We start from the raw sequence: 129763 nt of genomic DNA on the forward strand, positions 1-129763 counted from the left end.
AGGATAGAGCACCTGGAGTGAGCTGAAGATCCCTCGTTCCTCTACCTCCTTGACATTGGTGCTGAGGACCAATGGTTAGTGTGATGGAGTACAGGTTTGTGCGCATATCTAGCAGACTGAGATTGCTAGACTTGGATTTCCCACGGCTACTGCCAACCTGTCCAGGTAGTCAGACATTTGTATACCTGGGGCATTGTGGTCCCATGCACATTCTTGCAGCCTTTGTCTCTGAGTGCTCTGTGCCCCTGACAAACCTGCCTGCTGTTTGTCTTCTTCCCTGTGCATGCCAATGAAGTCACTGATTGCCAAGATCATAGGATGCTGTCTTGCCCGAGGCCGAAGAAGTGCCTGGTCTCCAGCAGTTTTCAGAGTGCCAGCAGCTTGGGCACTTCTTCTTCAGTCAGGTGTGGAGACGTGATAGTAAAATGCCAGCCAGCAGGGATTATCTTCTTGAATCTAGGTTAACTAGCCTCTGAGGAGTTAATGCCTGAGTTGGTGGTGGTTTAGGCTGAGCTGGTGGCATCCTTTGTAGTTGTGTCCTTTGAGGGATCTGTGCTCTCTTCCTCAGAGGTGGAGGAGGGGATGTCTTTCAGGGTGATCCTCTTGACAGCAGATTCAGTGGCCATCTCACTTGTACCTGTAGGAGAGAAAAGAAAGAAGGTGACCATAGGGTAGACATTGTGACATGATACTATATTCGCAGTGTGGGGAATGGCAGAGTAGCACAAGAGGAATAATGCTTCTTATTCACTTGTCCGGTCATGGAGGTTTTGACATCTCTATTGGCATGGTCCCAGTCTTCACGTGCCAGGGCTGAGGTGTAAGGAGTAAGGAGATGAATGTCCGGCACTCCACCTCTCATCCTGGCTGTTTCAACCTTGTTGTGGACCATTTTGTCCTGTAATGAGAGAAAGATTGAGGTGAACATGGACGGCATAGCTGTTAGTTTCTGGTACAAGTGGAGGAAAGGTGGTCCGGTATCCTGAGTGAGTCAATAGTACGTATGTGTGTGTGGTCATTTGTGAGACATGGACACCGCTGGCTGGTCAGCATTTAATGTTCACCCATTGATGCCCTTAAGAAAGTGTGAGCTACCTTCTTCAACCACAGCAGTCCACATGCTGTGGGTTGACCCATAATGCCCATATGGAAGTAATTCCAGGATTTTGACACAACAGCAGTGAAAGAATAGCAATATATTTCCAATCCAGAATGGTTGAGTGGCTTGGAGGGAACTTGAAGGTGGTATTCCCACATATCTGCTGCCCTTGTCCTTCTAGCTGGAAGTTGTCATGGGCTTGGAAGGTGCTGTATAAGGATTTTTTGCAAATTTCTGCAGTGCATCTTGTAGATAGTATATACCGCTGCTCCTGAGTGTCAGTGATACAGTGGATATGGTGCTAATCAAATGGGCTGTTTTGTCCTAGATGGTGTCAACCATCTTGAGTGTTGTTGGAGCTACACTCATCCGGACAAGTGGAGAGTATTCCGTCACATTTCTGGCTTGTGTCATGTAGATGGTAGACAGGCTGTGGGGAGTTGGGAGGCGAGTTACTCACCTTGTAGCCATTGTGTTCACGAGTCGAGTTGGATTTCTGGTCAATAGTAAACTACACCCCCAGCCCCACCATCCCCCACCCCCAGATTTTGACAAAGGTGGATTCAGTGATGGATAACACCGTTGAATGTCAAGGGATGGTGGTTAGATTGTTTCTTATTGGAGATGGTCATTGCTTCGCATTTGTGTGGTGCAAATGTTACTTGACACTTGTCAGCCCAAGCCTGGATATTGTCCAGATCTTGTTGCATTTGAACATGACTGCTTCAGTCTGAAGAATTGTGAATGGTGCCAAACATTTTGCAATAATTGGCAAACATCCCCACTTCTGATCTTATGATGGAGGGAAGACCATTGATGAAGCAGCTGAAGATGCTTGGGCCTAGGACACCTGCCCTGAGGACCTCCTGCAGAGATGTCCTGGAGCTGAGATAACTGACCTCCAACAACCACAACCATCTTCCTCTGTGTCAGGTATGACTCCAACCAATGAAGACTCTGCCCCTGTTACCCATTGATTCCAGTTTTGTTAGAGACCCTGATGCCATTCTCAGCCAAATGCAGTCTCGGTGTTAAGGATTGTCACTCTCATGTCTTCTGTAGAATTCAGCTCTTTTGTCCACATTTGAACCAAGGCTATAATGAGGTTAGGAGCTGAGTGGACCTGGCAGAACCCAAACTGGACATCACTGAGCAGGTGCTGCTTGTTAGCACTGTGGATGACATCTTCAATCACTTTGCTGATGATAGAGAGTAGACTGATGCGGCAATAATTGGTTGGATTGGATTTGTCCTACTTTTTATATACAGGACAATACTGGGCAAATTTTCCACATTGTCAAGTTGATGCCAGTGTTGTAACTGGACTGGAAGAGCTTGGCTAGGGCAGGTTCTGGTACACAACTCTTCATTCTATCGCTGGAATGTTGTCGGGACACATAGCTTTTGCAGTGTCAAGTGCATCCAACCATTTCCCAATAGCATGTGGAGTGAATTGAATTGGCTGCAGACTGGGAACCATTGGAGGAGACTGATATGGATCATCCAACTGGTAATTCCACCTTATCATTTGCACTGATGTGCTGGGCTCTTCCATCATTGATGATGGGGATATTTGTGGAGTCTTCACCTCAAGTGAGCTGTTTAATTTTCCACCATCATTCATGACTGGATGTGGCAGGACTGCAGAGCTTAGATCTGATCCATTCATTATGAGATTACTTAGCTCCGTCTATTACCACTTACACTGATGGAGAGAAGCGCGTTATTGACCTACTTTCGGCACAGGATCTGGACAGGGGTTAACACATTGGCCCTGGAAGCAACCACACACCAGGGACTGGTGTCTCAGCCTCCTTTACCAATACCATGGGGACATTCGTCCTCTGTCCCACCCCATGCAGCAGACCCCCAGATTGTTCACCAATCTTCCCTTGTCTGCCATGTCTACGACAAATGATTCCAACTGTGCAGTTACTTTGCACTGCCAGTCCTTGATAGGCTGTTTAAATATGGCCCCAGTGCCGATGATCCTGGGATCATTCTTGCCGACCGTGGCAAGTATGTCCTGTGTCAGAGAATCAGGCTAGCATTAGTTGAGAAGGGTGCCATAGGGACGGGATAATCAAAAACTCACCAGGTATTGTGGCGAGAAACCCTCCATGAAAATGAACTGAAATATCACTTAGATGATTTCTGGTCAGATTAGGAACCAATGTTTCTAATTAGGTCAGTTGTGTATGTCTCTGCCTCACCGCTGGTAAATTTAAACATTTGCCCAACATGATTTCTAGTGAAGCCTTGCAGTCAAAATCAGATCTTTGCATTTCTAGTCTCGTTGGGGTTGATTCCTGTGCTAACATACCCTCCCTATTGTTTATTTATGTGGATGCAATTGGTTATTAGACTATAATATATAGGGGCAGAATTAGGCCATTTGGCCCATCACATTTGGTCAAGGCTGATATGTTTCTCAAACCCATTTTCTTGCCTCTATCCGTAATCCTTGATTCCCCATTGGTCAGAGCATTGAGTACAGAATTGGGACATCATGTTACGGTTGTAGAAGACATTGATGAGGCCACAATTTGCAGTGTTGCATACAATTCTGGTTGCCCTGCTATAGGAAGAATGTTATTAAACTGGAAAGTGTGCAAAAAAGATTTACAAGGATGTTACCGAGACTGAAATATTTGAGTTGTAAGGAGAGGCTGGATAGACTGGGACTTTTTTTCCCTGGAGCGTCAGAGGTTAACGGATGACCCTATCGAAGTTTATAAAATAGTGAGGGGCATGGATAGGGTGAATAGCCAAGGTCTTTTTCCCAGGTTAGGGGAGGCCAAAGCTAGAGGGCAAAGGTTTAAGGTGAGAGTGGAAAGATTGAAAGGGACCTGAGGGGCATTTTTTTCATGCAGAGGGTGGTGTGTGCATAGAACAAGCTGCCAAAGGAAGTGGTAGAGGCAGGTACAATGATAACATTTAAAAGGTATTTGGAGAGGTACATAGAAAGTGAAGGTTTAGAGGGATATGGGCCAAATGGCTCTAGTTCAGTTTAGGAAAAACCTGGCCAGCAGGAACAGGTTGGACCGAAGGGCCTGTTTCTGTGCTGTATGACTGTATATTATGGCGACTGTCCCCAAGGGGTTCCTTCACCTTAAGCTCCTACACAAGTCTGCCTGAGTACCCATCACCAAATCCAAAATTGTATGTTCCTTAGTGGGCTCTATCACAAGCTGCTCCAAGAAACCATCTTGTAGACATTCCATGAATTCCTTTCCTTGGGTTTCGCTATCAGCCTGGCTTTCCAAGTCCTCCTGCATATTGAAGTTGTCCAGTACTATTGTAATAGTGCCTTCCTTATGTGCCTTTTCTATCTCTGATTTATTTTCTGCCCCACATCGTGACTACTGCTAGGAGGCCTGTACGTAACTCCCGTAGGTCAGTTTTCCTTTGAAGTTCCTCAACTCTACCCACACAGATTATACACCTTCTGACTCTATCACTTCCTGTTTTTATCTTGATTTCATTTCTTACCAACAAGGCAACCCCACCCTCTCTGCCCAGCTGCCTGTCCTTTCAATGGGACATGTATCCTTGGATTCTTAATACCCAGCCCCAATCCCCTTGCAATTCCCTCTCTGCAATATGCGCAATATCATACCCGTCAATTTCAATCTGCACTACAAGCTCATTTACCTTGTTTTGTATACTGCATGCATTTAAGTATAATACCCTCTGTCCTGCATTGACAGCTCCTCTTTTCATAATTGTCCCCTTATCTGCTGTGCCTGATTCCCGATCTAATCGGCCTTGTCCTAATAATATTTCTGGAAACTTTAATTTCTGCAAAGCCCTCCCCACCCCCAAAACCTCAACCCCTCACTACTTTTACTTTACCATAATTTTCCATGCAACTGAACTCATCCACTCACCACTTAGTTTAAAGCTCCATCCGTAGCTCTAGTTATGTGATTCATTAGGGTTCTGATCCTAGAATGATTCAGGTGGAGTCCATCCCATTAGAACAGCTCCTTCCTTTCCCAGTACTGGTTCCAATGTCTCATGAATTTGAACTATTTCTCCCTCACCAATCTTTGAGCTGTGCATTTACCTCTTTAATTTTGATGACCTTGTGTCAATTAACTTGTGGCTCAGGTAGTAATCCAGAGATTATTACCTTTTTGGTTCTGCTTTTTACTTTAGCCCTTAGCGGCTCAAATTCCCTCAGCAGAACCTCTTTCCTTTTTCTACTTATATCATTGGCACCTACATGGAATACAACTGGATCTTTCCCCTCCCACTCCAAGTTCCTCTGCAGCCCTGTTGAGCCCTGAAAAAGGGCACCAAACAGGCAATACAGCTTTCAGGACTGTCCATCCTGAACTCAGCGAACAGTGTCTATTTCCCTAACTATACTATCCCTGATTACAAGCACATTTCTCTTTTCTTCCCTGTCTTGAATGCCTCCCTGTATCATGGTGCTATCTGTAAGTCAGTTTGCTCATCCTCCCTGCACTACAGTTTTGTGACCACATGGTGGAGAAAATGACTAAACTTTACACATTAACCCCAAATAAAAACCGAAAGAACTGCAGATGCTATAAGTCAGAAACAAAAACAGAAGCTGCTGGAAAAGCTCAGCAGGTCTGGCAGCATCTGTGTTCCTCAATTCTGAGGAAGGGTCACTTGACTCAAAAAGTTAACTCTGATTTCTCTCCACAAATGCTGCCAGACCTGTTGGGCTTTTCCAGCAATTTCTGTATTTGTACATTAACCCAAGTTCATAACTACAGCCACATTTTACCTATATATGCACAGCCGCTCTAGAAATATTATGTAGATCGTTTTAATATTGGGCAAATCTTATCTTTTAGCAGTTACTTTGATTTCTTCCCAAGATAAATTAATATATAGTTGAATAAATCTATGGTACATTATCTATTTGTCCCTGAAGTATAACATTGTTTCATCTTGCAAGAAAAAAAATTGCTAAATTACATAAAAGATCTGAAGGTATTTGACTATTGCTATAGTTGCTGTGAGCCATTCCAACTCAAAAACAAGAACATTTTATTAAATTTATTCAAAGAACTTCTGCTGTTGCTGTTTAATTGTGTCTATCAGTAGGAGACATGTTTAAAAAGGATAAAGCTGCTTGTCAATTTTCCTACTTGACAATGAAGCACTTAAGGCCATATTGTCAAGTACCAACCCTGACTGTAAAAGACAGCTGAGTTGAAGTCCAAGCCATGAGTGACATTCAGTCTGATTAGGAGTCCAGAGATGTAGCTTCATGAAGACGAGGCCTGAGCAATGCAAGCTTCAAACTGCCAGAAAGCATGACATTATCTAAATACAAGACAGGCATTTTTGCTCAACATCACACATTGAAGACGTGATTTGAATACTTGAGAATCTAATTCACGTGAAGCTTAAGATAATTTAAGAGGAAGGAGATAGGGGTTTTAATCTCATTATTGTAATTTTTTTAAAAAAGTTGAGTAGAGTTGTTTGATAAAAGCAATTAATCTTGCAGAAAAACTCTTAAGCTTTGATATATTATATTGTAATTATTGGAAACATTGCTATGGAACATTTTGTAATGTGATCTTAACTACGTTAATCTGAAAGCATTTATCTTCCCGTCAGCAATGAGTGCTGAAAGGCCGGAGTAACAGAGCTGCACCCACAGTCTAAAGGAGATGAAGTAACATGAAAAACAACATAAATAAACAAAATGTATTTTAACATCCCTCTGCTTTGTAATTCACATACTGTGTGAAATCAGTACACTTTCCAAGTCACCAACCCAAGATCCAATATTTAAATCAATCTATTAAGTAAACTGGTTAAAAATTCAGTATCAGAAGTCGGGGGTTGTAACAGTTGGATCCATAATAAAGCCTTGATGTAAGATTCAACTTTAGACATTATTACAGAGTTTGTTAAAGTGAAAAGAATTAGTGTTTTTTTTTGGGAAATAGTCATCATTTAGATTTTTTCACAACCAACAAGGAATTACATCCTTGAAAGGTAATTCTCATAACTCATTAAGACTGCTGGGCTTTTGTCTGTGGGAAATTTTTTGTTTAGTCTTGAGATCCAATAATGCATTCAATCAATTGTGTTAGATTCCTCGCAAACTCATTTAACAAATTGTGAACTGATTGAGAGTAGTGTATGGAGGTTCCTAAATCTATCCTCTGTGTTGGAGTTTGTGGTTGTGGAAATGAAAGCAGGTGTGTCTGTGTGTGTTAAAAATAAATGCCTTCTTGGTTAACCTTCTAAATATTTGCTATTTTTAAAATAAAATATCCATGTGAAAAGCTTTTTTAAAAAAAAAAGCAACAAGTGACACAATCTGATATCAGTGCGAGCCCTTGGTGAAGTTTGTTTTCTATGTAATCAGATAAGCTGCTGGCTTTCAAGCTGCCATGGTCTGCTATTTAATACCAACATTTACTAATGTTACTGGCTATTTCAGAACTGTCTCCTTCACACTTGCCAAGTATTAGCTTCTAACAGTTCCCTGGACAGATAGCAGCAGGTGGGACTCTGACCTCTTGTGGTTTGGTCTGTAACAGCAACTACTTGGGCTGATTCTCCCCGGCTCTGGCAAGTGTTTGGCTCCAATTTTTCTCTGAGACTAGTGAGTGTGGAAGTACAAATACAAAACCTATCATAATTGATGAATGAACTGAGATCTGTTCCACTGAGTCAGGCATCCATTTAAAACTCATATCAGGTTCCCACACAGTGAAAGTTAGAACTAACAAAAACAGAAGTTGCTGGAAAAGCTCAAGAGGTCTGGCAGTCTCTGTGAAGTGAAATCAGCATTAACATTTACGTCCAGTGACCCCTCGTCAGAACTGATGTAGCTTGGAAAAAGTTGGTCTATATGCAGAAGAAAGGGTCGGGGTAGGGAGTGAGGAATAAACGGTAGATGGGGATAGAGCCCACAGAGAGAGAAGAGCAGTGTGACAGACAAAGGAGTGGATAACCATCTGGCTGGGAGGGTGAATAGCTGTTAATGGGAACTGTTAGTGATTAACAATTGGTAACGTGTAATGGCAGACTATGTGATAACAAGGCCTGGATATGGGGTTGGGGGCTAGGACATGGGAGAGTCCAGGCCCTAAGATTATTGAACTTGATATTGAGTCTGATACTAAATAAAAAGCGAAAGAACTGTGGATGCTGTGAATCAGGAACAAAAACAAATTTGCTGATAAAGCTCAGCAGGTCTGGCAGCATCTGTGAAGGAAAAAACAGAGTTAATGTTTTGGGTCCGGTGACCCTTCCTCAGAAGAATATTGAGTCTTCATGGCTGCAGGGTCCCAAGCAGAAAATGAAGTGTTGTTCTTCCAGATTGTGCTGAGCTTTGCTGGAACACTGCAACAAATCTGAGACAGAGAGATTGTCCAGGGAACAGGGTGGTGCGTTAAAGTTGCAGGCAACCAGCAGCTCAGGGTATTTACTGCTGGCAGAACATAGATGTTCTGTGAAGCAGTCACCCAGTGGTGGAGACCATGGTTAGAACTAATTGTTCTGTTCTTCACTTTGCTATAACTGTACCAATCATGCACAAGGATTGGTGAGACAACAATGGGGTTAATTGCAATAGTTTTATTTCCAAATGAAAGTCAAGAGGATAGGAAGATGGACATCCTAAATTCTGTTTATTTTAGATCAACTCTTGCTGTATTTTAAAATGTCTGTTATTGGATGCAAAATGGGCAAGTTGACTGCTTCCCCCAATATCCTGTAATCATTCGGGCAAAAGTGAGATCATCACTTCCTGAAAAGTTTCATTGTATGAACATTCCAGGCAAGCCAACACAAAGGACAAGCAGATGAGATGTCTACCTCAGCCAGTTTTCAACAAAGAGTGAAACCCACCAAGTGATTGAATTACTGCAAACAAATCCTTGTTTATCTGCCATGAAAGAAAGCAATGGTTTCTGATGAGAGAATATGAAATCCACTTTGTTAGCTGAGTGTCTCCATCCAAAACCCTATTTACATTAATAAATTGCTGATTTGTTTAAACACCTTCATCTATATAGATTTGTCTGCTGTTGGCAGTCTGTTTGTAACACCCAAATAGTAAGCAGCTCCAGTCCTAGCTAAATGCCTGCACTGATCTCAATATCTCTCAAAAATCTGATCTCTGAAAAGGGAACCTTGTGTATCACCTGTGAAGTGAACTGATTCTCAATTCACAAATAGGCCAAATGCATTAACAATTACACTGCATCTGAGCTACAAAAGTCATTTCTGTGATCAGCCAACTGAAAAAATCTCAACTGGATGTTGACTTACTGGACCTTTTAATTTACGTGATCTAAGTCTGATATCTTTGATTTAAATTAATTTGTAATTAGTAATTTTGTAGTACAGAATTTAAGTCTTGCTGAATAAAAATCATTGTGGAAGTTTTTGGTCTTCCAATTATCAGGACAATCTGCAAGGAGTATCAATGTAAAGGGAAAATATTTATACTGTAGAAGAAGAGACTGGAGAATACTTATTAGTTGGCAAATGGACCAGTAAGTGATGACTGACAGTTAACTGCATTTAAACCAAGAGGATTAACTCTGATTGTTCAAAGCATTGCTCTGAAGAATTAACTAGGAAATGCTTGTTACCTATTTTGAGTTGAAATAGATGCAGTGTATGTATATATTAAAAACAGGACTCTGTGTATTAACACATGTATCTTCCAGTACACAGGTACACCTCACAAACAGTACCTACTGCAGCATCTGGACGAGGTACAGTTTTTCTTTTTCAGGTTTTCTTTTATAGCTACCTTAAAGTAATTCGGAGTGTCAGTACCTTCAATGGCCACTGTCTTAGTCATAGACTACTGCTTGACTTCAATAGTGGTGGTCTTGAGCTCTTATTGATTTTCCTGGATCCACTGAAGTATGCTGCTATCAGTCTTCGAGCTAGTGCTCACCTGTGATGCTCAATTTTTCATATCCATTGTGCTCTTTTACAGCTTAGAGTCCTGTTCTTGTTAACTGAAAAGAGGGAGAGAGACAAGGGTTAGCTCTTGGTGACAAGGGTAAGGGAAGGAAAAATGAATGGCTGCTCAAAATAGCTGCACTTTGCCAAGCAGTGTGTGGGGAGATGAAAGTGAGTTGTATAGAAAGTTCTGCAGGATTTGTCCTTCAGCCCCGCCAGTCAACACAGACCTGGCATGACTTCTGCCCATGATCTCTGGCATCTCTCAAAGAGAGAACAGAACATGCAAGTCTGACTTCCCTTCTTCTGTCTTCCAGTACGTATTATGTAAGAAAAGAACGTGTTAGTTGGAGGTGTCTTGAAGATGTAAGTTGTGGATGTATAAAGAAAGGGAGCAGAAATGTGGGAAAATGAGAGAAGCAATAATGAGAGTACAGATAATTACTGTCACAGTGGAAGGAGGTTTCGGTGAGCTGCAGTGATTGGAGAAGAGTGATGGGAGAATGGAGCAAGGCATGTGAGTAGTGATGCTGGAGGTGATGCACAACTCAGCACAAAGCAACATATGTGAAGTATAGGACTTTTGTGTTGAAAACCTGCAAACTATTTCTACATTGTTACCTGGTCTTGGCTGCAAGACTGCTGGCATTTCCTTCTCTATAAATGTTTACCATTGCAGCCAGGATATTTTGTTGAAAAGGTCCCAATGGGAAAAGCTTCTCTCTTGTCCTATTATCCTTTGCACCAGAAGCTCCAATGGAGCAGAGTATCAAAGGGCCTGGCAGTAGCATCTCTTTCTCCACTTTGTTGTTAAACCGAATTTCAGTTGCCTGCAGCTAAAGAGGGTGTTGCCTGTGGGAGATGCAAGCTGCCTTTAAATCATGTCCAGATGACCTAATGTTCTCAGTTCCCATTAAGCCAGCAGCCTATGAACAGCATAAGCAGTGATAAAAGCTCACTTGCTGTAATCAAATCAGGAATGAAATTGAAAAGTCACATTCCCCAGTCAGAATTCCCCAATTCAAACTCCTTCCTAACAGCACGGTGGGCGTACCTCGGCCCCAAGGACTGCAGCACTTCAAGATGGCGGCTCGCCATTACCTTGTCAAGGGCAATTAATGATAAACTATCCAGTGATGTTCACATCATATTAATGCATAAAAAAGTGACTCCAGATTCACAGTAAAGTATTAACTCCATTCTGTAATGACTTTGTAGGCCTTTCGGTTCAAGGACAATTGAGGATGAGAGAATTTCAGGAACTGCTAGGGATGATCATATCTAATGAAAGAATACAAAAAAAATTGTCTGCATTATAGATATAATGAAACAGCCTGATCATAGGGATAAGTAGATCTGGTTCCCAGGTCTTTAGCCCACAAGTATAGAAATGTAGGACATTATAAATAAAAGACAGATATTTTTCCTCCCACATGATGAGAAACCACTGAACTTCACTAGTAATTAAAAAATATTCTGTATTACTTTTTGCAAATCCTGACACTAAAATTTTTTTTATAAATTTTTAAAAACAATAATCTTATGAGTTCTTAGAGTGGTAAAAAAAAAGCATCTTTAAAAAAAAACTACCACAGACACATGCCAAAAGACCCAAAAAGCATCATTTCATTAGTAGGCTTCTGTCTCATATGATGATTGATGCCATGATGGTCAACTTTCTGTTCAGCATCACCTGGTCTCAGTCTGGAGTCCTGTTCTGCCGTGACAGGCTCTCCTGCATTTGCTGCAGAGGAAAACAGTGGGCTGACATGGTGCATGATTTGCTAACCCATTTTCTCTGAGCCCCCTTCCCATCCAACCGAGATTGTTGTTTCTTCTTGCCTCTTCCAATTCTCTTCAAAACAGTCAGCTTTTGGGAGATAGTCACTAATCATGATTGCCAGTTATCAGCATTAATATTTGCCATATTAATTTCTCACTTGCAGATATACAAAACGCCCACCAGATCTTGACCACGTGACACACTCACCTTAAAATCTGTGTATATGGCTGTCATTCATTCAAAGAACATGGTTAAACCATTGCAGTTGTTCTTAGCTTAGTACTCAGTGTATGCTGATGGAACTAGCACACTCTGGCATTTGTGATCTTGCTGAGGGATGCTGAACTAGTCTGAGGTAGTGAAGGTGGAAATTATTCAACCCTGTCTCTGCCTAGAATATGTTGCCTAGCTTTCAGGACAATAGTGGACGGCGCTGAGAATGCAGGCTTGGTGGAATCGCAATTTGGTATCCTCAATATACTGTTGTTCGACAGTCTGTCACTTTGGACATAAGTTGAACCAAAATGAAGGTGTTAAAAAATGTTAGTCTTTATTTCCTGGGGATTAAAATGTAAGAGTGCATGTCATACTTTATTTGTGTAAAGTTGTTAGGGCTTCCACATGGAGTACTGCATTCTGTTTTTTCTTCACTTCACTATTGTTTGTTGTGCTTTTACCTGTCTGGGCCCTAAGCTCCATAATTCCCCTGATACTCCTCTTAATCCTTCAAGATGCTCCTTTTTAACCAAGTTTCTGATCACCTAACAATATGATTTGGTGATAAATTTCCTTAATTGTGCTACTGTGAAGCACTTGGAATGTTTCACTATGTTGCAACTGTTATATAAATTTAAGCTTTTGAGTTTTTGGGGAATGCAATTCAGAAAATAAATATTGTCTTTTGGAGAGGAGAGTGCTGATTCAGAAAGGTATTAAATTTGGCAATACTAATGCTGATAGCCCAAGGACTTGCTCTTATGTCTTGTGAATGTTTGTTATTGAATGGTGACTATTTGACTATGGAAGGGGACACCAAGGCTGAAATACTCCATACTCGCTGCTACATGCACTTCTAGTAGTGAATCACTGGATGTTAAAAGCAGTGAAAATCCAGACTAGATTTTTGTTTTACCTTGTTTCAAGTGTAGTGACGTTATTTATAGCTACTTACTGTCATTCTGCCTGAGCTCAGTTAACTTGGCAGACTGCTAAACAAATCCATTTGAAAGTTTTGGACAAATGTTCAATACAAAACCAAAGAATGAAAAGTACGTTTATTTAAAAGCAACAGTGAAGGGAAAATGTTCATACAAACAAGAAAATGCATTAATATCGTCATAAAGTAGACCAGCAGGATTAGTTTTATATAGTGTTTATAGTATTCATGCCATCTTGTTAGTCCATGGAGCCTTAATTCAGATTTAGTTTTTTTTTATTTGGAAGGCCTACAAATGCAACATAATTGAACTGAGGGTCACTCAGCACTTGGACTTCAATTTGTGTTCAACACACATATACACACACTATAAGCAAAATTAATGTTTGGGCGTGAAGTTATCATGAATATAAATTACCGATGCTATTCAGCAACCTCACCTATTTGTAGGGGAAATTTTGAGACAAAGTCCCAGTTTTGGCATAATGTATCCTTTTCTTATCTGAGCAGCATCCTCAGTGAATAATCTCACACTGTTCATTATGCATGTGCCAATATCAACATCCTGCGATTTTGAACAAACCCTAACCATATCGCAGGTGAGACTGACCCTAACCCTATCTAACCCTGAAATGTAACAAAAGTCCTATAGAATTTAACATTGTTCTATCACATCAAAAGTCCTGTAAGATACAATGCAGACCTTGTACAATTTACATATGTTGCTTTATTGACTTCTTTCAAAAATCTATTGCCCCCAGTGTAGTAAAGAAGAGCAAATAACATCCAATTAAGTCTGACCCAAGTCTGAACTAATAAAGGCTCTGCGTCTAGCTCAATCACACAGTGTACATTTAATGCAGCTTCAAGTTTCCATTAAGCCAACAGGAAACTAAACTCCGGTTTTCCAGGTCTAATGCCAGCAAGGCTTAATTTATGGAATTCAACCCATTTACTGATAAGGTCACTTCTCAGGTTTAGATATCAAATCATTTCTACCTTGTCAGTTATTTTGTTAAAGACATTATTGTTTCTCTAATCAGAAGAATATTTTCATACCAATAAAATTATTTACAAGAAATTAATACTATAATTAAGTAATCTTAAAAATTACAATAGCTTACTTACATAATTAATTATTTTAGTCTTTTGCAGAAATAATGGAACTTAAAATCCTGTTAGCCTGAGCTAGACATCAAACAATACATGCATTATAACAGTTTAAAGAAATACAGGTTAAACATTGTTAATATTAAGTTATATCCATGTCAAAATCCAAAAATGGCCACAGGCTGTACTTCAGAGTATTTTATGTCACTGCTGTTCTCAGCCAGGTAAAAATACAAAACATATATTGCTGTTTTCTGCAGCAAAGTACAAACTGGTTTTTGACTCCTCAGATTTTTATATGTCAAGAAAAATAGACACATAACACCGTTACTTCCAATTTAACTGCATTATCTCCTAGTTTCTATACCTCAAGGTTTCTGTATCGGTGATTAAATCCTGTCCAAAGGTGGAATGAAGATTTAAAATATGAATAACTGCCATGAAAAGGTTGAACATAAGTGGAACATGGACCTAAATTTTTTTTTGCATATATAGTAACAGTAACAGAAAAGAGAGAACAAAGTTTAATTGTCTAGAGTCATATAAGAGTATTAAAACATCTAAATGGTGAATGTATTCTAATGTAAATAACAAGGTTACATCTAATGTTGCAAATTCTGCTGAGACTACCATACAGTAAGTAAATGGATGCTTGAGTTTGAAAACTACATAAAATAAGCATGGATATTCTTTTCAACGTCACTAGTTTAATCGTATATTGATAAGCAATAAGCAGTAAGAAATTACATGGAAACATTTAGTCAGTTGTGGCAATTAGCTAATTTAGACTTAAAATTCTCATTTTATACTCAGTATGTGTCATTATTTTTTAAGTGACAAATATCATCGGAGCAGATCTACTACAGCAGAAACAAAGTTTATCTCATATATTACATTCAGAGTCCAAAGTATCTGATTACACCAAAATACAAAATAATCTTTAGTTTCATGCAGTGTCATAATCTAATAGGGTTGACAGAAGTCATATTTTCTTACAAAGGTCTGGAGACTTGTATAAAAATAGTTGGAATAAATTTATCTTGAACATATGTCTTTTTTGTTTTGTTCACAAAACTAATTGAAATCTCATCTTAAAGTAAGAATTTGGCCTAGATTTTCTAATCAGTTACCATGATCTGATTACTACTGGTCTTAAAATAATGCTGACTAAAATGCATGGGGTTGTATGTTTTGATGGAATCTTGATTTTAAACTAGCAATTTTTTAAGATCGACCTCAATAGGGCAACAAGGCAACAAAATTGACCTACACAGTTCATAAGGAAAGAAAACTGAAACCAAAACTGAGCTGACTGAAACAAGTTCACATAATGCAAAGTTATCAAAGTTGCATTGGTGAGTCCAGTGATGCAGTACAGGCAACACAAATAAAAGACATTAGGCTGAGAAGCTAAGAATAAGCAAAGAGATTATTTACTTCAGTTATTTCTTTCAGTTGGAGGTAACTTCTGGAGACATATACCAGTTTTGGTGAAGACTTTGCTCATGGAGCTCAAGTCCTGGGAGATGAAATTCGTTGTCAGGAAGACACAGTTTTTAATGATTTTGTCGCCTGAGTTTGACCTGATCTGTATGCTAGACTGCTAAACCAATTTGCAAGATCTACCTTAATTATAGTTGCCATTTAATGTGTAATTTACAGATAGTAATCCAACAGCAATTTGTTAGTTCATGTTTAATGCATGTTGATTATGTGGGTTTTTTTTAGTTCATAGGATGTGGGCATTGCTTGCTATGCCAGAATTTATAGCCCGTCCCTTATTCCCTTTGAAAGAGGGGGGTGAGATGCTTTCTTGCAGATCCTGCAGACTGTCTCATGTTTAAACCTGTAGTGCTGTTAGGAAATTCTAGTATTTTGATCTAATGAGAATGAAGAAAAAGCAACATAATTACATTACAGGGTGGTGTATGATTTGGAGGGGAACTTGCCCTGGGTGGTGGTGTTGCCATGCATCTGCTACCCTCATCCTTCTAGAGGTCAGGGTTTTGGAAGGTGCTGTCAAAGGAGGCTTGCTGAGTTGGTACAGTGCATCTTGGGTAGATGGTACAAACTGCTGTCACTGCATCAGTGACAGACAGTATGAAAGATGGTGAATCAATTGCCAATCAAGCCCACTGCTTTCTCCTATATAGTGTCAAGCTTTTTCAGTCTTTTTTGGATCTACACTCTTGTAAGGAAGTGTAGAGTGTTCAATCATACTTCTGACTCATGTCTTATAGAGAATTGGAAAGGAGTTGTTGTTTGGTTTGCCAAGCTGACTTTTCATGAAAACGTTTCGTCTCATTTCTAGGTGACATCGTCAGTGCTGCGTGGCCACCATTGAAGTGCTGTTGTTCCGTCCCGCTCTGAATTCGTAAGGTCCAGTTTATCATGGTGGGCAGTCTTGTTTCCGGTTTTGTACTGTAGTGGTATTAGATGGGGTCTATTTCAACTTGTTGAAATGATTGAAAACCAGGCCTCCAGGAATTCTTGTGCTTGTCTTTGTCTCACTTGTCCTAGTACTATAGCTTTGTCCCTGTTAAATTGACGTCCTTCTATGTTGGAGTGCATTGAAATGAAGAATTAGTCGTGCCGTTTTGCTGCCATGACAGACCGGACCAGGACAGAACAACAGCGCTTCAACGGAGGTACACAGCACTGACAGCATCACCTAGAAAGGAGACAAAACATTTGCATGAAAAACCAGCCAACTCGCCGAACCAGCCAACAACTCCAACCACAACCTCAGCTACGGATCTTCATTAAAATTGGAGAGGCTTTGATATTAAGAGATGAATTATTTGCTTCAGAATTTTCAGCCTTCAACCTGCTCTTATACCAATGTATTTAAATGGCATGTGCAGTTCATGTTTTGGTCAACAGTAACCCTCAGGATGTCGATAGTCTAATATTCAGTTGAATGAAAAGTGTAAATAATTAGATTCTCACTGGTTGAAGATGGTCACTGTCTGATACTTGTGTGATCTGAAAATTACTTGCTACCTATCAGTCCATGCCTGACAGTTGCAGTGGACTTGCAGCAATTGGACACAATGTACTAGTATCCAGAGTTGCGGATGGTGCTTAATGTTGTGCAATCAGTGAACTATTCCACTTCTCATGTAATGATGAAGGGAAAGTCATTGATGAAGTCACTGAAGATGGCTGGGATAGGCCACTACACAGCAGGACCTCCTACAGCAATGGAGATAACTAAGATAGCTAGCTTAAACAGTATTTAGTATTTGCTTTGTTTTTCTCCTCTATGAATTAAAAAAGTCTAAAATTGTGCAATTTTATGCCTTTATTCTTTTGGTATTTACCTGGGATTTTGAATTTCATTTTTTTTTTGAAAAATAAGTTACTGATCTCTACTTAAATCATAACAAAACATTCAACATAATTTATTGGCAAATTAAGCAGGAAATAACCTTCACCATTATTCATCCGTAAATGGCACAGCAACATCAAGTGAAAATGCTCTGGTTATTTAATATGGTGATCGAAAAGCTGATATCCAGGATATTCAGCTCTGCCACTGACTTCACAAAAAAGGCATGTCACTGTCAATCTCCACACTGACAGTATATTGACTAATGTGAAATTCGGGTGTTTGCACAGTTGTTATGAATTACACTCACCACCAGGAGTTGTCATTTGCGATCTAAGTATCCCTTTAACAACGTAACAAAGTATTAATGCTAATCACCCTTTCTGGTACTGAAAACTAACCATTACGAGTGTAGACTCTCATTAATTCAGGTTTTAAGTTTTTATTAATTGTAAAATGTAAAAATTTTAATTTAATGTTTTGCCTCACTTTTTGTCTAAACCTTCTTTCCCACTCTGATTATTTCTCTTCCTGGAAATTATTTGGCATTGATTTCATCCATTTTAATATGCAGTTCCTCCCCGGTTCTTGCAATGTTTGGTTCACAATGCTTCAATCTAATTCGAAAAAGCTAGGGTTATGCAGTTTCTTGCCCTGTTCACTCAAGCCCCAGCTTCGTTATTTCTCTCCCTGCACCATTATCAGCTTACCCTTTTAGCACTTGACACGCAAGTATTTTGGAAACCTATCACGCAAGGGCAGGCCTATCTGATGACAGTATCTGCTCGGTACCGACTCAGCAAAAAAAAAATCCATTGTCTTTATTTCCTTTACCAGATCAAACTGAAATAAAGATTGGCAGCTTGTCAAAGCATTCGTTAAAATATTTTGTGTTCAATCACAATTGCATTGTTGTAATTCATTGTGGATCCCACAAGAAGTATACATTCTTTGAAATATTCAGCAAAGCTGTTTTTGAATCAGCTTAATTTTTAACCTGTTTTATTTGCTTGTTATTAGCCAGTCTGTTCTTGACTTCTGCATAATGCTTAGGTCAAAGAATAAAATTTACGTATCAGAAGTTCCTGTTCCGATCACCCCCACCGAAAACATGGCATTCAATTACATGCAAAAAGAAAGGCATTTTAAAATTAGATTCCATATTCTGAAAATTTCATGTTCAATTGCAAAACAGCTGTGTGCAGTATTCATATCGATCATAGCAATATTTACAGGATGTCTAGGCACTTGATATGTGACAATTATCAGGGTGACTTTTAACTGAGTGCAGAAATCAGGGCCAGCAGACATATTTTTAAAAAAGACCGGTGGCATCCAAGATTGAAGGACATATTGCACAATTCCAAAAATGCTTCCTTACAAGGAAATGAAGGGGTAATTTTTAAACATTCCAGCCAGCTGCCTGGTGGAGAACAATGACTTCCCCTCACCTGCCATTCTGCCAGTGGGAAACTAGAGATTAATTCTGCCTGATACCAATTGTTTGATTTGGGAAATTTCTCAGCTCAACTTGCCATATCCTGAAAGCATGTCCCCCATTGGGATGTGTGTGCCAGGGAAGCAGGGGATGGGGAAAATGAGGGCAATGGGATTGTGGAGTCGGGCAGATTGGAGGTAACCACAAGGGCTATAGGAGTGCCACTATGTGGACTCTTTGAAAGGCTTGTTTCTATTCTCTGTAGTTTCGTCCCAGTTCTTTTTTCAACCATTAAGCCCTCTAAACATAACACCTCCCCACTCAATTCTCATGTCCATGCACAGCATATTCATCCCACCCACAATACTCCCTCAGTCTCTGCTCACCCACTTTCATGATCTCTTATGCCATTTATGCCAACTCACAACCCCCACCCACAGCCCCTAAAAGCACCAATGCCAACACACGCCCATGATCTATTAAACAAAATAGAGTTCTAGAAAATCTCTTAGGTTCCACAGTACAAAAAAGTCCCATTCAAATTATGTCAATATATTTAATTCCCCTCAAGTACTTAATGCGCTATATAAAAGAATAAGTACTTTTATTCATAAACACACAAAGATGGGCAATCTTTAAATAACCTATGCGTTGAGCTGTCAATTAAATTATGAACTTAAACCCCTCCTCCGAATTATAATAATAGTTAGCTGCTTTCCATAACCTATCATTAATAGTACTCTAAAAACAGCTATTCACACTGTTTGAGCAGATTTTCTTCAACTCTCAGACATAGACATTTTTTGTTGAAACAAAAAATAAGTACTAGACAAACTCAGCGAGGTCTGAGCATCTGTGGAGACAGAAAACAGAATTAATGTTTCAAGTTTGGTGACTCTTCAGAACCATTCAGACTCTTTGAAAGGCTTGCTTCTGTTCTCTGTGATTTTGAACCAGTTGTTTTCATAATTATTAGGCCCTTCATCAGAACTGGATCAGTACAGAAGAGTCACAGGACGCAAAACATTAACTCTGTTTTCTCCTCACAGATGCAACCAGATCTGCTGAGTTTCTCCATCATTTCCTGTTTTTGCTTCATATCTCCAGCATCTGCAGTTTCAATTTGTAAAGGGTTGGCAATTTAACTTTACAATACTACATACTTTGTCAGGCCCTTCGAGCTTTTATCATCTCTCTAAGGGTTATAACTCTCACAGTGGGATAGCGCCCTTGCGGCAATGAAAATGGGATCAGTTTGAACATAGCACAGAGTTCAAAGGACCCAGTTGAGTTCAGGTTTCCCTCATGTCTGAATCAATTCCTGAATCCTTTATCACACTGCCAAAATGGGAGGTGTAGCAGGACTTCCAGATTTGGGTCCTACTAGTATTTTTAAAAGTCTCTGGAGTCCCCACAGCTGCAAAAATCTGGCCCTAGATGTATAACACAGGGAAGCTGAACACTCAGTTAACATTTTGCTGCAACTTTCTAGCTGTGTCTACATCTCCCCTGCAAGTTGCAAAGTGCAAGATGTAAATTCACACCATCAATGATTTGTAGTTTCTTTCTGGACTTACGGGGAGAATCACGGTTCTTCCTGGCTTTGCACAAATTTAATTTGGAAAAAAGTTTTAGCGCAGCTTCTGGAATGGATCCATTTACAGATCACTGTTTAAGCTGCTGAAAGGAAAGGAACATGAATGAACTGTATGCAATAAATTCTCCCACCATGTCACCTTGAAATTGAATTCAAGGTCCTAACTATACCCTGATTTGCACAGTAAAGATGCCTATCATTTGAAATTGGCATGTCCTTGGGTCTTGATGAGAAGGCCCTTTTAAAATGGCGCGGTGTAGTACTTCCAGCAGACCAGAAAATTTCTTAAACCCATCTGATGGTGTTACCTCGTCATAAATGCCAATCTCAACTAGTTAAAAATCAGTCCCAACATGATGATAATCATCAAATTAAGCAAACAGACAAGTGATTTCACCTTGTAGTGATAGTAGAAAACAGATGACCACAGGCTGGTTGCCTATCATGCTCGCTAACTGTTTATGCCATTAGAGTCAGACGCAACAATAATCGGGAAGATTTCGTAGTTGGTGACCAGTCTGCTACTCACTATTTTCAACAATACTGTCAAAATTTTAAAAAAATCAGTTTTATTATTTCAAATTGAGAAAATAAATATTATAGAAAGACCATGATTTTAGAGCTTTGGAATATACTAGGTTTACTATGGTTTATAACCTTTACAAGTTAGTGCATTTTCCAGGAAGTTGTTATGGTTTAGTCATGTGACTTCCTGTATCTATAGATCCTGGGTCATACAATGGTGATTCATATCATCCAATATGGAGTTTTGAAACTCAATCAATGAGATAAATTACGATTTGAAGTATTTTGTGTGCAATAAGAAATCTGTAATTTAAGGCACTAATCCTCATGGTTCTGATAATATGACTGAACTAAACTTCCCACTCAGTCTACTATGTCAAAACTATTCAATGTAATAACTGTCTTGTGAATCAGTTACATTAATTTTGATTCATTTCACTTTAATTGTCTCATGAGGCAGTGTAAAAAAGACAGTCAGAATACTATATAATATTTTGGATATTCAAATTAAGGAGGATTTTTAAAACTACTATGTTGCAGGATATAAATACACGTTTCTTTACTTGACCACATCCCACAAAATCCTTCTTGGGGTATTACCCAACAAAGTAGTATTACCAATACTTATTTATAGAAATTGAATAAATATCTGGAAGATAAGAGTTCAGTGTGGCTGGTGAAATTGTTCATCTTGTAACAAGACCTGAAAATATTAAATAAGCATTTCAATCAAAATTTTGGAGAAGCATGCATCTCTGAGGTACTTTTATCTTTTTATATATAAATCTTACAAGGTAAAAACAGTTCTTAATGCATACCCACGCAAAAGAATACATACCTTGTCCTATGTAAAACAAAATTTAAAATCATCTATGCTATCATTCTACAATGTGCACACATGCAGAGAAAGGCAAGAAAAAACAGCTCAAAAGATTTTGTACTTCAGCACAAAAATGGAAAGGTAATACCCTGAAAGCAATCAAGTAGCTAGTGCTATGAGACAAGGCTGGTTTAAGCTGACTGATGTACTTTGAATGCATTGACAGAAATACTGTTAGACATTTTTTTTAATATTTGAAGGAGGAACAAAGTCTGTAGTTCATACCTTGAGTAGTTGTACAGCTTCGATGTGCCAAAAAGTCTTGTCAAAAGTATAAGGTAACTAACTGCAATTATGCTTTTTTTTAAAAAACTAATACGGCATTCAAAATGTAAAGCAGTATTAAATTTGTTGCAAAGTAGTGCTGGTCTTCCTTGAATGTTTAATAAATTTAATTCTGAAAGCATTATGATGTTAAGAGCAGATTTGTGCATTCCCTTTTCGCTTAGCTTATTACAGCATTGCTCAAAAATGAATACTGACTTAAGTATGGTAGGTGGCATAATTAATTTTAAAATATTATGAAAAAATAGCTCATTGACAAACATGCAACAAACATGAATCATAATTCTCTTACTCATCTGATTAGGACTGTAATGCAGAGAGAGAGAGAGAGAGAGAGAGAGAACAATGTGTTAAATTCACAATAGACCAATATTTCCCTTCACAACATATAAAAAGCCCTATGAATGCAGTGCAAAGCATCCATAATCTTTTTCCAAAAGACAATCTCTAAGAAAGTACTGTCCTCTGTTATGTTCAGTGGAGAAAAAAATGTGTATAAAATGGGAAACACCACTTTACTTTCTTTCACCAGGAATAATGAACAGAGGAAAATATAGCCCTAAATCTTTTGGACTTAAGAGTTGAGTATGTACAGCAATATTCATATTGAATTCTTCTTTTCATTGTACCTAGATTAACCAAAAATGTCATCAAGCCTACAAAAATATGTGAGCAAGATCTACCTTATCTAAGTCAACCTTTTCTTTTCTATAAGTGTTTTTCTCTCCTCCCATCCCTTTATACAATAGAATAATTCAAGCTTTCAAGCACAATCCTTGGCAGCTAGTACTGTATAATATAAACACAGGCATAAGGTAAGGCAGTTGTTAGTTTCTACAAATAAATTCAGGTCAGATGTAGATCTTCCAATGTATCTCATTTCCAAAATTGTAGGGCACAAACTGGTGACAGCAAACAGATCAAGGAAGTCTTCAGAAGGGGCCAGTGTAATCAGACTCTGCAGTGTCTTTGTGTCGAGTCTTGCAGGATGTTTAATTTTCCAAACGTCGTCTTCCTTATTCTCATTGGGAAAAGGAGCGCAAGAGCTTCTGCAATGATCATAAAGAATTTGAGTGACGTCATTCTTGCGTTAAGAGGAAATTTCTAAAACTGTTATAAAAAAGAACCTTAGGCTTTTGATTTTAGAATTGAATCACATAAAGATTGTTAAAGAATTAGACATGTTGTGGAACAATTGTAAGTGCAAGGAGTTTGTTAACTTTTGTCACTGACATCTAGACCATTTGATCTACTACCTCTGTTGCTTCCCTCCCTTACACTTGCCCACTGAGCTAAACTTCCTCTAATGCTCGCCCTGCTGTACTCTGAACTCTTTTTTTTATATAGTTTCTTTATTTCCCTCATGTTCCCTCTGTGCTTATCTTGTCCTTATAACCCACCTCTTGTTCCAGTGGTCTTATTCACATTAAACTACTCATCGTTGAATATCCTCCTGATATCGATGTGGGCCAATATCATTGCAAGTTTCCTCTCTACAGGTGTTGTTCCCCTCTCATTCAAATTTGCCATTATCACCCCTCTCTACGTCTATACAAGGACTGTGTGGTCAAGAGTTTTATTTTGAGGAGAGGGATGATAATGGCAGATATGAATGAGAGGGAAACACCTGTAAAGGGGGAAAACCAAAATGGAGCAATTACATTGCCAGGCTTGTACTGTAGGCCCCCTAACAGTCGGGAAAAAAAGAGCAGATATGTAGGCAAATTGCAGGGAAGGGTAATAGGGAAGTGATAGTGGGGAATTTTAACTTCCTCAACAATAACTGGGCTAGTCATAGTGTTAAAGGTTTCAACATGCCAGAATTCTTAAAATGCATTCAGGGCAGCTTTTAAAGTCAGTACATAGAAGTGCCTACAAGAGAGGATTTGGACTCAATTTTAGATAATGAAATTGGGTAAGTGGTTAAAATATCATTGGACATGCATTTTGCAGACAGTGATCAATAATCCATTAGATTCAGGGTTGTCATGGAATAGGACAAAGATGGGCCTGAAGTCAACGTAAATTGGGGGGAAGGCTAGTTTCAATAAGATCACAAATTAGTTGGCCAGAGTGGAATGGGAACAGATACTTTTAGGTAAATCTGTGTCAGAGCAGTCGGATGCATTCAAGAAAGAAATATGGAGAGTACAGGGCCAACATGTTCCAATACAGATAAAGGGTAGGATCAACGAATCTGGCAAACACTGGATATCAAGAGATATCAAAAGAAAAAGGGACACTTATGGCAGATACCAAGGGCTCAAACAGCAGAAGCACTAAAGGAGTATAGAATATGTAACGGCGACCTTAAAAAGGAAATTAGGACAGAAAAAAGGGAGCATTAAAGGGTTTCAGAGATAGTAGGAACTGCAGATGCTGGAGAATCTGAGATAACAAGGTGTAGAGTTGGATGAACACAGCAGGCCAAGCAGCATCAGAGGAGCAGGAAAGCTGACATTTCGGGCCTAGACCCTTCTTCGGAAATGGGGGAGGGGAAGGGGGTTCTGAAATAAATAGGGAGAGAGGGGGAGGCGGATAGAAGATGGATGGAGGAGAAGATAGGTGGAGAGGAGACAGACAGGTCAAAGAGGCGGGGATGGAGCCAGTAAAGGTGAGTGTAGGTGGGGAGGTAGGGAGGGGATAGGTCAGTCCAGGGAGGACGGACAGGTCAAGGGGGCGGGATGAGGCTAGTAGGTAGGAGATGGGGGTGGGGCTTGAGGTGGGAGGAGGGGATAGGTGGGAGGAAGGACAAGTTAGGGAGGCGGGGACAAGCTGGGCTGGTTTTGGGATGTGATAGAGGGAGGGGAGATTTTGAAGCTTGTGAAGTCCATATTGATACCATTGGGCTGCAGGGTTCCCAAGCGAAATATGAGGTGCTGTTCCTGCAACCTTCGGGTGGCATCGTTGTGGCACTGCAGGAGGCGCAGGATGGACATGTCATCTGGGGAATGGGAGGGGGAGTTGAAATGGTTCGTGACTGGGAGGTGCAGTTGTTTAGTGCGAACCGAGCATAGGTGTTCTGCAAAGCAGTCCCCAAGCCTCCGCTTGGTTTTCCCCGATGTAGAGGAGGCCACAACGGGAACAGCGGATACAGTATACCACATTAGCAGATGTGCAGGTGAACATCTGCTTGATGTGGAAAGTCTTCTTGGGGCCTGGGATGGGGGTGAGGGGGGAGGTGTAGGGGCAGGTGTAGCATTTCCTGCGGTTGCAGGGAAAAGTGCCGGGTGTGGTGGGGCTGGAGGGGAGTGTGGAGTGGACAAGGGAGAAACGGAGAGAGTGGTCCCTCCGGAAAGCAGATAAGGGTGGGGAGGGAAAAATGTCTTTGGTGGTGGGGTCGGATTGCAGATGGCGGAAATGTCCGAGGATGATGCGTTGGATCCAGAGGTTGGTGGGGTGGTACGTGAGGAAGAGGGGGATTCTGTTTTGGTTGTTATTGCGGGGAGGGGGTGTGAGGGATGAGTTGCGGGAAATGCGGGAGACACGGTCGAGGGCGTTCTCGACCATTGACGGGGGGAAGTTGCGGTCCTTGAAAAACGAGGACATCTGAGATGTTCGGGAGTGGAATGCCTCATCCTGGGAGCAGATGTGGCAGAGGCAAAGGAATTGGGAATAGGGGATGGCATTTTTGCAGGAAGGTGGGTGGGAGGAGATGTATTCTAGGTAGCTGTGGGAGTCGGTGGGCTTGAAATGGATATCGGTTTCCAGATGGTCGCCAGAAATGGAGACAGAGAGGTCCAGGAAGGAGAGAGAGGTATCAGAGATGGTCCAGGTGAACTTAAGGTTGGGGTGGAAGGTGTTGGTGAAGTGGATGAACTGTTCGAGCTCCTCGTGGGAGCATGAGGCGGCGCTGATACAGTCATCAATGTAACGGAGGAAGAGGTGGGGTTTAGAGCCAGTGTAGCTACGGAAGAGGGATTGTTCCACGTAACCTACAAGGAGGCAGGCATAGCTTGGGCCCATGCGGGTACCCATGGCCACCCCCTTTGTCTGTAGAAAGTGGGAGGAATTGAAAGAGAAGTTGTTGAGGGCTAGGACGAGTTCGGCTAAGCATTAAAGGGCGTTAGCAGATAAAATAAAGGAAAATCCTCGGTTATTTTGCATGCGCATTAAAGATGAAAGGGAAAGAATAGGGACAATTAAGAACCACAGTGGTAATTCGCATGGGGAGCTAGATGATGTCGCTAAGGTTCTAAATATACATTTTGTGTTGGTGTTCACGAGTAAGACGGAGAATAACTGTGATTTAATTAAATAAGGTAGTTCAGACAGAGAGGAAGTTCTGAGTGATCTTGCAGGCTTAAAAGTAGATAAATCTCCTGGGCTAGATGAATTGTGTCCTGGGCTGGTGAATGAGGCAAGGGGGAACATATCAGGGGTGCTGACAATAATTTCAATTCCTCTCTGGCCACAGGAAAGATGCTAGAGGACGGCCTATGTGGTACTGTTATTCAAAAAGAAAGCAAGAGATAAACCAGGAAACTACAGGCCAGTTAGTCTAACCTCAGCAGTGAGGAAACTATTGGAAGCAATTCTGAGGGACAGATAAACAAGGTGCAAATGAGAGGAAAGATCTTGTAACAGACTCTGTTTCAAGGGACAAAGAATTTGACAAACTAATGGGACTAAAGACAGACAAGTCACAGGACCTGATTGCTTGTATACAAAGGTTATAAAGGAAATGTCTGCAAAGATAATGGAGGCATTGGCCAAAATAGCCCAGAACTTACTTCAATCTAGGAAGGTACAGTGGACTGGCAAACTGCTAATGAAATATCCTTGTTCAAGAAGGGAGAGAGACACAAAGCAGGAAACTATGGACCAGTTAGCCTAAAATCTGTTGTTTTGGAAAAAACTACAGTCTATTTTTAAGGAAGAAATAAGAGCTTTTAGAAAAGTTTAACATAATCAAAGTCCACATGGTTAAGAGAAAGCATTTTAATAAATTTGCTGGACTTCTTTAAGGCTATAACAAGCAGAGTGATAAAGGAGAACTGGTAGACATAGTGTATCTGGATTTTCAGAAGATGTTCTATAAAAGGTGTCACTTAAATCTTATTACACAAGACAAGAGCTCATGGTATTAGGGGTAATATGTTAGTGTGGATTGAGGATTGGTCAACACATAGAAAGCACAGAATCAGGATTAATAGGTCTTTTACAGCTTGGAAAGATGTAACTAGTGTAGTACCACAAGGATCAGTCCTAATTATTTACTATCCACATTAATGACTTTGAGGAGAGGACAATGTGTAACGTATCCAAATTTGCTGATGACACAAAAATAGGTAGGAGGACATATTGTTTTGAGGACATAAGGATAGGTTGAATGAATGGACAAAATCTCGGTTGACGGAGTTAAATGTAGGAAATTACCGAGGTAGGAAGGATCAACAGGTAGACTATTTAAATGGAAAGAGATTCCAAAAAAAGTACAATGCAGAGGGATCAGAGTGCTCTTCTGCATGAAACACAAGAAGTTAGATTTTGGCCTTTATTGCTAAGGGTTTGGAGTTTCAAAACAAGGAAGTCTTGTTACAATGGTACAGGATGTTGGTGAGGCTGCATCTGCAGTACTGTGTACAGTTTTGGCCCCTGTATTTAAAAAAGGACATATTAGCTTAGGAGGCTGTTTGAAAGAGATTCACAAGGCTGATTCCTGGGATGAAGGGGTTGTCAAGAATTTCTAAAAGAATTAGATCTTTATTAATTCGAGTTTAGAAGAATAAAGGGTGATCACGTTGAAACATACAAGATTCTGAGCGGCTTTATAGGGTAAATGCACTGAGGGGAGTCTCAAAGTAGGGGACATAGTTACAAAATAAGACAACATGAGTTAGAACTGAGATGCAAAGGAGTCTCTTCTCCCACAGGGTATTGAATATCTGGAATTCTCTACCTCAAAGGGTTGTGGCAGCTGAGTCACTGAAAGTATTTAAAGAGGAGGTAGATAGATTTTTGAAATATCATGCAACTGGCAGCTATGTGGAGTTGGCACAGAAGAGGAGTTGAGGCCTGGGGTAGGCTTAGGGGCAGAATAGCCTTATCCTGCTCCCATTTCTTAAGCTGCTATCTTCCAATGTTCTCACTGACATCATCTAAAAGCAGAGTGTTAGTTTTCAGATGTACACTGACAGCATTCAGGTTTACCTCATCACCACCTCTCTCAACTCCTCTACTTTGGTTAAATTATCAGACAGCTTCTCTGACATCCAGTACTGAATGAGCCAAAAATATCCTCCAATTAAATACTGGGTCCCCATTCCAAACTCTGATGCCTAGCTAGTGACTCCATCTCTTACCCTAGCAACAATCTGAGATAGCCAGTCTGTTTGTAACCTTGAGGTCACATACCCTGAAATGATTTACTGACTTCAGTCACACCATCATCAGGACTGCCTTTCTCCTCCTCCATAGCATTACTCAAAAATCGTCTCAGCTTGTCTGCTGCTGAAATCTTCCTCTATGTCTGTTACCTCCAGACTTGATTATTCCAATATATTCCTGGCTGGTCTCCTACATGTTTCACTCTATAAGTTTGAAGTTATCCAAAATTCTGCTGCATATGTCTTAGCTTGTTTTAAATCCCATTCAACCTTGTGCTCACAACTTTCTGCTCAAGAAATATTTTGATTTCAAAATTCTCATCCTTATTCTGAAATCCCCTAAGCCTCACCCCTCCCTATCTCTGCAATCTCTTCCAGTCTCAACCTTTCAAAATACTTGCATTTCTCTAATTCTGGACTGTTATGGTCCCTGATCTCAAACGCTTCACCACAGATGACTATATGTGTTCAGCTACCCGTGTCCTAAGGTCTAGAATTCCTCCCTACCTCTTCACCTTGATTTCCTTCCTTTTAAGAAACTCCTCAAAACCCACATGTTTGACTAAAGTTTTCGTCATCTGACCTAATACTTTCGTAAATGGCTCGCTGCATCTTTTGTTTTGTGAGACTGAAGTAAGGCTCCTCAGAATGTTTATTACGTTAGAGGTGCTACATAAATACAAGTTGTTTCTGTTATTGCTTGGTTATCGGAATGAAAATTTGTTTCTTACCTTACAAACATGTCATGTTAGGAAATGAACAAACAAGACAGCTAGGCCAATGTTCAACAGAATGACCATGGCAATCATAATGGTATTAGGTCCCTGAAATAAACATAAATCATTTGTCAACATTCTGGGTGTATTGTACAACAAAATGTACAGCTTGTTGATTATAACATTTTCTCACTAATTATTTCAAATACGTGCAAATAATGTTTTTAAAATGTTTATATTCTATAAGTACTTAATTTTGCCAATTATTTATATGCAATTCCAAAATTAAACTGTTTATTTTCTGTAAGAATCCTGTAATAAGAAAAGTAATTCAGAATTCTGGAGTTTTAGCCATCCAGCCTCCCACTGTCTGACATGCTTGCAATGATATTTTCTAAAGCAGTAGATAGATCATGACAGGTTTATTTATATAAAGGTTTTTAAAAATATTTTTGAAAAGACCATGTACACTTTCTCTTATTTCCTTTGAACATATTCATTGCAATGCCATTCTGGACATTTTAAACCACATATGGTATTAAAGCAGTGCTACAGTTCAAACATTAGTCAACACCACAAGTTTAATTGATATCATGCACTTACTAAAAGTACTTATTGTAAACATTATGTGTGAAAATAATTCCACTGTTAACTTTGTTGGCACGGTACTATTAAATATAACACTTTGATTCTTTAATACTTCCCATACAGAATGAGATTTACATAAGTTGAGATGAAGCATTATTGAACAGGACATAGGATGTATCCAGCCCTTAATCAGAAGGATAATGGCAATACAATGACATTTATATTGCTTGTGCCACAAATTGTGGATTTCTAGCAACTTGGTTCATCCAGAAAGGGCTCAAACTCATGTTTATCTAATGTCGGCTTTCTATTAAGTCTAATTTTTCATTCTTCCTGACGAAAAGGTAGATTGTGTGTTTTTGAAATAATTCCAGAAATAAATCTGCCTGGTGATCATATTTTAGAAGCAAGTCAAACTTACATACAGACTTGGTAATCCGACTTAGAGGGTAGATCTGTCATTGAGCACTGAAATACTTCCTAGTTGGCTTCAGATAATTGATAAAGCATAAATGCGTATTGTGGCCAGAGCTTGAAATAATGTCACAAAGCTGTTCACTACTTTGAGCTGATTCATCTCCAGCAGTTTGTTCTGACAACTGATGTGAACACCAGCAAGGACCTAGACAAATGATGTATCTATCTTTTTATAGGGAGCATCTATGCTATATATTGAACAAGCAGAAGTCCTGCAGTTCAGTATGAATTTGCAAATAGAGGGCTCTTCTTTGGAAACATATACCCGAAATTTTTGTGATCAAGATTTATTTTTGTTAAAACCAACATGTTAAAGGTGAAAATATTAATCAGACCTTTTCTGTTTTTATAAAAGTTTGCAATGGTAAATGATGGCAAAATTGTCCATATTAGCTGTAATTATGCCACTGAAACTGACAGAGTTTGTTCAGAATAATATGGACAGTGCTCCTCCAGAGTGTGCTGTTGAGGCATCCCCAGACTATAACCTGAACAATCAAGGAACTGCTGAGAATTGCCCCTTTTATACTATTTTTCTGACTGCAAAAATCATTGCTAAACCCAATCTTGTAAATGAGGCATACTGGATTTTTAAACAGCACACTAACTTCATAATTAGTGCTAAGTAACATAATGGACCCTGGTTTTTTAATTTTTAAGAAGAAATATTTCATCTTTTTATATTTGTGAAATGTCAACTTTCTCCATTATGATAAAATTAACGTTTGTAAGTAGTTTTAAACTTAGACTTAGCGATTTTTTAAATTTACTTTTGGGATTTCGGCATTCCAAAAATAAGAAATAAATTTTAAATGTAATCAAATATGAGCAGAGAAGAATAAACTTTTAAAAATTATCTTTGTTTCTAAATAGAAAATAATATTTAGATGTGCACTTGTGATGCCAAGCATACAAAGCTACAAGCCAAGTGCTGGACAATGGGAGTAGAATAGTTAGGTGGTTGTTTTTGACCAGCGTAGACTCAATGGGCCAAAAGGCTTTTTTCTGTGCTGTAGTCCTCCAGTAAAGGGAAAGTCCCATAGTCCTATTGGACCATTGGGTTGGTCTCTTAGAGAGCGTTGACTGGAGGTGCTTTACTTCCAGGCAAGGGGAGATTGAGGAAGACAATCTTACAAGGCACTGTCATTGATCTCACACTGTTGGCATCACTCTGCATCACAAACCAGCCATTCAACCAACTGAGCTAATCAACCCAGTGTAAACCCTCTATGACTCTAAAGAAAGTCATACTTATAGATACTTTCTTAACAACCTGCTCAGAGATGTTATAACATATATTTGGAGAAGGTGAACTTGAACATGGACCTCTTGGTCCAGAGACAGGCACATTCACAGCACCACAGAGTCCTGGCTGTACTTAAATTACTTCATTTGAGAACAGTAGTACAGAATTACTGACTGCTACTCTGATCAACGTGGACAAGATTCAAAATTTGTGTGCCTCAGGCAAAGCAATCTCACACAGGTTGTCTTAAATAGGCTTTCATGATATTTTTCTGTATTTGCAACTGTCTGAGCTGAATGTCTGCATAGGAGAGGTTGTGTTGTGCCTTATCAATTACTGAGGTCACAAGGAAAGTAGTAGCTGCAGCAGACGTCAATTTAGCAGTCATCCTATTTTACCAAGTTTCAGTCACATCTTGGATGTACCTGTTGACTGCTCAGAAGCCAACATGTGCAATATGTAAGGTTTGTGTGTGGAAGTCAGGGAAAATTGAAGACAACAGATGGAATCTAAATGACGTGGGCTATGGTGAAAAATCAGGCAGAATTATCTGAGAAGTCCGGTGAGATCTCTCTTAATGTTAGGAGCAACAAGAAGTATTCTCCGAGAGTTCTAGATAGGGAGACAAGATTCTCACTAGTGAGTGGCGAGGTGCCTATTAATGAGATTATTGCTTATTGTCTCATTAACACCGAATCTCACCTCATTAATATATATTTTCCTATTAATATATATTTTCCTATTCTATATCACACCAGATAGAAACTGCATGCCAAGAATTCCCAAAATGAAAGTCTGAATGGGTATCTGGTAACTCCAGCTCACCACTTGCTCCTATGAACTTCCATCTTTGATACCCAACACCAACACCAACATCTTAGCACATGCTTACAGGAGTGACTTTCTGTACCCCCTGTTCACTGAAGCAGGACCTGTGACCTTAAGGAGTCGTGAAGGTGACAACTGCATTAAACTTTTATGCAAGGTGCTCCTTTCAGGGACCCACCAGCAATCTGTGTGGGATTTCTCAACTGTCCACCCACAAATGCATCAAGAATATTACTAATGCCACTTGTGCTAAAATCACACAATTTCATTTAATTTACCTGTGAGGTGAGTGCTGCAGCCCAGACAGTAGGTTTTGGAAATATAGCTCACTTTCCCCGTGTGCAAAGTGACAGTACACACTATGTGCTAAGACAGGCATATCACAATGCTGCACAATTCATCAATAAAAAGGATTCCATTCCTTCAATGTGCATGTGATCTGCGATCTCTGGTATCATTTCGTATACATTTGTGCTTGGTAGCCTGGACCTGCCATGATTCCCATACTTTTGAGAATTTTTTCTGTGTTTGAGGGTGCAGATGTCTTTCAAGAATGGTTATTGGGAATCAAGGGCTATCCACTCCAATGATGGCTGACAACTCCATTATGCACTATTTGAATATTTTTCCATCCCTGATGGCCCCAGAGTGAACAATGATAAGGTTGCAATGGGCAGTGAGGACAGAGTGTCTGTCACTTAGTTGGGATTCTGAAAAAGGATGCTGCTGCAGAATATTGAAATGTGTGGTCTGATGGGGAAACAGCAATTAGGGTAGGAATGTGCAGTTGTAAGTGCAAGGAAATGTCAACTATGCCACCTCTATGCTGTGACAGCACTAGATTGGGCCGTGCTAAACCACTGACAATGAAGGGAAACTCCAGACTGCCAATGACCAGGTGCGCAGATGGGGTTCCAAGATGGTGCCAATGTCAGGAATGCTGGTCTTTTCCAGGATATCCTGGCAGTGGCAAGTTGCTCCAGCTATATTGAATGGTAGAATTTGGCCAGCATCTGATGAGGGGTGCCACAGATGGGTGTTACATAGTTAATTAGTTGAGGTTGGGATGATTATGCAGGAAAACTCACTAGGCCTCATTGAGAGAAATCCTCCATGAAATTTTACAAAATGTCATTAGTCATAACCCAACATTTACTTTTCCTTTATTCTGATCAATCAGTATAGGTTCTAGGCCCTTCAGTAGGCTAGATGTAACAGAATCCAGATCTGAACTCATTCAAAATATCTTTAAGTCACCTTGAGCTTTTTTAAAGCTTTGTTGCTCTGTCAATATAAGGAAACTGGATCCTTAGGTGTATCAAAAAAATAGAAAGGCCATTTTGAACAATAATCAGTATATAGTGATTTCAAATGGTTCAGTGGAGTTAGGTGTACCAACATGAAGAATATTATACTTGCTGAAGTTTATTCTACCTTTTCATTCTGTAATAGTTCGCATAGTAGTATGTCTCCACTGCACTGAAATTTTCACAAAATTAAGTATAGAAAACTTTTCCACACTTGCATGCATTTTGGAAAACGTAAGGGTACAAGCTTGCGTCTTAACCCGGTAAAAGATCTGATCCATCATTTAATTCAATTCTTAAATATATCAAACTATTATTGACATGATAAATGTGTTCTATTCCATGGAACCAGCTAGCAAAGGATAGAAATGAAGACCATCTTTAAACACTTGCATATTTATTTAGACTTGAACATTGCAGCATATGCCTCCTAACCCAAGAACTACATTTTCTATCTGTATCTATTTATAGGGGCTCAAATGAATCCCCAGTTAGCGCCTGCCACCTGTATGCAATTAATATCCAAATCAACAATGTGGCTTTGCTTTGCCCCCTTAACATGCTTGGATTTTAATGTCAATGTAACAATATACTTTGAGGGTATTTATCTAGCTGTTCTAAAAGCCAAATTGTATCATAGGAGATAACAGTTTGCAGATCAGTTTGTAAATCCATGTATTATACCCATGGCTCTAATGAAAAACTCACCTGATCAAATGGTGCCACGTCTGCTACTTCTTTCCCTGCTGTGTCAGGTTGTGTTATTAGTTTAGGTACTGGTTTTGACATCGGTTTAAGCCCAGGCTTGGGTTCAGACTTAGACTGAGGTCTGGATTCTGGCCAGGGTTGTGAGTGTTTTTCCTGTTTAGGAAGCGGTACTTTTTCTTGCATTTGAGGCGCTGGCTTTGGTTCCGGTTCAGGCTTTTTTGCTTTGATCTCTGCTTTTGGCTCTGGTGTTAAAGGTTTTGCTGGGTGTGCTTCTTGCTTAACTGACAATAATTTTACAGGAGTTTCATCATCCACTAAATCTAAAGGAGGAGGTCCCAATTGTGTCCGCACAGCATAACTGTGGTAGCTATCATGGAATTTAGCATCATGCAGCTGATGTGGTGGGATGGGTTCTCTTGCTTTGATCGTTTGATTTGTATTAGGCTTACTTTCAATTCTTTCCAGAGGCTTTATGTCTAAATCATAGTTGTTTTGTAGTTGCTCCTCCAGTTTAGTAGGGGTTCTTCTGTTGTTCTGGAGACTGGAGGTCCTGAGAGGATTTCGGTCATTGGCAGATGACCTGTTCTCAATTTGCAAGGTCGATAAACCAGAAGGTGTTCCAGGATGACTGGTGGACCGGTTACTTTTATTTTGCTCACCATTCCAGTTGCCAGGACTCAAGTGGCTTGAGTCCTCCATCTTGGGATTTGATCCTCTAACTTTTCTAACCTCTGGTGGTGTCTCCAAAGGACTTGGAGAAGGGGTGCCAGCAGGAGAGGACTCAAGTGGAGTTGTGGCTTTCTCATGGAGTCCAGGGCTCTCTGGAGGTGTAGGTGGAGGCTCTTCGATTGATGGAGGCTCCTGGTCTGTAATTTCTACATTATTTCCATTTTCTATCAGTTCCTGAAGCAATCTTCTTTTCTGATATTCAGGACCTGTAAAAGAATATTTAGCTGTTTAGTACAGTTTCACAAAATGCAGATGGCTCAAAATTATTTCAGTATAGTAACAATGCAAACTTTCATAGCCCAAAAATACAAAGATTTATTACATTTAATCTCATAACCACTGGGTGTAGAATACAGCATATAATTAACAAGTTTCTACACCTAATACCAGCATACACTCACTAGAGTTTTTCAGTTCCTTGTCATGATGTTTTACTTTCTTTAACTTTGCAGCTTGAAACAATAGCCTACTTGAAATACATGTGTAATGAAATAATGAGATTTGCTCCAATTAATTATGAGTATTCTGTTGCAAAAGCATAAACCAAGATCTAAGAACAAAATCAAGCAAGTCATTCCAGATTCTTTGTAAGTAACTGCTAAGACCTCAGCTTAAATATTGTATCCAATTCTAGCAACCACACTTCAGGAAGGATGTTGCAGTTTAAAAGTGGTGTGGGGGTGGTGGATGGACAGGGTAAACTTACTGCTAGGGCTGTAAGACATCATTTACATGGGACTGAAGAATTGGATTACTTGTCTTCAACACCTGTCCCTAAACTACCACGGCGTTTTCAGAATTCGCCAGCAACATATTTGTTAACTTTAATCTTAACTATTCTAATAATCTCCCAACCAACCAGCCTTCCACATTGCTCTCTCCATCAACATTAAGTCCTCACAGACCAAGTTTTGTTCATCCATTATCCTTGTGCTCAAACGTGCTCAACCTTAGCTCTCAGTCCAGCAATGCTACAATTTTACATGGTTTTATCCGCACTATCTCTCTAAAATCACTTCCACTCTAAGGTTTCTGTGCCCCTTCAATTCTGGTCTCTTGCACATCCCTGAATTTCCTCACTTCAGCTCTGATGACCATGCCTCAATTCTAATTTCTTCCCTAAACCACTCTGTCATCTAGCTCTATCTTCCTTAAGACATTCATGAAAAACAACAAGTTTGTCCAAGACATTGATCATCTGTCTTAATTTTTTTAAGTTTCTCGATGTTAAATTTTGTTTGATAATCACTCATTGAAGTATATTGGGACATTTTAACATATTAAAGGTGCTTAATGTAAAATTGTTGTGGTTGAGGGCAGATTTAATCAAAGAGTTGAAAATTTTGAAGTGTTTTGATAGATATGTGCAACAGGAAATTGGCAGCATTAGTAGATGTGCGTGAGGTGAAATATTTTACTGGTAGGTATGAGTCCCAAATGCTGCTGGATGAGTGACGGAGGTGCGATGGATGCACTGAGGAGCATGAGAGTGTTGTGTTGTGCAGGAAGTGTCACATGAAAGTACATTTATTGTTGTTGACTACTGTGTGAAGTTTCCCTGCCAAGTCCTAGAGTTACAACTCTGGAAACTGACCTGGCTGGGTGCCTGTTAAGAGAAATTGTTTCCAGTGGTAGAAAGGTTACCAGAGAACATGGATTTAAGGGTACTGACAAAAGAACCACAGGCGAGATTTAGAGTTTTTCTTTTAATTTTATTAGGCATCAACTACAGGAACGGGTGTCTGAAACAGACTAAATCATTACTTCTGAAAGGAAATTGAGTAAGTCCTTGAAGGGGAATGGGTATGTGGAAAGAGAAGAGGAAAGGGACTAACGGGACACCTCTTTTGAAAAAGTTAGCATGTGCATAATTGTTAAATTGTCTCTTTTTGTACATCATGATTCTATGACAGAATAATATTTTCCACTGCCCACTGTCTTTATTCAGGATACTTTTCTTATCCCATTATCACTCCATTCAATGTTACATTATGAAAGCTTCTGCCATTTAATCTTTTCTGCCCTCTCCCTAGCAAAGGCCTTCTCTTTATCCCACACTCTTCCCTGTTACTTTTCTAATTTTTAACATTTCTAATTTTTCCCAGATTTGGTCAAAGATCTCAGACCTGAAACAGCGAGCAGAGATCTCCCAGAATGCAATAGGAGGCAAGGGGAGCTGCAAAAATATTGGGAAGCTTTGTTGAGATTAGAAAACCAGCAAACTGATTAATTGTCTGATGTAATTAGGGGCCATTTAAAGTTCTAGCATTTGCCACTGGTAGAACAGCTTCTTGCCATGTGTGGAAGCTGGTACTTTAGTGAAGGTGACTTCCTTGTGACAGTCCTAAGTGAAATAACTTCACAGAGGCCAGTATCGTGTCAACAAGTCACCCTTAATTTACACAGAGATTCATTAATTCATTAACTGATCCAGCTCCCTCAGACCCAAATCTCAGAGTGAGCAAAACGTCTGACACTCTGTTCCTATCTGTCAGCCAGGGCTCCCTGATTGGACCAGGTTAACAACCCCAATTGGGGAACTCATGGCTGACCGCGTTACAATCAGCACACTAAGGTGCTAGGGAATTAGTGTCAGAGTCAGAGATCCATGCCCCTAAGAGTTACTGGCAGCAAAGACCATGTTCAAAACGCAAATGTTGTCTCTTGAGGGGTTTCTTCACCAATCAGAAGGAGATAGTTCTGAAGAAGGGTCACATGACCTGAAACATTAACTCTGATTTCTCTCCACAGATGCTGCCAGACCTGCTGAGCTTTTCCAGCAATTTCTGTAATAGTTTTCACCTGTCTAGGGGTCACTCCATTTTGAGTCATTCTGGTGTTCTCCTGTCAGCAAAGTCCACCTCTACTTGAGGTTAAACCAGTAGGAGGAGCTCACCCAATATCCTTAATTAGATGGTGACCTCAGAGGTAGCCTTCAGGAAAAGACATTTCCCAAATGCATCCTGGCTCAAGAGCTAAGAGTAGGAGAAAATGGATGAACTGTACTGAATGCTACCCATATAATGTGATAATGGGCTTAGGAGTACCTGAGAGTAGTGACTGTGTTAAAAGCAATCCCTGTCATAATGGGATTGGGTGTGGGGTGGTTAAAAAATCATGGAAGGATGGAATCAGGCTCTAAAGTTATTGAACATGATGTTGAGTAATAGAGGCTGTCGGGTCCCCAAGTAGAAAATGGGACTGTGGGATGGCAATATAGACCATATTTTATTTTCTTTTGTTTTAATAATGTTGTCTTGATTTGGTTTTAACAACAAAACAGATTATTAAGCAAAAAGAAATTAAGATAAAATAGAATAAACCAAATTATTTACATATGATACAAATTTAAGGATCTCAAAATACATGGTCAGTTCAATCTCAGTAATCCTAACAAAACGCCTTGAAAATTCAAATACCAGAGAAAACTCGCTTCGCTATCACAGAGTGGATTTGACTTAGCTGTATCTTCAATTCTTGGTTTGGAAAACCTGATCCCCTTTTCCTAGACCCTTCATATAACTGAGTGTAGACATCTTCAGCTTTGAATAACCCCTTCAAAGTTATACCCAAATACCTCTGGTTTGGAACTTCAAAATCAAACTTCTTATACTGAAGTAACCTATTGTGTAACAGTTCTAAACTATCTCCCTTCTTTACGTATAACTATTTTACACATCCAGCTTCAGCCAAGAAGAAAACGGCTCAAGTTGAAACCCAAAAAGCTTTTTCCAAGCTATGGACATTTCTTCTGATCAAAAAAGAATTATGTCTGACCTTCTACACTGCAAGCATAGTGTACAACTATTTATTTTCTTCGCTTGCATAAACACTCTCAAATGAACAAATTCCCATTAGCCTCCACGAACTATACATCTCAAACTATTTTTAAAGATATTTTTTAAATGTTTACAGAAATGCTTACAAATTAACATTAAATGAATCCATAGATACAATAAAACTGACATGCTACTATTTAAAAATCCAGAATAAATGGCACTAACACATGTATAAATCACATATCTTACAAGACTTCCTATATAAATACTGTGGCTACAAGAATGGGTGCGAGGCTAGGAATCCCAGGTTAAGTAACTCAACTCCTGATTTTCCAAAGTTCATACATTTACAAGGCGCAAGTCAGGAGTGTGAAGGAATACTCACTTGCCTGGATGAGTACAGCTCCAACAACACTATAGAAGCTTGATAGCATTCAGGACAAAGCACTTTATCTCATTTATCTTTCGCCTCTGGATTCTTTAAAAAAACAAATCTCAAAATGAAAAGGGCAAAAGATTGACAACATGGGTGACACGGTGGCTCAGTGGTTAGCACTGGTGCCTCACAGCACCAGGGACCTAGGTTCAATGCCAGCCTTGGGAGAATGTGCGAACTTGACACAGACATTCTCCCCGAGTCTGCGTAGGTTTCCTCCGGGTGTTCCGGTTTCCTCCCACAGTCCAGAGATGTGCAGGTTAGGTGGATTGGCCATGCTAAATTTCCCGTAGTGTTCAGGGATGTGTAGGTTAAGTAGATGAGCCCTGGGAAATGCAGGGTTACAGGGTTAGGATAGGGGGTGAGTCTGGCAGGGATGCTGTTCGGAGATTCGTTTTGGACTTGTTGGGCCGAATTGCCTATTTCCACACTGTAGGGATTCTGATCAATGAACATTTTGCAATGGAACGTGGTGGACTAAAAAAAAAATCTCTTATGCAGTCTAAAGTAAACTGTCACGTACAAAGGTGGAAACCAACGCTATCGAGAGAAACAACAAAGGGGTCAGGGAGACACAAAAGCTTTAATTTATGATGACTAAGTCTTGAATTGAAATAAGGTGAAGCATAGCGTCCAAGTAAAATGCAAACATTAACTGTATGACACAGTTAATAACAGGTGGGCCTGTACTCACTGGAGTTTAGAAGAATGAGAGACAACCTGATTGAAATGTATAAATAAGATTCTTAGGGGGCTTTGTAGGATAAATATTAAGAGAGAGACTCTCCCGCAAGGGGAAGCAAACACCAGATGGCAAAATCTCAGAGTAAGGGGTCACCTCAGAACAAGGGGTCAAAGTTAAGACAGATATGAATTTCTTCTCTCAGAGGATAGTGAATCTCTAGAATTTTTTCTACCAGAGACAGTTGGGTTGTTAAAATATTCAAGACAGAGAGACAGATTTTTAATCAGTAAGAGAATCAAGGGTTATGGGGAAACGGCAGCAAAGTGGATTTAAAGGTTATCAGATCAGCCATGATCTCATTGAATGACAGAGCAGACACAATGGGCTGACTGGCCTATCTCCCCACATGTTTTAAGGGTCTTATGAGATATTTTAATAAAAGATGGAAAACAAAAAGGCTACATTTTACCAGACTTTAATTAAGTCTTAATTTTGGTAAGTTTCTCTCAGTGAAGTCCAGTGATATTTCTCACACCATTTTCTGAAATTCACCTCCTTATTTTCCTTCTCACCAGAGGCAGAGTACTCACCACTGTCCAGACTGCCTGAGATTCCTAGTACCAACCCCATTTTTAAAAACCAAATCCTGCATCAGGTGAAAATCTGCCAGCCAGGAGCTGCCCTTCACCATGCACTCACTTTTAAATTGTGCCAGAAGGTCGTATTCCAAAATTTTGACTAAAATGAAAAGAAATCATGCTTCCTCTGATCTGCTCCCTCTTCTTCCTCTGATCTTTTCTTCTCCTATATCTCCTTTCCGCTTTCTCCTATCCTCTCCTTGTGGATGTTAGCAAGAATTTCCGGCAACTAATTCTGCTCTAACATTGTCAGAAATCAGTCCAACAATTTTATTTGAAAACACAAGCTGTCAGAGCTTTGCTCCTTCTCCAGGCGTTAGTGAAATGGTATCAGACACAGAATTTATAAGTAAAAGATCAAAGGGTCATTTCACTGTATTAAACAAACTTAAGATGCTGTTACCTCTTTAATCAGTTAGATGGTTTTAATTGAGTAATATGTCACCGAATTCCTTTCAAGTCACAGTCCTGAGAAACTAAAGGTTTTATCAGTGTAAAGAAAAGGTGACATTTTAGGTCAGACAATGCATGTTAGGTGTGAGGCCTTGTTTAGAATCTGTGTTTCGGTTTGGAGTCAGACTGGTTTTATTTCTAAAGTAGGAATTTATAAAATGCCACATTGACTGAATGTCAACAAATTGTGTGCACTTTGAACAAAATAGAATGTGTCTGCAAATACAAATTCACCCCACGGATTTGTGTGTGTGTGCATGTGAGAGAGAGAGAGAGTGTGTGTGTGTGCGCGAGAGTGACAGTGTATGAGTGTGGGTGTGTGTCTATGTGTGGGAGAGGGAGTGTGTGGGTGTGAGAGACAGTGCGTATACGCATATGTATGTGTGTGTGTGCACGTGGTGTGTAGGACAGAGCGTGTGTGAGTGTGGGTGTGTGTCTGTGCGTGGGAGGGAGAGAGAGATAGAGAGTGTGTGTGTATGTATATGTCTGTGTGTGCCTGTGTGTGCGGGGAGGCAAAGAGAGTAGATGGGTGTGTGTGTGTGTGTGTGTGTGTGTGTGTGTGTGTGTGTGTGTGTGTGTGTGTGTATGTGTGAGAGTGAGGGATAGAGTTTGTGTGTGTGTGTGTGTGTGTGTGTGTGTGTGTGTGTTTGCACCTGTGTGTGGGAGGGAGAGACAGTGTGTGTGTGTGTGTGTGTGTGGGGTGGAGGGGGAATGTGTGTGTGTGTGCACTTGAGAGACAGTGCGTGTATGAGAGAGGATCTGTGTGTATGAATGTGTGTGTGAGTGTATAGAGTATAGTGTGTTGGGGTCACCTCTATAGTGACATGATGCCAAGATCCCAGTTGAGGTTGTCCCCATGGGTGCCGAGCTTGGCTACCAGCCTCTACTCAGCGATTCTGCGTTGTGTATCCTGAGGTCCACCTTGGAGGACGTTTACCCTAAGATCAATTATATTCTGATAAAATTAATCCTAGTGCAATTAATTAATTCTCTCAGGGTAGTGATTTGAAAGGAATTTGGGGATTTACATGTACGTATTAATCAGTTAGAAGGTTTTAATTGATTAAAGATTTAACAGCATCTCCAGTTTGTTTAATACATCCTCATCAGTGGTGTGACCCTTTGATCTTTTACTTATAAATTCTGTGACTGATACCACTAACACCTGAAGAAGGAGCGAGGCTCTGAAAGCTTGTGTTTTCAAATAAATCTGCTGGACTGCAACCTGGTGTTGTATGATTTCTGACCTTGTCCACCACAGTCCAACACCAGCACTTCCACATCATCCTGTAACATTGACATTATTCAAAGAGACAAAATGGCCAGATCTAATTCTGTGGTATAATTAATACTGTTTTTTTTTGCCTTGATGACCATCAAATCTACTCTTTAGCAATGCTGTTTTAGGTTCTTTTGCTTAAAGGTTTTTGACTGTGCAGTAAAGCACTGCTGCTTACCTATACTACTTATTGGAGTGTTCTTCTGTGCTTTTGCGGCTATATTAGGATTTCTTTACCTGCAGCTGAAATAGAAGTTTCCCACTTTCTGCAGCAAAAATTGAGTTTCCCATTCTTTCACAAGAAAGTAAATTATTTTTGCAGCTAACTTCTGTAGAATACTTAGAAAGCCCATATATTCCAGATTTCCCATTCAAAAATTTCATTAATCACTTTTCATTTGTCACTATTAACCCAAGTAAATATCTGGGTACATTTGAAAAATATCATTTGGAGGTAGATCATTTTTATTCTAATCTGAGTGCAAGTAATAACTATGTATTTGTAACAACATCTTTTCTATAGCAGGGAGACTAGAATTGAATGCAGTATTTCCAAAATGGCCTACCCAAAGTCCTGTACAGCTGCAACATGCCATCCCAACTCCTATACTCAATGAATTCACCAATAAAGGCAAGTGTACCAAATGCTTTCTTCGCTACCCTGTCTACCTCTGACTCCACCTTCAATCAACTATGAACCTGCACCCAAAAGTCTCTTTGTTTATCAGTTGCTGGAAAAGCTCAGCAGGTCTGGCAGCATCTGTAAAGAAAAATCAGAGTTAGCGTTTCGGGTCCGGTCACCCTTCCTCAGAACATTAACCAGAACCGAAACGTTAACTCTGATTTTTCTTCACAGAGGCTGCCAGACATGTTGAGCTTTCCCAGCAACTTCTGTTTTTGTTTCTGATTTACAGCATCTGCAGTTCTTTTGGTTTTTATTAAGTGTATAAGTCCTGTCCTGATTTGCTTTACCAAAATGCAACATCTCACATTTTTCCAAAATAAACTCCACCTGCCACTCCTTGGCTTATTGGCCCATCTGACCGAGGTTGTGTTGTACTTTAAGATAACCTCCTTCACCATCATAAAGCTGTGCAAGGAGAGTGAGCATTCTATCCACTGAGCTGTTGGATATTTAGCTGATAATTTATTTAACAGTTCCCTCTTTCCCTACAGAAGAATCATCAAATTTGCAGAATAATTTACAGCATTTTAAATCAGAAAAATACCTGGCTGGTAAAAAGTTGGAGACAGCTCCTTGGCGGTTGCCCTTGCAATACTGGATTCATTACTTGCAGCCTGTGAAGCCTGATCTGCTGCTTCAGCCTTGGTTTTTGCATGTGAAGATCTTAAAGAAAATATTAAAGATACTTAGACACTCAGATTTAATGCACAAAATAGAATTTAAAATAACATATAATTCTTAACTGAATCATTGCCATTTTCAATATCATTAAAAGGATGCTAAAGAAGACATTGTTTAAAAATTGTTAACACCAAATCATAGTATTGTCATCAATCCCATTCTTCCGTTATAATTTTTGCCACAGGAGAAATATTCATCTTTAATAACTCAGCACAATTCTGAAATAGAGAGTTTGGTAACATCACTGTTGCTTTTCCTCCTCATTTATGCGTTGGGGTCAAAAATTAAGAATTTATTATGTGATGAATCATTAAGTCCAAACAAATGTCATTCAGTAATAGTCACAAGCCATTAGTAAACTTCCAGAAAATCTGTTCCACCTTTATAATAACAATGGTGTATGGACACTAAGTTAAAAATACAGCTTTCAGTAAGTCATCATGGAGTAGCCAGATTTCATTAACTAGCAAATGTTGAACAAAACTTCACATGTATAGCAAAACATTTATTTCAAAGGATAAAAACACACAACTGTTAGAACGCCACTAATTCTTTAGTTATCCTTTACTCCTCTTGGTACAGTTTGATGAACAGAAGTGATGCTTATTGTCTTATACATCATTTGTGTTATATAGTTTTATTTTTCTATATTTAATATTAACTTGCAATATTAACTTTTTTGGCATTCATTAATGCAAGCTGTAAATTTGAAGAAGGGAGCATTAAATGTCTATTGCAGTCGACTTTACCCCAAAATCAACATCGAATATGGAGATTTCCACTAGCACTAGTTCACATGGAATACTAGATGTAGTAATCCAGGTGGGATAAATAGGAAGGAATGATATAATACTGCCCCCCCGCTACCAAAAACATTGTAAAAATCAATGCAATAGATGTTTGGTTAAAAAAATAAATATCCTGTGATTCAATTAACATTTACATGAAGTAATAAACATTAAACTTAAACATTCATCAATTAAATTATGGTGATCTGAAGTCTGATTCCAATCACTGTTCCTTAATATATAATGGAAATATTAATCTGTATCATTTTCTGTCTTCCTTTGTTAGCAGGGAACATCGCGACTCAAGATATGAAAATTGGATATACACTGCAGGTTTTCCAGTCACTTTGCATTCATGAATTCAAAAGTTTTCTCATAGAATCTCTAGTGTGGAAACCGGCCCTTCGGCCTAACAAGTCCACATCGAACATCAGAGTATCCCACCCAGACCCATCCCCCTATAACCCACCTAATTTACACATCCCTGAACACTATGGGCAAGTTAGCATGGCCAATCCACCTAACCTGCACATCTTTGGAGTGAGAGAGGAAACTGGAGCACCCAGAGGAAACCCACACAGACACGGGGAGAATGTGCAAACTCCACACAGTTGCCTGAGGGTGAAATCGAACCCGGGTTGCTGATGCTGTGAGGCAGCAGTGCTAACCACTGAGCCACTGTGCCGCCCCCTAAGCCTGAAGATTTTGCGCACAGCAGATCTGAAAACCCAGCAAAAAGTGCATGCAGGTGGCACTCTCCAATAGGCACATGGATCACAAAATTTGGCTCATTGGCTGGTGCTGGTACTACAGAAGTCTGAATCTAAAAAGATTTGCTGTTACCCTGGCACAGCCTGTGTAGTGACCCCAAATGAAAGGACACTAGCCCACGTGTGCAACGTGTATCGAAGCACAAAGTTCAGAATATCACAACACCAAATGAATTCTAACATTGATTTGATGCACAATTTATCATTTTGGATTGCACAGGTTCTGCCAACAATTTCTCTTAATCATTCTGTATTGAATATATGTTAAGGGCTCTCAGCTCCTCCCCCAACAGTGGTATTTGAAGGGCTAAAATTGGAAACTTTGGGTCAGATGCTTTTGAATTTCATTTGCATTGTAGATTGATGAAAATACTATGATCAGTATTATCAGGCAAGTTTATGTTGAACCAATTTCTGGGGAAAATTGCTGCGATATGTCAATATTTGCTGTTTCTCTTGGGCTGCAGCATGACTTGATCAGTCAGCAATGAGTTGCATGTAGTCATCGTGTTAATAATTAGGCAGCATAATGTTTATCTCTATTTGGATTGGACATGGGTTGTCCGCACTTCACAATTCCCATACTCAGTAATCCAAATTTTTCACCATGAGGTCAGATAATTATCTCAAAAGGAAAATATTTATGCAAGTGAAGAAGGTATCAGTACAGTGCATAGGTAAGCCACAATGTATTATCTCAATTTGATTAAAATTACATAGCGAATGCATTCAGGGTCTGGTTGCAGATCTGCATCTGCTCCAAAAGCTGATCAGTTCTTCCCTTCCCTTGTGTATGAGGTTTCTTTGAAATGCATCCATTAGTTTGAGATATATTGTTTACAGACAAACAAGATTGAGAACAGTCCCTTCACTTTCATTTAGTTGTGGAAGGGAATGAAAGGTTGCTTCTAGATCTTTAGTTATTTACAAATCTGATTACTGATTGGGGAATACAAATAGTTCTGGATGACAAATAGAGTGCCGTTTTTAAACCAAATCTATTGTCTGACAAAAAAATTAAAATGAAGCATCTCAGATGTTAGAAAATGCTGATGTTCAAAAGTTACCAAAGAAAAAGCCAAAGTTGCTCTGATTAATGGAACAACTTATCTGAAACACATTAATATGTGCTGATTAACAGCCAGTCATCTGATTGACCCTTATGAAAATAGTCAGCCATTGAAAAAAAATCCATAATAAGGGAATTAATTTCTTCAGAATTGAAACATACAAAATAAACAGCAATTCCCGTGTATTGGAATTTTGTTTCAATGTACTGCATTCTGTTTAACTTAGCTTTGTTTATGTGAAAAATATATAACTGCATAAATCACTATATTGATGACTAGTTTCAATTCTGGCAAAACCAACTAAATTTTGTTGGGGAACTTGAACTCATCATTCACTCCTCATGTTGAGCACCTACTCAAAAACAAGCTTGTTTTCATCCCAAGTTTATAAAAGATAGAAGTTGACAAGCAATCTTTTCCACTGGGTATATTAACCCCAAGTGGACTGATATTAGTTTTACTGCTTTAACAGAAGTGATAAAAAGTGATCAAGTACAGAAAGAGACCATGCAGCCCACTGCCTTTTGTTAAACCTTCCAATCAGTCTCACTCCCTGATTGTTCCCCGTAGACCTGTATTCTTTTTTTGCCTTCAAATATTCATTGAATTCCCTCATTAATGTAACCATGGAAACTCCTTCTACCTTCCTTTCAGATGTTGCATTCCAGATCACAAAAACAACTCACAGTGTAAAACATTTTCCCTCATGACTTTTCTGGTTCTTTTGCTCATCATTTTAAAACCACACCCTCTGATTCCTGTTCTGCTATTGGAAATAGTTCTTCCTTATTTACTCTATCAAAACCATAAATGATTTTGAACAAAAACACAAATTGCTGGAGAAGTGATGATGAGTCACTGCACTGGAAACATTGACTCTGTTTTCTCCAAACAGATTGTGCCAGACCTGCTGATTTTCTCCAGCAATTTTTGTTTTTGTTTCCAATTTCCAGCATCTGCAGTTCTTGGTTTTATTTTCATGTTTTTGAACATGTCTGTCAAATTTTCTTTGTCAAATTATACCGATTAGAATAATCTTATGGCTTTTGCATTTTATTTAGCATGTGAATAGACCTAAGCAAATAAAATTCGAGTAACTAGACTGTGCAGATTTCACAGCAGGGGGCCATAGCCTGCTGTCTGCTACTTCAAAAGCTTGCTGCCTTACACTGTTCCCAATGCCCTATATGCAGCTCAGCCAAAAGAACACCTACTGATTTCACAAGCACTCCCATTTCTATGTGGTGAAGATTCAAAAATGAAGTGGAAAAAAAACACATTAGAAGTGGGGCACCTCCATATGTCACTATATTGACTAAATGTCCACTTAGCCTCTCATAATCATATCCAGGTTGACATCTGTTCCTATGAGGGGATTTATCATCCATCCTGTAGATACTGTTTTCAGTATGCCCCACCAGCCTTGGAGTCTTTCGACCTCATTTCCAAGATGGCAAATGCTGGGGAAAGGAAGTCCGATTGTTGTCCAGAGTACATACACAACCATGACACAAATTACCATTTTACCAATTCCAAATGCCTTAGACAATTTTTGTCAATTCTGAATAACCAAAAACTGTGATTATGTAGCAAAGCAATGGAAGAGCACATAATGCAATCTGCATTTCATGCCAATATGACAGTGATAAAGAGCAAAGTACTATGGATGCTGAAAATCTGCAACAAACACAGAGAATGCTGGAAACATTCAGCAGGTCTGGCAGCATCTGGAGAGAGAAGAAGAGTTACTGTTTCGTGCCTAATATGACTCTGCTTCAGAACTTAATTCTGTTGTCTTTACTACCTCACACTCCTGCTAAGCATCTTCCCTCACTAACTTGCCACAACCACATCTGCTCAAACTACTTATCCTTATTGCCCTTTGTGTTTTCTGTTCACTCACTTGGGCTGTCTCACCACCCTTCCTGATTGACATTGGACCAGGCCCCTTGACAGGCCATACTAACCCTTGACTGTTCAATGCTGCCAAATATGACAATCTGCCTGGCTATATGTCTGCAATAAAAGGCATGACATGGCAAGGCAAGGCAGAGATGTGGTGAGTACCAACGTAGGTGTAAAGTTAGTGAACATTAAGAAAGCAAACTAAGAGCCTGAGAACTCAGTGCACAATGCACCAGAAAGAGAGAGCTTACCAGGTGGGCTGCAGCTGAGCAGAACACTATTTAAAAGCAGTAGCACAGTGATCTTTCACTGAATCCAGAGGCAGAGCTTCTAAGGCAATGTCAGAATTTGAAAAGTGCCACATGGCAAGAGCAAGCAGCTGACTGGGTAAGATCGGGTGAGTATTTATATTATTTTTAATTGCTTATCAGTTATAAGATCCTTAGTGTGGGTTTATAGTTTGTAAGGGCATTAGTGAAGGGGTCCAGAGAAGAAGGGCTTAGAATAATATTTGAAGAGGTAATTCAAGGAGGAGGAGAGCTCCACACCATGGTGTGCTCCTTCTGCTCAGTGTGTGAAGTCTGGCACAGTTTCAGTGCCCACGGCCAAAACTTGTACAGGAAGTGTCACCAGCTGTAGCTCCTGGAAGCCTGAGTTTTGGAGTTGGAGCAGTGGCTGTTAAGATTCTACAGGCGGGGAGGAAATAGATGACCACCAGGCAGAGATGGAGGACTAGGCAGATAGTGCAGGAGGCCCTGTGGCCATTCCCCTGCAAAATAAATATACTGCTTTGGATACTTGGAACAATAACCTCTTAGAGGACAGCAGCAATAGCTAACCACAGGAATAGGATACTGAATGATCAGCAATGATCATGGGCCTAATGACCTACGTCTACTCCTACTTTGTAGATTTCTTTGAGATGGGTGGCTGTTCCTGAATACAAAGTGGCCTGGCAACAACATTGCAATGAAAGGTGTCAGAGAGCTCCAGAATGCAGGTGATGGAAGAATGCCCCAGAAAGCTATGGAAATGCATCGTGAACAAGAGGATTGCCAAAGAAGTGTGGCTGGGCTTCACTTTGTCCTTTTGATCAATGCTCTGAAACTACACACAGACAATATTGATATTTTTAAGAAGTGAAGTCAGTCAGCACCCTTTGGTATAAGAGACGATGAGTGACATAAATAGGAACCTGGAGAAAAGGACTTGAGACAAGCTCTTTAGTTCACAGTTAATGGAAGACTGGAGCAATTAATATCATTAACTATCTAAAAATAAGTCAAGTGGTTTAGAGTGACTTGTCTGAAAACAACTTTCCAAACAGAATGTCCAAATTAATCCTTCCAAATGTACTGGCCTTTGAAGAACTTTGCAGTGATGTTGAAGTGTGTTACCTTAAAGAGATCGACATGGATTCAGTGTATAAATAACAGCATTTTGGAAATGGTTATAACTTACCCTGAGATGAAGTGCAAAGATGTTCAGAGAAGGTCCACTCAACTCATTCCTAGAATGACTGTCTCATCTTTGGAAGGAAGTTTGAACAGGTTGGACATATCCCCAATGGAAGATTACAAGAATGAGAGATGGTCTTGCTAAAACATATCAGAATTTGAAGAAAGCTGACAGGATGCATTTGGGAGATTGTTTTCTCTACAAGGTCTCTCTTTTAAGATGGATAGAAGACATTTTTCTTTCAGAGGTGATTAGTATATAAAATTCTCTTGCCTGGAAAGCAGTGGAGGTTGGGTTGTTAAATTTATTCAAGGCAGAGAGGCGAGTTAGACTTTTGATAGCAAGGAAGTTAAGGATTACAGGGGAGCAGGCTGGAAAGTGAAGTTAATACTATACCAGATCAACAATGATCTTATTAATTAGCAGGCTCAAAGGATAAATGGCCTTCTCTTGCGTCTAACTATTGACAGACCAGCAAGAAGTATCTAAAACTTTTCAGCAAAGCTCAAAGCGAAAGAAAATCTCAAACACAAAGAAAATCAGCACCAATATATTTTTCATATCATGCAGCAATGTTCAGACAACTTATTTTCTCCATAAAGCATGAGGAAATAAGGCTAGAAGTGGAAAAGCAGGACTTCTGATCTGCATCAGAAGAACGGAAAGACAGGACTTCTTCTTGGGAACAAAATCCTTCTGTATGTCCAGGAGTGGACAAGTATAAAATACGAGTCAATCCCATGATGCATACATTGACTTTTTATTGACGTTGTTACTAGTTATTGTGCCATATGTTCTATATCTTACTATAACAAACAAACTAGTTGTTAGCTCCCAAAAATGGGGCGTTCCACTCCCGCACATCCCAGATGTCTTCCCATTTCAAGGACTGTAACATCCCCTCCGGTGGTTGAAAATGCTCTCAACTGCATCTCTTACGATTCCCGCACTTCTGCCCTCACATCCCTTCCCTCCAATAAAAATAAAGACAGAATCCCCCTTGTCCTCACATATCACCCCACCTACCTCCGCATCCAACGTATCATTCTCCGCCACTTCCACCACCTACAATCCAACCCCACAACCAAAGAGATATTTCCCTCCCCACCCCTATCTGCCTTTTGTAGGGATCGCTCTCTCCACGACTCCCTCATCCGCGCCACACTCCCCACTAACCCCACCACCCCCCGGCACCTTTCCCTGCAACTGCAGGAAATGCTACATCTGCCCCGACACCTCCCCCCTCACCTCCATTCAAGGCACAAAACAAATCTTCCACATTAGATAGGGGTTCACCTGCACATCTGTCAACTTGGTTTACTGCGTTCACTGCTCCCGATGTGGCCTCCTCTACATCAGTGAGACCAAATGGAGGCTTGGAGACCATTTTGCAGAGCATCTGTCCTCTGTACGCGATAAACGACAACACCTTCCTCCCCCCTACCACTCCCTGGGTGACATGTCCATCCTGGGCCTCCTCTAGTGTTACAATGACGCCACCGACAAAATGGAGAAGGAGCACCACATATTCTGTCTCAGGAGCCTACAGCCCAATGGCGTAAACATGGATTTCACCAGTTTTAAAATCTCCCCATCCCTGGGCTCATCCCATGTCCAATCCTCCCTCTCATCCCCGCCTCCTTGACCTGGCACATCTGTCGATCTGGTCTCCCACCTATCCGCTCTTCCCTCCTCACTGACCAATCCCCTGCACTCACCTATCACCATCCCACCTACCTTCCCCAGCCCCACCCCTCTTCTCTCTATTTCTTTCTGAGCTCCCTTCCCCCTCCCCATTTCTGAAGAAGGGTCCCGACCCGAAATGTCAACTTTTCTGCTCCTCTGATGCTGCCTGGCCTGTTGTGTTCCTCCAGTTCCATGCTGTGTTATCTCTGACTCCAGCATCTGCAGTTCATGGTATCTCTGAGTTATTAGTGCAATTAGGATTATTTGTGAATGCATTTTCTCAGATGACCGCTGCTTTTATATTGTGATATTTCCTACCTCTTAGAGTATATGGTACTGGGTAATGGTTAAATGAGTTAGTGTTAAATGAGTTAGTTCACTGCTATATTTGCTTTGTCTTGAACCAGTCTAGTGATTTGAAGGAGAGGGTACACCACTGTAATGTATCTACAGAAGAGGTACTATTCTTTAGGTAAAAAACAGCATTCTGTGTAATATTGTATTTTCATTTGTGCAAACTCAGACATTCACGTTTGGCAGCAACTTCTGGAACTGGAAGTCAATGTTGCGAACAGTTTCAGCACACCGATTGCCATGCACAGACCTTCAAGGCAGCTATATGGCTGCACAGCTTATAGAGAACATTGATAACAAGCTTTATTGTTTGACAACAATAGGTACAAGAACTTTTGGTAAGGCATTATTATTAGGACCTTACTAGACTATAACAAGATCAACTATGATCTTACTGAATGGCAGAGTAGTCTCGAAGAACCAAATGGCCTACACCTGTTCCTACATCCAACGTTCTTAAGCATTGCCAGACTAGCAAGAAATATCTGAAAAATTTTAATGACTCTCAGAGAAAGCTAGATCACAAACATGAAAAGAAAATCAGCTCCTGAGTTAGCAGATTCATGTGTTCCTTCCACCCACCCAGATTGATTAACATTTTTGAAGCATATATGGATGTTGTGCATGGGGATCCTGCAAAATCTGAGAAAATGCAACATTCTGATGGGCAATTCTCCTTTGTATGGAACCCACTAAAAGTATTCAACTAAATTGGAGAATTTGGGCAGTTCAGCTGGAGTTAATAGTTACTCACAAAAAGTTTGATTTTAGAAAACCTAATCTAAGTGACCCAACAGCTTACGTAGCACATCATTATCTATACACTCCCAATTCGCACAGACACATTCTCCGTCTCCCCTTAGGATTTACTACATCTCTGCCACCAGACCTGAATGTTCTCCCGGGGCCTAATCCTTACATCCCCTTTTCTGGGCCAGCTACTATACCCAATCCCATGACCTGACATAGCGTATCAACCCACCCCAACATTTGCCACCTACCTCAACCTAAATACTCCATCACTCACCTGGCTCCCTTTCCACCTGGCATTCTAACCATTACATATTTGGTACCCTGACTGCACACTGAGCTCATAAGTATTTTTAATCAACCTGTTCAGATATTTGACATGACATGTATGTGGGGTAGGTAGGACTTGAACCTGGATCTTTTAGCTCAGAGGGAGGGAAACTACAACTTCACCACAAGAACCCTCAAGAGTACAGCTTTTGTTTTTAATATAGCCTGTTCAGATATGTTGTGACATATCTGGAGCAGGTGAGACTTGAACCTGGACCTTCTGGCCCAGAAGTAGGGACATTAACACTGTGCTATAACAGCCCTCATACTTACCTTTTCATAGGGTTGACTGTGATGCTCAATCAAAAGAAGGAAGAATACTCCTGTGAAAAAGACAACTTAATTTGTCTTCCTATGACTGTTCCACACTACAAGGGATACATCAGAATTCAAGTACGACTCCACATTTCTGTTCAGAATCTCCAATCAGAAATGCAAAGCTCCGATTTCATAAAAGACAAGGAGTGGAATGGCAATCTTGGTGTGATTGCCACTCCTTGAAAAATGTGGCCCACAGTCTTTAACGTGGGATTTGAACCATAAACTTCTGACTCAGAAGCAACTGTGCTAAACTGAGCACATATTAACACCTAATTAAACAAATATAGCATGGAAAACAATGTCAGATTGTTCAAATGACACGTAGTAAGTAGAAAATAGCAATAGTCTGTCAACAGTTATGAAAATTAATGAGTATTTTAAGTACAAAATTAGTATTACTCCTGCAAATAGATTTATCTAAGTGTGTCAATAATAAAGACAATACCATCAGAACATGCTTTCAGAAATCAACAAGCAACAGCTTTCTAACATCCTTAATATGAAAATAATTGGGATATTTTATGTTTATTATTGCATGAAAAGTTCCAACTAATTCTCTGGGGATTGAATGGGAAGTGCGTAGCAAACAAAAAAAAGGTGACTATGAATGAAGAATGGCTTTAAATAGAATAACCTCACAATGCACTGTCATCTCAAAAGAAATGCCTCAGGGTTCAGAGCTGAGTCCTCATTTGTTCATTAGCAATTTGGAAGTCATCCAAGGAATTATATTTGCAAATGACACAGTCAGTAATCTAGAAAAGGGGCATGGTTTGCACTGGGATAAGGAATAGATTGGAATCATGATCTGAAGATTTGCAAATATTCTGCAATACACATAACTGTGCAGTTATACACATTAGATGCTCCATAATCTTGAATAATGCCCAAAGTTGTGTAAAAGTCAACTCCTATTTTATTTGACCAAAAGAATCATTAATTTTACTTCAATTCATATATATGAATTTTTAGCCAAAACCTGCGAACTCCTCGTACTTTCCACCCACTCATCAGTGAAGGCAAACTCTCCCTAATGCAAACCTACTTAATACAATCATAGAATAGTACATCTTTAACAGATGGTTGTTCAACTCCTTGGATTTGGGCATGTCAACATTTACTATCATGGCTACCATATCAATGGTGCGTGTTTTATTTCTGCCAAGCCTACCTTCTAAAATGGTAACATGCATCAAAGAGGAACAATGAATGAAAATCCCAGTTCACGCCTAAATTTGTTGAGACTGCAGAGCAGTCAAATAATTATGCAGCAATTAGAGGACTCAAAATAAATGAGAATGATGCTGGAAATATATCAATGAAAATCACCAGAATGGACTTGAGAGTTTCCAGCAAATTTGTCTCAATCTTTGTCCTGAAACAAGCAACAAACTTAGGACTGCAAATTTCAAAGCTAGCCTCAGAAATATGTTTCAAACCAGATTTATGAGAAACAACGTTTTATTGGGATAGACAAGCAAGATTTCATAGTGTCGCATGGCTGAACTAAATAACAGGCTTATCTCATTTCATTGGCTTAGGACATTGACAAAATTATGATTACAGATTGGAAACATGGATAAGGCTAGCAAAAGTTTTAAGTTGGGGAGAAAACAGAAGATAACTGGTCATGAAAAGAACAGAGTTGTTTACGTCTGATGGGACAAAGCTTAAACCAACGGTGATATTCAGGGAAAAAAATTCTCCCAAAAAGATCCACTCCCATATGGAGTAGTCATCCACATTCATGATAAAGGATAGATGAAGGTAGCTTGAAAATATGGCTGAGGAAAATGTGGGATTTCCAACAGGGAGAAAGACCTTTCATCTAGAACATGTTCAGGTCATATCTTGTTGGTGACGTTGTCGTTGAAGTTGGATTGTGAAACACTGACATTGCAGTGACTGCAGTGTTCTAACCAACCTTGTTCAGCTATTATAGATGAAAATTACTGCAGATGCAGATATGAAATTACATAACATAAAGTCTTCAATTATCCAGGATTAATTCAGTTCTTAAGAAGAGTCATACTGAAAATGTTAAATGCTAGAGATCACAGTGGGTCAGGCAGCATCCATGGAGAGAAAGCAAGCTAATGTGTTGAGTCTAGATGACTCTTCAGAGCTAAAGTCACAACGAAGAGTCATCTAGACTCAAAACTTTAACTTGCTTTCTCTCCATGGATGCTGCCTGACCCGCTGTGGGGTCCAGCACTTGTTGTTTTCAGTTTTTGTTCAAGCATTGTATGTCTCTCTAAACAAGCTCTTCAGATAGCATGAGAAAAAGAAAATGCATTGACTAGTTGATTAGAAGAGAGAAGACATTCACCAAAGGGGGCAGTAGAAGAGCTGTGATGTTAGCAATTCTGGCTGAATGGGTTTTAGATGTTTGGAATGAAACTAGAATAGAGATTGCTGTAGAATCATTCAAGATGTGGGTTATCCAAAGCACTTTGAAACATAGAACATAATCATTTGTGGAATGCTTTGGTTGATGATAATGTATATGGTGATGAAGATGGTTTGTATGATGCTGTCTGTCCAAAAGAAAATTAGGGCAAATTATTTGATTCTTAGGATGAGCACAGTAGTTTTAATGGATTAAATAAACATTCAAAGTATGCTCTAGCGCAAAGTAGTTTTTTTTTCTTCTGTATTGCAAACAAAGAGTGAAATTGTGTAAATTTGTAAATACAGATTTTGTTTTTGATGAATTCGATTATCAATTTCTGCACACTAAATTCATTAAATTTGGTCTCGGTGTAGGTTTTCTTTCATAAATGAAAATATTTTTGGCTCTTTTTGCACTATCTCGGTATTAAAACTATGATGGTGAGGTGAAGGGACTTCAACTTCCACAAAAATTATACCCATGCAAAGGTTGACCCCGTATTTTTAATAAAAATTTTTAAAATCTTTGCTTTTACATGTATATATGGTAGGCACAAGATAGAATATCAAACTTTTACACACAATGTAGTGCTGACAACTGGCTGAGTTCAGAGATTCTAACAGGCCTTTTGCAATTACTGGGCTGCTTGAATAGTTATACTGCCAGAGCAGATCCTGGGCTACTTTTGTTCAGCAAGGTTTACATTCCGTCTGAAAGACCTGGCAGAAAATAATAACAATAGGGACACCTGGCTATTCATAATTAATGGGCTTGATATAATAGGAAAGCTGTATGAAAATATGAAATTACATAACATGAAGTCTTCAATTATCCAGGATTAATTCAGTTCTGAAGAAGAGTCATACCAGACACGAAACATTCAATCTCTCTCCACAGCTGCTGCCAGACTCGCTGAGTGTCTCCCGCATTCTCTGTGTACGATCCAAGATTAACTGTGGTTCACTGAAGATTTTTCATCTTTGTCATGGGTGTTTACATTTGATACTATTTGAGTCATCATACACTGAAGATATTTTGAACTCCGAAACTGAGCCTCTGATTAGTCAACTTGTTATCCAAAGTACATGAAACAAAAATCCTTTCAGTTAGCATCCAGAAAACTAAGATCCTCCTCTCAGCATGTCACCTCCCCAATGTTGATTAAGATCAATAGAGAGGTCCTGAAAAATGCAGACCATTTCCCATGGGTGATTCCTCGCGGCAATACCAAACATAGATGATGAAATTCATCATCACCTACAATAGGTCAACTTAGCCTTTAGCAGACAGAGGAAGGGTATTTGAGAACCACAATCTCAAACCCACAGCTAAGGTCACGGTCTACTGGGCAGCTATATTCCCCACGTTTCAAAGATTTGGAAATCTTACAGCAAGTACTCAAAGCATTAGAGAAATAGCACCAATGGTGCTTTCACAAAATCTTCCAAAACTGGCACAAAGGCAGTCCACAAACAATGTTCTATTCCATGCCAATATGACCAGCATTGAGGCACTAATCACTCAGAACTAGCTCCACTGGGAGGGACATAGCATTTGTGTATGACACCAGGCTTCCAAAGTACTGCTCTGATCAGAACGCAGTCTTGCAAGGAGAATCCCAAGATCGGTAACACGTTTCTGTGCACTTCCTGATAAAAGGTGAAACATCACCACCATTTCATGGGAGCTCCTGGCTTGTGACCAACCAAACTGGAGGAGGTTCATTCAGAAAGGCACAAAGCAGGTTGAGAGATATTGTGCGGAACATGGATTTAAAGTTGAGGATATGCAGGCCATGTACAAACTTTGAAACCCCTCAGCAACTAAACCCTTTAAACATCACCTGAACTAAATGTGCAGACTCTGCAGATCACATTAGATTTATCAACCAATGCAGATTCCATCTAACTAAAATGGAAACAAGTCATCCTCAACCTGAGAGACTTCCGGATTAATTAGCATTATTAATATTAATAATACTGAACTCTATAACACCAGGCCCACTGCCTTGGCTTCCATTAGGAGCTAGATGTATTTGAAGTGTGGCCTGAGAATCAGAGCTACAGAATTCTTGTTCTACCTTTGACCTGAACTCCACTCAAACGCTGAATGGCTGCTCAAGTATAGAATTGTGAAATTTAAATTAGCCTTAAATAGGTTATCTGGGAAAGGACAGAATTCAGAAAACATCTTTCCCATCTGTAGTTAGTACACAAATCAATTGTGAATGGTGGCTTTCCGAATTTAAGCTAGGACATTATATCTACGCTATTTTGAAAAGTTTAATGCTGCTGTTAAAATAGCAGAGGAAGAAACTGGATGTGCAGATGTTAAGTATTTCCATGATTTTTTTAATACATTATATTTTCCAGTATTGTCAAATATTGACATTAACTAACAAATCTGTGTTCTTAAACTTGTTTTTTGACTTGGAGGAAATAAATCCATTCTATCCACAGGTATTTAATTAATATCATTATTTGATCTGACTCCCAACAATACAAGGTGTATCAGCTATCACATCAAGAACATATTTTACAATGTTTAAAAATCCAACAACCCAGAATTATTTTTTGAAATGAAAACAGAGAAAAACAGAAGCCGCCACAAAACTTCAGCTTGTTTCTGTTGACATCCGTATAATAATCATTTAATGGTTCTGAAGTGAAGGATAATACAGCAAATCACATAAAAAGGTTGTTAAGAGAAATGTTTGCATTTGAAACTCTAACCATGATTAACGCATGTCAACAGTTTGCATCAATCAAGGATAGTGTGAATACTGTAGCACATAATCTGCCACATTTATTTCAAATTGCGAATGTTTCTCATTAATTGTGCAAGAAAGAATGTACTTGAGATTTAGAGATAATAAGGTGTAGAGCTGGATGAACACAGCAGGCCAGGTAGCATCAGAGGCGCAGGAAAGCTGACGTTTCGGGTCTGGACCCTTCTTCAGAAATGGGGGAGGGGAAGGGGACTCTGGAATAAAGAGAGAAGCGGGGGAGGCACTGATGGAAGGTGGATAAAGGAGCAGATAGGTGGAGAGAAGACGGACAGGTCAAGGAGGCGGAGATGGAGCCAGTAAAGGTGATTGTAGGTAGGGAGTTAGGATGGGGGTTGGTCAACTGAAGGAAGACAGACAGGTCAAGGAGGCAAGGATGAGGCTGGTAGGTAGGAGGTGGGGGTGAGGGTTGGTCAGTGAGGTGGGAGGAGCGGATAGGTGGGAGGAAAGACGGACAGGTCAAGGAGGCGGGGACGAGCTGGGCTGGTTTTGGGATGAGGTCGGGGTGGGGAGATTTTGAAGCTTGTGAAATCCACATTGAGACCATTGGGCTGCAGGGTTCCCAAGTGAAATATGAGGTGCTGTTCCTGCAGCCTTCGGGTGGGGTCGTTGTGGCACTGGAGGGGGCCCAGGATGGACATGTCGTCTAAGGAGTGGGAGGGGGAGTTGAAGTGGTTCGCGACTACAAGGCGCAGTCGTTTGTCACGAACCGAGCGTAGGTGTTCCACAAAGCGTCTCCAAGCTTCCGCTTGGTTTCCCCGATGTAGAGGAGGCCACATCGGGAACAGCGGATACAATATACCACGTTAGCAGATGTGCAGATGTTTAATGTGGAAGGTTTTCTTGGGGCCTGGGATGGGGGTGAGGGGGAAGTATAGGGGCAGGTGTAGCACTTCCTGCGGTTGCAGGGAAAAGTGCCAGGGGTGGTGGGGCTAGTGGGGAGTGTGGAGCGGACGAGGGAGTCACAGAGAGAGTGGTCCCTCCGGAAAGCAGATAAGGGTGGGGAGGGAAAAATGTCCTTGGTAGTGGGGTCAGATTGCAGGTGGCGGAAATGGCGGAGGATGATGCGTTGAATCCGGAGGTTGGTGAGGGAGGTACGTGAGGACGAGGGGGATTCTGTCTTTGTTGTTGCGGGGAGGGGGTGTGAAGGATGAGTTGCCGGAAATGTGAGAGATGCGGTCGAGGGATCTGGGATGTCCGGGAGTGGTATGCCTCATCTCGGGAGCAGATGTGGCGGAGGTGAAGGAATTGGGAATAGGGGATGGCATTCTTGCAGGAAGGTGGGTGAGACGAGGTGTATTCTAGGTAGCTGTGGAAGTCGGTAGGTTTGAAATAGATATTGGTTTCCGGGTGGTTGCCGGAGATGGAAACAGAGAGGTCCAGGAAGGAGAGAGAGGTATCGGAGATGGTCCAGGTGAACTTAAGGTTGGGGTGGAAGATGGATGAACCATTCGATCTCATCGTGGGAGGACGAGGCGGTGCCGATACAGTCATGAACTGTTCAAGCTCCTCGTGGGAGCACGAGGCGGCGCCGAACTTGAGATTTATGTTTTTATTAATTAAGAATTTTCACAGCATTTTGCATAATCTCTCAATGGTCAATGTATCTTTGCAACTTGAAATTCATCAACATCCAACATTTGATTTTGAGTCAGCCTGTTCTACTTCACCACTCCACATAATTTGGAAAGCATCAGGTCACAATCCTGAACAACTTGAGGCGCCAACATTTTAACTAACTCCTTGACCTTATTCCCATATAATTGATCAGCTGCTCATGTGAAAGGAACAGTTGACTAGCTGCAAGCTTGTTAAAGTTGAACTACCTACTATTTACTGAATGGAAGGCATGTAGAGGGGAAAGAATTTTTTTCAAAGCCTCTCAACTGATGAAGGAACACAGAAGAGATCAACTACTGCTTGTGGCGCCTGAAGAAACACTCAATTCTCCTGGCTATGTAAAAGAAAGTTTAACACTCCCCCTCAAAGCCACTTCCATTCTCAGAGTACCTTTCAGTAGGGCCTCCTACCCAGTTGGGCCTCCTACTCAGATCACAATTAAAAAGTAAATAGAGATCCTATTGATCTAATATGACCATATTTTACGTACATGTCCAACACAGTCAGGCACTTTATGAACCAATGTATTTAAAATCCCTACAGACTGAGAATGGGGTTAACTGGCAGCCTCCATTTTAATGGCACTTACACATGCTCTGTGCCAGACTTGGGGTGTTAAAAATTTTCCTATTTTCATGTTCTAAATCTTAATTGCATTGGTGGGTGTGTGGGTGTGGAGGAAGGGAAGAGACATAGACATAGCAACCTTACCACACAGCAGACTCCATCTTTTCTGTACTCCTGTAATTACTTTTTCATCAATGTCCCTCAGCAAAATGATAATAGATGTGTGTTTGATGACTTTAAAAAGTTTTGATGTGAGCTATTCTCAAATATCAATGGTTAAATCTCGTGATTTGGAGCTGCAGAGCATGGGAATTTTGTAGAGAAGCACAAATGGAGCCAGGAGAGTTAAAAATAAACCTGGACAGTGACTAACCCTTCAAGCTCAGTATATTAGCAAAGTTATGTAAAAGTAATCTGCATATCATTTTAAGAGTTGGAAAATAAACACTTGCTCCACAATGCAGTTAGTAGCACGATAATATAATTGTCCGTTTGACCATGCCCACCAGGAAACATTTCCTTTTAATACCTTTATTCTCAGGTTAGCAACTAATTTACTGCAGTCATACAGGAAATACTTCCATAGGCTACAACAGATGAGCATCCAGTTCAACATGCATTTAACACTGGTATTTAATAATAAGATTATTCTTAATCTTAGATTTGTTCTTGTGATTTGTCCACCCTAATTGCCCTGGAGATGAGATTGCGGTGATGATCATCTGGTGATGGTATACCTATACAGCTGTTAGAGAAGAAGTTACAAAATTTTGATCCATCAACAGTGAAGGAACAGGATTATAGTTCAAAGTCAATATGATGTGTGACATCCAAGTGTGTGTGGCACTCAGACTCCAATCCATCTACTACCCCTGTTCTTCTAGGTGGTAGAGGTTGTGTGTTTGGAAGATGGTGCTGAAGGAGCCTTGGTAAGTTGATGGAATGCAACTTTTACGTGATACACACTGCTGCTTCTGCGCATTGGTGATCAAGGGGGTGAATGTTGAAGGTGATGGATGAGGATGATAAAGTAGCTGCTTCGTCCTGGATAGCACGAAGTTCCTTCAGTGCTGTTGGAGCTGCAATCATCCAGGCAAGTGCAGAGTATTTCATTATACTCATCACATGCTGTGTGTACGGTGGCAGGCTTTGGAGAGAGAACAGGCAAAATACTTTGTCAGAATCCCTATCTTTAACCTGCTGTTATAGTATTTTTCTGGTTTCTAATCCATGTTAGGCCTCAGTATGTTGACAGTGGGGAATTCAGTGATGGTAACATCATTGAACATCAAAGAGTGTTAGACTCTCTCTGACTAGAGATCCTATTTCCTCTTGCATTTCTGCCTGATTGCTTACAGAGAACTTACAGAGGCAAAATACTTTGTCAGAATCCCCATCTTTAACCTGCTGTCATAGTGTTTTTCTGGTTTCCAATCCATGTTAGGCCCCAGAGAACTTCGAGGCTGCTGCCAGGCAGAACTTAAAGCAGGTAACGTGACCTTTTTCATTGCTCCATTTAAAATGGAATTAAAGAGACTGTTTCAAAGTACAATCATCTTATAAAACCTCAGATTCGTAACATTAATCAATTTGAGTCATATCAAAAGGCACAGGAAGTCTAGGAGGCAAAGGAGTCTGAAGGCCCACGATACAGTGATTTTTTTTTCTTTTAATTAACCTATTTTTCTAAACAACCTGACGATATTACACACCTCTGGAGCAGTTGGAACTTGAACCCGAGCCTCTCTCAACACTACCACTGTGCCACAAGATTGCTTGGTGCTTGCATGGTGGAAATGCTGCTTGCCACTTATAAACTCATTTTTGATGCTGTCCAGGTCTTGCTGAATACAAGCATGGACTGCTTCAGAATCTGAAAAGTTGTGAATGGTACTGAACACCATGCAATTATTACCAAACATCCCGTTGTTGACAACGTTCAACAGTTGGTCACTGATAAATCAGATGAAGAATAGTGGATCTAGCACCTGAGGAATTCCTGCAGCAGAGCTGATTAGTTCTGTTTGTTGCAGACCATTTTCCTTTCTGTTTGGTATGACTCCAACCAATGCAGAGTTTTCCCACGGATTCCCATTGACTTCAGTTTTGCTAGGACTCCTTGATATCATAAGTGGTTAAACATTGCCTTGCTTTCAAAGGAGTCATTCTCACCCCATTTCTGAAATTCAACTTTTTTTTCCATGTTTGGACCCAAGAGATAATGATGATTGGAGCTCATTGTTTTCAGGGGAATATGATTTAAGCATCAGTGAGCAAGTTGAATCATTGCTGCAGCACTGTCAATAACACCCGCCAACACTTTGCAAATGATTAAGAGTAGATATGAGGTGGTAGTGAGCCAGGTTAAATTTGTTTTGCTTTGTGGACAACTGGGCAATTTTCCACATTGTCAAGTAGATGCTAATCTTGCAGCATTTGATTGGGATAGAATAGTCCTGGAGTACCAATCTTTAATAGGACAGCTGAATTCTCTCACAGACCACAGCCTTTGCCACTATTTGCGGCAGGGAACTATTTGGGCCTGGAAAAAGAAACAGACCCAGAGCCCTCTTGTGGCACAGTGGTTGTGTCCCTACCCCTGAATTGAGAGGTTTGGGTTCAAGTTCCACTTGCTCCACAGGTGTGTAATATTATCAAGTTGTTTAGAAAAATAGGTTAATTAAAAGAAAAATAAAATCACTGTATCCTATGCTTTCAGATTTCTAGACTTCCTATGCCTTTTGATATGACTCAAATTGATTAATTTTTTGAATCTGAGGTTTCATAAGATGATTGTACCTTTGAAACAGTCTCTTTAATTTCATATTAAATGAGTAATGAAAAAGGTCACATTACCGGCTTTAAATTCTGCCCGGCAACAGGCATGGATAGCTTGGTTACCATGTCACAGGAAGCATGGATTGTGACTTTACAGGGAGCAGTGTTTAAAATGTTCATATATGTAAACAAACTTTTAAGCAGGTGGACTAACTGTGGACAGACATTCAGTCTCTCAGTTTTTGGGCAATAAAGGTCTCACACAGAGGGGAAAAAGGGTGTGGTTAGCAAAGAGAATGAGTCTCTAAGTTCTCTGTAAGCAATCAGGCAGAAATGCAAGAGAAAATAGGATTTCTAGTCAGAGAGATGTATTCTGTCACAATCTAATATGGAAGATTCAATTGGTGAGCACAAAGGAGGGGTGAAAAAAAATTGCTGCAGCAGACCTAAAGGTTTATACTCAGTTTAGGACTCCAGCAGAATTGGAAAGAAGTACCTTTCAAAGGTCACTTAATGTTACACCTTGGTAAAACAAGAAGAAATAAACCCATTGGAAGTAGGGAGTGTTGTTGAACTGGTTCCTGTAAAATCTGCAATTCATGAAAGAAGTGAAATGTCTCTGTAGCGTAGAGTTTTCAATCATGATAAAGCATTTAGATGATATCTTTTGTGGTGTAGAGTATTAATTAGTTGCTTACTATATTGTGTTTAGTCAATGTTGCTTTTAGTTCATTTGTTACAGTAGAATTCTTGAAATTTGACAACTTGCTAGGTGATCCTTTGAGTCAATCACTGGAAGTTCAAATCTCTTCTTTAAAGCCATCAGTGTCTCTAGGTTCATAACACTGAACATCTTAGATGGGAGGGCACCTTAGGAAGGGACAATGATGGTTCATCCACTCAATACATTTGATTAAAATTGGTTAGACAGAAGCAAATTGTTCAGATTTGCACATTTTCACTAATATGCCGGGCTGCCCCAACATTGAGGATGGGGATGTTTGTGGAACGTCTGCCTCTGGTTATTTGTTCAATTGTTCATTACCTTTCATCACCAGATGTGGCAGCACTGCTGAACTTTGCACTAATACATTAGTTGTGGGATGGTTTTATCATGTCAACAAGCACGCTGCTTTCCTTATTTAACATGTATGTAGGCATGGATTGTAGTTTCACTAGTTTGGCAATTCATTTTTAATGAATTCCAGGTGCTTCCCTCTGAATGTCCTCAAGCACTCTCCATTGAGCCAGGATTGGTCCAATGAAGCAGCAAAGTTTGGTCTGTGGTGGAGACAGTGTTCAGGGGAGAAATCACAGAGGAAATGGCAGGTTGCAAGATTTCAAATAGACAGATTATGAAGGGGTAGCTTGGGCCAGCAGACAAACACCTGCTCTTTTTCAATCCCAATCATTTTGTGCACCTTATCCATCCTCCAGCTCCACACTGCATTCCACCACGTCTTGCCTCTTTTTTCAATCTAGCAGGTTTCCCAAGATGTTGAGGTGTTGGACAGGGGTGGACAAAGTCAGAAGTCACATGATATCAGGTTATAGTTCAACAGGTTTATTTGAAATCACAAACATTCAGAGCATTGCTCCTTCATCAGGTGAAGTCACTTCACCTGACAAAGTAGCAGCACTCCAAAAGCTTGTGATTCCACCCGGAACTCCCCACCCCTCTCTGCCTTCCGCAAGGACCATTCCCTTTGTTACTCCTCAGTTCACGCCACATTCCCCACCAACTACCCCAACCCGGACAGTGCCTACCCCTGTAACCGTAAAAGATGCAACACCTGCCCATATACCACCTCCCTCACCTCCATTCAGGGCCCTAAACAGTCCTTCCAAGTGAGATAGAGCTTCACCTGCATCTCCTCCAACCTAGCCTATTACATCGGTGCTCCTGATGTGGTCTTCTCTATGTCGGTGAGATCAAACGTAGACTAGATGATCATTTCGCCGAGCATCTACACCTCGCCTGTAACAGCCAACCTAACCTCCCAATCACCGCCCATTTCAACTCCCCATCCCACTCCCCCTCCAACATGTCCATCCTCGGCATCCTCCAGTGTCGCAGCGACTTGGAACACAAATTTGAAGAACACCACCTTATCTTCCACCTGGGCACCCCACAGCCCGGAGGACTCAACATCGAGTTCTCCAATTTCAAATAACCTTGCCACCCATTCCCTACCTCCCCTTCCAGCCCCACCTCCTCCCTTCCATTCCACCTAGTGACCCTCCCCTCCAGCAACCAACCGGATTCATTCTTCCCATCAACCAACCAGGCCTGCTGTGTTCTTCCAGCCTCCTGTTTGTCTACTTAAGATGAAGGCACTGCAGCTTCCGATAGAATGTTGATGACTGACATGTCCTCCAAAAGTGGATTGATCACTGCCCCTCTTCAAATCAAAACTGAAAGGGTTTGAAGTGGGTTGGTTCTTTGGATTTTAACTTTGTAACCTCCCATTCAATCCAAACAGTTTTGTCAAATAAAGGTGACCAACATGTTGTTTGTCTACCATGACAGAGCTATTACAATGGTACAACACTAACACAAGTTTCCTGGCAACAGATGGCAGCTATAACATTGACTTACTCCTATCTGGAGCCTGAACCAGCAGTTATCTCGGATCACTGAGAAGTAAACATGCCAACGCCTGCAGTAATAGTAACATGCACAAATCAGGCATATCTGATGCTCCACTCTGCATGCTTTCTTTCAAGTTGCACCACTTCAACAATGAAAAATGAAACTCTGAATGCAACTGACATTTTTCTTTAAATAAAGGAAAAAACTGCAGATGCTGGAGAAACTCAATAGGTCCGGCAGCATCTACTGAGAGAGAAATCGAGTTAACATTGACTCTGCTTCAGAACTGAAAGGCACACCCAAGTTTCTCCAGCATTCCCTGCCTTTGCTTTTGTACTTTTTTAGAAACTATCCTAAGCTGCGTAGCAGCAAGCCCTCTTACAGTTTGCAATTACAGTTAATGTAATTAATTTATATGAAACTTTGCTGTATCCACATATATTCACATCCCATTCTAATGTTCAAATAAATAAGTTTTCTAGAAGTAAGTAAAATCACCATAATCCCTCTGGACCATAGGGGTGCTCTCTTATTAGAGAGAGACGACTGCTGGCAGTTTAACCAGATGGTCACCATACCTCAGGCAAGGGGAGATAAGGAGTGGATTATAGTGACCTCAGCCAGTGTGGGAGTTGAACTGCATTGTCGGCATCACTCTACATTGCAAAACAGCCAGCCAGTCAACTGAGCTAACTGACCTACCATTGAAAAAGCACCATGAATATATGAATCTAAGGTGCTCTTGCTCCTTTCAAGAGCTCCGCTGCTTACAGAACTTGGCCTTTTCCTCATTTTGGATCAGTGTACTGCTGTGCAGAGCATGATCACATCATAAGCACAAATGGGTTGCAGTACGTGCACGTAAATCAAAGCTTACACATTAATATTTACATTACAGAGTCAAATTTTCTCAGCTATGCTCACTTTAATCATGATGACAGCAAACCCCCGAGCCTGTTTATGTAGTTACAGTTTAACATGTTTACGTTAGCAACTTCTATTATAAATGTGGACTTAGGGATTTATAATTTAAATAAAAAATAAACCGAAAGTTGTCTTTGCTCTGGAAGACTGATTTTCTGCCCTGTAGCAGTGCTTCATCAGAAGACCACTTTTGATCCCATATGCAATAGCTAGTATGTATCATACACACACACAAGGTGGCCTCACTATCAAGTACAGTACTTAAAAGGTAAGATAATTCTTGAAAGTAATTATTGAACATTATACATTAGCATTCTTTTGGAATTACTTTAGACAAAATTAAAATCAGTCATTTTTAAGTTCAACGATTAACTTTGAATTGCAATGTTGAAAATTAATGTTATTCAGAGAATTACATATTAATATTACCACTGGTTCTGACCTCTTTCTATTTATGTCTATATACAACTGAGGAGTCTTTACGGTATTTTTTATGACAATGAACTTCAATTTTCTGAATCAAAACAGAACTAAGAACTGCACTAATTAAATTTAGCTCCTGGTAATGCTAGTTCACTGGAGTAGGGTGCAAAACTTAAAATTAAATCATGAGGCAGAACTTCTTAAAGTTTAGCTTTTCAATTGCTGGCAGAAATGATCAAGTGTTTTGCCAGACATTGTCACAGCAAATAAACCTGTTGGACTATAACCTGGTGTCATGTGATTTTTGGCCTTTTAAGCATAAATTGTTATGAAATTGCATCAGGCATTTATTTTCAATTCCATTTATTTTAAAGTCTAACTCCAAGTCTGCATCTTTTCTAAAATATATTTCTAAACACATTTAAGCTGGCAAGAAAAATAGTGACCCAAGTTAATAAGGCTGACACTCAATCTAGCAAGGACAGGTAAACAATAGGTGCACCCCATCCGCTGCCCTGCCATTCTCTGTTAGTTTCTCTAGGTCTGTGCTGAAGTATCAAAATCTATTTTGTGGGCTGGGGAAAACCAACTCTACAGACTGGATGACCTGCTGTTGGAACAGGTGAAGAAAAAATTAAACAGCAAAATTTGCAAACTTAAGCCCAACATGCCTCCACCCCACCTATTTCCATTTTATCCGAGACAGGTGAAATGGGCAGGTGACCAATCTGTTTTCAAACACCAGGTAAGACAAAATATTGTTTTTACGATATGGATTCTGCCAATTCCAGGCTTCAGGAATCCCATTTGGTAAAAAGTAGCAACAATGGATAGATACACGAGCTAAGTCCCCTTTTACACTGCTTGTATGCCTAACGCTGCCATGATCAGATTACCCTATGATGAATGATTCATTCCCCACTCATGAACTGTCTCCCAACAATACCTCTTCTCAATCACAATGTTCAAAACATGCCCATGATATCTGACGCCCATCTCCCTTGTGATGTCTGAACCCAATACCCAACAGGCAGCCCACCTTGTCAATCTTAGTGGTAACCTGTTGAGAACAACATGCCCTCCAGATAATTTCTTCAGAGTGTATTGAAAACCTTCTGCTCCAATCTTTAGACATCCTCAAGCAAATACTGGAGCCATTGAGTCTGAGGAAACCTCAGAGCATAGTTAATCTGTCATTTTTTAGACAAGATTTTTCAGAGAGCAGGCTTTCCCACATTGCCATTGAAGAACTAGTTAAGAGCACATCTTCAACACTGGCTGTCCCACAGAACAGTACTTAGAAGGTAAGATAATCCTTAAAAGTAACTGTTGAACTTTATTCATCCACTTAAAATTCCAAGAAGAAAAAACAAGTAAAACTGGCAAATAAGACATTCAGATCTGGTTCCTCTTGTATAATTCAAAATTGAAGTCCAGTATCACAAGTGATATTTTTTGTTAACCTGATTCCATTAGACAAACGAAAACATAATGAAGTCCCCAATTTAACTTCTGTGACCACTCCAGGAATAGTGGGGCTTGTGAATTAGTGCGCTTTTCCAAGTGGGTCACAAAACTTTTGCAGTGAAAAAGGGCTAGTTAATAATCTTGTTGTAAAGAAGCCTTTAGGACGTAGTGACCATAATATAGTAGCATGTTACATTAAGTTTGAAAGTGATTTTTCAGTTAGAAACTTTGGTCTTAACCTCAATAAAGGAAGCTTTGAGGCTACGAGGGACAAATTAGTTATGATACATTGGGAAACTACATTAAAAGATATGATGCTAGACAAGGTTGTCTCTGGTTGTTAAATTCCCATGAATGTTTCTTCTTGTTATGTGCCCCAATAACATTACACATCCTTGGCAGTAAACATTCTTTGAGGGGTTCACACTGATGACAAATTAGGCAAGAAATTTGCTAAGTTATTCATGAAACCAACAAACTCATTACACCACTTTCAGATCTGTTGGCCACTGTATCTCTGCTACAGTTCTGACCTTGCCAGGATTTAGGTGAAATCTGGAACAACAACAGAAGTTGCTGGAAAAGCTCAGCAAGTCTGGCAGCATCTGTGAAGAAATAAACAGAGTTAATGCTTTGGGTTGGGTGAGTTCCGAGGAAGGGTCACCGGACCCGAAGCATTAACTCTGTTTTCTCCTTCACAAATGCTGCCAGACCTGCTGAGCTTTTCCAGCAACTTTGTTTTTGTTCCTGATTTACAGCATCTGCAGTTCTTTCGGTTTTTATTTAGGTGAAATCATTTTGCTGTACATGACCCATGTATTTGACTTCAGGCATCTTGCACTTGCTTTTTTTTTCTCCTTGTTTAGCTTGGGGTCCATTTGGTGAGCTCTCTCTAGCAGTTAGGTCGATTCTGAGTGTGGTTTGTGACAGCTTCTTCCATCATATCATTACATCCAGAGACTAGCAGAACATTCATTATAGCTTCCCTCCTGGGAAGATCACTGACTATCTTAAGCTGATCAAAATCCATTTTGTGGGTTGGGGAAAACCAACTCCCCAGACTGGGTGACATGCTGTTAGAACAGGTGGAGAAAAAATTAAAACTGCAAAATTTGCAAACTGAAGCCCAACATGCCTCCACCCCAAACCATTTCTCAAGCAGTGGAAATGCTAAATGACACGTACAACAATCTGCATCACTCACATGGCGCCCAGAATGCTTTCATTTAGCTTTACTTGCCAATAAATATCACTTGTATCTATGGCAGGTTGTGGCAGAATTTCTTCAATGATTGGTATGGTGTAGTGAAATTTCTTCTTTGAGATCCTTTGGATCTACATATTCTTTCAGCTTATAGATTTTTTAACTGCTAATTTAGACTATATCAGTTGTCACTCTCTTCATTACTCCCTTTTCCAGTTTATCTTTTCCTAACATAACCTTTGAAGCAGGACTTGAAGGCAATTGGAAGTCTTGACAGATATTTTGTTGGTTTCAAACTCCCACCTGCTTAGAGACAATAATCACCAGGAGATACCTGAGACCTATTAAAAACAAAAACAGAAATTGCTGGGAAAACTCAGCAGGTCTAGCAGCATCTGTGGACAGAAAGCAGAGTTAACATTTTAGGTTCAGTGACCCTTCATCAAAACTGACTAGAGCTAGGAAACAGTTGGTACATGCGCTAAGGATGGGGTGGGGTGAGGAGTAAATAATAGATGAAGCCCAGAGAGCAAGAGAAAAACCGGTGGACAGACAAAAGAACGAGTAAAGGTCAGCCTGGGGGAATCAATAGCTGCTAATTGGGACCATTAGTGGCTGACAATGGGATGGTTGTGGTAGCAGCCCATGTGTGGGCATTGGGGTAAGGACATGAGAGCACCTTGCTCATGCCCTAAAATTATTGAACTCTATACTGAGTCCTAAAGGCTGCAGAGTCCCCAAGCAGAAAATGAGATGCTCTTCTTCCAGCCTGTGCTGAGCTTTGCTGGAACACTAGAGCAAGCCCGACAGATGTCAGCCAGGGAATGTGGTGGTGTGTTGAAGTGGCAGCAACAGGAAGCTCAGGGTCGTCTTTACGGACACAATGTAGGTGTTCTGCAAAGGTGTCACCCAGTCTGCATTTCACCTCCACAATATAGAGACCAATTTGTGAGCTGCAAATAAAAAGACTACATTGAGTACAGTGCAGGTAAATCACTGCTTCAGCCAGAGGTTGTGTCAGGGGCCTTGGACAGTGAGGAGGGAAGAAGTAAACAGTCAGGTGTTACACCTTCTGTGATTGCATGTGAAGATGCCGTGGGGGTATGGGGAGTTGTTGGGAGCGGAGGAGGCGCGGACCAGGGTGTCCTAAAGGGAACAGTCCCTTGTCAGCTTTCCCAGAAACCTTTCGCTCCGGGATATCCTGATCCATGCCTCCCCACTCCATCACAACAACTTTCCCTGCTATCGCTGAAGGTGGAACACCTGCCCGTTTACCTCCTCCCTCCTCACTATCCAAGGCCCCAGACACACTTTCCAGGTGAAGCAGCGATTTACCTACACTTCACTCAATCTAGTCCACTGAATTTGCTGCTCACAATGTGGCCTCCTCTATATCGGGGAGGCAAAGTGCAGACTGGGTGATTGCTTTGCAGAACACCTACATTCTGTCTTCAAAAATGACCCTGAGCTTTCAGTTGACCTGCCACTTCAACACACCACCATGTTCCCTGAGCACCAATAACAGCCACTGATTGACCCAGGCTGACCTTAACCCATTCCTTTGTCTGTTCAACTGTTGTTCTTTCTGGGCTTCATCCTCAGCTATCATTTACCACTGCTCCTCCTTTTCCTAGCTATAATCAGTTCTGAAGAAGGGTCACTGGACCTGAAACATTAACTCTGCTTTCTCTCCACAGATGCTGTCAGATCTGCTGAATTTTCCCAGTAAATTCCGTTTCCATTTCTGATTTCCAGCATCCACAGTTCATTCTTTTGTTTATCTATAAAAACTTCTTTATATTATTTTAGGATCTCTTCAGCAGACAATGGCTTAGTGGTATGTAAAAAACTGGCATAAGTAGGGCTACCAGTGGAGGTTTAGACTTGCTTCAGCTGAGAGGATTGGATTTTGCTTAATGTTATTATTTGGAACTGCAGATCTTTGTTCTTCAAACTGCACTGGACTCTCAGCTTAATCTGTCCTTTAGAGATGAATATCATTCCAATATATAGCCTCAGCTTTACCTTCAATGATTACATTAAAGTGTCACCTGGAAATGTAACGTTCTACTTATACAGTCATTATTCTAACAGTCATAAAACTCTTTATTACCTTTAGAGCTGATGGTGTGAACCTGTTGTATGTTGTGAGTGATACATCAGAATCATCGTTTGACATCCCTCCAGCATAAATCTTTTATACCTTGCCTCTCTCTAAGTCAACACTTGTCTGCAAAGTGATTCAGGTTCTTGCAGCTGGAGTCTGGCTTTCTTCATACTGGATATGCTTCCTATTCTTTTGTTTTGGTGTCCTCCATGTACTCTGGCTATGATCTTTGTGTGGGCCCTTCTACATTTTTGTTTTTCTTTACCGCTGTGCTCATATGTTTGACACATACTGTTCATAAGTAATATTATGTAGATGGTTTAAACATTATCTTCAATGCCTTTAAAATTTTTCCAGTATGGCTTTTCCGTTTCTCAATGATGTCTAAAATACAATGAGTCTTGTATCTCTGCTGTGTTAACAAAGTTGCTACTCTTTTTTGTTCAGGTTTCTTGTTTAACTCTATAGCCACTTCATAAGTCTCATATTCCCTTTCAGTTCCACAGCTCTAGGGACTTGAAAATTCACAGTCAGTCATTCTGATTTACTGAGTAATTCAAAGGAACAGACTGATGTCTAATACTTCCTTGCTTTTCTTGTCCTCTTACAGCTCTGGAAACCCCCAACTTCAGCAGCACATTTCTGACATGATGTTTCATGTAGTGGGTCTACTGTTTAAGCTGGAATTAACCATGTCAGAGGTCACAAAACTATGGCAAGTCAGATTTTCACATTCATTCAAGGTTGCTAAGGACCATACACAACAATCTCAAGCTTTTCACACTGACAGCCAGCTAATCCATAAATATAACAACCTAACAGTTACAAAACAGACATGGGAAACAGACCCCATCCTTGAAATACATGGGTGTATACCCTGTGCCCCCACTTCGATTGTCTCTCTCACAATAATGTGCTAAAAAAATGATGGTATTAGTCAAGATTCTCTATCATACAACTATCATCTTTGCCTATCTTAATTACATCTCTGACTTACAATACCATGAGGGTAAATTCAGCAATTTCACCAATGAACTGTACTCAAAGAAAAGACAATCCAGGGAGAAGGCCATCAGCACATGTAGCCCCAATTCTCTGACCTCTGTTTCAATATCTTCAGAGCTAAGATCATACCATTTATTCTGTTATGTCACCTTCTTCTGTAATACTATATACTGACTTACAACCCAGTTACACTGTTGATGTCTGTAGGTGAAACTCTAAACTGTAACATTTCACATCCATAAACAGGCTAGAAGCTGGATTTCTACTCCTCAGAGAATAGAAACCTCATTTCGGGGAGCTGTTGGCCAATCAGAGTATGGAAACTCTCTCGTACACTGGGAAAGAGCCATGTGCCACTGGATCAGTACTTGGGTCAGCTTTTAGGGGTCTCACCTGGTGCCAACCTGGCAGAGCCCAGTGATTGCATGTGGGTGCAACAATTCGACAGAACAATGGGGGAAGGCAACTGAATGCAGGTAAAACCTTGCAGTGGCCTTCTGATGTCCTGAGGGTGCCTGCAATGAAAGGCCCTTGGAAATCTAACTGCCAAAAACTTAAGGAAAGCTATCAGGCTGACTTTTGTGTGCACCTCTCCAATGACAGTTAAATCGTGGCAACAGCACAATGAGGCCTTAGCACTTTGAAGTGAAATAGGGGTGAGTCAGCATGGCAAGGGTTCATGCATGACAACTCTGTTAGAATTCTTTGAGGAGGTTACAAGCAAGTTAGACAAAGGAAAGCCAGTGGACATCATCTATTTCGATTTCCAGAACGCCTCTGATGAAGTGCCACATAGGAGACTGCTAAATAAAGATAAGAGCCCATGGTGCTACGGGCAAGGCACTGGTACAGGGAGAGGACTGGTATTAGAGTAGGGATAAAGGAGTGTTTTCCAAGATGGGAATCAGTAACTAGTGGAGTTCTGTAGGGGTCAGTGTTGGGACCACAACTATTCACATTATGCATTAACAATCTAGATGAAGGACTGAAGGACATTATTCCTATGTTTGCAGATGACACAAAGATAGGTGGAGGGATAGGTAGTGTTGACAAGGCAGGGAGGCTGCAAAAGACTTGGATTGGCTAGGGGAGTTAGGGTTACAAAAGAAGAGGCAGATGGAATACAATGTGGGAAAGTGTGAGCTTATGTACTTTGGTGGGAAGAATAGAGGCAAAGACTATTTTCTAAATGGGAAAAGGATTCCGAAATCTGAAGCACTGAGGGACTTGGGAATCCTAGCTCAGGATTCTCTTCTGGTTAACAAGCAGGTTCAGTTGGCAGTTAGGAAAACAAATGCAATGTTAGCACTCATTTCAAGAAGGCTACAGGGCTTGTCATATGAGGAGCAGTTGCGGACTCTGAGTCTGTCGTCAATGGAGTTTAGAAGAACGAAGGGGGATCACATTGAAACTTAGAGTGGATAGAGTGAACGCGGAGGTGCTTCCACTTGTAGGACAGACTAGGACCAAGGACACAATCTGAAAATGAAGGGACGACTCTTTAGGACTGAGATGAGGAGATTGTGAATCTGTGGAACCAAAGCCTGTGGAGGCCAAATCAGTGAGTGTATTTAAGACAGACAGATAGATTCTTGATTGGTCAGGAGATTAAAGATTACGGAGTAAAGGCAGGGAGAATGGAGCTGAAAATATATCAGCCATGATCAACTGTTGGAGCAGACTTGATGGGCTGAATAGTCTAATTCTGCTCCTACACCTTATGGTCTTTGAATAGAAACTATTTGCCTACTTCAGGTCTTCAAGTGCCTCGCTAGTGGGTGGGCCACACACAGCACAATTGTAAGGTACCAGAAAGGTAGCTCACTGAATTTAATGAGTACACACACCCTTTACCGCTGCACCCACAGCTAGTAGGGGAGTGTAAAATTCAGCTTAAAAGGTACAGTTTTGGTAATGAAGATACTACAGAATAGGTACAGAAGAACATTAACAATGCCACACACTTTATATATCCCAGTTAATCGCGCAATTGCTCTTTTGTGTAGGTCATTACTAAAGATGGGAAGTCCAAAACTAAAGGGCATTGGTTTAAGGTGAGAGGGGAAAGATTTAAAAGGGATCTAAGGGGCAACTTTTTCACTCAGAGGGTGGTGCATATATGGAATGAGCTGCCAGAGGAAGTGGTGGAGGCTGGTACAATTACAACATTTAAAAGGCAGCTAGATTGGAATCCAAATAGGAAAGTTTTAGAGGGAATGGGCCAAATGCTGGTAAAATGGGACTAGATTTATTTAAGATATCCGGTTGGCATGGACGAGTTGGACTGAAGGGTCTGTTTCCATGCTGTACATCTCTATGACACTATTTACACAAATTTCCAAATATCAGATACAACAAAATCATTAATGTTATCCTTATCTTTACCTATCTAAATACTTCGGTATGTGCAAAATACAAGGAATAGACAATCCACTGATTCTCAACGATAACCAAGCCAAAGAGGTGTAAGCTTCCTTTAACCCTTACAATATTCATATAATAGTACTTTTGTGATACCAATGTACACCATGTAACTACATTACCAAAGTTTACTCTTTTCTGATGTTACAAAGAAGTCAATAGCAAAAGAGATAGCTGTGGAGAGGAAATGACAATGTAGTCATGAAATTGGGTTAGAAAAGCATCATCCAATCTTACACATAACAAAAATATTTTCACGGTGTAAATAGAAGCTAAGTTTTCATTTATGCTACTGTTTTCATGCATCAGTAGAAATTTGTCAGTTTGGAAGAAACCTTAGGCTATATCATGGGAATTCCTCCCTGCATACGTGTGCTCTTAGCAGGTGATGCTCTGGCTCGGAGTGCAAAGTCAGAAGATGATTCTTTATAAATCAAAAGCTTGCTCAGTGTATGAAAGCTCAAAAGGTGTGAGACTCCCAGCAGTAGGTTAAGGAATGTAGTATAAATACAGCCTATACAAAAAACATTGTTCTGTTAAATGTTTATTAACACCTTGAGTATATTTTTGAACACTTTCAAAGTTGCAATTTACATATTAATGTTAATTCAAGCTTATCTGCCTGAAACAGCAAATTCCATTACAACAGCATTATAACACAGCAGTGAACTGCCACAGTGTGATAGATGACAAAATCTGAAAAAATTGATTCAAATCTCAACTGAGTTATGGATGCAGACAAATGTACGATATTAGACTATGGAAGGAAGAGTGTAAGTAAGGCAATGGAAAACAATACATGGGTACCTAATCCACTAAAATCCAAAAATGAATTTCATTTCCAGTGGATCTGCATCACCTTTATATGCCTCACGACAAGGCTTCAAAACAAAAGGAGCAGAATTAAGCCATTCAGTCCATTGAGTCTGCTCCACCATTTGATCATGGCTAATAAGTTTCTCAACCCCATTCTCCTATCTTTCCCCGTACCCCTTGAACTCCCTACCAACCATGAATCCATCTAATGCAAGACAAGGCCAGGTACAATGCCGCCCAACTATTATTTCAGTCATCAAATGGTAAGGAAACCTAAAAGGCAGAGAATATATTTTTAAAGATGGGATTTAGCATATCTTTTTAGATTTAATCTTCCAGTAAGTTACACATAGGTTAAAGTATAGGAGGAGGGGTGCGGTGCTGGATAGCAAATATTGCTGAGGGAGAGACTGGACAGTAAGGAGAAGGATCGAGAGAAGAAGCAAGTTCAAGTAAAAGTATTGATCGACATTTTGTGGCTCTTTGCAGGGCCACTGTTGGAGATTGAAACAAAGATTCACCAGAGGAGGTAACAAACAGATTTTATTTCATGGAAAAATTGGCCACTTTGTGGAATCTGATTGTGGACATTTTCTTTCTTTTGTAGCTCAATGAGAAGGCGAAAAGCACTGAGAAATACTGCAAGCACATTTCCATTAGAAACATGGACTGCTAATACAATCCTTAGTGCATGTAATATTGCTGCTGATTGGACACCAGCTCATGTTTTGTGGGAACTGAGGCCTCAAGACCATTCAAGGAGGTACAGGGTGGTGGATAACGCTTCACAAGCCTCAAGAGGTTATAGGCTGTATGCCATTGCACATTAAACTCAGCAAGTTTCTGATTTTCATACAAGGGTGACATATCTGTAAAATAAGTAAAGAAGCTGAACAGGTATACATCAGAAGATGCAGTAACTGCAAGGGTTAGTTGCACATGCATTGAGATTTTAGTTATATTTATCAATCTTCAATGCATGCTTGCATCATGCAGGTCATTCATGCATGTCCTGCTTTGGAAAATAGGTAGCGGCAAGAAAACAGTCCTCTATTGCTAACCTACAACAGTTTAGTTGTGTAGAGTATTTTTGATATACTTAATTGGCTATATGTGCCCCTGCCCCATTCCACTGTTCCAATCAGCCACACAAAAGTCTGCCAATCCATGAATGTGCAATTGATCTGCAGTCATCAGAACAGGAATATGCATGTGAATGCCTGTTACTTGGTTGTATCCAAAATTGTTTCATCCAAAAACACACAACTGTATCACAAAGTTATTATTAAGACTGGATGTTCAGCCACCAATCATATGCCTCCCAACTGCACAGGTGGCAGCTCTACGCAATTCAAAGACAAAGACAAGAGAAATACAACACAGCAGAAGCTTCTATAAGAGTCTTGGGCAAGCACATCATCCAAATCCATAATCGGTGTTTTAGATACCTGTGTAAATCAGGAGCATATTACAGTACAGGTTTCAGAGATTACTGTATCTTTCAAAATTCTGCTCTATAGAGACATAGGCTTTGTGGAGAAAGGGAGGGAAGAAGATAGCAGGAGATAGAGGAAGAAGATGAGCATGACAACAAGCTGGAAGACCACTGTGCAATGAAGAATTTAGTCCACCAGACTTATGTTTCCAATGCACAATATTCATCCCCAAATGTAACAAAATAAAGCATAATATTAACTGGATCCAGCTGCATATCAAGACATTGGACCTAAATGTTGAATATTCCAATCTCCCAACACCTACAAAACAGCTTTCATGTCTTATTCAATAATCAGACAGTCCAACTTTTCACAGCTTGACAATATGTTTAATGTATTTTGCTCAGTTTCTTTTTCTTTTGTGAAAGCCTACTGCACGTACTGAAGTTTGTGCACTACTCCTGCCCCATCAGTTTATTTGAAGATAGGGGTCTCATAAAAACGGTGGCTCCATGCCGCCTTCCCTAGCATTCCCCAAACCATTGCCTGCATTATAGTGGGCAAGGATGGTGTCAGGCAGATTGCTTATTGGCTTACTGAGATATTTAAGTGACCAAACTAATAGTTACACAAGGGCTTCATTTTGTTTCTACTGCTATTTTAAATGTGACAAGGGGAGCTGGAGGCAAGGCATGTAGCTCAGCAACTTTCACCATGCAGGCTCCTGCTGGGCAGGAGTGAATATCTCTTTTGGGAATCCCCTAGGACCAGAGGCATTGCCACTTATCCACTCCCAAGTTTGTAGCACTCTTTATCTCCACCCCTTGACCTCTCAACACCGTCCTCTCTCACTCTCACTATGGTCTGCCAGGCAGGTCACCCAAAATCCTGGACTTATCTAATGTCCAGGCTCTATCACTTCTTCTTGTGGTCCCAGCAGCAACCACTGCTTAATTCTGCTGCTGATCAATCATAAGAATGGACAGAAGCTCTCTTGGATACAACTTACTCTCAGATGGGGACAAATAGTTAACTCTGAAACAATTAAGACTAGTTGTAGCGTAATTTTGCAGCGGGGCAACTGGGTTGTTTCAGGTGGGCAGGGTGGCAACAAACTTTGCAGACTAGATTAGTGTGGGTGATGGAATTTGGCATCCCGTAAAATCCAGCCCCATGTCTTTTCTATTTCTCAATTCTGTGACCCACCTACATGGCTCCTCAGTGTGGGAGGAAGTGAGTTAGTTACTATGTGTCAAGAAATGCAGTTATGAATAGAGAGAGTCCAGTGGCACCTTCTCCAGTGGTAATAGATAGTTTTACATTGCTTGACATCGCTGGAATTGGTTGACTGTCTGCTCAGAAAAATTGCCATAGTCGCTTTAGCAAGGTGTACCAATAAAAGCAAACTCTTCCAGCTCCAACCATTCCACTGCCACTGTTACTCAACACAGTTGGAGACCTCTGTGAGAAAAAAAAATGGTGAATGTTGAAACAATGCATTGCATCAGAGTCTGGTTCTTGATATGGTGAATGCTGCTTTAAATTAAAGCCGTCATGTGTAAAGCCCCAATCAAAGCACTTACGAGGCTAACATTTCCCAAATATCCTTATCCAATGAGGACTTCTACACAGGAAATGCAGGGTGGCAACACTGGTACGAGACAGGTATAGCACTGTCCTCACACTTAGCCATGGGATCTCTTGGAAATTAATAAATGCCTTAAAAACATTCTATGCCTTAAGCTTCAATTTATAATTTTCCAGAGGTAGGAGCCCAATGAGCCCCTGTGTATCTTATGCTCTCCATCACTTTTAGCCTTAAGCAGTTGAGGATCATAGTTCTGATGACCAACCCATACTGCTCCTGTCTGTGGTCAATGATTCTCACTCTCCGTGATCTCTTGCTTGTGTGTACAAAAAGGAATATGCTAAAAAACAAACATGAGAGATAATCTACATTTCACCAATTGCAACAGCCTCTGCCACCCATTAAATTTTCAAACATTCCATCTGCTGCCTCAGCAACGATAGAAAAGAAGTAATTGAGGTCATTATAGCAACATAGATAAGGCACTCATGACGGGAAAATACATCAGATGACATCTTTCATTACTAACATCTCATTTATGCAGTGCAATTAAAATATTTGGAAATCCACAAATCCAGCAGCGGAGGCTGAAGAACGTGCAGAGAATTCTGGTCACTCAATCATGAGGTTAAACCGCAACTCAAGTCGATCTCTCATTTCAAAAAACTTTTTTAATGACAAAATCATCAAATGAAAAATCTAAAAAAAAAGGTTCAGGAGAATATCTGTGATCCTAGTACCCAAATGCTTTCCCTAAAGATCACAGTAAATTTAATTATTCCTTTTTTGTTCTTTCTTTTTACTTTATTGGTGTTTTTTTTCCCCTCTGCATTCTTGTGTTGTCTATAGGTGAGACTGCAAATAGGTCTCAAATTTTGGTCAGTCTTAGATTGTAGATTCTGTCCACTACAAATTCAATTGATATTCTTGTCCTACTTCATGTAGGACCTATACAGGTAGTGGAGCGAACAGGGACCAGAGTGGCCTGCTAAGAACCAAAGATGCTTGCACATATGCTCAAACACCATGCATTTATCTTATTAAAATTACAATATTGGCTAATCAGATTTTTTGTGATCATACGTAGACCACATATCTTCCCCTATAAACCATGGTAAGGGTTTGATCTCTGTGACACGTTAGAGTGCAAATTAGTTTATTTTTTTCTAACATATAGCATGGAACAGCTATGTTTTAATTCCACAACAAATTACATATGATCACCTTGCAAATTTCTCAAATACTGTAACTTGACACATGCTCATAAATAAATGTGCCTACTCAGATCAGCAAGTAAATGATATGTCTCAATGGAACAATTAGCAGGATTTGACTCTCCAGCAGTCTGTTGATCAACAGCTTTACTTCCTTTTCTGGATGTATATTTTGGTAAAGGAAATGCTACTGCTGAGTCTGAATAAGGGAAAACTGAAACCACTCTCAAATTGGAAGCAAAAATTAAACATTAAAACACTCTATTCCCTCATGTGAAGCTACTGCCAAAGTCCACTGCCATGCTGAGGCAGAGGGATAAACCACAAAATCTAGTATTCGCTGGAACAAATACACCTTGAACTGAATCCATTTCAGACAGGGCAATAGCAAAAGTAAAAGAAAAATTGAACTCAATGACTCAATTGAAAAGATTAGGATTGTTCACAAGTATGGTAGCTCATAACTGGTACTTCTTAATTTTTCCCCAACCCAATCCAATCATTTAATTTTTTTTAAGGCAAAGGTGTCTAAATTGAGCTTCACTACACCCATTTTATAACCTAAACCAGAGCAAAAAGAGAAGAAAGTTAAAACATTAGAGGCCTGCACTTGATTTGCATGGCAGACAAGGCCTGTGCTATGTTATTTTGTCCTTTTTCTCTGGTAGTACTGCAGACCACATAAAATTAGCACAGGCCTCATCTTTATTTTTCAATAAGGACGTGTCTTATGTTGCAACACCAACTGCTGAGTGTTACCTCCGATCCACTTTCCTACTGTTTTATGATAAACAAAATTAGCACTGACAGCCCTAAACAGGCACTGCAATAAAGTCCAAATCACAAAAGAAACTTAGTACATTTAAATTAAAATATCATTTTTAGGGTGATGATGCATACCTGTCTCCTCAGAGTCCACCAGTTGTGGGCAACACCTGCTTCCTACTCTTGGAAGACATAATTGACCAAATTTATAAAAAATTAGGGTCGACAGCCCCTGAAGCACACAATAAAATATAAATTTAAATGAAAAAGTGTTTGGAAAGATAATAGTGCATCCCAACCCTGTGGTGCCCACCTGTCATGAAGAGCTGAAGCACAATAGCAAGTGCCATACCCACCCTCTGCAAGGACAATGGGTATGTATATAAGTGTATAGGAAAAGCAGACACACAAACAGAAATTGCTGGAAAAACTCAGCAGATCTGGCAGTATCTGTGGAGGGAAAATAAAGTTAACATTTCGAGTCCAGTGACCCTTTATCTTTGTTTGTTTCAGATTTCTAGCATCTGTCGTTTTTTCATTATAGGATAAGCAGGTAGTTGAGTAAAACAAATCCTTCCACATCCCACTGCTGGATCTGTTAATAGCCACCTTGGCCAGCACTAGGAGCAAACCAATGAAGATGGCCTCTGATCTGCTTGCCTCTCCCCACCAGCTATCCAAAGATCATAAGCATGGGGCTGAACTGCAACCAAAATTAAGCAGAAGCCTAATTTTAAAAAAAGGATCTGAAGCCTATTACAATTAATATATATGTGGTCCATGTAGTCTGTAAAGTTTTAAAATTTTAGGTGGCCTTCAGAATCCATGAAACAACTTAACCTATGATTGCTGCATATAACACCCTGCACCTGGAGTACTCAATGGAAATGGGGGGATTCCCAAAAAGACAGCCCTCTTCTAGTGGCCTGCATCATCACCAGACAGGGGGATTAAGCACCTTTTCTAATATTTTTAAATAATCAGGTAGTAAATTGAACATTTGTGTAGACAGTCACTTAAGTAGTACAGTAATGAAAGCTTAAATTTACTAAGTTTCCTTTGAAATTTTAAATAAATTTGAGTAATTTTGGTGGATGGGTAGAACCCAGAATCCTCCTTTCTGTTCTGAGTCTAAGGGCTAATCTATTTAACAGTGGTAAAGAATTATGGCATGGTAACAATAGGTACAAATTAATTAACTAGTTAGTCTTTATAATCATGACTACAGAAGCTAGAGATCATACACCTGTCTTCATTGAAACCTCATACCAGACTTCTGTTTCTCCACCTAAGAGTAAGTGAAATCATCAGGTTCGTTGGAGCACTCCTCAATACACTCCTCTTAATACACTCTTCAACATCACCTCTTTCAGAAACATGACCTCACAACAGGAGACAGTAGCATGGTGGTAATGTAACTGGACAAGGAACCAATGGCCCATGCTATTGCTCTTGGGACACAGGTTCAAAATCTCACCATGGCAGCTGGTGGAATTTAAATTCAATTAGTAAATCATATTAATTGCAGGCCTATGATTGTATCAGTAGGAGTGACTACTGGATGATCCTTGTGGAGATGAATGCCTGCCTTCACATTGAGGATACACTCCATTGTACTGTGTACCACTACCACTTCATCCAAACTCTGACGAAACAATTAAACTCAAGATAATAGCACAGATTTCCCACGATTCCTCAATGTCAGTTTTGCTCCTTCATCCCAATCTTGATCATATCTCCTCTGATTGGAAACATACAATACTCAATATGAAAGAAAGTAGTTGTGCTTGTTGGAGGTCTATCATCTCAACCTCAGTACAAGGTTGCAGGAATTCCTCAGGAAAGTATCCTACACCTATTCATCTTTAGCTGTTTTATCAATGAGATTCCCTCCATCACAAGGTCAGAAGAAGCAATATTTGCTGATAATTAAACTCAGCACAATTCATGTTTCCACATTTACTGAGGAAGTCCCCGGCCATACGCACCAAGACCTGGAAAACATTAGGCTTGGGCTGAAAAGCAACATTCACCCTGCATCAGTGTCCAGCAATAACCATCTCCAAAAGAAAGAATCTAACAATTTCCCCTTGATATCTGATTACATTATCATGAGTGGTTTCAACATTTGGGGGCTAGCATTGACCAGAAAATGAACTGGATCAGCCATAAAATTGCTGCAGCTACAAAAATAGGTCAGAGACTGGGAAGTTGACAATAAATAACTGACCTTCTGACTCCCCAGTGCCTGCTCACCATGGAGTCAGAAGCGTGGTAGGCTACCCTCCATTTGCCTAAATAAATGCAACAATATGCAAGACTCACAACACTACCCAGGGCATGTCAACCAACATGACCAGCACCTCATCCACCATCAATGCATTGTACATTGTAGCAATAGTGTGCTCCATCTACAACATGCACTGCAACATCCCACTGAGGTTCCTTCAGCAGCAGTTTCCAAACCTGTGACTATCACCTAAAGAGGACAACAGTTGCATGCTATATCCAACCCCAAGCTGTGCCAAGCCACAAGCTATCATGATTTGTAATTATCTCATTATTCCTCCTGTCATTGCATATACATTCAAGAATTCTCTTCCCAACAGCACTATAGGTGTTATTTATACCACATGGATTCCAGTGGTTCAGGAAGGCAGGTCAGCACCATCTTCTCAAATAAGGGCAATGTGAGATGAACAACAAATGTTGGCCTAGCTAGAGATGCCAATATCCCATGAAAAAGTGCAGTAGAAATGTTGAACTGAGGCTTCTGCAATAATTTTAGATCTGCACTCCTGAATTTGCTTGCCCAGATACAATATACAAGCTCTGAATAACATATTTGGGTGCTGAGCATGAAATGAAGGTCCTTCAGAAGGCCATTGAAGAAAGATACAAAGATTTTGAAAATGTAAAATTATTTTTGGAGCCAGAAGTAAGAAGAGTGTTCCGCTGATTCCACAAAACAACTCTGGACCATGTCTGACCTGTCTCTCACCTCAGCCTTCCCTTGATTCTGGCCCCAACAATCAAATTGTTAAAGGCACCCAAGGAGATGAATCTATGTTAACCCCCAGGCTTCTCGAATCCAGCGTGCAGCAGAAATCACATTCAGACCTTTTTCTCTTCTTGTAGCAAATGGTACTAAGGAGTAGGGCAGTATTTCACCTATGTGATCTAAATTCAGATATGAGCCTTGCTACTGAACGTGAACACCCTGTTTTACTCTCAGGAGCATCTCACTTGAGCCTCTGGCCTGAACTGAAACTCACGTGTAATCATTCAGCACTTAATGGTAATGAGGAGAGAAAACTTCAGCCAATTTTCCCACCCAAAATTAGTTAATGCTTAGTTCATGCTTAACTCTTCCTGGAAATTTGAATTTCTTACTCAAGCAGAAAGCAACTGTGAACTAGATTTTTCATTTGCATACAGCAGCAAAATAGCATGCGACAAGTATTATTTATTACATTGAGTTTTTTTTTAATTCAGTCATGGGATGTGGGTTTCACAGGCTAGGCCAGCATTTATTGCCCATCTCTCATTGCCCAGAAGGCAGTTAAGAATCAACCACAGTGCTGAAGGTCTGGAGTTACATGTAGGCCAAACCAGATAAGGACAGCAGTTTCCTTCTCTAAAGGGCATTAGTGCCTTACAATGTAGAATTAATATAGTAAAAATACTGTCAAAGTTCCAAATCAAAGCATTGTTTGAATAAGCAACTTGTTAGAATGCTAAATAAAAGTGTAATTGATCTTTTATGTAAACTCAGTACAATTATGGAATGGGGGTGGTTGTAGTGGAGATACAACTTCAACAATAGTTCAAAGCAACCAACAGTAAATCAGAAATTCTTCTTATACCATGCCTAATCTACAAAAAAAAATAAATCCAGCTGGGCATAAAATGGAGACACTAACTTGCAATTACTCAATTCATAGTTCAAGCAATCCCAAATTTAATTCTAACAGAGTTTAATGTACGGTATTTGATTTTTGATTCAGCCTGTGCTACAGCACAGTTTTAAATGTGAACAGAACATTGAAGATCCTCAAGTATCCCTACATCTACCTCCAATTATCATTGATTTGCTAATCTGTAAGCCTGTATTATCAAACATATATAATCAGAAATGTACTGGTAATAAACAAGTCAATCTACTTTACTATTCTACTGCTTTTTGTTTTACACAAACTTTTTCTGCTACTTCCATGTGAGTGAGCTGAAGCTTCTTGCACCTGTTTGCATTTTCACCAGAGATGGGATGGAAACCAAATTAGTAATTGACCCTAGAGGCCAAACCTTCAATCAAAGCCAGATTCTGGATTGGAGGCTGCAGGCTCGCAATTTGGTGACGCTAGCAGTTGACTGCCATTATCCCATCCCAAGTTACTTTCAAAGAGGTCAAGTCAGGGTTGGATTAGCTACCCAACATGGAGTAAAAGGCAGCCATTATCTGCAAATTAATAATTATGAAATCCATTATTACCTTGTTGTTAGCTGTGTCAGCTGGTTTTAGAGTCAGCTACACTGGCATCCCGCATCTGTCAACTTGATGGGAGCTCAGGGCAGAAAAGGTGATGGGTGTTGTTGTGATGGTGCTAGTGAACGACCATTCTCAAACCTGTCATGGCTGTTGGACTATAGGTACAGTTGCTTCCCATCAGTTAAAGGATCATGCTTCAGCAGCTGTGACTATTTAAAAATCAAGAAGACTCAGCTGTTCATAGATCATAGAATTCTTACAGCATGGAAACAGGCCTTTCAGCCCAACAAGTCCACACCGACCCTCAGAGCTTCCCACCCAGACCCATCCCCCTATAACCCACTTAATCTACACATCCCTGAACACTGCAGGCAATTTAGCACAGCCAACCCACCTAGCCTGCACATCTTTGAACTGTGAGAGGAAACCGTAGTACCCGGAGGAAACCCACGCAGACATGGTGAGAACGTGCAAACTCCACACAGAGGCAGTGGCCAGAGGGTGGAATTGAACTCAGGTCCCTGGCACTGTGAGGCAGCAGTGCTAACCGCTGAGCCACCATGCCTGTTCTGGAGGTGTAGCACACCTTGGACAACAATGTGTAGATTTTTGCATTTAACAACAAATCTGCCTCTAATTCAAAGTTGCAAGTGTGTGTTCAATGAGCAATGTCTTTTTAAAAATGTATTCATGAGATGCAAGTTTGGATTGTTGTGGAAAGGTCATTGCTAATCGCTTTTGGGTTGGGGATGGTGAGCCACCTTATTCAACTGCTGCAGTCCATCTGATTTTAGAGGGGAGTTCCAGATTGCCACAGTCTCTACTAAATTCAAGCTGGGACAAGTAGCAACATGCAGAGAGATCCAAGGGAAAAAGGGACAAAAAATAGAAAAAAATAGAAAATCAACACAAAGCTTAATGCAGAACTGAACTGACACAGGAATAGCCCAGCTGATGAAAAAATCTGTAAGCTTGAATTAATACCCAGTTTAAATAGTGATTGTGGCTTTTTTTGTCGAAGAGATGTAGCTTGTACATTGGTATCATGTATGTGATAAAGAAAAATATCGATCGTCTCTTTTAGAAATTTCCTTATTTCGTTCCCAAATGAAGCTTACAACAAAGTAAAAAGGAGAAATCATTTGCTGTAAGACAAGATGCAAGTAATTTCGGACAAAATCACCTAGTTTTTCATTATAAAGGCGACGTCCACAAGATAAGGGCAGGAAAGGGCAACTCCCCCACTGCAATTTCATGGACCGTAAATCCTTTTTCTAATCTCTCTAAATCAGCCTAATTTGCATAATAGATCAAACCTTTGGTCTATTGTTACCTGACAGGAAGGTCAACTAGTGGGAGTGAGGAGGGAGCATGGGACAGGCTGTTAATTATGTCAATTTGGGTTAAGCAAATATAGGGAGTGGGCACTCTGGCTTGTTACTTGAGCGCATAAAAAGAAATACTAGCTGACACTGAGGTAGTGTTGAGTCAGCAGATATATGTCCATGATGATACAAGCTGTGAATAAGTCTGTTCCAAGTAAAAACTGAATATGGCTCCTTGTTTCAAAAACTGACCATCTGGAATTTACCACAGGGTGTCAAGTAATGCATGGTCACATGATTAAACACCCACAAAAATATAAAGTTGTAAACACTCTCAAAAGGTGATTTGTAGACACAGCATCAAGTTCAATCAAAAAATTATAAATGGCCAATCAGCAGGAAGGCACACAACCCTTGATGGAATGATTGTTCAATTTCTGAATAAACTATTTGTAAGATTAGGGATGGAGCTTATATACAGGAAGTGGGCTTGATAGATCATAAGTTTCAATTTTTCAGAGTCAGTTACATTGGCGGTTAGTTACTGAACATATTCACTTGAGGGTGTTAATTTTTTCTAAACACAACAACATAGGTGTATTACACAAAAAACACTGTTTAGAAAGTTAACAAATTGAGCAAAACAAAAGTTTCAACTCTGTATCCAACAATATGCTTTTCAGATACTCAGTCCCAGAGAAATATCATTCTTATATCATAGTTAAACCTAATGTAGCATTGGGTCAATTATAAACAATTACAAATTATGAACCTTGTGCTAGCATTCTTTATCTTTTTGCTCCCACATGTGCATATTCATTATTATATAAACCTACCAATCTATTAGCAGGGTCTATTTTTGTTATCTACACGAACTGGGTTCATAAGTTTATTTTAGTACTGTATATTTACATACTTGCTATTCTAATATGCAATTGATTCTAAATCAAGCTTGATGATATTTCACATGATTGCATCTACTGTCACTAATGTTCAAATATTGATGAAATTATATTTATTCTTTCCAAAGTATATACAATCTAAATCTGTCCGAATGGTAGATAATACATTTTATGCTATTCTGCATGACCTGAAGTCTAAATGCTCCCTTTCTTAAAAATTGTTTTTTTAAATAACACCAGAACACATTTTGAGAAATGGTGATTAAATTTTTAAATCTACATTTTATATTATTCCATCAAACAACCTGTAAAATTACGTATTTTCAATATATCAACAACTGGAATATTCATACTATTGTGCAAAGCTTCCTGGAAAAGTACGTGACAGGAGCTCCCTCAACACCTTGACAGTACAACCCTTTGTGGGAGTGGAGGGGTTATGAGGGAATGCAGGAGCTGTGAGTGCTGTAAACATTTATGTCAAACCTATTTCCAAATGTCCCTGGCCTCATCCAAGGATTCTTTGAAACACTGCTGAAAATGGTTACATCCTGATATTGCCATCCCTGGCCTGTAGACAAGTTGAGAAACTAACTAGTTATGTCCACATATAAATAAGGCTTTAGATGCTTGCAGTGCAAGCTCAGGGTGCGTAAGTCAAGGTTCACTTGAAAATTTGGAACAAGTGAACCTTTACGGTAAGTCAATCTGACTTGCCGCTGGAGGTTTTCATGTTGGTCCAGTTGATGCCCATTTTATGCCTAAAAATAAGGCAACAGCAAAACAAAAAAAGTCCCACATGTCTTTACCATATAAATATGGGTGAAGTTCAGATATATAAAATATACCATATAACATCTAAAAGATGTTATTCTTGTTAATTTAGTTGGAAATGTGCTTTATTAAATAAAGGGCAAAAGCACAAACCGAATCAATAAAATGATTTGTTTCTTTATGGCTCTAGCCTTCAAGCGTTTTGCAGCTCCAAGTATTCACCAATCTGATTACTACAGCCATAAAGAGATGCCTCTGTGTGGATCTCGGTACTAATCGGGAATAGGAGCAGACGTCGGCTATCAGCTGTTGCATTCCCTTTCAGCAATGATAAACTAGCTTGTACATTTCCTTATTTAGTAACGGCTCACTGCTGACTCTGAGAAACATGTGCGTCATTTTCACCCTGCTTAACTGGCCCAAAGAAACACACTGTCCAGCTATACAGACACTGAATATTCAACTAAATAGGTACAGAAGAAATGGTGACTTGAAAGCACGGATAAATTTACACAAGAATATTATTTATGGCGATCAAATTTTGTTCTGGCTAGGCATTTATCTTATTTTGAAGAAAAACACAAGCCTTTCAAAAACAAGTCAAATTAAGGAAAAAGAAATTTAAAACTTGGCAAACAGATTTGGCATCTAATCAAAGCCACAGCTTGCAATTCACAGCCAACATATCAGTGTTACCCAATGATAACATGATTTCAAAAAATAAATTACTTAAACGAAATATCTCTGCTTTCCATGTCCTAGTTATCAAAAACATAACATATGAGAGATTAACGCTTACACTGAGCAAACAATGTCTTGCAAGACCATTAAACTCTCTTGGAATCTTTAAATTTATAAAGCTGACTCTGATTTGTCACAGAGTAAAATGATGCACTTAGCCTGCTTCTTGTCTTTATTTGGTCTTACCCCTCGTGACCTTTTAATAAAACATTTGCAGTATGCATAATGTTACAAACATGGACAGCTTTAGTAATACTTGAATAATCTGCATTTCCCTAAATCTAGCCCTGTTTCTCCAAACTCTCACTCCTCTGCCCAAAGCTACAATATTTAATGTCCTGGTGTTGTTTTCCATTTAAGAGCCCAAAGCACATAAGAACATAAGAACTAGGAGCAGGAGTAGGCCGTCTGGCCCTTCGAGCCTGCTCCGCCATTCAGTAAGATCATGGCTGATCTTTTCATGGACTCAGATCCACTTACCTGCGTTCTCACTGTATCCCTTAATTCCTTGATTGTTCAAAAAAAATTTACTTTATCTTTAAAAACGTTTACTGAAGTAGCGTCAACTACTTCACTGGGCAAGGAATTCCATAGATTAACAACCCTCTGGGTGAAGAAGTTCCTTCTCAATTCAGTCCTAAATCTGCTCCCTCTAATCTTAAGGCTATGCCCTCTTGTCCTAGCTTCACCTGCCAGTGGAAACATCCTCTCTACTTCTATCTTATCTATTCCCTTCATAATTTTATATGTTTCTATAAGATCCCCCCTCAATCTTCTGAATTCCAATGAATATAATCCCAATCTACTCAGTCTCTCCTCATAAGCCAACCCCCTCAACTCTGGAATCAACCTTGTGAACCTCCTTTGCACCCCCTCCAGTGCCAGTACATCCTTTCTCAAGTAAGGAGACCAAAACTGCACACAGTACTCCAGGTGTGGCGTCACCAGCACCTTGTACAGCTGCAACATAACCTCTCTGCTTTTAATCTCAATCCCTTTAGCAATGAAGGACAAAATTCCATTTGCCTTCCTAATTACTTGTTGTACCTGCAGACCTACCTTCTGTGATTCACGCACAAGGACACCCAGGTCCCTCTGCATAGCAGCATGCTGCAGCTTTTTACCATTCAAGTAATAATCCTTTTTACTATTACTCCTACTAAAATGTATGACTTCACATTTATTTACATTGTATTCCATCTGTCAGACCTTTGGCCACTCACTCAATGTATCTATGTTCCTCTGCAAAGTTTCACAGTCCTCTGCACACTTTGCTCTGCCACTCATCTTAGTGACATCTACAAACTTTGACACCCTACATGTGGTCTCCAACTCCAAATCATCTATATAAATTGTAAATAATTGCGGTCCCAACACCGATCCCTGAGGCACACCACTAGTCACTGACTGCCAGCTAGAATAGCACTCATTTATCCCCACTCTGCTTCCTGTTAGTCAACCAATCCTCTATCCATGCTAATACTTTACCCTTAACGCCATGCATCCTTATCTTATGCAGTAGCCTCTTGTGCGGCACCTTGTCGAGGCCTTTTGGAAATCTAGGTACACCACATCCACTGGGTCCCCATTGTCCACCTTGCTCGTAATGTCTTCATAGAATTCCAAAAGATTTGTCAAGCATGACCTGCCCTTCATGAACCCATGCTGCGTCTGCCCAACGGGACAATTTCTATCAAGATGCTTTGCTATTTCTTCCTTGATAATAGACTCAAGCATCTTCCCCACTACAGAGGTTAAGCTAACCGGTCTATAATTCCCCATCTTTTGTCTATTTCCCTTTTTAAACAGTGGTGTCACATTTGCTGTTTTCCAATCTGCTGGGACTGCCCCAGAGTCCAGCGAATTTTAGAAAATTACTGCCAGTGCACTTGCTATTTTTCCCGCCATGTCTTTTAGTACCCTGGGATGCGTTCCATCAGGGCCAAGAGACTTATCAATCCTTAGCTCCATTAGCTTGCCCAACACTACCTCTTCCGTAATAATGATCAAAGGGCTTACCTTGAGCATCAGCGGCCTTCATTTTTCAGCAGCAGAGGGAGAGGCGACAGCAAGGACCAGGGCGCTGCCGGGAATATATTTGGGCAGCGGCTGAACCCGAGACACTAAACGTGTAGTGTCTCCCACCCGCCCTCTTCCTCTAACCAAATAAAAAAGGACTCTGTGGTGTGTTGGTAAGGTAAGGTTTTTATACTTTTTCTATTTCTTCTGTATCGTGTAATTGGTTAAAAATTTACTCTCTTTTTTTATTTATCTATTAATTGGTCATTTGAAAAGACCATAGCAGTGAAGTATTAGAAAGTATTTAACTCATAAATTGATATAAAGTAATAAAGTAATTAACTAAGTAGAGATGGCTGGGCAGGTGATGTGCTGTAGCTGTATGATGTGGGAGCTGGCTGATCCCATTGTGAATGGCAGTGACCACATCTACAGCAAGTGTTGGTTGCTGGAAGAACTCCGGCTCAGAGTTGAAGATCTGGAATCTGAGCTTCAAACACTGCGGCACATCCGGGAGGGGGAGAGTTATCTGGATGCTTTGTTTCAGGAGGCAGTCACACCTGGTAGATTAAGTAATTCAAATTCAGTTAGTGATCAGGGACAACAGGGTGTGACTGCAAGTGAGGCAGGTAGGGGGATGCTGAGTTCAGGAGTGGAGGAGCCTCAGCTTTTGACCTTATCCGACAGGTACGAGATACTTGCTCCCTGTGTGGATGAGGAAAAGGGCTGCGGGGAGGATGAGCCAGCTTATCACGGCACCATTGTGCAGAAGGCCATTCAAGAGGGGGGAGCAAAAAGACAAGTGGTAGTTATAGGGGATTCTATAGTTAGGGGGATAGATAGTATCCTTTGCAAGCCAGATTGGGAGTCCCGCATGGTGTGTTGCCTGCCCGGTGCCAGGGTGCAGGACATCTCTGACCGGCTTGAAAGGATATTGGAGCGGGAGGGGGAGGATCCAGTTGTTGTGGTCCACGTTGGGACTAACAACATAGGCGAGGCTAGGATGGAGGACCTGTTTGGGGACTATCAAGCACTAGGAACGAAATTAAGGAACAGGTCCTCGAGGGTCATAATCTCCGGATTACTGCCTGAGCCATGTGCAAATTGGCTTAGGGAAAAGAAAATTAGGGAAGTAAACATGTGGCTAAGGGAGTGGCGTGGGAAAGAGGGGTTCCATTTCATGGGGCATTGGCATCAGTTTTGGAACCAGAGGGATCTGTACCGATGGGACAGTCTCTACCTGAACCGATCTGGAACCAGTGTTCTAGCGAAAAGGATAAATAGCGTGGTCACTAGGACTTTAAACTAGTGAGTTGGGGGGAAGGGAAAGGGAAGACGACAGGGAGTATGATGGTAAATAAAAAGGTAAGCAGCAGGTTAGCATGTGTGCAGGAGGGTTTAAGTTCAAGGCAGACTATGAAAGAAGCAAAAAGGAAGGATAACTCAGGAGATATTATTAGAGATGTTGGAAATCATGAGGGTAAGAAAGCTAGCATAAAGGCACTTTACCTGAATGCTCGTAGCATTCGTAACAAGGTTGATGAGTTAACGGGACAAATCATCGCGAATGAATATGATTTGGTAGCCATTACGGAGACATGGTTACAGGATGGTCACGACTGGGAGTTAAATACCCAAGGGTACCAGACTATTCGGAAGGACAGACAGAAAGGTAAGGGAGGTGGTGTAGCTCTGATATTCAAGGACGACATCAGGGCGGTGCTGAGAAATGATATAGGTTCTATGGAGAATGAGGTTGAATCCAGTTGGGTGGAAATTAGAAATTCTAAGAGGAAAAAGTCACTGATAGGCGTAGTCTATAGGCCACCAAATAATAACATCACGTTGGGGCGGGCAATAAACAAAGAAATAACTAATGCCTGTAAAAATGGTACGGCAATTATCATGGGGGATTTTAATCTACATGTAGATCGGTCGAACCAGCTCGGTCAGGGTAGCCTTGAGGAGGAGTTTGTTGAGTGTATCCGTGATAGTTTTCTTGAACAGTATGTAATGGAACCGACCAGGGAGCAAGCTATCCTAGATCTGGTCCTGTGTAATGAGACAGGAATAATTAATGACCTAATAGTTAGTGATCCTCTTGGAAGGAGTGATCACAGTATGGTTGAATTTAGAATACAGATGGAGAGTGTGAAGATAGAATCCAATACCAGGGTCCTGTGCTTGAACAAGGGGAACCACAATACCTCATTTAGTCACTGTTTAGTAAAATTTGTTTTTATCCTTTCTGATGCTTTCTTTCTGTCTTTCATTCAGTTTTCCTCCTAAAAGGCTTACATTAAAAACACAACAAATGTAAAGCTGAAACAGTAAACAGTAAAAGCTGTGTCCCATCAGTACTTGAAAAGTACACTTCCTGTCAGTTCTAAACAACACTGTTGCATAAGAAACTTTCTGAATGCAAGTATTGAGGGAATTTATAAAGGTATTCACCAATCCACGTAACCAAACATATTCAATACCACTGAACCATCAACAGTTTTGTCAATCTGAGTTTGGTGGGCTGCAGTCAGCTTCAAACTGTTCTCAATTAATTAATTCAATGACAGATGATAAGAAACATTTAATTTAAAAAGTAAATAATCATTATCTATACCAGCTACTTCATAGTGATGATCTGTAAATTATCATTTGATAAACATTCATCACAACTATCAATCCCAACATGAAAGTCAGAGCAGGTATTTGGCAACTAAAACTCGCTGTTTGGTTCTCTGGACTGCCATCTTGGATACCCAACACCAAATCTTCGGGCATGTTCCAAGGCAGCAGCTACACACTTCTGATGTCATGGGGAGCCTTCAATATCAGTCCAGGGGCTTGAGAATAGTCAGACAGCTACTTGGATTGGACACGATAGGATCCTCTCCTTGTAGGGGTGAGGAGTTGAAAAGTTGAGCACCTAACACATATCTTAGCTCTTCTGCCCTATTATGGGCCATTTCCCCCTGAATTGAGAGAAAAGGTGCTATTGTAAATGAAAGTGGATGCCACAGCTGTTAGATTGAACTGGTTTGGATTGAGTTTTTAGCAGAAGGCAGTGTGGCAGTGAATGCTGCTGGACACAGTTTTGGCTGCTCTCCAGTTTATGCCCAGTTACCAAGTTATTGAATGTTCTGAGAAAAGAATGGCAGTCTGTAAGACATAAGTAAAAGTCTTTGGAAACTGTTTCCATTGACTGGTGACTTCAGAATTCAAGCAAGATATTCCATCCCATGGGTCAATGAACAACTCAATATCCAAGAATTGCATGAAGGTTCAGCAGCTATTGTTCAAAACTCCTTAAATGAACTCGCCAGTTACAACTCGTTTTCTTTTTAATTATCCCTTAACTGTGCCTGTCTGTCTGTGAGAGAGAGCAGGCATAATGATCAAAGAAGATTGAGTTTAAATCATAGACATTAATTTGATTACCTCGTTGTTTAACTTTGCTCTGCCAAAGTTAAATTATTAATAATAAATTTTAATTTCTGTTTAAGCTATACACTTGGTGTGTGACACCTGTTATTCATAAAGTCAAGTTCGGAACAATTGGGCAATTTTGAGGGTCATTGAATATTTTAATTTCGCTGTGTTGCGATATCCAGTGTTAGCAAGTCTAATTTGGTCTGGCTTGCTATTCCTGTGTTGTAACATAGCAGCCATTATACTAAGGGGTGATGATGCAGAGGGAAAAATTTAAGGCTGTCATTTATCAGAATGTTGCCCAAATGGATATGTTATCTGATAGGAGCCAGCAGATATTGAAGAGTCAAATGATCATAGTATAACCTACGAATTTATAAATGAACTAATAAGAATTTTGCTGAACCAATGGAACAGCTAAGCATTAATGCTGCTAAGATGTAAAACTGTCACCAATATAGCCTAGAACACAAATTTTGTAGTCAGTCTCCAAACATACTGCTTTCAATCTGCCTCATTAGAAAAGTACAAAAGATATGAACAAAAAGAAGAGTCATCAGAGTTATTAAAATGTCTAAATATTCTAGTATAAAGCTGGATTTTCAGGTCGAGTTGGAAAAGCCTGAGTCAACCTTTCTGTGGTTCATGGAACACAAGCTCACCTCTGAACCACAACGGTAGGATATTCTTGACTCAGAGCTGTGGGCTATAAATTTAGGTTTTGTGAGCGGCGATAGAGTGTACCTCTGCTCACAAGGACAACTGCCCAACTTCCAAAATAATTATTATGCCTTCTAAACATCATCCTCCACCCCCAGCTACAGCATGCCTCCATATTGCCCACACCACCTCACGTTCCATCCATGTCCCCTCATGCCCCTATATATCCTCCATTGCCACTCACAGTATTCACATACAGTATTCATCATGAACAGACATCAGAATCTCTTTGAAATGGGCAGTAACACAACTTCTAACATTCCTATCAATCTGTCAAAGATATTTCACACTGAAAAAAAAATCTCCTTAGAAAATAGCCATTAAAAGAATTCCCTCAAATGGTAACTCTGATGTAAAAACAAATATTTATTCAGTTACTATCTGAAAAACTGGCAATGATAATGAGAACACAGCCTCCAAGTGAGTTGCCTCATATCTTTTAAAACTCAAGCAGGCATTTGTAACAAATTCAGCTCTCTAAATAAACCATTACTAAATCAAGCAATTGGCTCTATTAAAACAGCTGGAATAGATAGCCTTTTTTCCCAAGCAGGTCAGATATCCTGTTAAATTAATAAAGTCCAGGAGCAGATGGCTATTTTTCTCCCTCTAAAGTTAAAGCTGCTAAAGGTTTTATTCTATTTAAGAAGATTCTGGTCATTGAAATCACTTTACACCAGAGATCATCAACAGTGTTTCTTCAACTTTGGATGCATAACAGCCCTTTTTCCAAATGGAGAAAGTAAACATCTCAACGTGTACACAATGCTGGGAAATGATCAATTCCCTTTTCAGGACAAAGCCCTACGATGATTCACTGTAGTCAAAACACATCTACACTATAATACACCATGTAAAATTAACATCTAAAACTCCTCACCAGTCTTCCTTCAACAATCAAGGACTCTTCTTGGGTATGCAAAACCCAAACCACCATATTAAAATAAGAGGTTGGGGGAGGAAATACAAGTTTTATTTTGCACTCACAATGGCCAGCCTAACCTCAGAGAGGTGCAGAATAACAACCTATGTCCATCCTGACCAATGAAATAGCAACACAAAAATAACATGGAATTGGAAATGTACAGCAGATTCAAAGTTCCAGTTTAAAACTTCCTACATTTTTTTCATTCTAGAATCATGTCTTTTGTTTGCATATACTTCAAATGAAAAATCGGAGAGTAAATTATGAGAGAAATGTAAGTCGTGTATTTTTCCTCTACTGCTAGCAAAGACGTGTTATGTACCAACCTTGGACTTCCTCCTATTTCAAACTGTAATGAAACCCTGGTAGCACATGTTTTCTCAATTCTCTCAGCATTCCAGTTGGATCAGAATTTCTAATCTACCGATTCTTGGAGAAACTATTCTTTTCATTTTAAAAAAACCACGAATCATTAGATCTTTTTAAGGAATGGTGAAGTAATCTCAACGTTTAGTCAGAAATTAATTCCTTGGGTTTTCTATTTGGACTATAACTTTAAAATACAAACACTGTTTGTGCACACGTCAAAATTGACCGTGGTATATAGTATGCCATAAGCCACAGTAATTTGACAATGGATTTCAACCATCAAAAAAAATAGGCAAATGGATATTGAGAAGTAGAGTGGCAATTTCACTGGACTACTAGTTCAAAGGCCCAGATAAATAAAACCACAAGATAAAGGTGCAGAATTAGGTCATTCAGTCCATCGAGTCTGCTCCATCATTTGATCATGTCTGATATGTTTCTCAATCCCCATTCTCCTGCCTTCTTCTCATAACTCTTGATCGTAGATCAAGGACATATCTATCTGTCTTAAATATACTCAATGACTTGGCCTCCACAATGAGTTCCACAAGTTCACCACACACTGGCTGAAGAAATTTCTTCTCATCTCAGTTCTCAAGGGTCGTTCCTTCATCCCGAGGCCGTGCCCCATGGGTCCTAGTCTCCCCTACTTACGGAAACATCTTCTCTACATGCACTCTACCCAGGCCGTTCGATATCTTGTAAGTTCCACTCATATCCACCCTCATCCATCTAAAGTCCATCCAGTGCAGACCCAGAGTATTCAACTGGTCATATAACAAGCCCCTCAGCCAGGGATCATTTCATAAACCTCCTCTGGACCCCCTCCCATTCCAGCACATCCTTACTTAGATATGGGACCCAAAACTGGTCACAATATTCCAAATGTAGTCTGAACAGAGCCTTATACAGCCTCAGCAGTACATCTCAGCTCTTGTATTCCAGCCTTCTTGAGATAAATGCTAACATTGCATTCGTCTTTCTAACTGTCAACTGAACCTGCGTGTTAACCTCAAGAGAATCCTGAACAAGGACTCCCAAGACCATTTACAATTCAGATTTCCAAAGCCTTTCCCCATTTAGAAAATAGTCTATACCTGTATTTTTCCTATTAGAGTGCATAACCTCACACTTTGTCACGTTGTATTCCATCACCACTTCTTTGCCCACACACCTATCATGTTCAAGTCCTTCTGCAGCCTCCCCACTTCCTCAACACTATCTGTTCCTCCACGTATCTTTGTGTCCTCTGCAAACTTGGCAATAATGCCCAGAGCTCCTTTGTCCATACCATTAATGTATAATGTGAATAGTTGTGGTTCCAACACAGACCCCTGCAGAACTCCACTAGTCACTGGCTGCCATCCTGAAAAAGACCCATTTATCTCTACTCTCTGCTTTCTGCCAGTCAGCCAATCCTCTATCCATGTCAGTGTCTTGCCCCTAACACCATGGGCTCTTAACTTATTTAGTAGTCTCCTATGGAGCACCTTGTAAATGCCTTCTGGAAATCCAAATAAATCACTCCACTGGATCTCCTTTATCTAACTTGCTTATTACCTCCTCAAAAATTCTAACAGATCTATCAGGCATGACCCCCCCTTAACAAAGCTGTGCTAACGTTTCCCTACTTCACCATGTATTTCCAAAACTTCTGCTATCTCATCCTTAATTATGGACTCTAAAATCTCACCAATGACTGGAGGTCAGGCTAACCGGCCTATAGTTTCCTATCTTCTGCCTCCCTCCCTTCTTAAACATTAGCCAGTTCCATTGGCCATTTTCCAGTCCTCTGCGACCCTCCCTAAATTCTTGGAAGGTCACCACCAATGCTTCTATAATTTCCTCAACTATCTCCTTCAGAAATCTGGGATATGGTCCATCTGGTCTGGATGATTTATCCACCTTCAGACTTTTCAGCTTACCTAGCACCTTCTCCTTAGTGATAGCCACTACACTCACCTCTGCCGCCTGACTCTCTTGAAGTTCTGATATGTTGTTGGTATCTTCCACTTTGAAAAGCTCTGGGATATGGTTTCAAATCCCACCATGGAATTTATATTCAATTACTAAAATCTGGAACTGAAACTAGTTTCATGGTCATGGTTATTGAGACTATCAGTATTTTGCTTTAGGAAGAGAATATACCTTCCTTACCAGGTTTGACCTACATGTGACCCCAGATCTAAATTAACCTGGACTGATTTTTAACTGCAGTCAGAAATAGACTAGCAAGCCACTGAGTTCAGAGGCAATTAGTGATGGACAACAAATGCTGGCCTTGTCAGTGATTCTTACATCCTATGAAAGGATTTTTTTTACTGTCTTTTGACAACTGTAGCATTGATGTCAATGTTTAAAAATGCCTGAAATTTATATTTCTTAGAATTATCAGCTTTGTTCCACTTATTCCAGTAAGTATGGATCTTAATAAATCTTAATTATTTTACAGGTGCAAAATTGACAAATAAAGTAAATGTGAAACCACAGCTAATTGAATAAATTGTAATCAGTTCTTCTTCAGCTTATTTCACTAAAAAATTAAATGTGACATTTCAAAGAATTCTTAACACCACCTTTCCAGGAGACCAGGTAAAAGAATGAGTAGGACCTCGTGTCAGAGAAAGCATGCAATGATGTGGAGGTGCTGGCGTTAGACTGGGATGGACAAGGTCAGAAGTCACACAACACCAGGTTATAGTCCAACAGGTTTATTCGAGATCCCAAGCTTTTGGAGTGCTGCCCCTTCGTCTGGACAATAACTTGGTGTCAAGAAAATATGCACTACACACTTTCCACTTCACATATCAATTTATGATCTGTAGAAGTATTGAAACTGACTAAAAACTAAGAAATTCAGTTTGAAATGTGCAAATAAATAATTTGGATTCTGACAGGTGAAATTAAGCAGAGGGTACATACAATTGTCAAATCAGGTTTTACAATGTGAAAGGGAATTTTAATTCTCAGCCAAAAGCCGATTTGGAACGCTGATCCTCAATAATATTCAACTAACAGAAACAGCTTGGCAGACTGACCTATCAACATTTGGTCTCAAAGACCACCAGTCTAGCAGTCAGGGAAGTTGAGAGGTGCTGAGATTTCCACAGTTTACAAGCATCCCAAATATCTTCAAATAGACCGGAGAAGCACTCTTAACTCTCCCAGGTCCCAAGAAGATGAATCTAAAATAGACCTGCCAAGTTGTCCACTTGGTATAACCCCAGGTTTTATAGAACGGTGCATCTGCTCACCAGCATTTAAAATTGCAACAGAGTCCCAATGACACGATTGGATCCTGATTTAATTTAAGCAAGGGAATTCTATTAAATTGACCACAGGGAGAAAAGACGGATAATTTAAGTCTCATTACATCTGGCACTAATTGGCTGGAATTAAAACGTTTCCTGTATAATTGATAGTGACACAGAGAACATGCACTAATTATACATAAAAGAAAATTCTGCAGATGCTAGAAATCTGAAACAAACACAGAATGCTGGAGAAACTCAACGGGTCTGGCAGCATCTGTGGAGAGATGGGGTGTCTTCACAAATATCCCCATCCTCTATCATGTGTGAAAGACAAGGCTTATACATTTGCAGCAAATGCTGGAGAAATTTAGCATCTGGCAGAATCTGTAGAGACAGAAACAGAGTTAACGTTTTGAGTCTGTATGACTCCTCTTCAGAACTGAAGAAGAGTCATAACCAGACATGAAACATCAACTCTGTTTTTCTTTCTCTACAGATGTTGCCAGACCTGCTGAGTTTCTTGGGCATTCTGCTTGTTGCATTAACTGTTCAATTTTCTCTAGTGATTTTTCAAATGCATTTACGTGTATTTTAAATCATTCAAGGGTAACCTATTGTGAAGAGTAACCAAGGAAATGTATGACTAATTCATCTATTCAAACAGTTTTGTTTCTCTTGTCAATATTGTTCATTAAATGAACAATTCCTGCAGACACTTCATTCCAATTCTTGCCATTTCATCTCTAAATGTCTGTAGATAAATGTGCTTCCCTTAATTTGGTAATTGCAAGTGTCTATGTAATTTTTACTAACAAACCATGGTAGCTGCTATAAAATTATAACACAGTTCTCACAAAATACTATTAAATCTTTAAAAGATTTATACATATTAGAGAAAAGATACCAACCAAGCATCACTTACGAGGGCCAATTTTATGAATATGCATTCCCAGCTGAAAGCCTCAGCTGCTGTCATCTTTGAAATTTCTGAACATATTTTCTTCAAGTAAACGAAAGGGGGAATTGTTTCCATAAAAAAAAAAGTATTAAACAGCATTCCCGCGATAATCAATGCATTCATAGTTAAATAACACCTAACCTTCAGCTATTACTGTATACTGCTATTCTGTGTTGTGATACATTCAACAAAGGAACTGAAACAAATGTACTGGCTTAACCCATTCTTGAAAAATTTCAATCACTTAAACTGTGAACTGTGCACTCAGAAAAGTCTTTTTAAATGGTCTGCTTGATCGGAAGATTTAGTTGAACTGGGAATTTTATTGAAATGGAACAGAAATTTCAATTCATGCTAAAATTCCTATTGCAAGCACCTCGCCACCACCCCACCCATCCACCCAATCTAAATTATGATGTTTGAAAATCCCTCAGTGATAAAGTTATGACCACTTACCATTCCAAAATCTTGGCATCACCACTGCTAGCCGTGTCAAGTGTCATTTATTTCAGTTGCATTCTGTAGCATTCTGGACTCACCCTTACTTATGTCAATGTTCACTAAATCCAACTCTCCCTCCCCAATGTCAGAATCTTAGCAATAGGGGGTTGAAACTCCTCTTGGCCAGTAGCATAAAACAGATAATATTGGATCACCCACCCTGTATATGTAGGTAATGAGACTGAATTATCAAAGTTCTGAAGAAGAGTCATACTGGACTCAAAATCTTAACTCTGTTTTATCTCCACGGATGCTGTCAGACCAGCTGAGGTATGCCAGTACTTTCTGTTTTTATTTCTGAATTGTTCGGCAGTACTTATAATGAGCACCTAAGTCAATACCACCCATTTTGTGCCACAAGTTCAAGATAAATACCTAAATTCTAGATGTTTTGGACCTGCTTACCTGGACAAGGCAATCTCTGACTTTTGCCGTGCAATAGCTGCTGCCCTTTGCGCCCCCTCCATGCTCCTTTCCACCTTCTCTCTCAGCTTGTTGGTCCTCAATGGTATCAGGTGCTTCTTCTTGCCCTTGACCAGCACATTGTTCTTGTATTTGCCTTCTTCTTTATGGCCGTCTGGGAAGGTGGTGCAGCCATAGCCATGCCTTAGGTTGTCGTGCCACTCACCCTCGTACTTGAGGCCACTTGACCTCTCACTGACCCCATATCCCGAGCGCTTGTCATTCTTCCACTCGCCCATGTAGCTCTCAGTCGTGGTGGCATCAATGTCAGACTCAACAGGCGGGAAGTCATCACCACTTTCACCCAGGCTGACAGTCGAGTTGGCATCACTGGCAGCTGAGCTGAGGCCGGCATCACTCCTGAGAAAGCTGAGTTTGCTCCTCTGACTGGACAGAGAGCTCTTGGACTCGCTCTTCCTCAGCTTGCCAAGCAGTGAACCCCGCCGGAACAGACCCTTCTTCTTAGGTTTTTGCTCAGCATCACCAGCACTCTGGAGGCTCAGGGCGAAGCCACCACGGCTCGGCCCAATGGTGGAGGCAGAGGCAGAGGCCGAGACAGCAGCAGCAGCAGAGGGGGTGGCCAAAGTCAGAGAGTCAGCCGGTGGCTCGAGTTGCAGCACGGTTCCATTACTGTGCTCACTACGAAGGGAGGTGAGCGAGGTCCTCAGTGGCGAGCGGATCATGGTGGCCATACCATAGGGAACGCTTTGGCGCACTCCATATCCATGGCGCATCCCTCCTGTAAATTGGCCTTGGTATGTACCTGGAAATATAACCAGAAAATAAACATCCATTAATAGTCCACAACAATTATCACGAACTAGTGCAAATCATCTGAATAGACACCTGTGGGTTGAGGGTGACATCTGGTCATGACCCTTGTTGCTATTTGTGAATCCTCATTTTAAACACTTCTAAAGTAGTTCACTGGTTGAAGAGCTCTGAGGGGTAACCCGAGAGAATAAACAGCACTATATAAATGCAAGTTCTTTATGTAACTCAATACAAAGGTAGGTTTTAAAGTATAGACATGTTGCAAATTAAAGTCTTTCATAAACTACAATTAAAGTGTGTTATCACAGTACTGGTCTCCATGTAGGATATGGAAGCATCAAAGATGATATGTAACAAAGATTTACATGGTGAAATCGAAACTGAGAGGTTATAACAATCAAGAAATTCTAAAGGCTAGGGCTTCTGTTCTCTACCAAAGAGAAGGCTTGCATAAACCATGTATCTAGAATGATAAAAGGATCTGACATGGTTGACATACATATAATGTTTCTGAGGAGTCGAAGCAATACATGCCTTTAATGGAAGTTGGGATTTCAAAAGAAAAACTTGACAAAAAGAGTGGTTAGAACACATTACCACATATAGTTGAGGCAAATAGATATGTGCAAGGGCAAGCTAGATAACTACATGAGGAAGAAAAGATAGAAGGTTATATTAATAGGGTTAAAGGAAGCAAGGTGACATTATGACTGCGTGATGCATAGACTAAAACATGCGGACACTGGATGCTGGAGATCTAAAACAAACTGTTCTGAAGAGGGGTCACTGGACTCAAAACGTTAACTGTTTTCTCTCTACATATCCTGTCAGACCTGCTGAGTTTCTCTGTTTTTGTTTGTTGAAGCATAGACTAGTTGGGCTTAATTGTCTGTTTCTGTACCATAAATTACATGGCCCAATTTCGCAGCACTCACCGCAGACCTCAAAGAAAGCAGCCTGCAAAGATTAGGTGATCCTTCTGGTTTGGATTTCTCCTTTGCCAACGTTCAAAAGCAGGCACCATGGGGATCTCCAGGGGCCAAACAATAGGGATGTCATTCAATCACATTTAAGAATTTTAACAGGTAGAAAAGCACAGAAATGAATATGCTCTTACCATTCCGGCACAAATATTCAGCAAAGCAAAGCTGATGCTACCTTGATTAAAGTATTAAAAAGTCATAAAGAGATTGCTATAGAATGAAGTAGTTGAATAAGACAGAAAAGGCATTGGAACACAGATAAGTCATGTCAATGTTAATAGTTATAAGCTTGTTAGCACACTTAAATGTAAAATTAGCATTATAATTTTAAAATACAAGTAGAGTAGGTACAAAAATTTGAATGGGATCTGAATCAAAAATGAGAAATGTGATTATTGCAAATGATACAAGATAATAACTGAGAAACCTAGAGTAGCATGATCACCAAGTGTCAGTGATAAGAGGCAAATACTCTGTTCTTATTATACCTTCTCTGTTTCTCCTGCACATGGACATCACCAATTTTTAAATCATTGAAGACTGATATGGATGGCTGACCCTTTCTACCTGAAGTTTAAATTGCAAGCAATTAGATTAGGAGGGAAAAGGAGTGGGTGAGTTTCCACTTAATTTCAAGTGGTATTCACAGATGGAAGCAAAGGTAAAATCAACGCCTATGAATCATTTGCTTAGTACATAGTGTTAGTTGTCCCAACAGTGCCTGATACAAACATTACAATATTTCCAATAGTCAACTTGATAAAGGCTGTAACTTCTTATAGACTTCAACCAGTCAGGTTTTAGGTCTAAATGCTATTTAAAAAAAAGAAAACAAGATCAATGTACTTTTGGATTGGAAGTTCATTTTAAATGGCGAACTTAATTAAAAAGCCTGTTTACCTTGGCTAATGTCGGAACAGTTACACCAATTGCAAAAGTTGTAAAATTTCAAAACACAACGATGATTCTAAAACAGTCAACTTAAGAACAGGAACAAAGGAGATCCTGATGATTGGCTGATATACCCCTTTGTCATGAGAATGAATGCTTAATTGATGGAAGATCATGTGACAAACTTCAGAGTGGCGAAATGCCAAACAAATGAATGTTGTTGAAATTTACACCAGAAACATTTAAGATGTTAATTGTACGTGAGATGGTGATGCCATAAAGCATAAAGCAAATTTTTGAAACCTACTCATGGTACACATATATCTTTGGATTAAAATACTGAGCTGAAGATCTGTCTGTAGCTCCCCATCAATGTCATGCTACAGTCAACCAATAGGATTTATGAAGAGCATTAATATGTAGAGAAAGGCCTGGTTCTCGCACAATGACATTAGTAAGATTGCATAGTCACCAAGGTAGATATTTTTTCTTACCCAACAGTGAAAATCAGGCTGCACTGGAATCAATGGAATTGCCCAGCTAGTGGGTACTATACCAATGGCCGATAATATTTGAACATTTTACTGCACCACTCAACACCAACTTCTATCTCTCTTCCTATTTTGAGAAGTTTAGTGGGGAACCCTCATCCTAAATATGTTTGGCACAGCATACTGCACTACCAATACCCTGAGCTTCATGTACAATAAAAACAAAACTGAAAAATCCTCAAAGCATTTAAAGAATGTATGCTGAATCAGATTTATTTTGATGTTAAATCATTAATAAACTGTCCAAAATACTGCATTTTATTCTTTCAGTTTATTATTTTCAGGGCTTTATTTTAATATAAACCGGAAACTAAAAGTATCAGAGATAACTTAAAATGCAATACATCAAGAATAAGAGACTGAAACTGTGGAAGAACTTGCATTTACACAGCACCTTTAATTATCTCAGGATGTCCAGAAGTGCTTTACAACTAAAAAAAAATACTTTTTGAAGTATCACAGAAACGTAGAAAATAGAAGCAGGACTAGGCTGAATGGCCCTTCGAGACTGAACTGCTATTCATTAAACTCAAACCTGTTCCTGCTTTCCCTGCATATCCTTTCATCTCCTTCGTCTCAAGTGCAATATCCACCTCCTCTTGAAATTCCACAATGTTTTGTCCTCGATTGCTATCTGTGGTTGTGAATTCCACAGGCTCACCACTCTCTGGGTGAAGAGATTTCCCCTCATTTCAGTCCAAAATGGTTTATCTTGTATCCTTAGAATGTGACCCCTGGTTCTGGACATCCCCCATCATTAGGACTATATTTCCTGCATCTACCCTCTCTCGTCCCATTCAATTTTATAGCTTTCTCCAAGATTCCCTCCCCATCCTTCTGAACTCTAGCAAATATAATCCTAACCAATTCAACCTGTCCTCTTACATCACTGGCAATCCTTCACTGCACTCTGTCTTTTATCAAGAATCTACTTCTTCCAATAAGAACATCGAACTGCACACAATGTTCCAGGTGTAGTCTCACCAAAGCCCTGGTTAATTGCAGCAATCCATGCTCTCAAATTCGCTCACTGTGAAGACCCACATACCATTTACCTTCTTGATCCCCAGCTGCACTGCTTGCTTACCCTCAGTGACTTATGTACGTGAACACCCAGGTCTTTCTGCATATTCCCCTCTCTCAATTTATAGCTGGATAATAATCGACCTTTCTGTACTTGCTCCCAAAATAGAAAACCTCACATTCACATTATATTGCATTTGCCATGCATCTGCCCACTCACTCAGCTTGTCCAAATCATACCAAAGCAACTCTGCATCCTCCTCACCACTCACCCTCCCACCCAACTTTGTGTCATCTGCAATTTTGGTTTAGAGGAGAGAACTAAGTGTATATGTGAATAGCTTCAGTCCTAATACTGATACCTGAAGTACCACACTAGTCACTGCTGCCATCCAGCAAAAAGACATGTTTATTCCAACTCTTCGTTTCCTGTCTGCCAACCAGTTTCTATCCAACTCAACATACTGTCACCAATCCTATGCACTTTAATTTTATATACTCATCTCTTATGTGTAGCTTTGTTGAAAGCCTTCTGCAATGCAAATTTGGAGCAGCCAATTTGCTCACAAGTTCCCATGAACAGCAATAACAACAACCAGATAATATTTTAATGATGTTAATTTATATTTGCTAATCAACCTGTTCAGAGAAGTTGCTACACACCTGTGGAGCAGGTGCGACTTGAATCCAGGCCTCCTGGTTCAAAGATAGGGACACTACCACTGCACCACAACAGCCCTTAAATGATGTTGACAATGGAAAAATTTTGACCAATGCAACAGGATGCCTTTGTTCTTCCTCAAATATATATCATTTATGTAATATGGACTCTTTTATATCCACTTGAAGGAAAAGGTAGGACTTTAAATTTTCATCACAAAAAGAATTTCCAACATTGCAGTACTTACTCCCCCAGTAATGCACTAAAGTCTTAACTTAGATTACATACTCAAATCCCTGGAGTTAGACTTGAACCCATGGTATTCCAACTCAGAGACAAGTACAACCAACTTGCAAAGCTTGACACCTGAATGATTTTAGCACATTGAGGCATTCTATGGCAAAGAAAACCAACTGTAGAGATAGTGTATGGTATTCCCAACACATGGAAATTGTATAACTGAGTTTTGATCATTGCACTAGTATTTTTAAAATTTAAGTTCATTTATTTGTTGCCTGACTTGCAAGGTTTTGCAGCAGCTCTGATGCAAAATAATTCAAAACAGTGTTAGACTTTGAAACTGAATATAATTACACATTAGCAATGATATTACCAAGTGTTTAATGGATAATAAAAATAGCTTTTGTTACTTTACTGATGCCAAAAATGAAGTGCAAAACTAAACAACATCGGCAAGAGGTTCTTTAGTCACTTTAAGGCCCCAATTTAGTTAATACATTATTCATTGCGGCTTTCAGCTTAAGTTGTGAGTTTTCAGGACACAGGTTTTTTTTTTAACCCTGGCAAAATGAAAATGAAGGTATTATCTTGTTTTTAGACATCCTTGGCCAATCCACACTCATCTTTACCCTTAACTGATTGCAGTACTGTATATATGACTTAGAGATTGATCTATGGAGAAGTTTTTAATTGTGTTAAAATATATCTGAATAATTTTTAGGAAAGATACTTATTGTATATACTGCAGTGTAATTTTGCAGCTAGGATTTGATGCAGTGTGGGTTGCTTGTTACTATGGAAACCAGCCAACATCTCCGGCAGCATCACTTTAGTGCACACAGAACAGAACACAACATGTTAAATTGCTTTCTAAGTCAGAATGCTTTATTAATTTAGGCACATTGACACAAGGGAACTACTGTACGATTTTGTTTTTATAATAAGTAATATATAATGCCAGATATTTTAATTGGAACAATTCTAAATTATGTACAGAAACTCAAAGAACAAAGAACAAAGAACACAGCCCACCAAGCCTGCGCCAATTCCTAATCCTTATTTAGACTCGCTACTTATTGCCTATACGCAGTTTCTATCCTTCTGTTTGCCTCCCATTTATGCATCTATCAGGATACACCTTAAATGTTGCTATCGTGCCTGCTTCCACCACCTCCGCTGGCAGTGCACTCTAGGTACCCACCACCCTCTGTGTGAAAAAGTTTCCCGCACTTCTCCCCTAAATTTTACCCCTCTCATCTTGAATCTGTGCCCTCTTGTAGCTGACCCTTCCACCCTAGGAAAAAGCCTCTGACTATCCATTCTATCTATGCCTCTCATAATTTTGTAGATCTCTTTCAAGTCATCCCTCAGCCTTCATCTTTTTAGTGAAAACAATCAGAGTTTATCCAACATCTCCTCATAACTAAAACCCTCCAGACCGAGCAACATCCTGGTAAACCTTCTCTGCACCCTCTCTAAAATGCCCACGTCATTCTGGTAGTGTGGCAACAAGTACTGCACACAATATTCCACATGTGGCCTAATTAAAATTATATACAGTTGGAACATAACTTGTCAACTTTTACATTCGATGCCCCAGCCGATGAAGGCAAGTGTGCTGTATGCTTTCTAGACCACCTTATCCAACTTGTTGCCACTTTCAGAGATCTGTGGACCTGTGTACTTATTTAATATGCATTCATGATTAATGATTCTTTTGCTCTGCAATAATTTCAATGGAAAAAATAGAAATCTTGCCATCAATTAGTTTAATAAAAATCCAGTGCTGGGTATTTTGATTCTGATTGAAATTAACAACTGTATAATAAATTTTATGAATCTCTGTATTTGCTATTTCTCCAATGTGAACTATAAAATGTGAAAATGAATTGTGGACAAGAACTCATTTGATACATTTTTAATTGAAGTGCTAATTTCGATAATGTTGACTCCTAATAATTTGATCGGAGAAAATTATTTGAGATAATTAGATCAAATGTGTTTCATTTCAAGTCCAATAACACCTATTTTTTCAGACTAGAATCCTTCTGAAAACTGATGGCACTTGTTACTGGTTGTTCATTAATTGCAAGATGTGCAATAACGTTAAGAATGAATATTCAATTTTCAAAATATTTATCCAATTATCCAAAAAGATAATTTTACTAAATCAATCATGCTTTAAATGAAGGAATCATCTGTAACATCAATCCAATTAGAGGTATTTATAAACATCCAGTTATGTTTGAAAATTCCATCTTGGAATACAATACTGATTATCTGAAGAAATCAAGTTCGCATTTCATAGACTGTGTAAATACATCACATCTTCCAAAAATGAAGCCTAGGGGATCAGGTCAAAAAGAAGATTGAGATACAAGAGAAAACACCTATCATAATTTAAACAGCAGGCTGCAAATTTGGCGAACAGATAGAACACTACTGTTGCAATAAAACTCTTTCCTTCTAAGTTAATAATTATACTGACAAGGCCAAGAAAGTCAGCAGAAAATGTAAAATTCAATTAGTTGCAAATATAGCAGCTACTGGATTGTTTGTCTTCTTATGAGATCATATTGTTAAATAAACTTTTAGATAAGTTTTGAGAATATGTTTTTTTATCTTCAGATAGGAAATATAGCCAGTCAATACTTGCATCCCAGAGGTAGAGTGAGGATATCCTTCAGGGATTGCGAGATTGGACAGTAGCCAATTTAGTACCTAATTTTAAAAAGGGAGACAGAGCCAGGTAATTACAGGCAACTTACTTTAATACGAATGATTACATTTAGTATACATGGACTTCATAAAAGCCTTTGACAACATACCATATGGGAGATTACTGGAGAAGGCTAATGGGGATTTAAATGATGGAAAGACAGCAAACTGGATTAAAACTGTAAGAAGGGAGAAAAAAGGACTAGTTCTTATATTTTTTTGTTACAGTTGAAAGTGAGTAGTCATAGCCATCAAGTTCAAATTTGAGCCACATCTGCTCATTCTGTATATGATGATTTGGATGTAGGCCAAGAGAAAGTTGAAATCTGCAGACCACACCAAAATAGATTTGGTTAAGTCTTTAAAAGACAAAAGAAAACAGCAAAGGATTATTGATGAGCAAATGGATTAAAAAAAAGGTGAAATTCAATGTCAGCAAGTATGGTGTAACGTGTCTTGGTAAAAATAACTTGTGTTAACTATATTTTAAACACAAGTATGTTTGATGCTTTGGTCAAATGAAGACATTTTAAGGTGCAGTTTCACAAAAATTAAAACATCCAGGTTTTAATAAGTAATTTTTTAAAAAGCGAGTCAGGTTCTTTGTTTTAAAATGAATTAACGAAAGGGCCCTCATTCTTGATATCTCAACTACTAAAAAGGTCTGTTTCACCTACCCTACTTAATCCATTCATTACCAGAAATACTCATTATACTTTCTCTCAAGTATCTATACCTTTTCTTTATCATAGAGTGCAAAACTGCCCATAGAGCTCCTTAATTTTTATGAAGGTTTTACAAAGGTTTGTCATTACCTCTTGGTTTTAATATTCACAAAGAACAAATTGTTGACACAGCTTAAATACTGGCATACTGTTTGGGCAGAATGGCTTGTATTCATGTTGTAACTGCATGCACATATATGATTGCAAGGAGAAACATGCAGGTCAAAAATTATTTCCTTAATAGTGACACCTTTTTCTAAAGTCCGCCAGGTGCCTCATATTCCTCGTTGACATGCTCATGTCCAGATTATGTTACTGAGACAGTGACAGCCAAATGCAGAGTTACTATTGTCCCGAACCGTTGCGCATGCATGTTTTGTTTGTAAGGATGCATCTCATTTGGTTAAGCTCATAAATCTTAAATCTAAATTTGCAAAACCAAGACTGGCTTAATGCATGCAAGTCTATACTGTTGGGGGTTTAACCAATTGCAGTTTACCAGAGTTGTTTCCCTCCGATTATCGTGCTAGCGCTACCTTAACAACAGTGCATTTGCTCACAGGGCTCTGAAGGCAAATGGGAAGAATGCCAGCTTCTAATGAAACCGTTTAGGTTTCTCTTGAAAGATAGATTGGTTAGTGATCAACTGTACCCTGGATGGAGTACTGTGGACCTGTCAGGTTCTAGATTACCAAATCTGCTAAACAGGGCTGACTTAGTTCTGAACGTTCACTACTGAGACCAGACTTAGAGTCATAGAGTCATAAGCACAGAAACAGACCCTTCGGCCCAACCAGTCTATGCCAACTATGATCCCAAACTAAACTTATATCATCTATCTGCACTTGGCCCATATCCCTCCAAATATTTCCTGTTCATGTACTTATCTAAATGTCTGTTAAATGTTGTAATTGTACCCACATTCACCAGCTTCTCTGGAAGTTCATTCTACGCACAAACCATTCTGTGTTAAAAAAAAGCCTCTTGTGTCTTTTTAAATCTTTCTCCTCTCACGTTAAAAATATGACCCCTAGTCTTGAACTCCCCACCCTAGGGAAAAGACACATGCCATTCATCTTATCTATACCCCTCATGATTTTATAAACTTCTATAAGGTCACTCCTCAACTTCCCACACTTCAGTAAAAAAGTCCCAGTCTATCCAGCCTCTCCCTATAACTCAAACCCTCCATTCTGGCAACATCCCAGTAAATATTTTCTGAACCCTCTCCAGCTTAATAATATCCTTCCTATAACAGGGCGACCAGAACTGAACACACCAGAAGAGGGCTCACCAACGTTTTGTACAACCTCAACATAACATCCCAATTCCTATACTCAAAGGTCTGGTGGGCAATGAATGCAAGCATGCTCAGTGTCTTCTTAACCATCCTATCTATATGTGATGCAAACTTTGAAGAATTATGTACCTGAATCCCTTGGTCTCTCTGTACCACATCACTTCCCAAGGCACTACTTTTAATTGTATAAGTCCTGCCCTTGTTTGTTTTACCAAAATGCAACACCTCGCATTTATCCAAATTAAACTCCCATCTGCCACTCTTCAGCCCATCGACTTCCTGGAACATCTTGATACCGAGGAGACGCCAATTAGCTCCACTGCAAGTTATGTTTGATAAACTAAAAGTCAGTGCTTCCCAAAGTGGGGTAGGGGACCCCAAGCTAGATTGCAAGCTCTGACCAAGTGATGATGGCCGCACTCCCTCTTTAAAAGGCTTCTGCTCTCCAAGTTCTCACTGAGGGCCTGCAACAATTATCAAGCCTCAAAATGAGATCATAGCGGGTGAAAAAAACTTTGGGAAGCATGGCTAAAAGTGATGAGAAAAACATGAACTTCTGTGCCCCACGTTCACACAGTAGTGACAGGAATTATTTCCTCTTCGACGGCTAAGACCTATTTCCTCCACAAAGCTTTTAGATAAAATCATGACTTTTTTTTCTAAATAAAATCTGATAACTTTTGTTGGTTAACGATGCATTGTGTTTTTACGCCTGTCGAGTGAAGTCACAAATCTTTTCCCCCACCTTCACACGAACCTTTTTAAAAAAAAGAACCGAAATTGCAAAATGGAAAAGTCATCTTTAGTTTACATTCAGTTCTGTCACTCGTGGTACATGTTGATACAGTTACCATGACGACCGATGAGAAAGAAATCGCAAATAACGTCGAACGAGCGGCCAGGAAAAGGACGAAAAGCAAACAACTGGGATTTTTTAAAAAAACCGCACGTTAAAAAAAAAATGCAGACGTTGAGTAAGCGCCAAAGAATGACATTTAGGAAAATATAGAGTATTTAGGTGTAAGATGATGCTTTAGAGTCTTTTGGTGTAAGAGTTGTGAGGGAGGGTTTTGTTTATTTTTCTCTCTGGAATTGAATGCTGATTATTGTTAATAATCGATGGCCGTCAGGCTCTTACCTCCATCCGCGTACTTCTCGGTGCCGTAACCGTCCTGGAGGCCGTTATTCCAGGTGCCCTCATACCTGGCCCCGCTGGCCTGGCTCTGCCTGACCCCGTACCTGCCCTTGAAGCCGTGGGTCCACTCGCCCTTGTAGACCCAGCGGCCCTTGGTCTCCGAGCCCAGGCCGTGCCTCTTGCCCTGGGACCAGTAACCCTGGTAGGTGTTGCCGCTGGGCCAGGTGTAGACGCCGACCACCTCGAAGCCGTAGTTCCAGGAGCCCGAGTACTCGCCCTGGCCCTTGGGTCCGGTGCAGATGCCGTGGCCGTGAGCCTTGCCGCCCTCCCAGCCTCCGCAGTACGCCCCGCCATCGTCGAAATCAAAGCGTCCTCCGCTCATGCATGAAACGGGTGTGTGGGGTGCCGCCCCCCGGGGGGGGGGATCACACAGAAGAGAGAGAAAAAATTTAAAACAAAAATATATAATTTATATTTTTTTTTGAAAGGAGGGTCTGTGCGTGCCCTGCGGAGTACAGAGGGAAGGGGTCGGGGGTTTGATGTGAATTTAAATGAAGCAGGAGGGAGGAAGGTACCGGTGATGGAGGGAGGGAGGGGGGTGTGTAGGTGGAGAGGGGGGTGGCACAGGGTGATCCCAGCAGCAGCAGCAGGTAAACCTTACCCACCCCCCCTCCGCCTCCTCCTCCCGCCCGGATCCGAGCTCAGGGACTGTTCCCCGGCCAGCGGCCAGGCGTCAGTGCGGGAGCAGTCAGGGAGGGAGCCTCTGCTTTCACCCCCCACCCCCCTCACTCCTCTCACACACACACACACACAGGGAGCCGGAATGTTATAACATACCTAACAAGGCTATCAGATCCCACTCAGCTCCAAAAATAAAACCCAATCAACAATCTCCGCAAACGCCTTTTCAAAAAAAAATCCCTGTGTCCTGGGTTGGGGAAGAAGGGGGATGGTCTCAACTAATATTTCAGACTGTGATCACACAATGTAATAAACCAAAGTCCATTTACTTCAAAAATACGTAGTGTATAACCCGGCATCTCGTTACATTTCACGCCCCTGCACAATTCAAGGATTCATCCTGTAATTTTCCTTTTATAAAAATCTTGATTCACTCTTGCTCATGAAGTGTAAACGATTTCTTTTCCGGTCTTTTAGCTCACCATAATTTTTATCGGAGGACAACGTTTTTTTGTTGGTTTATCTTTCAATACGCTTCCCGGAAACTTAGCAACAATTCAGTGCCCCTTAGGAGTAGTCTGCACTGACAGGTCTCCTTCCAAGTAAGCTTTCCGAGAAAAATTCCCCATGTGTCACTGAGACCCTTATCTCTTTAACTGGATTTGGATTGAAATAGCCTTTGCTGTTCTGGTGAACTTTTATTGCTAAGTCTGAGATGATTGTTTCAAAGGTTTATGGCATAAACAGATGTTTGAGTCGTGGGTGGGAGGACCCAGCAAATTCCGTTCACCTCAGGTGACAAAATGTGTCAATAAATAGGTGCGGTACACTAAAGCTTCGAAAATTGTGTTGATTCACGCCCTCGTCAAAACACGATAACTGTCAACTACATAAGCTGCATTTCTACTCTCACTATACTACTCACCCTTTTCTTCTACATTAACTATACATTGTTCAGGTGCAACAACATTTACTCCGCTTAAAATATGTTTGTGCTGCAACTACCATTTTTGCTTCAAATATCTTTAATTGAACTGTTTGGATGCACCACTGAATGACTGGTTGTGTTGTGAAACTGAATTTTCCGGAAAGCAATAAAGTAATATTCTGCGTGTGGACCTCTGACGGACAGATTCCTAGTTATGCATGTAAACAGTAACGTTGATAAAGAGTTCACATCCATAATGGTTTCCTTTTCCTCCACATAGCACCGATTATAAAGTTTTTTTTTATGCGGGAAAGTGTAAACAAGATGGGCTGAATGGCCTCCTTTGTGCCATTAAGACTTCTGTGATTTTGTGGGACCCAGTGTGAGCCCAAAATTTGGAAAACCATTTTTATAGCTCGTTACGCAGAGAGCCCTCTCTCGCAAAACAAGAAAATTACATTCGGAATTTCTAAAACCCAGCAACAAAACGGACAATAGATATACAGTAGTATCATAATATGCCACCATTGAGACAAAATAGCTCCAGGAATTATCCATTTTCCTCGTTAAGTTTTCATAAAGTGTTAAAAAGAAAGTAATACAAATGGTTCAATTAGAACATATTAAGACGCTCTGGATTAAAAGTTGGATCAAACAGCACCTGTTTTACATTGGCGTCAAACAGGTGTCTAAGAGTCCCTGGCAGATGGCCTGTACAGACGCATTCCACACCAGGCGTTGGTTAAGGTTCAAACTTAGGCATCCAGTCTGAGTGCCCAAACATGGAATTAAGTTAATTGCACATGACATTATTATTATCATATTTCATATCTCCAAACAACTGCTGAGCATCCACAATAGTTGAGTTTCAGCTTGACTTGTAGCGAAGGATCCACCCTAGTCATCCAGATCCAGAGAACTTAAGTGCAGAATAAAAACTAGAGGGCATTGCTCAAGCTTAGCCAAGTAATGTAGACATACCTCCATAGAATACTTATGAATTATTCATGTTAAACATGGTAAGTAAATGTAAGAGTACTGGCTCCGAAATCACAAGATGGTAACCAACTGAAGTAATATGAACTACATTTTTTGAAGTTATTAAGACTCTTAAGCGTTTTTATACTATATTGCTTAAGGATCAAAGTGAAGAAATTTCTAATGGTGACATTACAGTGACATTGCTGGATATTAAGAAAAATATGAACTTGTTTAATAAACCAATAAATTCAAAATGAAGGTTCATCTGGAGTTAAATCATGTTGGAAAATACTACCATACCATTAGATTTTTTTTAATCAACCCCTTCCAACCATAGCTCTGGAGCATGTGGACTCAGGCCATCTGGCCCAGAGGTAATGAACTGTAACACTGCCCCACATGAGTTCTACTATTATACCAATAGATATTTCCTAATCATTCTGTTCAGTTATATAATGACACACCTCTGGAACAGGTGGGTCTTGAACCTGGGCTTACTAGTCCAGAGGTAGGGACACTACCACTGCATTACTACAGCCCCTAGCTTGACTTGTAATGAAGGATCTACCCTAGTCACCCAGATCCACATTAGTAATATCTACATTAGTTGGCTAAGCTTGAGCAGTGCCGTATAGTCTTTATTCTGCTAGACCAGAAGAGGTATTTTCTAAACAAAATGTTCAGCTATCTTATGACAGACCTCTGGAGCAGGTCTCTTAGCTCCTGGTAGGGACAGTACCACAAGAACGTCTTACTACTAGACCAGTAGATAGTTTTGAATCTACTTGTTTGGAGATGTTATAACATGCCTCTGCAGCAAGTGGAACTTGAACCCAGGTCACCCAGCCCAGAGGTAGGGACATCACGACTGTGCCAAGACAGCCTACTGTAAGACCAGTAAAGTGTCACTAATAAGGTATCTCACCTGTGAGAGCTTTATGGTGGAAAACCTGTTTTGCAATCAAATCAGTCTACTAGCAAAATGAAGGTAAAATATCTTGTACTGAAATGGGTGAAATTACCAACTTGCAAATTGAGGTTTTGTATATAGCTATGACAACTATGACACACAATGACATGTGCAAATGAGCAATATGATTTCTGTGATGCAAAAGATATTTTGCAAGGCACCATTGCAATATCAGGCTGCCTGTTCGTGTAACAAAGAAAACTTTGCGAGCTAACTTTTGAAGTTTTGATGCACTTTTCATTTCCTTTCTTATCCTTCACCTAGAAAAATAATTCAATCTTGTTAACCCTTCCCCTCTCTGTATATATTTTAAGAGTGTCACCATTAAGTTTTATCATAATATTTTCTCCTTTCTCAGTCATGGATATGTAATTAAAAATGAATGTTACAAAACAGCAGCATGAATCTGAAAAACAAATTAATTTTTAAATGTCAAATGCCGTGACCTATAATGTTGTGGAGAAATCATGCTTTGGTAAAAGCTGCAGTAGTTTTGTATAACTATACTATAGCAAAGAGTGAATACAGGTAGAAGGTTAAAACTCAAAGCGTAAAGTACATGTCTCTAAAAACAGGTTGGAAAATTATTTAGAGATAGCAAGAACTGCAGATGCTGGAGTCAGAGACAACACAGTATGGAGCTGGAGGAACACAGCAGGCCAGGCAGCATCAGAGGAGCAGGAAAGTTGACTTTTCGGGTTGGGACCCTTCTTCAGAAATGGGGAAGGGGGAAGGGAACTGGGAAGTAGAAAAAGGAGGGGTGGGACTGGGAAAGGTAGGTGGGATGGTGATAGGTGAGTGCAGGCAGGGAGTGGTGGGGATTAGTCGGTGGGATGGGTGGGGCAGATACGTGGGAGATGGATGAGGCCAGGGTTGGAGAGATTTTAAAACTGGTGAATTCCATGTTTAGGCTATTGACTGTAGGCTCCTGAGGTGGAATATGAGGTGTGTTGCTCCTCCAGTTTGCAGGTGGTGTCATTGTGACACTGGAGGAGGCCCAGGGTGGACCTGTCACCCAGGAAGTGGGAGGGGGAGTTAAAATGGTTGGCGAATGGAAGGTATTGTCATTTGTTGCATACAGAGCACAGATGCTCTACAAAATGGTCTCCAAGTCTACACTTGATCCCACCAATGTAGAGGAGGCGACATCGGGAGCAGCAGATACAGTAGACCAAGTTGACAGATGTGCAGGTGAACCCCTGTCTGATATGATAGGTTTGTTTTGTGCCTTGAAGGGAGGTGAGGAGATAGGTGTAGGGGCAGATGTAGTACTTCCGGTGGTTGCAGGGAAAGGTGCTGGGAGTGGTGGGGTTAGTGGGGAGTGTGGATCGGATGAGGGAGTCGCAGAGAGAGTGGTACCTACAAAAGGCAGATAGAGGTGGGGAGGGAAATATCTTTTTGGTTGTGGGGTCGGATTGTAGGTGGCGGAAGTGGTGGAGAATGATACGTTGGATACGGAGGTTAGTGGGATGATATGTGAGGACATGGGGGATTCTATCTTTATTTTCGTTAGGAGGAGAGGATGTGAGGGCACAAGTGTGGGAAATGTAAGAGATGCGGTTGGGGGCATTTGATCACTGTAGGGGGGAAGTGACCAATCCCCACCACTGCCTACCTGCACTTAACTATCACCATCCCATCTACCTTCCCCAGCCCCACCCCTCCTCTCTCTATTTATTTCTGAGCTCCCTTCCCCGTTACCATTTCTGAAGAAGGGTCCCGACCCAAAACATCAGCTTTCCTGCTCCTCTGATGCTGATACCTGCTGTGTTCCTCCAGCTCCACACTGTGTTGTATCTGGAAAATTATTTGTGGTTAATTTTCATCTATCTTTGAATATTATATGTAAGAGTGTCAATTCCATATGAATGTTAATATTCTAGAAGTGTTCAAACCTCTCTAATCAACTTATTTTCATCATTATTCATGGAACCCTGTATGAAAAATAACATAGGAAATAGAAGAGTAAGCCAATTGATGCATTGAGCCTGCTCTGTTATTCAACAGCATCCTGATTAATTTTGGGGGTGCACAGTAGGTCAGTGGTTAGCACTGCTGCCTCACAGTGCCAGGGACCTGAGTTCAATTCCACCCTTGGGTGACTGTCTGTGTGGAGTTTGCACATTCTCCCCGTATCTGCATGGGTTTCCTCCAGGTGCTCCAGTTTCCTCCCACAGTCCAAAGATGTGCAGTTTAGGTGGATTGGCCATGCTAAATTGCCCACAGTGTTCAGGGATGTGTAGCTTAGGTGGGTTATAGGGGGATGGGTCTGGGTGGGATGCTCCAAGGGTTGGTGTGGACTCGTTAGGCCAAAGGGCCTGTTTCCACACATTAGGGATTCTATGATCATCCTGATACACTTCAACACAATTTTCCCATACTCATCTGTACCCCTTGTTACCTAGAAATGTTCTGATCTCTTGTCTTAAGTATATCTAATGACTGACCCTCCACTCTCTCTCTCTGAAGAAATTCCTCCTCCTCTCAGTTTTAAATGATCTACCTCTTCTTCTGAGACTGTAGCAATTAGATTAAAGCATTTTTTATACTACTGATGACAGGCTAACAGGTCTGTAGTTCCTTACTTTCTGTCTCCGTTTCTTAGTGGGATTACATTAGCTACCTTCCAGCATGCAGGGACTGTTCCATTAACTGGAATAGAATGTGTAGATCAGGGCAGTAGGAATACATTACTGATGGAAGTGGACATTGCATTTTTGTAAAATGTAAAGTGACAGAACAAATTAATGAGGATGTTAGAATGTGTGGTTTGGGTGATGATGGAGGGGAATGGAGTGAATTGTCAATTCCTATGGGATAGCTCAAAAGGCATTGGAACTCATTAGGGTGGTTACTAAGTCAGACAAACAATTAATAAGTGACACCAGAATTGAAAGGAGATGAAGCTTTTTGCAGGCTTCAGGCTGCAGCTGATCAATGATACATGTTAGCAAAAGATATCCTTATGGCAGATGTTACAGCTTTGCAATTAGCATTCTGCTGACCTAGAGTCTGTGAAGGCACTTTTCCACAGTTGGTGTCAGATACGGTTGATGATGCCTGCAGATATGATTGGTGATGTTTTGCTCACTATGACCAATCAGGCTTTTCTGGCAGATGTTCAGCCTGGGATGTCTTCTGTTGTGCAGTGAAACATGACTTGATGTGATTTGTATTTCTGGAAAACCTTAGAGCGTAACAGTTAGTTTGGTCTACACATACATCTGTCATTGTGTCACAACTTAACTTGAGAATTGGAGTCTTATACACATTGTTCATATGCCAAACTATGGTCTGGTCACCTCTATCTGCAGATGTAGCAGAATGAAGGCCAGTGAATGGGTACCACTTGTCCGCATTGTCTGATCACTTTGCTGATTCTTCCCAACAATTTTAATAGTAGAATTCACACTGATGTCTGTAGTTGTACTGCAAGCAAAACAAAATGTTCCAAATGCTCGTGAAAATCAAATGTAGAGAGAACAACAATTTTAAAAAAGGCCACAAAAGTGCTGTCAAAACTGATAAAGTAATCTTTTCTTTGGCCATTCAGATCCTTTAGCTGTTTTGATCAGCACAGGATTGTGTTAAATAGCCATCTACAATGACTTTTGGTGTAAAACAGCAGCAATATATTTGTAAACAAACAAAACTCTATGTGAGATGTTAGAACAGTGCTGTTACAGCACATATAAACGCATGATAAAAAAAGCTTCTAGTTGTTTCAAACAAGTTTCGTTTACCCGTCTCTAGTTTATCAGAAAAATGCAGAATGCATGCACAAGTGGAAACAAGGTATTATGGACTGGATTTTCACTACCAAACAGAGTAGTAAATTTCCCAACCCAAGTTCAGTATGTAAATAGTACCAAGCATCGTTATTTGTTTTGTACAGAGAAGAAAGGGTAGTTTTGGACAAATTATGAAGCAGCTATCACAGCAAGCTAGCTGCTTTATTTCTATATAATGTTTTAATGGAGATCTGAGCTCAGGTTACATTTGGAGTTGTTGTTTGGTTAGCAAAGTTGACTGGTTTTCATGCAAACGGTTCGTCTCCGTTCCAGGTGACATCGTCAGTGCTGTGTAACCTCCATTGAAGTGCTTTTGTTCTGTCCCGCTCTGAATTTATATGGTCTGGTCTGTCATGGTGGGCAGTCTTGTTTATGGTTTTGTACCATAGTGGTGTATAGATGGGGTCTACTTTAACATATTTGATTATTGCATCGGTGGCCTCCAGGAATTCTTGTGCTTGTCTTTGTTTTGCCTGTCCTAGTACTGTAACTTTGTCCAGGTTAAATTGATGTCCTTCTATGTTGGAGTGTATTGAAACGAGGCAGAGTTGGTCATGCTGTTTTGCTGCAAGTTGGTGTTCATGTATCCTGGTGGCGTTTCCTGCCCATCTGTCCAATGTAGTGTTTCTCACAGTTGCTGCATGGTATTTTGTATATCATATCTGTCTGCTCATTGTGGGTTTGAGAGTAACTGGTGTTATGGCGTTATAACTGGCATTATAACATGGAGTTATGCAAAGACTGGAACGCACAGCCCTCTCCCAGATCCAGCCTGGACTGTGGATTAGATGCATGGATGATACTTTCATGATCATTAAATGAGTAAAGTTAGAAGAAACACACCACCTTAACAATAGCATATTCACCGGGGAATTACCAGTGAAGAAAAAAACAACAGTCAACTCTCGTTTCTAGCCATAGTGGTGGAACAAACGAACAACGGTGAACTCCTTACCAGCATATACAGAAAAACTATACACACAGACCGAATCCTGAATTACAACAGTAACCACCCCAGCATCCACAAACAGAATTGTGTCAAGACTCTGTTTAAACAAGCGATAACTCACCTCAACACCCCGAAGCTGTGCAAAAACGAAGAGGAACACCTATACAGAGTCTTTGCAAACAATGACTATCTTAACAGCTTTGTCCACCAATGCCTGGCAAACAAACAACACCAAGAAGACACTGTACGCCCCAACACACTGACCACCCTACTCCATATTAGAAACACATCAGAACTGACTACAAGACTCCTATGAACTCTTGGAATAAGGATAGCACACAAACCAACAGCCACAATGAGCGGACAAAAATGATATACAAAATACCATGCAGCAACTGCGAGAAACACTACAGATGGGCAGGAAACTCGCCACCAGGATACATGAACACCAACTTGCAGCAAAACAGCACAACCAACTCTCCCTCGTTTCAATACACTCCGACATAGAAGGTCATCAATTTCACTGGGACAAAGTTACACTACTAGGACGAGCAAAACAAAGATGAGCACAAGAATTCCTGGAGGCTTGGTTTTCAACCATCGATGCAATTAAAAAACTTGTTGAAATAGACCCCATCTACATACCACTACAGTACAAAACCATAAACAAGACTGCCCACCATGACAGACCGGACCGTATAAATTCAGAGCGGGACAGAACAAAAGCGCTTCAACGGAGGCTACACAGCACTGACAATGTCGCCTGCAACGGAGACAAACCGTTTGCATGAAAACCAGTCAGCTTGGCTTTCTGTATACGTGAAGTTTGCAAAACCACAATAGACTAACTGCCAGGCAGAGTTGCAACATTGTATATACACAGCACATAGAGTCCTTAAAGGTGAACAAGCCTGAAGGCAAGGTACTACGCACACACATACCACATATCCCTCCTTTTCAAAAGAATGTATAACTTGTCATAATAATAGGTGAACCTATGAGTCTCTTTAACATATAGATAATTTGCTGAAATATTCAGAGGAGATAATAGTGACTTTTTCTAGAGGCATCCTTAATTTCCACAATCAATGATATTGTCTGTTGTTCTAGTTTGTATTGTTATTTTCTTTTTCACGGACTGCAGTTTTGTTCCAGAATTTGCTTATCCTGACACATTGCAACCAATATTTATTGACCACTGACTGTTCCCATTTCTCAAGCTGTTTTGAGTGGGTTTTTTTGGCATTTCCTGTCATGTTCCTTAATAATGGCTGGCTAATTTTGAACCTTCTGGTTTTAAACCTTGGGATCTTCTCATTCCATAAATGTTTTAGTCTTCTGTCCGTATATATCTTTGAATTCTTCCATATTCAGCTTGCTTTATTTTGCTAGAGCAATTATTATTGCTATCTCTTCCTGAACGATCTGTCTCATGAGTGATTTGCAAATCTTCGTTGTGTGAATTGTGTATCTCTATTTATTTTTAAAGGTCTGTTATTTTCTCTAGCTTTGCTTTGAGCTCAAACCGATGTTTGCATAGCTGCTCCTGCTAAACCTGATCTGTTTTAAATGAGTTGCTCCAGATCTTTTTCTAAACTTGCAATCTTTTCGATGGATTGATGGCACATCCTGCTTCTTTTCTTTCTCTTCCACCTCTTCATTCATATTTAGAAGCTTAGTGGAAAAGACTAAGAGATATAGGATTGGAATTCGGCCATTCTGCCCATCGAGTCAGCTCTACCATTTGATCACGACTGATATATTTCTTAACCCCATTTTCCTGCTTCTCCCCGCAACATTTGATCTCCTTACTAATCAAGAACCTAGCGATCTCTGTCTTGTATACACTCAATGACTTGGCCTCCACAGCCTTCCGTAGCAATGAGTTCCACAGATTCACCATTCTCTAGCTTAAAAAATTTCTTCTCATCTCAGTTCTAAAGGGTCATCCCTTCACTCTCAGACCGTGTCCTCGGGTCCTATTCTATCCTACCAGGGGAAACATCCCCACATCCACTGTTTCCAGGTTGCTTAGTATTCTGTAAGTTTCAATGCGATCCACTCTCATCTTTCTAAATTCCATGGAGTATCGAACCAGGGCCCTCAACTACTCCTCATATGATAAGTCTTTCATCCCCAGGATCAATCTTGATCATCCTTGTAAACTCCTCTGGATCCCCTAAGACTAGCACTTCCTTCCTTAGATATGGGGCCCAAAACTGCTCACATTATTTCAAATGCAGTCTAACCACAGACTTATACAGCCTCAGCAGTACATCTCTAGTCTTGTTTTCTAGCCCTCTTGAAATGAATGCTAACACTGCATTTGCCTTCCTAACTGCGAACTTAACTTGAATGTTAACCTTTAGAGAATCCTGAACTAGGACTCCCAAGTCCCTTTGTGCTTCATATTTCCAAAGTCTTTTCCCATTTAGAAAATAATCTGAACCTCTACTCTTCCTACTAAAGTGCAAAACCTCACAGTTTTCTATATTGTATTCCAACTGCCACTTCTTTGCCCAATCTCTTAGTCCATATAAGTCCATTTGCAGCCTCCCACTTCCTTGACACAACCTATCCATCCACCTTTCAGTCTTTCTGCAAACTTAGCAACAAAGCCCTCAGTTCCTTTGCCTAGATTGTTAATGTATAACATGAATAGTTGAAGTCCCAACACTGACTCCTGTGGAATTCCACTAGTGACCAGCTGCCATCCTGAAAAAGACATCAGGCATTGTCTGATGTACTTTAGCATGATTTCAGACAGTAAACCATGTGTGTTGCCTGTAAATTAACTTGTTTACTAACAGTTCAAGCACAAAGACCCCATCAGCAAGCTGTTTTGTTTATAGCACCACCACTGTGCACCATATGATGTTAATGATAAAGGTCTAATACTCAATTGCTTATCAGAAATTATTAACTCTATGATTGGTTTATTTAAAACAGTAAAACATATTATAAGTTTTGAAGCAGACAATACAGCAAACCAATTGATTTTGAGTGTGCAGTTTGCCGACCCTTAGACCAACAGCCAGGCATACACAGAGCCCATGGAATTCGTAAAGGTGACCTCTCTTAAAGGAAATTTACATATACAACAGCTCTCACCCTAACATTCTCTCACCCATCCTTATGGATCCTCATACTCTCTAAGGCAATTCAATCCCAATTCAATGCCAACTTACTCACACCTCCAAGGCTCCTTAGCCTCCATGCCAACCTAATGCTAAGTTATGCCTCTATCCACTATGGCCCTATGTAACTCCATGCCACTCCCACAGTCACAAATCCAGCATCCAGTATGGACAGACCTCAGCAGCCATACAGAGATTTTTTTTAAAACTTCTAATAATCTAATGCAGCTCTCACTCATACGAATGTGATTGTAAATATCTCCCTGTCATAAAATCCATTCAATGTTTTTAATCTTAAGTGGTTAATCTATTTTGAAAAAAATAAACCAAATGTCTAGTCACACCCCACATCAAAAACAGTGTTTATTGGCTTTAACCAAACAGGACAAACATCTGCATGAATGCCAGAGGGTAACAGTCCTTGAACAACATGTAGCTGATTTTGAACAGTGATTCTCCTAACGGTGGACCATACAGGAATGAGAGAGGTTTCTGAAACAGTCGTATCAGACCGGCAGGGAGGAGTGCAGAGATGGCAGGTAAGTGGGTGACCATTCACCGAAAGGGAAGGAGGCAGCAGGTCCAGGAAAACCAGGATACCTTGCAGCTGTCTAACAGGTACAAAATATGAGATGTTCATTTAGTGAGCAATGCAATTATGAACAAAACCGGGGAACTGGAAGCAGAATTTGCCTGGGGAGGATATGACATTGTAGCATTGACAGACATGTGGCTCAAGCAGAACAGGATTGGATACTTAACATCCTGGGTTATAAGGTTTTTGTAGAAACAGACTGGGTCAAGAGGTATGAGGTACAGCAGTATTGGTTAAAGATAGTATCATTGGCTTTGAACGAGATACCTGAATTATAATCTATATGGTTGAAGGTGTGAAATAGGAAGGGCATGGTGACCTTGTTGGGTATTTATTATAGACCTCCAAACATTGGGAGGAAGTAGAAGAGAGCATTTAGAGGCAGATTATGGAAATCTGCAGGACAAGTAGTGTTATGATAGTTGGTGATTTCAATTACCCCAGAGCAAACTGGGAAAAAGATAGAATGTGGGGCATGGAAGGGGAAAAATTCTTTCCATGTTTGCGGGAGAACTTTCTGGAATAGCACATTTCCAGTCCTGCCAGGGAGGGAGCTGTGCTGGATCTGGACCTATGAAATGAGGCAGGCCAAGTGGAGAATGTCAGAGTAGGGAAGCATTTGGGAAATAGCGATCATGATGTAATAAGGTTCAACATTAAGTTGGAAAAAAATAAAAATCAGTCAATGGTGAAGATCCCAGATTGGAAAAGGGCATAATTTTAAGGGTCTAAAAGTTGAACTGGAAAAGGTTATTTGAAAGCACATTATGGTGGGTAAAACAGTGGATGAAAAATGGGAGAATTTTAAGAGAAAGATGAATAGAGTACAAGCTGGGTACATACGCGTGAAAAATAAATATGGGAAATTCAAAGCTAAAGTCCTTGGATGACTAAAGATATTGATGAGAAAATTAAGAAGAAAAAGGAGGCAATATGATGTTTACCAGAATAATGATAGCAATAGAAATCATAAAGTGTATCTCGAGTGCAGGAGGCTAAGGTTGGAATAAGGAAGGCCAAGAGGAAGCATGAGGAAAGGATGGCAAGCTGCACGAAAACAAATAGTAAGATGTGCTTCAACCATATTAATAGTGAAAGATTAGTGAAGGATAGAATGGAGCCCATAAGGAACTAGCAAGGTGAACCACTTTGTGAAGCAAAGGGTATGGCAGAAGTACCAAATGAATGCTTTGTTTCTGTCTTTAACAAATTAGAAAATGGCATAGTAGAAAATGTTGGTGTTGAGCAACTGAGCAGTATAGTGATAAATAAAGAAGAGGTTCTAAATTATCTGGCAGCATTCCAGGCAGAGAAGTCGCCAGGCCTGGATGCGATGCATTCTATATTGCTGAGAGAGGTAAGGAAGCAAATTATGGAGCTATTGACAGAAATTTTCTAGGCTTGTCTGAACACAGGATTAGTCCTTGGGCACTGCAGGATTGCAAATGTAATACCATTGCTTAAGTAAGGAGCAAGGGATAACACAAGAAAGTACAGACCTGTCAGCTTGATGTCAATAGTGGGAAAATTGATGGAGGTCATAATACAGGATAAAGTAAATATACATTTAGAGAAAAATAAGTTAATACTAGACAGTCAGCATGACTTTGTCAAGAGCAGGTCATGTCTGACAAATTTGATTGAGTTATTTGCCGAGGTGACCCAGGCAATGGTGAGATAATGCTGTGGATGTTGCATGTTTGGACTTTCAGAATGCATTAGATATAGTGCCACATGGTAGGTTGGTTAGAAAATTAAGAACATTTGGGATTAATGTTTCCTTGGTGGCCTGGATTAGAAGTTGTCTAAAAGATAGGAAACAGAGGCTATGTGCAGATGACATTTCTAAGATTGGAGACAAATGGAAAGTGACGTTCCCCAGGGGTCAGTGATGTGACTCTTTCTTTTTCTGATTTATATAAATGATTTGGAAATGGGTTTGAGGGCAAAATCACTAAATTAGCAGATGATACTCAGCTAGGAAGAACAGTGAATTGTGAGGATGATGCTGAGTGACTTTGGAGGGACATTGACAAGTTGGCCAAATGAACAGACTCCTGGCAGATGAAATTCAATGAAGAAAAATGTGAAGTATACATAATGGTAGAAGAAACACAGACAATACAGGCTCAAGAGTACAACTTTGAGGGGAGTACAGGAGCAGAGGTTCATGTGCATAACTCTCTGAATGTGTCCAGAGAAATTGGAAGACTTGTTAAGAAGGCTTATAGGATACTTGGGTTTATATATAGAGGCATAGGGTATAAACACAAGGAAGTGATGCTACACCTCTACAAATCATTGGTCAGACCACATTTACAGAATTGTGTTCAGTTCAGGGCATCTGACCTGCAATAGTGGGTCGCAATATTTATGTAACTGGTCCAGAAGAGAAAAAAATGCAAGACGATAGGATAAGTATGAAGCAGTGAGACAAGCTGACATGTTACAGAGAACCAGCATGGGCACGTTAGACCAAATAACCCCTTTCTATCCTGTAACTATTCTGTTATCCTATTAATACTTAGAGGAATATTCAGTTCTGGGCATCATATCTCAGAGGGGTTGCATAGGGAATGTAACACAGATTCACTGCATTGGTATCTGTTCTAAAAAAGGGTGAAATTATGAGTACAGGTTGTAGGGATCATGCATATATTCAGTATAGAGGGTTAAGGGATAAAATCTGATTGAAGTATGTCATTTGACTAAATAGGTTGATAAGGTAGATAGAATGGATCCAGAGTAAAGAGGAATACCTATGAGATTAGAACAAATAAGTTCATGGATGAAGTCAGAAAGCATTTCTTCGCACAAAACGTAGTGGCAATCTGACACACTCTTTCTAAAACATTGTTGTGCTCAGACTAATTAAAAATTTTGACATGAAAATTCATAGGTTTTTGTTAATTAAGGATATGAAGGGATGTGAAACTAAGGCAGATTATTGTAGTTACAAAGCAAATTAGCCATAACCTAACTGAATGGCAGAACAGGTTCAAGAGACTGAATAGCCTCTGTTCCTGTAATTATACCATTGAGAATAGGTGAGCTGGTTATCAAAACAAAATAAAGCTACCGTTGAAGTTACGAGTTTCATGGGTCTCTGATTACATACACAGCCTCTGATACACGCACCTGATTGGACATATTATGCAACATATAATGTTTGTTCTGTTTGATCACCATATTTATGCAGATGAAGGCAGGTGCTAGCCAAGCTAATCATTAACTCCATGTCTATATGGGAAGGAGGAAGGCCAGGCATCAGGTATTTCTGATGCCACCTAAAGACAACCAACACCTAATAAGGGAGGGCGCACTCTGTCTCCTGAAGAAAGAGAACAATCAACAATAATGAATGGCTTCATTAAGTGTTGAGAGAAAACCCAAAAAAAAAATTCCTGCTGTCTTTGAGGACCTGGCAGTGGAGAGTAGGATAGGATATTTCTATTAGCCCATGCAGCTAATAGATTTTCAGGTATTGTCTCAGGAAACAAGGGAAATAAATCACAGAAAAGATTAATGTCAGAAGTTTAACCTCCAGAACATGGCTGCTATGCCAAGGTGTCAAAGTAAGAATATCACTCTATTATTGTCTGCTCAAACCTCCACCACCTACAGAAAAACCGAAAGAACTGCAGAAGCTGTAAACCAGGTACAAAAACAAAGTTGCTGGAAAAACTCAGCAGGTCTGACAGCATCTGTGAAAGGAAAAACAGAGTTAACATTTCAGGTCCGGTGACCCTTCCTCAGAAACGTTAACTCTGTTTTTTCCTTCACAGATGCTGCCAGAGCTGTTGAGCTTTTCCAGCAACTTTATTTTTGCTCCACTACCTACAGTCTCAGTTTTCACAAGACCCTCCTCTTCTATTTCCCCTCACCCAAGACTCTCAAAAAGTAAGTTATTCTGTTGTTTACATAATAATATGTGCTCTTGGTACCATCAAATCAACCCACACTCAGATGGTGAGGTAGATATTTTGAGTGAGTACAGTTGGAGGTTTATAGTGCTAAACTTGCCAGTTATAACATCAACGTTTAAACATGATTTGATATGCATCACTTATTAACGCCATATAGAAAAACCAACATAAAATAAATAAGTTCTGAGAAAGGGTCACTGGTCCTGAATCATTAACTCTGTTTTTTCCTTCACAGATGTTGCCAGACCTGCTGAGCTTCTCCAGCAATTTCTGTTTTGTTTCCTCATTTACAGCATCTACAATTCTTTCGTTTGTTATAAAATAATTAAGGGCAGATGCCAGCTAATTCAAAAAGAATGTATGTACTTCAGTAAGAATTTGTCATATAGTTTGACAGAAAGTTTATATGGTACAGCCAGTTAATAGAAGGTTTCAACTTGTAATGCAATTTCGAAACAGCCTACTCAACAAATAAAACATAGTATGCTGAAATCACCAGCTGAATAACAGCTTAGTAATACTAAAAGTATTTCTAAAAGAATCAGTTGTGCACTAAGTCTTCTACTTTTGTGTTTATAACATTTATAACTGTGTCAAAAACTATATTTTAATTCTCTACCTGAACCTTAAAATGATCTGCACATAAATACAAGACAAGCATTAAAAATCAATGACAACAAGGTGCAGAGCTGGATGAACACAGCAG

The 129763-nt window shown here is 40.1% G+C and overlaps 1 protein-coding gene across 2 annotated transcripts; it reads right to left on the reverse strand.

Moving 5' to 3' along the window:
- Positions 1-13067: 13067 nt before the first annotated feature.
- Positions 13068-113995, reverse strand: jph2 (junctophilin 2). Of its 2 annotated transcripts, none has more exons than XM_048608397.1 (6): positions 113937-113995; positions 102042-102861; positions 43560-43678; positions 34332-35266; positions 29193-29285; positions 13068-23181 (listed from the first exon to the last, which is right to left on the reverse strand). In XM_048608397.1, exons 2-5 carry the CDS (start codon positions 102830-102832, stop codon positions 29205-29207), a joined length of 1926 nt encoding a protein of 641 aa, XP_048464354.1. In that variant the 5' UTR covers positions 102833-102861; positions 113937-113995; the 3' UTR covers positions 13068-23181; positions 29193-29204. The 2 variants fall into 2 exon arrangements, with proteins under 2 accessions (XP_048464354.1, XP_020388219.1); XM_020532630.2 differs by lacking the exon at positions 113937-113995 and adding an exon at positions 113103-113755.
- Between the last annotated feature and the right edge of the window lie 15768 nt (positions 113996-129763).

The sequence above is a fragment of the Rhincodon typus genome, chromosome 19, assembly GCF_021869965.1.
Source record: "Rhincodon typus isolate 14 chromosome 19, sRhiTyp1.1, whole genome shotgun sequence".
NCBI classification, from domain to species: domain Eukaryota; kingdom Metazoa; phylum Chordata; class Chondrichthyes; order Orectolobiformes; family Rhincodontidae; genus Rhincodon; species Rhincodon typus.

What these genes read in the sequence shown, in the direction of transcription:
- jph2 (XM_020532630.2), bottom strand. Translation starts at nt 113,481, where the DNA reads ATGAGCGGAGGACGCTTTGATTTCGACGATGGCGGGGCGTACTGCGGA. An exon ending in CGAGAAGTACGCGGATGGAG is followed by an intron (nt 102,862 to 113,102) that starts GTAAGAGCCTGA and finishes TTATATTTCCAG; the next exon opens with GTACATACCAAGGCCAATTT. An exon ending in TCCAACTTTTTACCAGCCAG is followed by an intron (nt 35,267 to 43,559) that starts GTATTTTTCTGA and finishes ATTCTTTTACAG; the next exon opens with GTCCTGAATATCAGAAAAGA.